This window comes from Triticum urartu, chromosome 7A, assembly GCF_056163025.1.
Source record: "Triticum urartu cultivar PI428250 chromosome 7A, HENAU_Tu73, whole genome shotgun sequence".
Classification (NCBI taxonomy): Eukaryota; Viridiplantae; Streptophyta; class Magnoliopsida; order Poales; family Poaceae; genus Triticum; species Triticum urartu.
The window spans coordinates 111,331,056-111,475,234 of record NC_141879.1 but is presented as its reverse complement, the minus strand read 5'-3'; the positions used below and the strand labels follow the sequence as shown (position 1 = coordinate 111,475,234).

At 47.9% G+C, this 144,179-nt stretch overlaps 4 protein-coding genes, 1 long non-coding RNA gene and 4 pseudogenes across 8 annotated transcripts; 3 read left to right on the top strand and 6 right to left on the bottom strand.

The window, feature by feature from the left end:
• Positions 1-37,115: 37,115 nt before the first annotated feature.
• Positions 37,116-38,372, bottom strand: LOC125518450 (uncharacterized). Its single transcript, XM_048683285.2, has one exon. The coding sequence runs from the start codon at positions 38,370-38,372 to the stop codon at positions 37,116-37,118; it is 1,257 nt and encodes a 418-aa protein (XP_048539242.1).
• Positions 38,373-38,749: 377 nt separating this feature from the next.
• On the top strand, positions 38,750-58,847 carry LOC147958374 (uncharacterized). The gene is made up of 4 exons (XR_015611548.1): positions 38,750-38,902; positions 51,393-51,428; positions 51,521-51,624; positions 58,547-58,847. It is a non-coding gene; the product is annotated as an uncharacterized LOC147958374 (long non-coding RNA).
• On the bottom strand, positions 49,231-50,766 carry LOC147958376 (protein LATERAL BRANCHING OXIDOREDUCTASE 1-like; annotated as a pseudogene).
• Positions 51,673-57,568, bottom strand: LOC147958375 (protein SRG1-like; annotated as a pseudogene). Its single transcript, XR_015611927.1, has 5 exons — positions 57,096-57,568; positions 56,922-57,030; positions 54,556-54,698; positions 52,305-52,614; positions 51,673-52,225 (listed from the first exon to the last, which is right to left on the bottom strand). The product of XR_015611927.1 is annotated as a protein SRG1-like (transcript).
• Positions 58,848-68,415: 9,568 nt separating the features above from the next.
• On the top strand, positions 68,416-95,178 carry LOC125518449 (protein LATERAL BRANCHING OXIDOREDUCTASE 1-like; annotated as a pseudogene). Its single transcript, XR_015611547.1, has 5 exons — positions 68,416-68,649; positions 68,768-68,919; positions 94,064-94,174; positions 94,348-94,671; positions 94,759-95,178. The product of XR_015611547.1 is annotated as a protein LATERAL BRANCHING OXIDOREDUCTASE 1-like (transcript).
• Positions 95,179-97,077: 1,899 nt separating this feature from the next.
• On the top strand, positions 97,078-100,435 carry LOC125525402 (codeine O-demethylase-like). The gene is made up of 4 exons (XM_048690402.2): positions 97,078-98,867; positions 99,040-99,299; positions 99,512-99,842; positions 99,936-100,435. The coding sequence occupies exons 1-4, from the start codon at positions 98,634-98,636 to the stop codon at positions 100,182-100,184; spliced, it is 1,074 nt and encodes a 357-aa protein (XP_048546359.1). The 5' UTR covers positions 97,078-98,633; the 3' UTR covers positions 100,185-100,435.
• Positions 100,436-101,234: 799 nt separating this feature from the next.
• Positions 101,235-103,600, bottom strand: LOC125522134 (uncharacterized). Its single transcript, XM_087536821.1, has 3 exons — positions 102,189-103,600; positions 101,908-102,105; positions 101,235-101,764 (listed from the first exon to the last, which is right to left on the bottom strand). The coding sequence occupies exons 1-3, from the start codon at positions 103,581-103,583 to the stop codon at positions 101,444-101,446; spliced, it is 1,914 nt and encodes a 637-aa protein (XP_087392947.1). The 5' UTR covers positions 103,584-103,600; the 3' UTR covers positions 101,235-101,443.
• Positions 103,601-106,347: 2,747 nt separating this feature from the next.
• Positions 106,348-108,188, bottom strand: LOC125525918 (protein SRG1-like). Its single transcript, XM_048690924.2, has 4 exons — positions 107,886-108,188; positions 107,541-107,800; positions 107,128-107,455; positions 106,348-106,732 (listed from the first exon to the last, which is right to left on the bottom strand). Exons 1-4 carry the CDS (start codon positions 108,162-108,164, stop codon positions 106,487-106,489), a joined length of 1,113 nt encoding a protein of 370 aa, XP_048546881.2. The 5' UTR covers positions 108,165-108,188; the 3' UTR covers positions 106,348-106,486.
• A 1,506-nt stretch (positions 108,189-109,694) lies between these two features.
• On the bottom strand, positions 109,695-115,039 carry LOC125525919 (protein LATERAL BRANCHING OXIDOREDUCTASE 1-like; annotated as a pseudogene). The gene is made up of 4 exons (XR_015611026.1): positions 114,340-115,039; positions 113,986-114,245; positions 113,566-113,893; positions 109,695-110,063 (listed from the first exon to the last, which is right to left on the bottom strand). The product of XR_015611026.1 is annotated as a protein LATERAL BRANCHING OXIDOREDUCTASE 1-like (transcript).
• Positions 115,040-144,179: the final 29,140 nt, after the last annotated feature.

The following is a 144,179-nucleotide window of genomic DNA, read 5'->3' as shown; positions in this document are numbered from 1 at the left end:
CTCTATGTGCTTCACTTATATCTTTTGAGCTAAGTAGTTTTGCTCTATGTGCTTCACTTATATCTTTTGAGCTAAGTAGTTTTGCTCTATGTGCTTCACTTATACCTTTTGAGCATTATAATTTTGCTCTATGTGCTTCACTTTGATCTTTTAGAGCACGGTGGTGGATTTGTTTTAAAGAAACTATTGATCTCTCATGCTTCACTTAAATCATTTTGAGAGTCTCTTAATAGCATGGTAATTTTCTTAATAATAATATGCTTGGTATTCAAGATTTGTGAAACTTTCTTTTGAGTGTGTTGAATACTAAGAAAAGATTGAAGCATGATAATTGTTTTGAGATATGGAGGTGATAATATTAAAGTCATGCTAGTTGAGTAGTTGTGAATTTAAAGAATACTTGTGTTAAAGTTTGTGATTCCTGTAGCATGCACGTATGGTGAACCGTTATGTGATGAAGTCGGAGCATGATTTATTTATTGATTGTCTTCCTTATGAGTGGCGGTCGGGGACGAGCGATGGTATTTTCCTACCAATCTATCCCCCTAGGAGCATGCACGTAATACTTTTCTTTGATAACTTCTAGATTTTTGCAATAAGTATATGAGTTCTTTATGACTAATGATGAGTCCATGGATTGTACGCACTCTCACCCTTCCACCTTTGCTAGCCTCTCTAATACTGCGCACCTTTCGCCGGTATCATACACCTACCATATACCTTCCTTAAAACAGCCACCATACCTACCTATTATGGCATTTCCATAGCCATTCCGAGATATATTGCCATGCAACTTTCCACCATCTAGTTCATCATGACACATTCATCATTGTCATATTGCATATCCCGGTACACCGCCGGATGCATTCACATAGAGTCATATTTTGTTCTAAGTATCGAGTTGTAATTGTTGAGTTGTAAGAAAAATAGAAGTGTGATCATCATCATTATTAGAGCATTGTCCCAGTGAGGAAAGAATGATGGAGACTATGATTCCCCCACAAGTCGGGATGAGACTCCGGACGAAAAATAAATAAAAGAGGCCAAAGAAGCCCAAATAAAAAGAGGCCGTAAATAAAAAAGAAAAGAGAAAAGGCCCAAATAAAAAAATATAAAAATTAGAGAAAAAGAGAGAAGGGACAATGTTACTATCCTCTTACCACACTTGTGCTTCAAAGTAGCACCATGATCTTCATAGTAGAGAGTCTCTCATGTTATCACTTTCACATACTAGTGGGAATTTTACATTATAGAACTTGGCTTGTATATTCCAATGATGGGCTTCCTCAAATTTCCCTAGGTCTTCATGAGCAAGCCAGTTGGATGCACACCCACTTAGTTTCTTTTTGAGCTTTCATATACTTATAGCTCTAGTGCATCCGTTGCATGGCAATCCCTACTCACTCACATTGATATCGATTGATGGGCATCTCCATAGCCCGTTGATACGCCTAGTTGATGTGAGACTATCTTCTCCTTTTTGTCTTCTCTACAACCACCATTCTATTCCACCTATAGTGCTATATCCATGGCTCACGCTCATGTATTCCGTGAAGATTGAAAAAGTTTTGAAAAAGTTAGAGTATGAAACAATTGCTTGGCTTGTCATCGGGGTTGTACATGATTTAAATACTTTGTGTGGTGAAGATAGAGCATAGCCAGACTATATGATTTTGTAGGGATAACTTTCTTTGGCCATGTTATTTTGAGAAGAGATAATTTCTTTGTTAGTATGCTTGAAGTATTTTTTATGTCAATATAAACTTTTGTCTTGAATCTTTCAAATCTGAATATTCATACCACAATTAAGAAGATTTGCATTGAAATTATGCCAAGTAGCACTCCGCATCAAAAATTCTCTTTTTCTCATTTACCTACTCGAGGACGAGCAGGAATTAAGCTTGGGGATGCCTGATACGTCTCCAACGTATCTATAATTTTTGACTGCTCCATGCTATATTATCTACTATTTTGGACTATATTGGGCTTTATTTTCCACTTTTATAATTTTTGGGACCAACCTATTAACCGGAGGCCCAGCCCAGAATTGCTGTTTTTTGCCTATTTCAGTGTTTCGAAGAAACGGAATATCAAGCGAGGTCCAAAAGGAATAAAATCTTCGGGAACTTGATTTTCTCACCAAACGTGATCCAGGAGACTTGGACCCTGCTCCAAGGAACAAAAGAGGCGGTCACGAGGGTGGGGGCGCCCCCCCTAGGGTGCGCCCCCCTGCCTCGAGGGCCCCTCGTTGCTCCTCCGGTGTACTTCTTCCTCCTATATATACACACGTACCCCCAGACGATCAGAACAGGAGCCAAAAACTTAATTCCACCGCCGCAACTTTCTATATCCACGAGATCCCATCTTGGGGCCTGTTCCGGAGCTCCGCCGGAAGAGGGCCGTCATCACGGAGGGCTTCTACATCATCCTAGCCCCTCCGATGAAGTGTGAGTAGTTTACCTCAGACCTTCGGGTCCATACTTAGTAGCTAGATGGCTTCTTCTCTCTCTTTGAATCTCAATACAAAGTTCTCCCCCTCTCTTGTGGTGATCTATTTGATGTAATCTTCTATTTGTGGTGTGTTTGTTGAGACCGATAAATTGTGGGTTTATGATCAAGTCTATCAATGAATAATATTTGAATCTTCTCTGAATTCTTTTATGTATGATTGGTTATCTTTGCAAGTCTCTTCGAATTATCCGTTTGGTTTGGCCAACTAGATTGGTAGTTCTTGCCATGGGAGAAGTGCTTAGCTTTGGGTTTGATCTTGCGTTGTCCTTTCCCAGTGACAGAAGGGGCAGCAAGGCACGTATTGCATCGTTGCCATCGAGGATAACAAGAGGGGGTTTATTTCATATTGCATGAATTTATCTCTCTACATCATGTCATCTTGCTTAAGGCGTTACTCTATTTTTAACTTAATACTCTAGATGCATGCTGGATAGCGGTCGATGAGTGGAGTAATAGTAGTAGATGCAGAATCATTTAGGTCTACTTGTCACGGACGTGATGCCTATATACATGATCATGCCTAGATATTCTCATAACTATGCTCAATTCTGTCAATTGCTCAACAGTAATTTGTTCACCCACCGTAGAATAGTTATGCTCTTGAGAGAAGCCACTAGTGAAACCTATGGCCCCCGGGTCTATTCTCATCATATCAATCTCCATCACTTTAATATTTCTTTGCTTTTTACTTTGCCTTTACTTTTTTACTTTGCATCTTTATATCAAAAATACCAAAAAATATTATATCTATCATATCTCACTCTCGTAAGTGACCGTGAAGGGCTTGATAACCCCTAATCGCGTTGGTTGCGAGTAGCTATCGTTTTGTGCAGGTACGAGGGACTTGAGCGTGGCCTCCTACTGGATTTATACCTTGGTTCTCAAAAACTGAGGGAAATACTTACGCTACTCTGCTGGTTCATCCCTTCCTCTTCGGGGAAAACTAACGCAAGCTCAAGACGTAGCAGCGTCACGCTTCATGCCTCTGCTGACACCGCCCTCACCACCTACTCCAATGCAGACTGGGCGGGCTATCCTGACACTCGTCGCTCCACTTCGGGCTATTGTGTCTACCTTGGACCCTCACTTATCTCGTGGTCATCCAAGCGGCAGCCTACGGTCTCTCTTCCAGTCCTGAGGCTGAGTATCGTGCGGTGGCCAACGCCGTCGCCGAGTGTTCGTGGCTTCGCCAGCTGCTTCAGGAGCTTTCTTGCCCTATTGACCATGCCACAGTGGTCTACTGCGACAACGTCTCGGCGGTCTACCTCTCCACTAATCCGGTACATCATCGCCGGACCAAGCATATTGAGTTGGATATTCAGTTTGTTCGGGAACAGGTGGCTCTTGGCCATATTCGTGTTTTACATGTCCCTACTTCCCAACATTTTGCAGATATCATGACCAAGGGCTTGCCTACGACGTCTTTTGATGAGTTCCGGTCCAGTCTTTGCGTCAGCCGCGGTGCCGCTTCAACTACGGGGGGGGGGGGTGTTGAGTATGTTATTTGTGCATGTATATTAACTAGGCCCACCTCTCTAGCTTGTTGTATAGATTGAGGTAGAGGCCCCACCTTGTACTTATATATACCATGCACATTGCACCGAATCAATATATCGTGCAATTACAACATCTTACAGTGTCCTCACAAGCTATACATGGTTGTAGAATATCGGTTGGAATCGGTGGATTTAGGCAGTGTCTTCGGGCAGAGCTGGCGAGGAGGGTGTATCGACTTTCCTGTGAATTTTTGTTCCCTTGACCTCGTCCCTACTACGGCGGTGTCAACTCTAGTGTCGACGGGTGGTTGATGGCTCATTGCCTTTAGGAGTGGTTTGTGGCTCCCGATTCTGTGCCGGTTTTCTTCAACGACGAAGACGGCTCTACCGGTGCGCCTTCGGAGCCATAGATTGGAGTATTTCCATCTACCAGATGGTCCGCCCTTTACAAGGCCAGTCCGTTTTTCGGGTGCGGAGTGACGGCGCAGCACGAGAACATCACGTTCAGGTGGCTGAAGTTGTTTGATGCTCCGTGGACTGGGATGTAATTTCTAGTTTCTTTATGGTCCTTTATGTTGATGTTAATTCTTTATAATACATCTCGGTGCCTTTTTGCAACAAAAGAAAATGTCGCAAAAATCAAAAGAGGTATTGTGTTATGCACACGGCCTCACGGCTATTATCTGTATCTAAAATGGCAACTGCCAAAACGAAGAGCATGTCACTACAAAAAAATACACTTTCGTGATGATACGTGTCTGTCACAGTAGGTCGCGTTTTTTGTCATGCATGTACATCCATGAAAAATTTATGACAGAATCAAGATAGTCATACTTGTGCTGTCATAGAAGTGTTCCATGACATTACCAAAATTATCATCACGGAAGTGTCCACTTCCATGATGATAAATCGCGCATCACAGAAGTGCTTTCGTCAAGGGTGACCGACATGTGGCATCCACCGTAACAGAACGCCATTAAGCTATTGGGTCGGGTTTTGGATCCGATAACCCGTTAACAGCCCCGACCAATGGGGTTTTTCCACATGTAAAATCATCATTGGCTGGAGGAAACACGTGTCGGCTCATCGTTGGGACAGATGTCATCCACTCATTGGACAGAAGGCACCTATGATACATCAACACGTGGCACGGTCCAACAGAGGCCCATTCCTGTGAAAAGGTCGGCCCGTTTGACTTGGTCAAAAGGTGGCGGGCCGGCCCATGGAAAGCCTGTTAACGACATGTTCGCATATAGCCATTTACAGCCCGCTAACCCAAGGCCCGTTACGCCCTATCCGAATTAGGCCCAGTAGCGTCATTCTGGGCCATCCAATATGATTCTAGCCCGTTTTCACTTCTGGCCCATGTATGGCCCATGACGTCTTTCGGCCCATATGAGGCCCTATGTAACTCTTGGCCTATTAACGGCCCGTGGTGAAACTGCCCGTAATGAACGGTGTATCACTTTATACCCATTAACGGCCCGTTGTTCCGTTGGGCCGTTTCCAGCCCATGTTATCTTCCGGCCTTCTAAGAGCCCATTTATTCTTGGGCTCATTTCCAGCATTCGTTACATACGGCCCGTTACTGTCATTTTCTGCTAGTGGGCCAAATTCAGCCCGTGATTACAGTCGGCCTGTTTGTGGTCCGTTAATACGTTGGGCCGTCTTCATAGCGTCATCAAATACGGCCTATTAATGATGGCCCATTATGGTCGGCCCATGAACAGATGATTCCAACTCTAGCCTGTTTACGGCCATAATGTGGCCTGTTATTGGCCCATGTTTGGGCAATCGATCATACGGCCCGTATAAGGCCCATTGATGATACGGCCCGTAGAAGGCCCATTGTTTCTACGGCCCGTAGAAGGCCTACTGTTTCTGCGGCCTGTAGAAGGCCCACTATTTCTACGGCCCGTAGGAGGCCCAGTGTCACTACAGTAAATATTAGCCCATGGTTATTGTGGCCTAGTTTTAAAAAATAGGTTATTGCAGCCACTAGTTAACCGCAGAAAAAGAACTGCAATGACTACAAGCAAACAAATAAACAAGACAACAAGGAAATAAATAAGCAAGCAACTAACGCTAGGCTATCACGGCTATTACACATATTACATCCACTGGGCATCAAAGTTCGCCACCAGTGCAAATATAGGGAACAAAGCAGCATATCATATACACTGGCCATCAAAATTGGCCACCAGTGCAAATAAACGCGGTAGCAAAACAAGAGCATAACTGAAACAACTTCAGAAGAGCTCAAGAAACGTTATCCTGGGTATCCACCATGCTGGCAATAAGCTTAGCAAGCTGATTAGCTTTGTCCAGTTTGGCGCTAAAATCCTCCAACGCTTGCTGTTGCACCAGAAAGTATGCATCTGAATGCTCCAGGGACTTCTGCAGTCCTTCCGCTTCTTGTCGCAGCACAGTTGAACGATGTCTTGTAGCTTGTAGTTGAGACTCAAGAAACCAAACTGATTCAGACAGTGAGTTTGAATAGCTTGTGCAAGCGGTAGTGGCCCGTAGCTCCAACACTAAACCAAGACAGGATGTGTCACTATCATGAACCTTATCTGCATTACTTCCTTTACCGTTGCTTAATAAGGCACTCTTCCCCAATATTCTATCAGCATTCTAAAAGAAGAAACAAGCAGACACATAACAAGTTTAGCATGTACTAGTATATGAAACTCATTTCGGTGAACCAGTTCATTAGTAAGGTGGACAGGATTAAACTACCAAGTCTTCTATTGCCAAGTACTAGTATATAATAAAAGCATCAAACAAACATATATCTATGTCCTATGGTAGCAATGGAATCTTAAATTAGAACAGTTGTTCTTTAGGTTTAGGCACTTGTTCTACATGAACAGAGTATAGTAAGACGCAAGAATATAATACTTAAAAATAGAAAATGAGCTCATAGACCTTACCACATTCTTGGTTCGGGACCAGTACAGAACAAGGCGTTCCCAGTCATCGTCCAGTAAATTTGTCTCAGGAGAACGTAAGGGAATTTGATGAGTTTCTTTGCCGATGAAGTATGTTTTCTTCAGGTAATTCCGATACTGCCACCAAGCATTCTTGGAGATAGCAGAGGTATTAGCACATGTTACCTCATCCTGAGTTTCCAAATCGGTCCTTCTCTATAGAGGAAAATGGGAAAATTTGATGTATTATAACCATCATGGAGGTAGGATGTATGGGACGAAGCAAAGTAATTGCCATGAATAACATTACTTACACATAACTCCTGGACAAACACCTGCAAATGGAATTTTCCTTCATCTTCACTATAATATTTCCAAGATGGGAAGATACGCACATACGATTTAACAACATCAAATGCAATAGATGCTAAACTACGACTAGCTGGTTGTGCTTCCTCCACAGGAATAGGCATACTAACTGGTGGAGTTGGGGTTCGCCGTGATAGTACTGGCCCTTTGGGCACTGGAGCTTCCTTACTAACTGCTCTTGTTTGGGAGCTCTGTGGTGGAGATGGCGCTGTGTCAACAGGAACTGGGTTACTATCGGCTGGGGTTTGGGTTAGATTGGGTGAAGTTGGTTCTCTGTCCATCGTAGTAGGGGTACAATCTGCGAGAGTTTGGGTTATGTGTGGTAGGGCTGGTTCTTGTGCATGTACAACCGGGGTGCTATCTCCACCAAGAGGTAGCACTGTTTTATTTGAAGACCGTGTTTTTAGTCCGCTAGATACTGGCATCACCCGCTCCAATTCAAATGACTGATAAACAGGAAACATAGTTGAATGTACAGACATTGTATGAGAGACAGATGCAATAGATAGTGTGGAAAAAAGAGGGCATGAAATAGTTGACATGTATATTGTTTAACTAAAACGGATAGCATGACATAATTTCACATATATGATGTCTATCTAAACTGGATAGCATAGCATAACATAATTCAAAGATATGATGAATAACTAAACTGGATCGCATGACATAATTCACCTACATGTTATCTAAGTAATTAGGATTGCATCATTTAATTCACATATGTGATTTATATGCTAAAGAGAGTGCATTCGATATGATGTCTGAACTAAGAACATGGTGTTGAATATTGTGTATATGATGTCTAAACTATGCAATGCAAGACACCATATGCATGATATGAGCAGTATAACCATGCCAAGTTAGAACATACACCTCAGTGGGGGAATAGGACTGGTCATCTGTCTCGGAATCCATCTCTGAGGAGCTATCGGGACCCAACAAGAGATCTGCTTCGACAGGTAGCACTGTCTGCTCTGAAGGCCTTGTTTTCACTCCAGATTTTTTCATCTCCCACCCAAATGGCTGATTCACAGGAAGAGTAGTTTAATGTACAAAAATTGTCGACAAACGGAAATGTAATGAAGAAAAGGATGGGCAAGATATCATTCAAATATATGATGCCTGGTTAAACAGGATGGCATTGCACATTTCACATATATTATGGCTGGCTAAAAGACATGAGACTGCATAATTCCCATATATGATATAGAAACTAAACATGTGGCATTACAGAACATGTCTAAACTAAGCAGATGACATATATGATGTCAAAAGTAGGCACTGCAAGGCAACATATTGTCACGACCGGTTTTCCAATAAAAATGTTTATTGAGAAACCAATCTTTTGAGTCCAGTATGAGAAAATCCTCCTTACCGGTAGACAAATTCTTGATACAACAAGCCAGTAGCATAAAATATATTACAGGGTCGAGCTACGGTTGCTCAACCAAATTATTACAAGCACGCCAACAATTATACATAATGGCGGACATGACACAGTGGTGTGGAGGCATACTACTGACTCGAGGATAGGGTGGTGGTGGAAAAACACAGCGGGGAGTGAGATACATGACTCTAAAACCGGCATCTCATCGAGCATCGAGGTGAGGCTCGATGAATTTATTTGGTAGCGAAAGCGGATATAATACAGTGACCAAATCCAGGGTCGCACGAGACTGACTGGGATTCCTCTAGGCGTCGGACTCGCTATCAAATTCTTCATCCATGAGATCGCCTTCGTCAGCATCTGGCCAAATCAACAAGCCAGGTGAGTACTTTGAAAGTACTCGCAAGACAGTTTGGACGTAAGATATAACAAATGCATGCATGGATGCGTCATGATTAATTTTAACAATGGCACATTAATTCGTAAAAACAAGACAGGTAAAAAGGGGTCGGCGGTCGGGCATCTAGGCAACACCACATAAAGGGCTTTAAAAGAAATGCCACAGTCGGGCGTCTGAGCGACGCCACATAAAGGGCTTTAAAAGAAATGCCACAGTCGGGCATCTGAGCGACGCCACATAAAGGGCTTTAAAAGGAATGCCACAGTCGGGCGTCTGAGCGACGCCACATAAAGGGCTTTTAAAAGAAATGCCATAGTCGGACGTCTGAGCGACATCGCAGAAAGGGCTTTCATTGAAAGTAAAATATAACAATGCCACAGTCGGACGTCTGAACGACATCACAGAAAGGGCTTTTATTTAAAGTAAATAATAACAATGCCACAGTCGGACGTCTGAACGACATCACAGAAAGGGCTTTTATTGAAAGTAAATAATAACAATGCCACAGTCGGACGTCTGAGCGACATCACAGAAAGGGCTTTTATTCACAAGTAAATAATACTCATAATCAATATTCAACTCATGAAAATAAATGGGTTAGTCCATCCACAGGAACAAACATTTAACCGGACATAGCACTCATGTGATTCACCGGAGTCTCTGTCATCAAAACTGACATTTATCAGGATAAGATAAGACCGAACTTGGACATGGAATAGATGATTCAAAGGAATATATGACTCTGTAGAGTTTGTACAAAAATTTTCCCACAGCCAACGGATTTCCGTAGTCACGAAGGACTAGTTCCGTTTACGGTATTTCGGAAGAAAACACAGCTAACCAGTACACACCCATCCTACCTCTCGATGCTAGGAATCACCCTAGACATCGTCCAAGAAAAACTTTTGAGACGGGGAGATCACAATCTCGAATAGCATGGGATCAAATTTATATACGCGCGCTCTAAGGGGTGCCCCCCTCTCGGTCCCAACCAGAAACACCCATGCCCCTTGACCGGATGGCTGGCTTTAATCCAGGGCCATGGAACCATCATCACGGCCTCTCCTTTTGGTGTGTACCAGGAAAGCGGTTTGCAACTTACTAAGCCATATTCCTTGCGGAAAACATGTGGTAGTACAGGGAAGGAAGAATGGAAGGAACTGGACCGATACGGGTTGACACTGAAGTCATATAATCTGGCATAAGACTGGCATGCTACAACACTGCCATCTTACCCATCCTCTTGCCAACAAATGGCCATGCATACTCACATCCATCCACTTATGGATTTTCAAAACTCACTTGCCTCATCGTTGCATGTAACATGACTTTCATCGGTATGCTCATCAACATGCCATGAAACTACTTAATGCAAACATTCCAAAACAATCATCATATCAAAAGTTCAAACATGCTTGCCTGGTTCAGAGTAGTCGGAGCCTAGCTCGGTGAAGTTTGCGGTCCCGTCACCTCCTTCGGTATCTACGGTATAAAGAAAATATACGCGCTATCGTGAATACCGTGAGGTGCACAAAAATTATTCCAAATATTTTTCAAATAAATATGATAAAAAAACTAGACAAAAATTTGAAGAGGACAGAAAAAGAATCACTCAAAAATTCCTTTCTGTTAAAAAGTTATAAGGGTTTTAACCCAAGGATCCATCTGTAATGAAACAGAAAACTTCCAGGGGCTAACTTATAAAAACAGAAAACGCTTCGATAGAGAATACGCCAGCCCAGAGGGAAAGCGCATTTTGGCAGAAGACGCTTTCAGAAAACGGTTCGCTTAGAAAGGATAGAGAGGCTGACAGGCGGGTCCCGCCCGTCAGGTTTGAATTTTTAAAAGAGGCGGCAGAGCTCGACGGTGCCCGAGAGCCGCGGTGGTCGCCGGCGGCGATCCACGGCAAGGCAGGGAGATCGGAGTGTACCTCCGTGTTCAGGGCGCCATTCCGCGTCTGTGGGAGGTGGTGGTGGTCGCCGGCGAGCACCACATCGACGGCGAGCCTTGCTCCGGCGGACGGCGGTTCGGGTGGTCGAGGGCCTCGTCGGAGAGAGCTGTGGAGATCAAATTGAGGAGGGGGTTAGACCTCTGGTAGCTAGAGGGGGTATCTGATGGAATTTGGGCGCCGGAGACGGCCTCACCAGAGCGAATCGAGACGGAGGCCGAGGCGGAACGGGGCGGCCGGAGTCGGGGGAGGAGACCTCCTCGTGGTCCCCCTGTTGGCCTGGCGGGGTGCTGGTGAGATGCAGAGGGGGTGTGTGCTCGAGAGCGAGTTCGGGAGCCCTTTTTATAGGCGATCCGAGGCGGTGGCCGTGAACGGAGTTCTCCGGCGAAGTTTACGGCGGCGCAGGGCATTGGTCGGGGAGGTTTAGGGGTTGAGCGCCGTCGTGGGGGTTCACTGGGTCCATTTAGGTGCTAAACGAGCCAGGATTGGGTGCTTTGGGCGAGCTCGACGGAACGGGGCGGCGCGGTCCCGTCGGCGGCAGGGAGCACGTTCTGTGCTTGCCGGGCCACGGCGACGGTGCCACGGGCGTGCGCTGGCATGGCAGGGACACGCGGAGAGCCAGGGGGCGTTGGGCGGCGCCGGGTGGCGTGGCGAGCGGGCTCGGGCCCTCGCTGGCCGCCACGGGTGGCGCAGCCACCGCAGAAACCTCCAACGCCGGCGAGGCTCGTTGCCACCGACGCCAGGAATCGGCCAAGCGTGCGTGCGGGGTACTGGCCAAGGGGAAGAGGCCGTGAGCATCGTGCCAGGGCGCACTGTGGCCGCGTGACCGAAGTCTGACGAAGGAAAAACGACACTGAACTCTGAACTTAACTGAAGATGAACAGAAACAGTGCATGCAAGGTGTTCGACAGAATGATCTAGGCATGTAGGGATTTTTCCTTGAGCTGATTTTTGGTGGAGTGGCCTCTCATTGCACCAGGAGACTGCCTGAATTTTTGTGGAATTTTTGGAGAAGTGTAGATATGAATTTCACCAAATTTGGCAAATCTGGTCCAAACTTGGAGTGAGTGAAATTTGAAAAAATTTGAAAAGAAGAAGAGTGGATCAAGATGGTTCTAGGTTGTGGGTACTAAGGACAATCCAGAGGAGTTGGTTTGGGATAAAAACTCAAAGTCAATGAGGTACTTGCTTTGAAAATCACTCAGGCTCAAAATAATTGGCAGAAATGATTTGAGAGATAAAAATAATTGAAATAAAATCCAAAACTTGTTTGGACTTGTTGAGGCAGAGAATTTAGATTGTTCAAAGGTGGAGGGAGGGATTTTGAGAAGATTTACTATAAGAGACATGGTAAAACCATGGGTGGTTTTCAAGATAAGAAAAACCTCAAAATTCACAGAGTTCTTTTTATAAGAAAAAGAATAATTTCCAAAAATATACTTTGAGAAGGGAACCATCAGAGAAAGAGTTTTAAAAGATCAAACACCATAGTTTGAAGAGGATACAAAAATAAAAATCCTTGCCAAAGAAGTTTTTAAGAGGAAGGTTTTCTGGAAAAAATTTAAATGGCCTCTTTTCAAAAACCAACAATGTTTTTGCTGAAAAACCAAATAAAATTTTTGGAGTGTCACAACACCTACCCCCTTAGGAAAAATCTCGTCCCCGAGATTTCAGCTGATCCTTAAATAAGTGTGGATGCTCTGTCCGAAGGAAATCCTCCCTTTCCCAGGTTGCTTCACTTTCGGTGTGATTGCTCCACTGAACTTTGAAAAACTTGATGGTTTTCTGTCGGGTTCTCCTTTCAGACTCCTCTAATATTTTTACTGGACGTTCCCGATAGGTGAGGTCTGGCTGCACGTCAATGTTCTCATGGGATAGTTGCTTCTCTAGTTTGCTTACGCACTTCCTTAGTTGAGAGACGTGGAACACGTCGTGGATGTCGGATAATTCTTCGGGTAAGTCTAGCTGGCAGGCTACAGTGCCTCTTCGTGCCACTATGCAGAATGGTCCAATGAATCTTGGTGCTAACTTCCCCTTAATCTTAAACCGTTGCAGTCCCCTCATAGGTGATACTCGTAGGTACACAAATTCACCAGGTTCAAAATTGACCCCACTATGTTTCTGATCGTAATAACTCTTCTGTCGGCTTTGAGCGGTCTTGAGTCGGTCCCTAATTAGCTTGACCTTTTCCTCGGCTTCTTTGAGCATGTCTGGGCCAAAGATACGGCTGTCTCCAGTTTCTGACCAATTTAGCGGGGTACGACACCTCCGTCCGTATAGGGCTTCAAAAGGTGCCATTTGCAGGCTGGCCTAGTAACTGTTGTTGTATGCGAATTCGGCATATGGCAGGCTTTCTTCCCACCTGGTTCCATAGGTGAGGACACATGCTCTCAGCATGTCCTCTAAAACTTGGTTTACGCGTTCCGTTTGACCATCAGTCTGGGGGTGGTATGCTGTACTGAAGGCTAGTTGAGTTCCCAGAGCCTGTTGTAAATGATCCCAGAATCTCGAGACGAACTGAGTGCCTCTGTCGGATATTATAGTCTTCGGGACTCCATGCAGACAAACTATACGGGAGAGATAAATCCTGGCAACCCTCTGAGTGTTGTAGGTTGTCTTCACTGGAATGAAATGTGCCACCTTGGTTAATCTATCGGTGATGACCCATATGGCATCATTCCTGTGTCATGACCAAGGTAGTCCGACAATGAAATCCATCCCTATTTCATCCCATTTCCACTCAGGTATTTTGTTTGGTTGCAGTAGTCCGGCAGGTTTTTGATGCTCAACTATTATGCGTTGACAAGAATCGCAACATGCAACGAATGTGGCTATGTCCCTCTTCATACCGTGCCACCAAAATCTTTCCTGAATATCCTTATACATTTTGGTTCCTCCAGGGTGGATCGAATATGGGGCGGTGTGTGCTTCAGCTAGAATTTGCTGTTTGAGGTCCTCTATGTTTGGCACGCAGAGTCTGTCTCCGTACCATAATATTCCTCCATCATCTATGACGAACTCCGAGGCCTTGCCCATACTCGCCTTTCTTTTAATTCCTTCAATGCTGGGGTGACCAGGCTAAGCTTCTTTAATTCTCTCCACAAGGTCGGGCTGTATTTCCAAGTTTGTTATGGTGCCTTCCGCGATCATTAACAAGTTGAGTTTGGCAAATTCTTGTTGGAATTCAGGTCTCAAGCTTTGCAGACTATTTTCGTCGGAGCTGGGGTTCCGACTAAGAGCATCGGCCACTACATTTGCTTTTCCTGGATGATAGTGGATACCAACATCATAATCCTTTACCAATTCCAACCAGCGTCGTTGCCGTAAGTTTAGTTCTGGCTGTGTGAAAATATATTTGAGACTTTTATGGTCCGTGTATATTTCACATCGATTTCCAAGTAAGAAATGCCTCCATTCCTTGAGTGCATGAATGACTGCTGCCATTTCTAAGTCATGAGTGGGATAATTTTCCTCATGCTTGCGAAGTTGCCTTGAAGCGTATGCGACAACCTTGCCTTCTTGCATCAACACGCACCCGAGGCCCTTTCGGGATGCGTCACAATACACTTCAAAATTCTTGTGTATGTCTAGCACAATTAATACCGGTGCTGTCGTTAATTTCCGTTTTAGCTCTTGGAAACTTTTCTCGCAGGCTTCTGTCCATTCAAACTTCTTGTCCTTCTTGAGTAACTGCGTCATTGGCTTGGCTATGGTGGAGAATCCTTCAATAAATCTGCGGTAATATCCTGCCATTCCCAAGAAACTTCGTATGTCCGTTACGCTGGCTGGTGACTTCCAGCCAAGTATGGCCCTGACTTTCTCTGGGTCCACTGCGATACCGTCTTGGGTCAGCATGTGGCCTAGAAAGCCTACTTGCCTTAGCCAAAATTCACACTTGCTAAACTTGGCATACAATTGATGTTTCCTGAGTTCTCCTAGCACAATCCTGAGATGTTCCGCGTGCTCTTCTGGTGTCTTGGAGTATATCAGAATATCGTCGATAAATACCACAACGAACTTGTCCATAAACTTCATAAATACTTTGTTCATGAGGTGAACAAAATATGCCGGGGCGTTCGTTAATCCAAAAGGCATTACTGTGAACTCATATAGTCCATATCTGGAGGTGAAGGCTGTTTTGGGGATATCTTCTGTTCGTACTTTTAATTGATGGTATCCTGACCTTAAGTCAATTTTTGAGAATACCTTGGCCTGAGCGAGCTGATCAAATAAATCATTTATCCGTGGCATCGGGTATTTGTTCTTGACTGTGACCATGTTAAGTGCTCGGTAGTCTATGCACAATCTCAGTGTTCCATCCTTCTTTTTGGCAAATAAAATTGGTGATCCCCAAGGTGAGGAGCTGGCTCGAATGTATCCCTTGTCCAGCAATTCCTTTATTTGTTCCTTCAACTCAATCAACTCGGATGGTTCCATTCTGTATGGTTTCTTGTATATGGGGGTGGTTCCTGGTGCTAGTTCAATGCTGAATTCTATCTCTCGGTCTGGTGGCATGCCTGGTAGTTCTTCGGGAAATACGTCTGGAAATTCACATACTACTGGAACCTTGTTTAGCTCAGAAACATCCACCTTATTCAATCTCGGCTGCCGGGGTATTTTTCTTTCTTTGGCTGATACCCTTATTGTCTTCCCGTGGTGGTGTGTGAGAATTACGGTCCGGTTGAAACAGTCAATAAAACCCTTGTTGGTGGTTAACCAGTCCATCCCTAGGATGACATCCAGTCCTTTATTTTCCAACACAATAAGATTGGCGTGAAACTTCAATCCTTCAAACTCAATAACCACATCCTGACAGTAATTCTGAGTGACTTGCTGAAACCCAGGGGACTTGATGATCATGGATTTTTCCAAGGGAAACATCGAAAAATTATTTTTCAAAGCAAAACTTTTCGAGATGAATGAGTGAGAAGCTCCAGAATCAAACAAAACCATGGCAGGTATTGTGTTGACAGGAAACATACCTAGTACGATATCTGGGGCATTTTGTGCCTCCTCTTTGGTTATGTGGTTCAGATGACCCTTCCTGTGGTTGTTGTTGGGGTTGAAATTGTTTCGCTTGGGTGCTGAATTATTGCCACCGTTGTTTGGCTTCGGGGTCGAGTTCCTTGGCTTGGGGCATTGTTTGGCATAGTGCCCTTCTTCTCCACAAGCGTAGCAAGTAACGCTTGGGCGATATGTGAACTCCTTGTCCCTTGCATGGAAATTCTTGGTTGGGCGTGAGACGTTTGTCGTAGGTTTGTGTGTCCCACCTTTCTGAAAATCTGTCTTACTTCGGTGGTTGCGCGCAAGAGTAGTCTGGTCCCTTTTTCGCTTGCGGAAATCCTCCAAGCTACGTCTCTCATTTTCCAGAGTAATGGCTTTGTCCACTAGTGTCTTAAAATCTAGAAAAGTGTGCACGACCAGTTGGCATTTAAGCGCGGGCGCCAGACCGTCAAGGAATTTCTCCATCTTCTTGCTTTCAGTCATACGTTCTTCATTGGCGTAGCGAGACAATAGAGTAAATTGACCGTTGTATTCTGACACTGTCATGTTCCTTTGTTTGAGGTCATCGAACTCTCTCTTCTTGATTTTCATAATACTCTTAGGAATGTGTGCACCACGGAAACCTTCCTTGAAATCATCCCAGGTTATATCACTTTCGTTGGGGTGCATGTGCAGAAAATTCTCCCACCATGATGCAGCTGCTCCTATGAGATAGTGCGGAGCATATAGTACCTTCTCGAGGTCTGAACATTGTGCAATAATTAATTTTCTTTCCATGTCTCGGAGCCAATCCTCGGCTTCAAGAGGCTTGTCAGTATGAGAAAATGTTTGGGGACGCGTCTTCTGTAGCTCAGATAACTTGGATTGCTGCTGATACTGTCCACGGTGATTTCCCATGTTGATGACTTGGTTCATCATTTCCCGATGTTGTTGCTGACTCTGCTCATAAAGGGGACACATTTGTGAAAGTGCCGATTCACTGCCCTGTTGGCTTGACTGTCCCTGTGTGAACTTGTTGCTGGGTTGTGTATCATAATTTTCCTCTCGTGGAGTTGGCATGGAGCGAGTCCAAGGACGAGACATTTTTCTCTCTAGGGATATATTTTGTAAAACCCATAAGAAAAGCGAAAAGAGTCGCAAAAACAATTCCATAAATGCACAAAGCTGGCAAATAAATTAAATAACCAAGCTTACTTAAGAAAAACAAATCGATTTGCGCGCGGAGAAGGACTGCTCATTACATATCTTACATGCGGGCGGTAATTATACAATACATCACTCAGGATATGCGTACATAATCCTGACATGTTATTTAGGCTAGTGCACTCCTCTAGATCCTACATGCTGCGCAAACAGGCTACTTCTCACAACCTATGTACATATAAACATATTGTACAAAGCGGTACATTGCATGGCGGCTAAGCGTACTCAGGCGGAGATGTTGACGATCTCCTTTGCCCTGCCGAGGGTGAGGCGTAGCGAGGCTAGGGACTCGACTTCCTCCTCGCTAATAGGCTCCATACGCATAGTGTTGCGCCGAGTAGATGGAGCGGGTGCCAGGGGCGGAACAACACGAACAGGAGTGGGCGCGAAGGGTGGTGCAGTGCGCGCTGGAGTGGGCGCAATGACCTGGTTGAACTCTTCGGTAGAAGGCAGGCGACGAGTAGGTGCATAAGATGCTGAGGACGAGACAAAAGTCAGTGGCGGTGCGGTGGGTAGGAGCTCCCTCCTGTTGGCGGCACAGCCATGGACTGAGTCCATGCGGGCAGCCACGAAGTCGTCCACCAGGTTGTCGAAGGCTGCCTCCAGGGCTCGGAGATACTCCATAAGCATCTCAAAAGCCTCGTCTCGTTCTCCTCTGGGGCAGGAGAATGCGTAGTGACAGGTGTAAGGCACATGACATGGAAGATAACGGTAACGACGAGTCTTCATCACGGGGAGGACATCCCTGAGACGAGCTATCGCCTCGCGGGCTGCCATCTGCATAGCATGCCTCTCCGTAGGCATGGCTCTTCCCAAGAACCGGAAGCGGCGTAACTCACCACGCCCTCCCTTGAACTGCACCGCGGCCTGGTGCATGGTCAGACTGTCGTTGACTCGGTGCTGGCAGAGTGTGAAGACTGGGTGCACAGATGGCCCCATCGCGACCTGAACGATGAAGGAGAGAAGCTTGACGAACCCATCGGGCACGTTGGCGAAGGTCTGAGACTCGCAGCTGTTGTCGGCCATCTACAAAAGTAGGCAAAAATTCTGAATGGTCAGATCATTAATTTATGCTGGCTGTCAGAAAATGACTACAATTGCAAAAAAATAAATAGGCTCTATCATGCTAATAACCAATTAGCGATCGCACCTAGTGGCTTCCTACAGTCAGCCTGGCTCTGGTACCAAGCTTGTCACGACCGGTTTTCCAATAAAAATGTTTATTGAGAAACCAATCTTTTGAGTCCAGTATAAGAAAATCCTCCTTACCGGTAGACAAATTCTTGATAAAATAAGCCAATAGCATAAAATATATTACAGGGTCGAGCTACGGTTGCTCAACCAAATTATTACAAGCACGCCAACAATTATACATAATGGCGGACATGACACAGTGGTGTGGAGGCATACTACTGACTCGAGGATAGGGTGGTGGTGGAAAAACACAGCGGGGAGTGAGATACATGACTCTAAAACCGGCATCTCATCGAGCGTCGAGGTGAGGCTCGATGAATTTATTTGGTAGCGGAAGCGGATATAATACAGTGACCAAATCCAGGGTCGCACGAGACTGACTGGGATTCCTCTAGGCGTCGGACTCGCTATCAAATTCTTCATCCATGAGATCGCCTTCGTCAGCATCTGGCCAAATCAACAAGCCAAGTGAGTACTTTGAAAGTACTCGCAAGACAGTTCGGACGTAAGATATAACAAATGCATGCATGGATGCGTCATGATTAATTTTAACAGTGGCACATTAATTCGTAAAAACAAGACAGGTAAAAAGGGGGTCGGCGGTAGTCCGCTCGAAAAACCCAACAAAATAACTGTAAACCCAATCGGGTGTCTGAAGCGACACCTCGATAGGAAGATAAATAAATAAAGCACGCCGCAGTCGGGCATCTAGGCGACACCACATAAAGGGCTTTAAAAGAAATGCCACAGTCGGGCGTCTGAGCGACGCCACATAAAGGGCTTTAAAAGAAATGCCACAGTCGGGCATTTGAGCGACGCCACATAAAGGCTTTAAAATAAATGCCACAGTCGGGCGTCTGAGCGACGCCACATAAAGTGCTTTTAAAAGAAATGCCATAGTCGGACGTCTGAGCGACATCGCAGAAAGGGCTTTCATTGAAAGTAAAATATAACAATGCCACAGTCGGACGTCTGAACGACATCACAGAAAGGGCTTTTATTGAAAGTAAATAATAACAATGCCACAGTCGGACGTCTGAACGACATCACAGAAAGGGCTTTTATTGAAAGTAAATAATAACAATGCCACAGTCGGACGTCTGAGCGACATCACAGAAAGGGCTTTTATTCACAAGTAAATAATACTCATAATCAATATTCAACTCATGAAAATAAACGGGTTAGTCCATCCACAGGAACAAACATTTAACCGGACTTAGCACTCATGTGATTCACCGGAGTCTCTTTCATCAAAACTGACATTTATCAGGATAAGATAAGACCGAACTTGGACATGGAATAGATGATTCAAAGGAATATATGACTCTGTAGAGTTTGTACAAAAATTTTCCCACAGCCAACGGATTTCCGTAGTCACGAAGGACTAGTTCCATTTACGGTATTTCGGAAGAAAACACAGCTAACCAGTACACACCCATCCTACCTCTCGATGCTAGGAATCACCCTAGACATCGTCCAAGAAAAACTTTTGAGACGGGGAGATCACAATCTCGAATAGCATGGGATCAAATTTATATACGCGCGCTCTAAGGGGTGCCCCCCTCTCGGTCCCAACCGGAAACACCCATGCCCCTTGACCGGATGACTGGCTTTAATCCAGGGCCATGGAACCATCATCACGGCCTCTCCTTTTGGTGTGTACCAGGAAAGCGGTTTGCAACTTACTAAGCCATATTCCTTGCGGAAAACATGTGGTAGTACAGGGAAGGAAGAATGGAAGGAACTGGACCGATACGGGTTGACACTGAAGTCATATAATCTGGCATAAGACTGGCATGCTACAACACTGCCATCTTACCCATCCTCTTGCCAACAAATGGCCATGCATACTCACATCCATCCACTTATGGATTTTCAAAACTCACTTGCCTCATCGTTGCATGTAACATGACTTTCATCGGTATGCTCATCAACATGCCATGAAACTACTTAATGCAAACATTCCAAAACAATCATCATATCAAAAGTTCAAACATGCTTGCCTGGTTCAGAGTAGTCGGAGCCTAGCTCGGTGAAGTTTGCGGTCCCGTCACCTCCTTCGGTATCTACGGTATAAAGAAAATATACGCGCTATCGTGAATACCGTGAGGTGCACAAAAATTATTCCAAATATTTTTCAAATAAATATGATAAAAAAACTAGACAAAAATTTGAAGAGGACAGAAAAAGAATCACTCAAAAATTCCTTTTTGTTAAAAAGTTATAAGGGTTTTAACCCAAGGATCCATCTGTAATGAAACAGAAAACTTCCAGGGGCTAACTTATAAAAACAGAAAACGCTTCGATAGAAAATACGCCAGCCCAGAGGGAAAGCGCATTTTGGCAGAAGACGCTTTCAGAAAACGGTTCGCTTAGAAAGGATAGAGAGGCTGACAGGCGGGTCCCGCCCGTCAGGTTTGAATTTTTAAAAGAGGCGGCAGAGCTCGACGGTGCCCGAGAGCCGCGGTGGTCGCCGGCGGCGATCCACGGCAAGGCAGGGAGATCGGAGTGTACCTCCGTGTTCAGGGCGCCATTCCGCGTCTGTGGGAGGTGGTGGTGGTCGCCGGCGAGCACCACGTCGACGGCGAGCCTTACTCCGGCGGACGGCGGTTCGGGTGGTCGAGGGCCTCGTCGGAGAGAGCTGCGGAGATCAAATTGAGGAGGGGGTTAGACCTCTGGTAGCTAGAGGGGGTATCTGATGGAATTTGGGCGCCGGAGACGGCCTCACCAGAGCGAATCGAGACGGAGGCCGAGGCGGAACGGGGCGGCCGGAGTCGGGGGAGGAGACCTCCTCGTGGTCCCCCTGTTGGCCTGGCGGGGTGCTGGTGAGATGCAGAGGGGGTGTGTGCTCGAGAGCGAGTTCGGGAGCCCTTTTTATAGGCGATCCGAGGCGGTGGCCGTGAACGGAGTTCTCCGGCGAAGTTTACGGCGGCGCAGGGCATTGGTCGGGGAGGTTTAGGGGTTGAGCGCCGTCGTGGGGATTCACTGGGTCCATTTAGGTGCTAAACGAGCCAGGATTGGGTGCTTTGGGTGAGCTCGACGGAACGGGGCGGCACGGTCCCGTCGGCGGCAGGGAGCACGTTCTGTGCTTGCCGGGCCACGGCGACGGTGCCACGGGCGTGCGCTGGCATGGCAGGGACACGCGGAGAGCCAGGGGGCGTTGGGCGGTGCCGGGTGGCGTGGCGAGCGGGCTCGGGCCCTCGCTGGCCGCCACGGGTGGCACAGCCACCGCAGAAACCTCCAACACCGGCGAGGCTCGTCGCCACCGACGCCAGGAATCGGCCAAGCATGCGTGCGGGGTGCTGGCCAAGGGGAAGAGGCCGTGAGCATCGTGCCAGGGCGCACTGTGGCCACGTGACCGAAGTCTGACGAAGGAAAAACGACACTGAACTCTGAACTTAACTGAAGATGAACAGAAACAGTGCATGCAAGGTGTTCGACAGAATGATCTAGGCATGTAGGGATTTTTCCTTGAGCTGATTTTTGGTGGAGTGGCCTCTCATTGCACCAGGAGACTGCCTGAATTTTTGTGGAATTTTTGGAGAAGTGTAGATATGAATTTCACCAAATTTGGTAAATCTGGTCCAAACTTGCAGTGAGTGAAATTTGAAAAAATTTGAAAAGAAGAAGAGTGGATCAAGATGGTTCTAGGTTGTGGGTACTAAGGACAATCCAGAGGAGTTGGTTTGGGATAAAAACTCAAAGGCAATGAGGTACTTGCTTTGAAAATCACTCAGGCTCAAAAAAATTGGCAGAAATGATTTGAGAGATAAAAATAATTGAAATAAAATCCAAAACTTGTTTGGACTTGTTGAGGCAGAGAATTTAGATTGTTCAAAGGTGGAGGGAGGGATTTTGAGAAGATTTACTATAAGAGACATGGTAAAACCATGGGTGGTTTTCAAGATAAGAAAAACCTCAAAATTCACAGAGTTCTTTTTATAAGAAAAAGAATAATTTCCAAAAATATACTTTGAGAAGGGAACCATCAGAGAAAGAGTTTTAAAAGATCAAACACCATAGTTTGAAGAGGATACAAAAATAAAAATCCTTGCCAAAGAAGTTTTTAAGAGGAAGGTTTTCTGGAAAAAATTTAAATGGCCTCTTTTCAAAAACCAACAATGTTTTTGCTGAAAAACCAAATAAAATTTTTGGAGTGTCACAACACCTACCCCCTTAGGAAAAATCTCGTCCCCGAGATTTCAGCTGATCCTTAAATAAGTGTGGATGCTCTGTCCGAAGGAAATCCTCCCTTTCCCAGGTTGCTTCACTTTCGGTGTGATTGCTCCACTGAACTTTGAAAAACTTGATGGTTTTCTGTCGGGTTCTCCTTTCAGACTCCTCTAATATTTTTACTGGACGTTCCCTAAGATAGATAGTGGGGTACCTCTCCGGCGAGCCCCCGTCCCCGCTGTGGGTGGTTCTTCCTTAACTCCGGCGAGCCCCCCCAACCCCTGAAAATCGACTGACCCAAAAGTCCATTCAGTTGACTGAAGTGTGGCTTAATCGGAGTAGAGCAGCAGCACGAGCGAGGGGGAGAGCAGCTGCAGCAGCTGGGCGAGCGAGAGCCGGAGCAGCAGTAGTAGATCCGGCTGGTATGGAGACCGTCGCCGAAGGGGCCTCGCACTGGGGGAGAGCCGTCGGGGAGATGTCGCCCGCGGCGCCGGCTTCAAGGTAGCCGCTCCATGGGGTGCGGGATGGAGCACCGTCATCGCCGGGAGGTCGAGTTAAGGAGAAGGTGCGATGCGATGAGTGTACAACCTCTTTGGTGGAGCCGAGTAGGCCTCGGCTTCATCCGAGGAGTCGGTGAGGATGTTGCGGTTCCGATGGAGCAGGTTAAGGCGGCGCTGTGGGGACGGAGCAGTCGCGATAGATGAGGCGGTCATCGAAGCAGCTCCTTGGAGGTGGAGGACGGGGCGGCTAAACCGGCGGGATGATGAGATGGACGACGGATCCTCATCCGGGGAGGTGGACGAGGGACGTCGAGCTGTTGCAGTGGACGACGTGGTCGGGGAAGAGGCTTCGGCTGGGCAGCGGTGATGTGGCGGATGGAGGAGGGTGGGGTTTCGCGGCTGGAGCGGAGAGGTTATGGCGGCCTGGGATTTCGAATGGCGAAAAGGGGGCGATGGGAGGGGTGAAGCATGACTTAGGAACGCGCTTGTCCAAAATGTAGGGTGTGTTACAAAAGTATCCCCCACCGATTTGAACTAGCGGCCCTTTCGGCTCAGGGTTAGAAGGGGGATTTTGCGTGTCGGGATTTGGCAGCTGTAGGGAGTTTTTCGCGCGCGTTGTAATTTCGGGATAGCAAGGCGCGGGTTGTGAAGGCTCCAGTTTTGGGAGCACGATATCTGAATTTTCGAGATATAACAAGACGCGGGTTGAATTTTAGGGACAAGCCTAACGTGTAGTAATATTGTACTTGTACGTACCAAATCAATTCGCACTTCCCTCTACCAAAAAGAAAACGAAAAAAATAAAACTATTCACACCACACAAAGAGAGAGTCTTGCCCCGTTTTACTATACAAATGCTATTCAAAGCTACTCCCTCCTTCCATCTATATAGAGCCTAATGGGTTTTTCGATGCTAACTTTGACCAAATATTAGAGCAATGATATATGACATGCAACTTACACAAAGCACACCGTTAAATTCGTCTGTGAAAGGTTCTTTCAATGATATAATTTTCACATTGTGCATGTCATGTACTATTAATCTTGTCAATAGTCAAAGGCGGTCTTAAAAATCTCATTACGCCCTATATAGATGGAAGGAGGGAGTATGAATCCATGTTATGTCCGATTAAATTTTTTCGCTTGCTGTATAATGCATGTAACCTACTCATACCAACATTTTAGTGCATTCCAAATGTCTATACTACCGCTGCGATTCGAACTAAATTTGAATTCGTTTGTCTATTTCAATAAGAATCTACAATCATGATTGTTGCCAACTTCAACCATTATAGTTTCCTTGCTATCCGCCAAATATAAATCAGACGGCCTATAATGCAGGATGGCAGGCACACCATCATCAACAACTCCGTTTTTTATAAGAGTAGAGATAAAATATATTAAATGTAGTATACCATGTTCATAACCACACCATGTGTATCACCGTTATATATATTCACACATCCGTCGGTTTGAAACACTATGATAAATTCTTCAAATATTCGAATTTGCTTTTTATAATGAAGTATATATGATCTCTATTCGTGTTTTACACCCACACAACCCTCTTATCTTTGTAGCTAGCGCTAACTTTCTCTTGTGCATGCACACGCCCGCATCCCTCTCACCCTCCCTCAGCATTCTCTAACTCCATCGTGCAAATTCGTCTTTTCACTTTAGGTCGTTCACCCACGGTGTGTGTAGGCCCCCAGCTCCTTCTTTACGGCACACATCGATCGATATGCCTCTCTAGCCAGGTGTGCCTAGCACAAACACAAGCTTCCCCTCTTCTCTTGTCACCGTCCATGCCTCACTCCCACCACTCTTTTCATCATTCTCGTACTCGCACACTCCTCCCCCTCGATATAGTATGCCTCTCGTACCACCTCCTACATGCATCCCTCTCTCTCTATCCTTCTCCTCATGCCTCATTTGCTTCTAACACACACATGCAGGTATACCAATCGATCTCCCAACATATACCTAGATCGACTTTAACTACCCCCCCCCCATCGATCGACGTACCTCACAAGTTATGTCTCTCCTTTCTCTTACAAAGGGCGATTGATCTTCCTATTTCATTACGTCTGCTTACCACAGCCACATCGTCCCCCCTCATCATTCGTGCACGCCTCCTGACCCGTCTCTCACACGCACGTGTACAGACAACAATCAGCCATCTCCTCTCTTATTGATATTGCGGGCGTGCCCTCCATTTGTCTAGCAAGCCTATCCCACCATTTGTTAGAAGCACCTCCACTACCACCCCCTCCAACACTCTAGCTCTGTCTCTCTCCCAATCTTATTCATCTCCTGCACATATGCATGGATGCCGATCGATCTCCCTTAATACATGAGGCAGATCGATCTCCTTAATACATGAGGCAGATCGATCTCCTTAATACATGAGGTAGGCCTCTATCCTCCTCCACACATATACCAGCCATTGTACCTCTATAGTTAATTGGGCCTCCCTCTTCCCCCACCACACACCAATAGTCGAGCACTGCAGGTAGGTATCCATGCCATAGAGACAAACTGCACATGTCCCATCTCACGTTCCAGTAGGCCAGCCACTCTATATCTTTGACGTGGGCACACGCAAATTCGATGGCACTCTTTATCGATCGCGCGCGCACACACACACACATCATCCCTCTCTTCGATTCTATGGACACCTCAAGCCGATGATACCTCCACTCTCTTCTCGTGGATCGCCCCCTCTATATATATGTTATATCCAGGACTCTATTTCACACACATTGTGTATGTTAAATTTTTTGATTGACCCCCCCCCACACACACACACAAAAACTCTCAAGAACCCACACACTATATCTCTCTAGGTTTGTATCTCTCTCACACAACCCCACGTAGGTGGTGTACGTATACAAGAAGAGAATAGGTGCACCATGCACGTACTCACACTTCATGCCCAGCCACACCCGCGCGGGTACACGGTGGAGCTCATTTCTCCGCAGAAGCTGAATTTGTTTTTGAAACATCAAGTGGCCAAAGACTCGAAAACGTATTTGCTCATTAGTGACTTGTCAGGGCGGTGGATTTTAGTTTGTACGATAATGCTACATCCACCTAAAGTAACGAAAGTTCTTACGTAAACTTCCTAGTAATTCCCTCTTCGTAGGTGCAGCATTACTCCTAACATTTGTAATATCAGTTTGAAACTTGTAATATTGCCGTGTCCTATTCCTGCATTTTCAAAATCCTACGAATCAAACAGGTCCTGAGTTGGTGATGATGTTGTGCCTCCCGTCTTTCACCAATAGCCGTCGGATCTAGATTTGACGCATACAAACCAAGCTTCTCCATTTTTGCAAAAAAAGCCCGCACTTGTTCCCTATTTACAAACAACTCCTTGTCTGTCACAATCAGCCTCATCTCCTCCCCACCACATCTAGGAGTAGAAGGCCATGGAAAAATCTGGCGCGATGGCCGCTGCCGGAGTCGTCCACCCCCCAATCTTGGTGTTCCGTGCAATGCACGGGCATCTACGCACGGGAAATTATGTCGAACAGGGCTAGTTGTAAGCAGGCTAGCTCTACAGCCATGATGATAGTGACTGCAGACGGTGAGGCTGAATATGGTATGCCGAACACGGCGCCTACACTCAAGTGTCATCTCTGGCGCAGGGTCTTGTCACTTCACTGTGAGGAGCAGCACGTAATAATTTGACCAACGGATATTCACTGTGAGGAACTGCCTTTGGGTGAATGACATGTGGCCCCAGGGGGTAGCTGGCCCACCTATCATACAGCCAAAGGCAGGTGCAGTAGAGGGCCGAGGAGTAGTATGAAATCCTACGCACCTACGCATGCTAACCTAGGGCTGAGTGATCACTCGAATCGCAAGATCAGTTGACTAGAAGCTACGCTAGACCCATGGAGGTGATGAGCGCGAGCATCAGCCGGCTATGCCAGATGGTCCACGACGCCGGCCTGTGGCCCGGCACTGAGGAACGTCTCCAGGTAGTATTGCTTGAGGCCGTCAGGGCGAGGGGCCGCTTGGACGACAGCTTCGTCTCCGTGTTCGACGAGGTCCTCGTCGGTTTCCTCGACAAGTTCACCGTCGTCAAGAAGCTTGCGGACGACTTTGACGGAAGCCTCCAGTCGACGCGCCCAGGCTATGCGATGCCCTCCACCCTCAACGTCCACTATGGTAACAACCTCTTCAATGCACTGGTGGCCCTACGATTGCCCGCCGTCGCGCCGGAGAATGTCCACCTCGAGGTCGCGCTCACCGCGCAGCGCCTGGCGCAGCAAGACACCATCGGCATAATCACCCACGTCTACGCGCAAATCGTCCACAAGGACTACTACATGCAAGAGGAGGACAATAGGACGCTGGCCTTCTTGGAGCGCAGGGCAACCTTGGACGGCACTGTTCAGAAGCACGTTGAGCTCGCCGCCAACGCCGCTGCTCCTCACACGTCGGTTGGTGACCTGGCGCACTAGGGCGTGACGATGTCGTTGAACGTTGATGGATCTGTATGTATTTTTATCTTTCCATCAAATCCATGTAGTAGTATATGATACTACAGTAATTATCTTACCTTTTGCATCAACTTCATAATTTTCGTACGTACTCCATGCATCAACGGCGCCAGAACCAAACTTCTCATTACTCTAGGCAAAATCGTTATTTTCTATCTATCGGTCGCGCCATGGAGCAGAACCAAATTTTACAACTTACGAGTTCAGAAGGAAAAGCCTGCCGTGTTCGCGTCGCACCCCCACATGGTTGGTCCGGCACGCCGCTCAAGCGGGAATGCGTGCAGTGTTGCATTTTCACTTACAAGTGGGACCGCAGTTGAGCAAACCGACTATCGGCAAACCCCCACCCCGCCCACCGCGCGATGGCTGAGAAAACAGGAGGGAGAAGAGATGGTTGTAGCACGAACTCCAAGAAAATTGGTGTCGGATGGGACTCGTGTGGGTGGCGTGTGCCGTACTGCTAGACGTGAATGCTAGTTATGGCCCATGCCACCCCACTATATCGAGCCTATATCGAGGTACGTAGAACAAAATTCCTGCAGTCCGTGCTCAGCCCTCCTCTACCTCTCTTCTCAACCAGCCAGCGGGCGCGCGGAGCCCATCGTCTGTTTGCTCACATGCGGCCCCACATGTCAGTGAAAACGCAAGAGGGCCCACTGAACCTGCACATCTTTCACCTCGACGTGCTGGTGATGAAAAACAAATCCAATAAAGATCTTCGGTGGCCGCTTTTGGAGTTACTCAAGAGTAGTAAGATTCTATTTACAGTTTAACCCAAGATGCACATCTCATGGCTTCAACTACCACTCTATTTTCTTTCATGACACGACATGGATGCTGGATGTCCCACGTGTCGGCAAAAGCAGGAAGAATCTTCGGTTCTGCTCTCGGATTAGATTAGTGCACTTGTTGATACTCCTACTAGAATAGAGGCTAGACATGAGACTAGATGCGAGGAAGCAACGTCTACTTCTTTACACTCGAAGAAGAAAGAAGCACGCAAGATCGAGCCTCCGCAGATCAACAATGAATGCATCGAGAAGGCACTAATCCAACTTACAGGAGTAGTAAAATGTATTCTTGTGGTTCTTGTTTTCTTTGGTCTTGCTTTTCTAGTAAAAAATATCGTTGGAGTTCATGCAAAACGGAGGTGCGTTTGGGGTCGTGCATTGGAGTTGGCCTTACAAGTGGGACCGCAGTTAAGGAAACCGACTATCGGCAAACCCCCACCTCGCCCGCCGTGTGACGGCTAAAGTTGGAGAAACGACGAGGTTGAAGAGATTGCTCTAGCACGGACTCCAAGAAATAATATGGTGTCAGATGGATGTCGTGGTGGTGGCATGTGCCGTACTCCTGGACGTGAATGCTTGTTCTGGCCCATGCCACCCTACTACACCTACTACTTACTCCTACTAGTATATAGTATACAGTAGTATCGAGGATTCGAGGTGCTGGTTACGTACAACGAACACATTAACATATGGCTACAGTAAAAACACCCGCCGGACGCGCGAAGCATGTGAAGCTAGTACAAATTTAGAGAAGCGACTCAAAAGCCATTCATAAATTTAGTAAGTTTATCACAGGCATATCATTTTATTACATACAACAGGTCATCAACCCACATCGACAACGAGGATACATTATAAATACTAAAGTTTTCACCACACAACAAATAACAAGCCATGAAATGAACTTCAACTCAACCATTCCGCGGCGTTGGAAACGCTTGCTTTGAACCACAAGTGATTCTCTGGGACGGGCCATCCGTTGTCGATCTAGAGACCAACGCAGGATCGATCATCCAGGCTAAAGCGGCCTACTATATTAGTACCAGGGTAGGGAACCACCCAAATGTCGGAGGTATAGACACAGTTGCTTCTCATAAATGTGTCAACAGCAGTTGGATCGCCTTTCACCATCATCGGATAGTTTTGTCCAAGGAAGAGCAAGTTTTCTCCAAGACTATCAATTCTGTGCCAGGGAGAAGGAATTGGCGCTAGCACACTAGTATCCATCCCGAATACCATGCAACGGGTGTTGGAATAGGTCCGTAGAGTGTGACCATGGGAGACACCTACTTCCTTAGCAGTAACATCATCAGTGGGCTATATACACACAAGAAGAGGTGATCCATCGGAATTAGTTGCCAGGCGCCACAGAGTATATGGGCGCTGCTCGTCCTCATGCCCGGGATCATCACCATCGTCATCTCCCCCTTGGTTATAAAAATTTTCAAGTATAGGTGGTGGGATGTTCATAGGACCTTGGAAACACAAGAAGAAGGTTAATTAGTAAAGGGAAACTTGCTAACCTGGATGCATGTGGATGAAACAATTATAATTACGGTGGAAGAAAAACGTACCGAAACTACTAGGATGCCATGCAAAAACAGTGCCACGAGTGGTGGCAGCAAACACAAGGCCCTAGTATTGAATTGCATCACAGTACTCATCCGTGTACAGAAACTGATTTTTGAGCAATATCCATCGAGTCGAACCATGAACGACGGCAACAAGCTTGTCGAAGATAGCAACAACTTGATAGTTGTTGTAATTCCAAGAGCGGTTGGGAACTCGACAAATTTCTATCTTCCATAGAAGACAGTCACCATGATCGTATTTGAACGTGCGTACATTACCGGTGTGCTCAACCTCTGGGCAGTGTGCTGAGATTTTTGGAAGTGGAACCCGGTGACGAGTGTACACATTCACAAGTTCCCACTCGCAGTTGGACCCAATGTAAACAACCCAATCTCCATTTGCACCCGCCCAAGACTTGACCTCAAGCGATGGCATCTTAACATCATACGTATCATTATCAAGGGGCATCAACTGGCATAGGGTGAGGCCTCCGTCGTGCCGGCGCCAGTCATCAAGGTCACGGCGAAGAAGATAGGGGAGATCAAACCGCTCCTTGACTCTTGGGTTCTCTGTAATGATATTATAAGTTGAGTCGAGAATGGGCTTGAACGAACCTGCCATGCTAGCCGAGGTAATGACGTCGCATCGATCAATGAGTTCCTCCACCACGTCATCTTTCAGATCGGGCTAAGAATAATGGGGTCGTTTCCGGCCTGTTCCCTCCATGGAGAGGACGATCGAACAATGGCAGAAGAAAGGGTGAAGGGCTGAAGGAAAATGGAGGAGGGAGAGGAAGAGCGTGCGACAGCAGTTCCAAATCAAGAGGGAAAGGCGAAGAGTCGGTGGATGGTTGCGAGTTTGCCACGGTTCACGAAGAGGCGCCCCGGCCTACACGTCCGTTCGGAAATACTCCTACTACTCGCCGTCATCTCATTGATATGTTGGAATGGGACCACATGTCAACGAAACATGGTGTGTAATTTCTTGTGCAAGATGCGATCTGGTCGCGTTGGCCCGAGGTGCCGTATTAGTTATCGACCTTTATTTTTTTAATGGCGGGCCGATCAGTTTTGAAGCACGACTAACTGGTACTGTACGTGGAGAGGATGACATCAGGGACCCGCCAAGGTCATGGCAGTACGCAAGCAAGTGCCTCCTTAATTCAAGCCAATAAAAAAATGGCTCCTCCTAGTGGATTTCTGACATCTGGGTCCCATGCCATTGTCAACGTAGTCAATAAACGAGAGAATTGCACAACGAGCGACTGACACCAGGGACCCAGCAGCTCGCCCGGTTATTTTTATTTTGGGTTAATTTGATAAATGCCACTCCAAATCTGGTGTATCCGAGAAATGCCACTGCAATTTCCAAACTTTGACAAATGCCATTTCTAGTGGCATTTTTCGAAGTCTGGAGTGGCGTTTTTCAAAGTTTACAAACTGCAGTGGCGTTTTTCAAAGTTTGCAAAAATTGCAGTGGCATTTTTCAAAGTTTGAAAATTGTAGTGGCATTTTTATGAATCGCCATAATTGGAGTGGCATTTATCTAATTTGTTTTTGAGACGGAAGCAGGGTGTCAACTGGGCTGTGCGGGACACTCTGGCCTGTCTAGATAGCCTTTTCTTTTATGTTTACCATAGACCAACCCAGTAGTTTTTTTTCTTTCTGAAAATGGCTAGCCCAGTTCTTTTGTCATTTGTCAAGTAAGTCTCTTTATCAGGCCTGTTGGGCTGCAAATCTTTCAAGACGAGGAGAGCTTCATTGGGCTGGCCGGGAAAATGGCCTATCAGTAATGAGAAATGGGCTGTACATCTTTAAAACACATCAAACCGGCAATTATTTTCAAATATCTTTTTTTCATTTCGAGAGTTTAAATTGCATTGATTTTTATGCGTGGACAATTTATTGGATTTTATATTGATATACAATTTATTTTCAAAATCAATCTGAATGTGACTCGAAATTTTGGGATTAAAAACAGTTCAGACCGCACCGACATATGCAAAATTTCGTATAATTTTTTAACCGTGGCCACAATATGAGCTGTAATGCTAACATAAAGAATATGAGCTCTAAAAAAACCCGTAATGGGCTGTAAATTATTTGAAATAATGGCAGATGTGTTGTATGCTGTTTTCCACAGATTTGAGGCTTTCCACAGATGGCCTATATACTGTTGGATGTCCATCCAACGGCCGTCGTGCTTCTTCAATCTCTGCTCTTCCTGCTCCAGCCGCTCAAACAAGCGCCGGCGGGACTGCCTGCTCCCTCCTCCCCGCGGCTGGCTGTGCTGCCGCACAGGCCTCACTGCCCCACCGTACTCCCATCGTTGGCCTAGCCATTCCTCTACTCACCCACACCTGCTGTTATTCTCCGGCGACGGCAGACGAACCAGTAAACCCTCGTACAGTCCTACTCCCCTCCGCGTGGGAAACAAAAACAACGGCCGAGTGTTCCCTGCCTCCGTGTCGTTCCCTTCCTAGGCCTCGCCGTCGTCCACCGCCCTGGTGCTCTCGGTGTGGCATGGTCAGCGTGGTCAACGACCGACATGCATCTGAAGTGGACTGTACGTGCAGAGGCTAACAGCTGGGTCCACGGCCGCACGCAAGGAAATGCCTCCTTATTACGCGCAAAATAATGATTTCCTCCACCTGACATCTGGGACCCACCGAAACGGCCTCTGTATTTCGCGAAAAAAACATTACCGCCACCGACAGCTCGGATCCACCAGCTATATCTTCGCACGCAAGGAAGTGCCTCCTTATTACGCATAAAAAATGAATACTCCCCCTGCTAGCTGGGACCCAGTATAGTGGGCCTACTAAGTTGACGGGAACGAAGGGCTTTGTCAACTTAGTCAATATGCACGATTCTAGCTCGACTGACCATACGATGTCCATCCAACGGCCGTAGTGCTTCTTCAACCTCTGGTCTTCTTGCTCCAGCCGCCCAAAGCAGCGCCGGTCGTGCCGCCTGCTCCTGCCTCCCGTGGCCGGCTGTGCTGCCGCGGAGGCCTCACCGCCCCCATACTACTCCCACCGCTGGCCAGCCATCCCTCCACTCCACTCACCCACACCCCCTGTTATTCTGCGGCGACGGCAGCGCAGCCGAACCAGTGAACCCTCGTACTCCTCTCCGCGTGGGCATCCACTGCCGCGTCTTCCCCGGCTCCGTGTCGTCCCCTTCCTAGGCCTCGCCGTCATCCACCGCTGTGGTGCTGTCGGCGCGGCGTGGTCAATGTGGTCAACGACCAAATTCCATCAGAAGAATACTGTACGTGGAGAGACTGACAGCTGGGTCCACGGCAGCCGCAAGAAAGTGCCTCCTTATTACGCGGAAAATAATTATTCCTCCACCTGACAGCAGGGACCCACCGGACGCCCACCAGTATATCACGAAAAAACGTTTGCCCCTGACTGCTGGGACCCACCCGACGGGCCACCGTATTTCGCGAAAAAAATGTTCCCCCTGCTGTCAGCTCGGACCCACCGGAAGTGCCTCCTTATTACGCACAAAAAAAATGAATACCCCCTGCTAGCTGGGACCCACCTTGGTGCGAGGCTGACTTGTGGGCCTACTAAGTTGACGGGGACGGAGGGCTTTTTCAACTTAGTCAATATGCACGATTCTTGCTCCAGTGACCGTACGATGTCCATCCAACGGTCGTAGTGCTTCTTCAACCTCTGGTCTTCTTGCTCCAGCCGCCCAAACTAGCGTCGGTCGTGCCTCGTGCTCCTGCCTCCCATGGCCGGCTGCGATGCGGCGGAGGCCTCGCCGCCCCCTACTACTCCCACCGCTGGCCAGGCCATCCCTCTACTCACCCACACCCCCTATTATTCTACGGCGACGGCAGCCTCACACAGCAGCGAACCAGTGAACCGTCGTACTCCTCTACGCGTGGGCATCCACTGTCGCGTCTTCCCCGGCTCCGCGTCATCCCCTTCCTAGGCCTCGCCGTCGTCCACCGCTCTGGTGCTCTCGGCGCGGCGTGGTTAACATGGTCAAGGAACGGCTTCCATCGGACGTGGACTGTATGTGGAGAGGCTGACAGCTGGGTCCACGGCCGCAGCAAGGAAGTGCCTCCTTATTACGTGCAAAATAATTATTCCTCCACCTGACAGTGGGGACCCACCGGATGGGCCACCGTATTTCGTGAAAAAAACGTTTGCCCCTGACTGCTGGGACCCACCAGCTACATCTTCGCATGCAAGGAAGTGCCTGACAGTCGGACCCACCTGGTCGAAGCATACGTAGCGTTGTCATTCAGGTTGTGAACGTGTATGTACATATAGACGTAGAGGCGCGCACGTGTCGTAGTAGAGGCGCACACGTAGCATGTACACACACGTACAGCGGCCAGGGTGCAAGAAAGAAAATACAGCCACGTATGTGTACATACGGGCGGGGTTTCGAACGCCTACTCGCGCATACGTACGGCCAGGGCTCGTGTGCATGGCTGGGTCAGAACGGAGAAACAGCGTCGTCGTCGTGTTCATGGGGAGGCAACGGAATGCGTCATTTTCATGGGGGGGCAACGGAATGCGTCGTGTTCATCGGGAGGCAACGGAATGCGTCGTGTTCATCGGGAGGGCTTAGACGGAATAGGCAATGGAAACAAGGCCTGGCGTACCGCAAAACGGAGGAAACGGCCTTGTGTTCGATCGGCCACGTTCGAAACGGGATCCTGTTCATCGGGAGGGGTCTGGCGTACCGCAAAACGGAGGAAACGGACCTCCTACGGTCGAAACGGGGGTCCTGTTGATCGGGAGGGGTGTGGCGTACCGCAAAACGGAGGAAACAGACTTGTGTTGGAGCGCTACGGTCGAAACGGGGGTCCTGTTCATCGGGAGGGGTGTGGCGTACCGCAAAAACGGAACTCCACGGGATACTGTTCATCTCCACCGTCGACCCCCTCCAGCCTCCACAAGCTACTGTTCATCCACCGTCGACCTCCTCCAGCCTCCACCCGTGACTGTTCATCCACGGGCTCCTTTTCATCCAGCCTCCATCGCGCTACTATTCAACCAGCCCTCTCCACGGGCTCCTGTTCAACCACCCCTCCACGGGCTACTGTTCATCCTGCCCTCCAACGTCTACTGTTCATCCTGCCCTCCACGGGGTGGTCCTGTTCATCCAGCCCTCCACGGGGTCCTGTTCATCCAGCCCCAACCGACTCGATCGATCGGGGTCCTGTTCATCCAGAGGCAACACCTCGGGGTCCTGTTCATCCACCCCCACCGGGAACTGTTCATCCACCCCCCCCCCCCCCCCGCAACGCTCATTGTTCATCCAGAGGCATCATCGATCGGCTTCAGTTAGCAGCAGTAGCGAAGGAATCGCTCGATCGGGTTCAGTTAATAGCCATCGATCGATCGCTCGGGTTCAGTAACGCGTAGCCTGCAGTGCAATCACTCGGGTTCAGTTAGAGCCCAACGTCTCGCTCGGGTTCAGTTAGAGCCAACGCCTCGCACACACGCGTGTGCGTGTACGAGAGAAACGCGCATCGCTCGGCCCCGACCTCCCACCGTAACCGGGAACTCCCCGAAATTTTCCTCACCCTCGCTTCTACCACAGTTTTTTCCGTCATGGACAGCCCAAAGAATGTCATGCAACTGCGTCTCCGGATCGCCCAGGACGAAAATCCCATTTTCTGTCATGATTTTTTGTCATAGAAGTAGGAGCCCACCACATCTATGATGATACCGGATTTTGTCACAATTATCGTCATAGAAGTGTCATATGTATGACACAAAAAAATTCGTTCGGCCCAAATGTCACGGATGTGTCTTTTTTTTGTAGTGTGTACTTTTTTTATGGGTGAAAAGAAGATTTTATTTCATCAACCAGGACATAATTACAAATATTAGGGACGTCTTCTGATCCCGAACCCAGCCATACCACAGGCAGATAATGGCTTACACCATTATGTTCCCTACAAACATGAGATAGCTTGAACATTCTCCCTTCCCTTAAAAGCCTTTGGATTTGACCAACCAACATGGCATAGCGAGACCGGTCCCTGTTAGGACCATTGATCATGTTAAGAGCGACAAGGCAGTCCATATCCACTTCTATCGGCGAAGTTGATGCCCTCCATGCAAGCTGAGAGTTCGGCCTCTAATGGTTTTGCGCATGTACACAACTCTCTACAGGATGATAAAATGATGTCGCCGATGGAGCCGCGTAGAATCGTGCCCCCCCCCCCCCCCCCCCCGCAGTTTTCGAGGTGGCGCAAAACGATCCGTCAACACTCAGTTTTGCCCATCCTTCAACCGAAGAAGACCACCTGAGTGAGGCGCCATTGATGGGTTGAGGATGTGGTTATGGCTTGTTGGGTGTCACCACATCTACAACTTGCTTTCCATTAACTGGATTAACATCTGGGTTATTTTGCACACCAATTAGTGAGTCCACGTAGCTTACAAGATACGTACCTTTTGAATGCTTCGACTGGGGGCGCGTGCTTATGGTGTGTTATCTCGTTGTGAACGTGCTAGCAACGCCATAGTGTCATCATGAACTCCATTCTCTCCATGTCTGGCAGGTCGCAAAGTGTTTGGGCAAGCCACTCCAAGCCCGTCCGCCGAAACGACGCCGTTAGGGGGATTCACCACTGCTCGGCCATCGCTTTCCAAAGTGCCACCGCTCTAGGACATCTTAGGAGGAGCAAGGCATGTACTTCAATGAATGGAGTAATGCGTGAGCGACTATGCATGTCAGAGTATATATTTTAAGCTTTTGCGTTTGTACAAAAAAGATGGTCCAGTGAACCTCGCAAACAATTTGCTTAACTAAAAGAAAATAAATAATAAAGTTGAACACTCACCGTTTTATAATGTAGTGCATATAGAATTTCTAAAAAGTCAAACTTAGTAAACTTTTACCAGGTTTATGAAGAAAACTATCAATATCTACAATACCGAATATATACAATATGAATATTAAACACACAATGTATCCGCTGATATACATTTGGAATTCTAAACATAAATATTTCTCTCTTTAAACATCGTCAAATTTTGAGTTTCTAAAAAATTTATACGCACCATATTAATGAATCGGAAGGAGTATTATTTTTAGGGTATTACTGCCTGACTAAATAAAGGCCACTGTAAACTACTCCAGGGTTAGTGCTCTAATGCTAGATTGCTATGATTTGATGAACCTAACGACGGCGACGGTCCATGGTTACAGATCATCCAATGCGATATTCCCCACACCGGCTCTATCTTGCAGCGTCTTAGCGCCTCGCCTCCCTCCGCCAGCGCCACCTTCCTCAGGTCGTTCAGCGGAGACACGGCGACCACGCGCGCCATGCCGCCATCGTCGTCCAGCTCCACGGTCTTGGACACGTAGACGCAGTTCCTCCTCACGCGCCCGCCGGCGCGAACGGTGAAGCCGTGCGCGCCGTCGACAAACACCGTGCGGTCGCCGATGTTCTTCACCTGCTCCCACTGGACGGGCCCGTCCTGCCGCGGCCTGTGCGCGCGGTACGCGTGGGTGAAGGTCGACCTGTACCCGTCGCGGCTCACCAGCAGGAGCACGTTGTCGGTGGAGGTCACGAGGAACGCCAGGTGTACGCCGCCGTCGCGAGGCGGCGGGTCGATCTCGGCGGAGCGGTCCAGGGTCTCGGCGTCGATGACGGCGGTGCGCAGCGACAGCTCCTCGAGCACGAAGAAGAAGCCGCCGCGGTAGTTCACGGTCATGGCCGAGCCGTGGCTCGACCGGTGCACCGGCGTCCACTCGTCGCCTCCCGCCTTGCAGAAGAACACCGTGTCGCCGCGCGCAACGATGACGCCGTGCGGCGACCAGTCCCACGCGAACGCGTCGTCCGTCGACAGCCGGTACCGGGGCTCGCTCCGGTCAGTCTCGAGCACCGGCATCGGCTCCTCCTCGGAGAGCGGGACGGGCAGGTCGGGGAGCGGCGTCCGCTCGCCCGTGAACGGGTCGACGAGGTGGCACGGGTGGCGGCCGCACATGTCCGTGACGAACACCTTCCCTCCGTGCGGGGACGGCACGTGCCGGCGGCCGCGCGCCAGCCGCATCGCGACTTCGTCGCTGCGCATGCGGTTCTCGGCGAAGGAGAAGACCTGGAAGCCGTCCTCCGATCCGAACGCCAGGCACGGCAGCTCGGCCTCCGCGTCACCATCGGTCTCCCGCGTGAACGCGGCGACGGACGGACTCGACAGGCATCCGGGCTGCTCGGCCGACCTTCCCGACGCGAACAGCAGCGGGGAGATGAGCCCTCCGCGCGACCCGTCGACGACGGCGCCGTCCGTCGGCAGGACGCCGCAGACGAGCTTGTTGAACCTGTCGGACAGCCTTGACAGCATGTCGACGGCGGCGGCGTTGGTGCTGAGTAGACCAGGCCAGCACGGGTACATCGATCGTTTAGCTTGCCTTGGATCGATCGGCCGCGAGATTATCTAGGTAGATTGATTTGATAGGAACCAACACAACTAATTATAGGATCCTAACGAACTTCCAACTTGTGTAGAGATTGAGTTTTCTTGTTTTTGAAAGGTGCGAGTAGAGATTGATTGATCTTTTTATTTCTTTGAGGATCGACCGATCGAGTAGAGATTGATTTTTTTTCTAGAGGTGAGTAGAGATTGATTTGGTTTGTGAATTCTGATGTGGGCTCCAAGGACATGTTCGGGGCACCCTAACCGGGCCTAAGTGTTTCGAGCCGCTTCAGGGCCCATCTAGCCACGGCCCACCACAAAAGGGCTTCATGACTCCTAAGACAAGAGCAGTCGACAGCAGGCAGAATGGGTGGCAGGGGTTTCCGCGGCGGCGCTGCCGGTGCCGGGTGGTCGCCAAGATCCGAGGGGGTTGCAAGGCGAGCGTTCTTCCTTTTCCGGCGGCGACCTGCCCGCCGGACTCACAGATGGACATCTCTCTCCAACTTGAGGTAAGACGCGCGATTAATACCTTCATTGTCTATCTACTTCCAGATTAATTTTTTTGATTGAGAGATCGAATTGGCTGGTATCAAACATGGTAATATCTCTCTTATGCTGGTGGTGAATTTGGCCGCACACTGACGCTAGTTATTGCCCCGTTCATGATTGGGGATATGTCACTGTGTCTATTGTCTGAATGCGTCAGGCTTGCTGCCTGCATAATGCAACTTTCCCGGTTTACAGCCAGAAGTCTGATTCAGGCATGTGTAGATCTTTTAGATTTTAGTCAGGCCTGCATAATGACTAGTTTCAATTTTGTTTTTGCATATTTCCTGATGATGGCAGACCCTGTTAGATAGGAAGAATTTGTCTGATGCGGACGGCCATGTCTGATAGAATGGAGCTGTGAAGTCCGACTGTATTTTCTGTTGGAACAAGCCATTGCAGTCCCCGTCGAGTGGTTACGGGAAATTCCAACAGACCGACCCAACCGGATGCAGAATGTCTGTTTTTTGTCCACTTGGGTCGCCAAACGGACAGGCAGACAGCCCATGTCGACCCTTCCCTGGGCAGTGCACCCAACGGGGTGACCCATTTTGTCCGCTCCATCCGTTTTTTCAATCAAACATATTTTCATCAAACATAGCAAAATAAATCTAGCATTTTTTTTTTGCATAGTATCATATGCCATGCTGGCATACAACATTGCACCAAAAGAATCGCACGAGCCCTGCACATGCCACGGCCATAGTTCACGCATCTCGGCCATAGTTTATGCAAAACAAACAGATATAAGATGATCACGCATCTCGGTCGATCATGAGTTTTTGCTTCTTCTCAAACCAAGCCCTTTTCTTTGGGGTCATCTTGCTCACGTCGGCCACCATGGTCTCCACTTCCTTGGTGATTAGCGCGAGCTCTACCTCCTTTTGCTTGACCTCCACTTCCTTGGCTTGTGACTGGGCATTGGCCTTATCGATCTCAAGCTTCTTCTTTTGTATGTCAAAGAAGTTCTTCATGGTCTCCTCTTTCTCTTCGTGCTTACTCCCTTCCTTCTCTTACCTCTTCACACTTTACACCTCCTTTTGGGTTATGAACCTCTTGTAAGGCGAGTGCCGAAGCATCATGCTTTGCATCTAGCTTGCAGTTGGTCTTCCCCTTGGCCTCTTCTCACTTGGGCCGAACACTGTTGAGCCCCCCCCCCCCCCCCCCCACCACCACCTTTTTTGGGCCGCATACCGGTCTTTCCACTTTTGACATTCTTTGATTGACATCCAGCAACGAGTGAAGGTAAATGGCTTGCCTATGCATAGAAGGATGGTATGTGCTCATATGAAGAGGGGAATGAATAATATACCAAGTCCTTGACGCCAATGCCACTCATGGGCTAGGTAACAACATGATCATAGGAGCCACAAATTTTCTGCCACTCTGCTTGGATAAAGTTCGGAGGTGACAAGTCACCCCGGTCACTCTTAAATTTGTATGGCTCAATCTTCCTACATTTATGGAAGAATTCATGGACCCTCTTCCAAAATGTTTCACCTTTTTTCTCAGCGCCAGTTTGGGATCTTGTTCAATTTCCATCCAAGCCTCGCAAAGCAACATGTCCTCATCCTCTGTGTATGCTCTGGCCCTCACGGTTTGCCGCCTGTTTTGTGAATAGGCTTGCTTAACTAGCTCATCCTCGAACAATGGCTCTCCCTCGATGTTGACACTCTTGGCTTTCAGCCTCATGGCATTGAGTGTCTTGGTCTTGAGTCTCTTCGGCATCATCCCCTTGGCCACCCTCATTGATCATCTCCTCCGTGAGATTATTGTAGTATCTCGGGTCATCTGGCATCAGGGCCGACATTCAATCAAACAGGTTACGAGCATTGGGTAAGTTGACCGTGGAGACCACCCGCGGGGCGTTTCCTTTGCTTCCCGGTGGATTGGTTGACCATAGGTGTGGAGTTGAGATAATTGGGAGGCACCACGGGGATGACCGGCATGGAATCACCCATATTAGGCAAGCCATCTCGAGGTGAGGTGGAGAAGTGGGACGTTGCAGGGTCGTGTCTGAGATGATACCCATATGTTAGCGAGGATGCTGACATGTGCAGTGACTCCGGAAGCCTCAGCGGGCAGGCCGCGTATGAGCCTCTACTGGTCGTCATGGTGGTGGCGGCGAGAAGGGTCGGCTCGCGGAACCTAGCATGAGGAGGACGGTTTGCGCGGCCTTGGGGGCGATGGCCTCGATGTTTGCAGCGGCGGCGAAGGCGACATTTTCTTTTTTCCTTGCCCCTCCATTGATTGGCTCGCTTCGCCATCTCGGCCGCTCTCTGCTCCAGGGTGTCCTCTTTCTTTGGCTTCTTTGGGGCCATGACACGGGCGGCCATGATGGGGACGGTCACGGTGGGAACGAGTGCATCGGCCATGTCTCTAGAGCGGGAGGGTTTTGGGAAAGGAATGATGGGAGTGGAGATGGTGTGTACCGACGGGCGGGCCAGGGGAGGACACCACAAGCGTCCGTGGCGGGTCCATGCGGACGCAAAACCGGCGCAAATTCAGGCTGAAAATGGGTCGAAACGGACATGAAACATGGCATCCGTCCGTTTGCATCGGCGTGTTGAGTCATGTTTTTTGCCCGAGCGGCCGGAAACAGGCATGGCCGAACGAAATGCATCGGCCCGTTGGAGTTGCCCTAACAGCCACACCTAGTCTTCAAGAGCTCCACCATCTCACACACGATGTGCGCACGTGCCTACCCGCATGCAACACATGCCTCTGCTACGTGTTGTTGTTCTGTCCCCCATCCCCTTGTACTTCTTTGGTAGATCTCGTATATATAAGCACAAGGTCAGGTGGGGTGTGGGGACACTGGATGGTGACTGCGGGACTATGCGAGGTGGTTGGGTCGGGGAGCTGGATTTGTGGGGTGTTGGACACGAGGGGATGTGCTGTGTGTGGGTGGGTTTTGAGGCGCAGGCGGGCTGATTGGTGTGGTCGGTTGCGGAGATCCACAAAGCAGAGTTCCCGGGGAACATAGCGGGGAAGACCGATACGAGGTAGGTGTTGCATGTGGCTCGGGGAGGATTTCAATGCTCGGATTTTCTGTGGTAGCTAGGGTAAGGTGAGATATGTGTGGAATCTGCAAAAAGGGAAAGATGGTTTGGTCAAATGCGACATGCTGGGAGATGATGACTTTGCATGTTGTTAAGTCAAGGCATTGGTAGCCTTTGTGTTCGAGAGGATATGCAAGAAAGACACAACGATAGAATCGTGTGAAAAGTTTGTGCGGGCTTGTAGCTGTGGTGTTGGGAAAATAGAGACATCCAAAGACGCACATGTGATCATAGGTGGGGTGCTAGCCAAGAAGGTGAAAGAAAGGAACCTTGGACGCCACAGCGGAGGACAATCGCCAATTGAGAATGTTGGTGGTGGCGTGGAGCGTCTCTACCCAAAATGGAGCAGGGTGGTTGGTTGGCTTGAATGGGGAGAACGCGGAGTATATTGTTGGTTGTACGAATGAGGCGTTTGGCTTCACCATTTTGTGGAGAGGTGTGTGGGCACGAAAGGCGGAAGGAGTAGCTGTAGCGAGAGAAGAGGTCGCACAGGGAAGTGGTGTGAAATTCGCCGCCATTTGTCGCATGGCATACATTGAATTGACACATGAAATTGAGTAAGAACCTAAGCGTAAAAGCAATATATGGTGTCAGCGGTGTCAGAATTGTTTCCTAATGGGAAAGTCTAAGAATAAGGGGAATAGTCGTCTAGGATGACAAGGTAGTATTGAAAACCGGAGAACTAGAAATTGGTGATGTCCACATGTCGTAGTGAATTAATTGAAAAGAGGCAATAGTAAATGAATTTGGTTGAGAAAAGGGCAGGCGTGGTTGCTTGCCTAATTGACAGGCAGAACAAACCGAAGTTTTATACATATCATTATATAAGTAGGAAGGAAATTGCGAGTTAATGAGGAAATAGTTTTATTACTAGGGTGGCTCAAGCGTTGGTGCCATAGGTGGCCGACACCGGAGAAGAGAGCTTGGACGGTGGCGTAGTTGAAGAAGCGATAGAAATCCCCATAACTAGTAGACTAGGCCCTCACAGAAAGACCAAAGGGGTCAAATTCTATACCACAAGAATTGGTAATAGTAAAGTGAGGCGAACGGAATTATTTTTATTTTTATTATGGTGGCAAAAACTAGAACGTCGTTGAGGGAGAAGGAAGAAAGAGAGGTAGAGCGACAACGGTAATGGGTAGACGAGTATCGTCGCCAACAACTATGCCTGAAGAATGACGCAATGAAGGGGAAGAATACTTAGGGAGGGTGTTTGTCATACCAGTCACATGTGAGGAGGCGCCCGTGTCGAGGAACCACTCCTGCCCGCCACTGGCGTGATGCTCTATAGAGAGGTTCTGGAGCGGCGACTGATTGTACTGTTCCCACGTTGGCCCGTTGGGCGAGGAGGGAGCGGTCACCGGGTAGGCTTGCTGCGGAGGAGGGTGCAGACCTAGGGCGTCGGCTGCTTTTGGAGCTGCCCATGGCATCCGAGGCTGAGGTGGGCCAGGAAGCAAGGCGCCCTAGGGGGCGAAATACCCTGTGCTAGGTGGCATGCCGAGATCTGGAGTAGGGGCACCATGACTGCTGGGGTTGTCACTGGCGGAGGGAGAGGCACACCCGCGGCCATGTCCGGAACCACGGCGACGCAAGCCCTTGTCGTTGTCTCTGTCAGTGTTGGGGAGATGGCGGGGCCCTTCCCTTTGTCAGCGTGGGCAGTGGAGCTGCGATCGACAGAGCTTAAGTGGAAGCCCTACACGATGGTGAGCGTGGTGGAGGTGCTCTCGAGACGGCCATCCAGACGAGCCCGCTCATTGGCGGCGATCTCCTCCATGAGCAGCTGGGAGCGAGCCTGAACGAATGATGGGAATGACACTTGCATCGGAAGCAACATGACCATCACCTGGAACTTGCGTCTGAGGCCGTGGGTCAACTGCAACTTGAGCGTCTGGTCGGTGATGTGCTCATCGACGTTGCCAAGTGCGTCAGTGAGCGGCTTGAGGGGTCGGTTGTACTCGGCGATGAAGAGCCCCCCACCCACCTGGACCATGTTCTGGAATTCGCGTCGATGATGATCGCGTAACCGAGTTGGTGGTCCCGAAACAGGAGGTGAAGCTACGCCGACACATCATAGGCCGTGCTGGCTGGCGACATGACGAGGTCCAGCAACTCGTTTGCGATGATGCCGTACATCTAGAGCAGGATCGTCAGGTCGTAGTTGCGCCAGACGACGCTTTCGTGGAGAAGCTCGATGGCGGCGTGGAGATGATGTTGGATCTTATATTTGCAGCGGATAAAGTAGATGATGCGGCGATGTCGTGGAGAGGTTCTACTTTATCTTCTGCAAATATCCACGAAAGCGTCGTTTGGCGCAATGATGACCTGACAATCGTGCTCTGGATGTACGGAGTCATCGTGGACAAGCTGTTGGACCTTGTCATGTCGCCAGCCCGCATCGCCTATGATTTGTGGGCACAACTTCACCACTTGTTCCGGGACAACCAACCCGGGCCCGCCATCATCCTCAGCGCCGAATTCCAGAACATGGTCGGGGGTGCTCTTCATCGCCGACTACAGCTGGCTCCTCTAAGTCGCTCACTGATGCACTTGCCGACGTCGATGAGCACATCATCGACTAGACACTCACGTAGCAATTGACCTACGGCCTCAGTCGTAACTTCTAGTTGATGGCCATGCTGTCAGATGTCGTTCTCATCATTTGTCCAGGCTCGCTCCCGGCTTCTCAGGGAGGAGAATGCCGCCAACGAGCGGGCTCGCTTGGACGGCTATCCCGAGAGCACCTCCACCGTACTCATCATCTGCCAGGGCTCCCACTCCAGCTCCATCGACCGTAGTTCTGAACATAGCACTGCTATCCATGTCGACAAAGGTAAGGGCCTTGCCATCTTCCCCAACACCGACAAGGACAAGGGCGCACACGGCTGTGGTCACGGCTCTCCCTTTGTTGGGGGCAATCCCGGAGGTCGTGGTGCCCCTGCTCCAGCTCGCAGCGCGCTGCCCTACACGGGGTATTTCGCCCCCTGCGTGGCCTTGCTTCCCGGCCCACCTCAGCCTCAACTCCATGGGCCACGCCGAACGTAGCCGCCGTCCTTCTCTGCAACAAGCCTACAAAGTGACCACTCCCTCCTCGTCCAGCAGGCCGAAGTCGAAGCAGTACAATCAGTTGTACGCCGCGTTCCAGAACCTCTTGGTCCAACATCACGCCGGCGGCGGGTAGGAGTGGTTCCTTGACACGGGCACCTCCTCGCATGTGGCTGGTATGACAAACACCCTCGCTAAGTATTCTTCCCCTTCATTGCGTCATTCTTCAGGTGTAGTTGGCGATGACACTCGTCTACCCATTACCGCTATCGGGTCAGCCTCTCTTTCATCCTTCTCCCTCAACGAAGTCCTAATCTCTCCCACCATCATTAAAAAGTAATTTACAATTTGTTGCTTTTCTATTACCAATTCATCCAGTATAAAATTTGACCCCTTTGGTCTTTCTGTGAAGGACCTAGACACCCACGAGACAACCATGAGGTCCAATAGTTATGGGGATCTCTATCCCTTCTTCAGCAACTCCACCATCCAAGCTCGCTTCTCCGTTATCAGCGACCTATGGCACCAACACTTGGGCCACCCTAGCAATAACAATATTTCCTCATTAGCTCGCAATCTCCTTCCTAATTCTAATAATGATATGTCCAAAACTTCAGTTTGTTCTGCATGTCAAATAGATAAGCAACTACAACTACCCTCTTCTCAATCAAATCCATTTACTAGTACCTCGTTTCAATTAATTCCCTGTGACTTTTGGACGTCATCGATTTCTAGTTCTTCCGTTTTCAGTACTACTTGTCATCCTAGATGACTATTCCCTTTATTCTTGAACTTTCCTAGTATGATACAAATCCGACACCGCCGACATCATCCATCGCTTTTATGCTTATCTTCTTACTCAATTTCATGTGCCCATTCAAATTTATGCAATGCGAGAATGTCGGCGAATTTCTCATCACTTTCCTACGCAATTCTCTACCTACACCGCATCCTTCTGCCTTTCGTGCCCACACACACCTCGCCACAAAATGGCAAAGTCGAACGCCTCATTCGTACCACCAACGATATACTCTGCATTCTCCTCATTCAAGACAACCTCCCTCCATTTTGGGTAGAAGCACTCCACATTGCCACGTACATTCTCAATGGGCGACCCTCCTCTGCCATAGCGTCCGAGACTCCTTTATTTCGCCTTCTTGGCCAGCACCCCATCTATGATCACATGCGCGTCTTCAGATGTCTCTGTTTTCCCAACACCATAGCTGCCACCCAACACAAACTTTCCACATGCTCCTTTCTTGTGTGTTCTTGGATATTCTCTCAAACACAAAGGCTACTGGTGTCTTGACTTAATAACGCACAATGTCTTCATATCCAGGAACGTCACATTTGACGAAACCATATTTTCCTATTTTTCTATCGATTCCACACATATCGCACCTACTGAACTGCCAAAAAAAACTCAGGCGTTGAAATCCTCCCCGAGTCACGTGAAACACCTATCTCATACCGGTCTTCCCTGGTATCTTCCCCCGGGTCCCCGCTTCGTGGATCTTCGCAATAGACCGCACCAACCAGCGCGCCCGCGCCTTGAGATCCACCTGCATATAGCGCATCCCCCTCGTGTCCAACGCCCCACCAATCCAGCTTCCTGCCTCGATCGCCCACCCACCCGACAACCCTGTCAACCACCTCGCCTGGTCCCACGGTCACCATCCAGCGTCCTCACACCCCACCTGGATTCCCTTACCCACCCAACCCATGAGCGCCACGTGTACCGCACGTGCCCCATGGTTGCCGTTCAGCGTCCCCACACCCCACTGGATTCCCTTCCCCACCCAACCCACGAGCTCCACATGTACCGCACCTACTCCACGCGTTGTGCCAATCCAGCCTTCGGACAACATGCACCACATGCCTCTACCGGACTAACACCCTATGCCGATGGCCGCCGGCCGTCAGCGTAGGCCCATTGCCGTCAGCCTAGGTCTATGCCGACGGCCACTGTCGGCATATCCCCGTCGGCGTAGATAACGTCAGCGTACTTTTGTCAGGCGTCCGTACGGCCGTCAGCATAGAAACACTGTTGGTGCAGATTTTCACCAGACGGCGCCGTCAAACATGCTGGCCAACCACGGGCTGCCTCGTGGCACCGGTATGCCGACGGCCTGGTCACGGTTGTTGACATAGCGCGGAGTAGGCCGACGGGGGCCATTGGCATACATTCGGCCGTCGGGGTAGTGCCCTGTTTCGGTAGTGGGCAGACGCAAGGCAAAACTGGTTTTGCTCAACCAAAGAAACATTCTCTCTGTACCGCTTCCCTTGCCATGAGCCCTATTCCTTCCTCCTATCACCTCGCTCTTGAAGACCCAAATAGGTACAACGCTATGCTCGAAGAATTTAACGTGTTGATGCGGAATAATACTTGGTGTTTTGTATTGTCCTGTAGGTGCCAATGTAGTCACAAGAAAGTGGATCTTTCGGAATAAGTTAAATCCGAATGGCTCGCTTCCATGGTACAAAGCTCAATGGGTGCTCCACAGTTTCACGCAGCAGGCCAGTGTTGACTACGGGGAGACCTTCAACCCCGTCGACAAGGCGGCGACCATTCGTGCTATGTTGAGCATCGCCGCCGGCAAGTCTTGGCCCATTCATCAATTGGACGTCAACACCTTCCTCCAGCACACCTTGCCAAGGTGGTGTACAGTCACCAACGGTCAGCTTCGTCGACTCTGCCTCGCCGTCACACATTTGCCGCCTCAACCGCTCTCTGTATGGGCTCAAGTGGGTGCCGCGGGCCTGGTTCTCGCAGTTCACGGCTTATCTATGCACACTCGGTTTCATGGCCTCTTGCTCAGATTCCTTGCTTTTCATCCTCTGCCCAAGTCACCACCTCGCCCACCTCATGCTATATGTTGACGATATCATCCTCACGGCTATCTCCTCTGCAACACTCAAATCCACCATCCATGCCCTTCACCGCGAGTTCTCTATGACTGATCTTGGTGCCCTTCACTACTTCCTAGGGATCAATGTCACCTCAACCACGCACGGGCTCTTCCTCTCCTAGGAGCAATATGCTCTTGAGGTTCTCGACCGTGCAGGCATGCTGAATTGCAAGCCCATCTCCACTCCGGTTGACACCCTCGCCAAGCTCTCCATTGACATTAGGCCGCTCTTCACGGCCCATCACTTTACCGTAGTCTTGCCGGCACGCTTCAATACCTTATACTGACATGCCCTGACCTCTCCTATGTCTTTCGGCAGTGTTGCCTCTTCATGAATGCTCCCCGCGACTCCACTTCCAGCTTGTCAAGTGGATCTTGTGCTATCTTCATGGGACCACCCACCTCGACCTCCAGATTCATCGCTCCTTCACCAACGAGCTCGTGGCCTATTCTGATGTTGACTGGGCCGGCTCCCCCGACACACGCAAGTCCACCTCCGGCTTCTGCGTTTTTCTTGGCCCCAACGTCCTCACCTGGTCATCAAAGCGCCAGAACAATGTTTCTCGTTCCAGTGCGAGGCTGAGTACAGGGTGGTCGCCCACGCCATCCCCGAGTCCGTCTGGCTTCACCAACTTCTTAGTGAGCTACATGAACCTCCATCGCTTGCCACGGTGGTTTGCTGCGATAATGTGAGCGCCATGTACATGTCGAGCAACCCAGTGCAACATCAACGCACTAAGCATCGAGATCGATCTTCACTTCGTACATGAGCATGTGCCACTCGGTGAGGTTCGCATACTACATGTTCCCACGAGCTCGCAGTTCGTGGATATCTTCACCAAGGGACTACCGACGAGCGTCTTCCTCGACTTCAGATTCAATGTCCGGGAACCCCAAGTTTTGGCTGCACGGTGTGTGTGTGTGTGTGGGGGGGGGGGGGGGGGGGGGGGGGATAGCCGTACTGGAAGGTGCGGCTGGATGGTCTCACCTAGTCTTCAGGAGCTCCACCAGCTCACGCACGTGCGCACACTGCCTCGGTTAACGTGTCGTTGTTCTCTCCTCCATTCCCCTTGTACATTCTCTGGTAGATCTTGTATATAAGCACAAGGTGGATATGAATATATTTGTGAGAGTTTCATCACTCAACTTGACACATAATGCTGACATTGGAAATAATCAGAAAGTCAACGCACAAGATAAAAATACTTAAAAGTCAGAAGGTGAACCAAAATACATTTTAAGCCAAAAGGTGAAAGCATACACAGTTCAAAGAGCAAATTCAGCATGCCGCTAACCGATCTTCTGCACTTCAGAATCACATTCAGATCTTCACTGTGTCAATGGCTAGTGTCCCTCTTGCAAATGTTTTGAATATCTCTGCTATGTAGTCTTTGGTTTTGATCTTCCTGTACCGCCTCGGATTCTTCTCGTCCACCAGCTCTTGCACTGGCTCAATCTCCCTCTCTGGGTCCATCGCATAGAACATCAGCAATGACAGCCGCTCTTTCTCAGCATTGGTCACAACCCTGTGAACCGGACTCTTGAAGAACCCATTACTCATTATCTGCATGCATCACAGGAAATACAGAGATTTCTAGCTTAGATTAACTGTCCACGATGCAAGATTAAACAATTTTTGCAACACATGTACCTCCATTACATCTCCCATGTTCACAAGTAATGCGTTCAGAATGATTGGCACATCATACCAGACACCATTTTTCTGCAGTTGGAGCCCACTCACGCTCAGTGGCGAAGGCAGGATTGCCTATAATTTGATGGTAGGGAGGGCCGGCTTAAAGGAAAATTGAAAAATATTCACTGTTCACATGCATAATACAAAGGAAAGTGTGATCATGGGGAGGGCCTTGGCCCCTGCTGGCCACCCCCTGCCTCCGCCACTGCTCACGCTATCATCGATGAAGACAATTGTGATCGCTGTGGCATCCGAGTGGGGCTTCAGGCCAAAGACTTGGTCCGGCTTGGGACAGTGAGGGTAGTAGTTAAACCTGGCATGTGTAATGGCATTCTCATCGAGCATGTTGATGAAGTAGTCCTTGTCTAAACTGAGCAGCTTGGCCAGGTTCTTGAGGATAAGGTTGGTGATCTCCCTGCATCTGACTGTGTACTCACTCAGAATATCTCTGCACAAATATGAATGATCAGGCTTAGTTATGGCTACACATTAACTGAACTTCTTTCTCCGATGCAGATTGATCGTGGTAAAAGCCTGGAGTAGCTGAAAGGAGGTTGTGTTGGCCATAGAGTATAGTTTCTCTGAGACTCAGGTTCCACTACGAGAATGAACCGGTCGCACCAGTCCAAGATCTGCTTCTTTGAGATGACCATGTCGCTCCCATATCCTTCCATTCTGAACTCTTTGCCATCCACGAAGTTTGAGTGCTTCTGCTTCTCTTCCAGTGAGAGTTTGTAAAATTATCTTGTCACTTTCATCACCTCACCAAGAAAACTTGGCTCCATCCCATGTCCAACAGCCTGGCCAAAGATCGGTCAGAAACCTTGATTTGATAGATTAAAAAATATACAACTAAATTTACCAGGAAAAGCTTACTAGGAAGAGGCCCAGTTCTCCAAGGCAGACCTCAGCTTGACATTCTCATCGGCGCTGTTGTCAGTGGAAGATAGACGGCTGAGATCAACAATGGGGATGAGCTCAGGCATCTCGAAACCAGCCACATCGGGGTGGTCTTGCTCGGCAACAATGTACCGGCTTGGTGGCTCCTGCACGCCGGTGATCAGCTCTTGCACAATTGGTGGTATCTCGACAGACTTTGATGGTTGGCCATCAGCCATGGTTGCTTGTTGCTGCTCTTAGTTTTGACCTCCCTTGTCCCACTTTGGCAGTTTTTATGAGCATGGGTTTTGATACTCCTTTGTGATTCTCTGGACCCCCTTGTGGGCATCACGGTTATCACTTTGTTTTTTGTCTTTGTCTTTCTCCCACACATCAATTGGTACGTACAAACCGGTGAGTATCCCGATATACACGCAATGACCTGAATAGCAGGATAATGAGTACGGCATTCCATACATGGATGTCCTCATATTTCTCTTAGCTAAGGTATTTCATCCCTTCTACAGTTTCTTTTGTTCTGTTAAGTTTCTTTAAAAAATACATCATCCTCGTTAAAATAGGATTGAAAAACTACACCTTAAAAGAAATTCCTGGTGAGATCAAGTGTCCATGGTTGAGAGAACCAGAGTTGGATTCCCACCAACAACGTTTTCTTGTATGAATTATCCATTATTATATTCTTAGATTTGAGCCCGTAACAAGGTTTTTTTAAACGGTAGTTAATTAAATACATTAGCCCCCCCTCCTCCCTCAACAGATATCGTACATATGGTTCATATGTAACTTGCTGAAATGAATTTTACACTACCGAACTTACATTTTTCTGGATATTTTTCCTACGTAGGAGGGGCCACGGAAGAATATAACTGTAAAATTCAAGGTCAGGCTAATGCTTTTCTTATATAAAATTGACAACGATGAAAGATCTGTTTCAGTAGATATATCATTGCTAAATAACCTGAAAGCTTTCAGGTTTATAGGCCAGTGGGCAAGATTCCGCTCAGCCTCTGGTCAACTATTCAGCTCTTACGGGGTCATTTCCATACCCTCTAGCTGGAAATTATTATCCTGGTCTGGTATGTCTCCTTGTTTTTTTTTCTATTTTAAAATAAGGTGCCTTGTTTAGCTTATTGCAATTTACTATTGTTGCTGAGGCAACCGCATTTTGCATAGCAAGACGAATGTATGGAGGTCTTAATCAGCATGGTGAAAACAAGGAAGACAGTAAAACAGATAGAAAGTACTTGATGAAACTGTAGAACAACGGGGTAACAATTGAACTAAACAGATATGAAGTTGTTATGTGATACAAATATACATCACAGCACATTATTTTCAGAAAGTCAAAGCATAAACCAACTCCACAAGAATAGTACATATCGCTGGAAGAAATATCACCACAGTGCGATTAATCTTCTACACTTGGTATCATGTTCAGATCTTCACTGTGTCGATAGCTAGTGTCCCCCTAGAAAAAGTTTCGAAGAGTTTTGCTGTGTAGTCATTAGTTGTTGTCTTCGTGTACCGCCTCGGTCTTTTCTCATCCACCAGCTCTGGCAGTGGCTCAATCTCTTTCTCCGGGTTCAACGTGTAGAACATCACCAAAGATAGCCGCTCTTTCTCTGCATTGGTCACAACCCTGTGAATCGGGCTCTTGAAGAATCCATTGCTCATTATCTGTATTTGTCAGATGAAGTAGCGAGATTTACAACTCAGTTTAACTGTCACAATTTTGCAACTTCTCACACACACGTACCTCCATTACATCTTCCATGTTCACGAGTAATGCATTCGGAACAATGGGTACATTGTACCAGACGCCATCTTTTTGAAGCTGGAGCCCGCTGACATTATCATCGACGAAGACGATTGTGATCACCGAGGCATCGGTGTGGGGCTTCATGCCGAAGACGTGGTCCGGCTTGGGACAGTTAGGATAGTAGTTTAACCTGGCGTATGTCAAGGCATTCTCATCGAACATGTTGACGAAGTAGCCCTCGTGTAAATCTAGTAGCTTGGCCAGGTTCTGGAGGAAAAGGTTGACCGTGTACTCACTCAGAATATCTCTGCAGAAATCTTCGTGGTCAGACAACTACGTACGTTGGCTACTCTTTTTTTTTTGAAACCAGGCAAAAGATTTGCCATTTTCATTAAATAAGAAAGGAGGTTCAGACATATGTCGCAACGCGACCAAAAGAAAAGACTACTCTCGCAACATGAGACTACTCAAATGCTTGGCCCCAGCCAAAGTCCACAGGTGGGCCTCCTCTTTAATTCTCGTGACAATAATTGTGGTCGTAGTCGCGGCATTGCGAAAAATTCTGGCATTTCGTTCTTTCCATATCTCCCATGAGACAAGCATCATAACAGAGGCAAGAACCTTTCTGTTATGATCCGCGTTGCTCACCGCCTTTTGCCACCAAGTTCGAACCGAAACTTCGTTTCGCTAAATCATTGGTGAGCAGTCGTGGATTCCCAGCCAAATGGTAATCTCGTTCCAAACTCTATTCGTGAATCTACACTGAAATAGCAGGTGGGCAGCAGACTCTTGAATTTGCTTGCAAAGGGGGCAAAGGTTGCAATTGGGCCATCCCCGTCGAAACAAGCGATCGGCCGTCCAGACTCGGTTCTGGAGAATTAGCCAAGCAAAGAACTTGCATTTGGGAGGAGCCCATGTCTTCCGGATCATGGAAGTATTGGTATTGTAGGTGAGTCCCACAAATTGCGCCAAGTAAGCCGAGGATGTCGTGTACTCTCTGCTGGTAGTGAATTTCCACGAAATAGTGTCTTGTCTATCTTGGCTTAGAGTGACACCGGCAACCATCTCCTAGAGGTTGGCGAACTCCTGCAAGTGCGTCAAGGTGAGGCCCTGTGCGGTGTTGATCTGATGGATCCAAAAATTGTTGTCCAAAGCCTTGCTAACCACATAGTTCTTCCTTTTTGAAATCTCAAAGATTTTAGGCGCGATGTCTTTGGGCCGAAAACCATTCAGCCAAGAGGATTCCCAGAAATTATCCTTGTTGCCATCACCAATGGTCACCGTCGTGGCCGCCGCAAAGAGATCTTTGTCCTTGTCAGAGCAAGGCGTTCCCATCCGGGCCCACGGTTTTGGCGGGTCCGCCCACTCAAACCACAACCAACGGAGGCGTAGAGCAGTAGCAAATTTCTCCAGGTTGAGCACTCCTAGACCCCCATGAACTTTGGGCTTGCAAACTAGATCCCAGTTCACCTTGCACTTGCCTCCCGTCACCTTGTCACATCCTGCCCAGAGATAAGCATGTCTAAGACTATCAATCTTTTTCCTCACTTCTATAGGTAGGTCCAACGGGGTGAGGTGATATATCGCAATCGCCGTAAGGACGGCCTTGACCAGGACGATGCGCCCCGGGGTAGCCACATGTATGGCCGACCAGGGCGGGAGCTTGGCAGCCACCTTATCTTCTAGATATTGAAAGTGGATGCGCTTTAGTCTTGCAACCGAAAGCGGTAGGCCAAGGTATCTCATGGGAAAGGTGGCCCGGACCGCCGGGAAGGCCTGCAGAATTTCATCCAAATCGATGTTGGCACACGGGATGGGAGCCACATGACTTTTGTTATAATTGATGACCAAACCGGTAACTTCACCAAAAGAGCCGAGCGTGGATGCCAAGAACTGGATATCTTCCTTGATACGAGCAACAAAGATGGCCGCATCATCGGCATACAGGGAAGCCCATGTGGAGTTACCCCGGAGGGGGCGTAGTTTGCCTTGCTCAGTCGCCTTAGCTAAGATGTGATGGAGCGGGTCAATGGCCAAGACAAAAAAGAGGGGGGATAGGGGATCCCCTGCCTAAGTCCACATCCGTGCAAAATAGGGTCCCCAGGCACCCCATTTAGAAGAACTCTGGACGAGGCCGTAGATAAAAGGGCGAAGATCCAGTCTCGAAAGCGGCTTGGAAAACGTTGGCTACTCATCGGTCTGACACCCATATATACCATATGAAGTACAAGCCTGAATGGCAGGGTACCTGAACGATGGAGGCTGTGTTGGCGACAAGCTGTAGATTCTTCGATTCTCAGGTTCCACTATGATGTATAGGCGGTCTCACCAGTCCAGGGTCGTTCCCATAACCTTCGATCCTGACTTCATTGCCGTTCACCGGGTTGAGTACTTCTGCTTCTCTTGTCGAAAAAGGCTTTCGCTCCGCTTTATATATAAAGCACCAACCGATCACAATTTAGATACAAACGCATGCCAGCACAACACACGCACGCACCCAAGACAGGATACAAAAGCCCTGAGCGCAGCAACACTACCCCTAGTACTACAAGAGAACTCGGAGTCCTCAACCGTGAGCATGCCACTGCAAAGAGATGAAGCCGCCTATGATGAACCATGTGCTCCAAGGCGGCGCCTTCAGGAAGGTTATGACACCAGAGCGCCGTCACCGCCCGACCCGAGGATCAGAGTTTCCCCTGGAGCAAAACGACGGGCAATGAGAGCTGCGACGACGCCTTCAAGAAGGGAACGAGCTTCGCCCCCGCCGGTCCATCCGCGGATAGATCAGGTTTTCACCCCGGCCAACACTCACCACCACCGGACGCCACACCCCAGCGACCACGCCGCCCACACGACCATGGCCACCGGGCAGCACCTAGCCACGGGCTCTGCCCATGAGCACCGTGGGACCACCACCAGGGCCGTCACCCTGACATCCCAGACCTTGACACCACCTCGCTCGAGACACACCGCAACCCCAACCAAAGATACGGGCGGAAAGGGCCGCCTTTCCACTAGTAGAAAAAGGGCCTTCAGTCCCGGTTCATAAGGGCCTAAAATGTCGGTACTAATGCCTCTCCCTTTAGTCCCGGTTCAATCCAGAACCGGGACTAAAGGGCGCGGCCACGTGGAGCTAACACCAACCGGGACTAAAGGAAATTTTATTATTTTTTTTTGATAATTTTTTTTGAATTTTTTTTATTTTCAAATTTCTGAATTATTTTAACCTCTAGTTTGTAATCACCACCCATCACTTCTCAATTTATCCTCTAATCACCCCTCATCATTCCAAATCATCTAACTTTCCGAACGGTCACCCATCCTCCCACTCCCCCAGCCTGAGCACGCTTAACTTCCGGATTCTATTCTCCCTCGCTCCAAGTCTGCATTTGTTGTTTTCCTGACAATACTAAGATGTCAATCCTATTAACCTTCAGGAATTTTGCTTGAGCATGAAGTGACACATTTCATAGTTTTATTTTGAAACTATTGTTTTAAAAAACTATAATTATTTAGTAACACTAATATTTCTTGAATAATTAGTTTGACCATTGTTTGACCACAGTTTGACCAGATTTGACCAAAATTGAAATAACTGAAATAATTATTTAGTAACACTAATATTCTAGAATAATTAGTTTGACCATTGCTCGGTCCTGCTGCCGGGCGCGAGATGAGCATAGTCCTGCTGCCGGGTGCGAGACGAGGCCGGTCCTGCTGCCGGGCGCGAGAAGAGGTCGGTCCTGCTGCCGGGCGCGAGACGAGCGATGGACCATTGTCGGGGGAGGGCCGAACCTTTGACGAAGGTAGCAACTAGACGACGAGGAGAGGACCGAAGGTTGAAACGGGCCGCCTACAGACAAACCGATGCTGGAGAGCCAGCCGCCGTCCCAGCCGGCCCGCCGAGCTGCCATGATGCTGACACGACGAATGGCAGCCTCCACACAAGAGAGCCGACCCACCACGTCGCTGCCGCCCACAGCCGGAGCAACAACCACGCCGGGCCGCTGCCCCAACCCGCGCCGCCCGCCCACCAGACGTCGGCAAAGCGGACACACACCACCACCACAGCACCAGCGCCACCGCGCCCTGGCCAGATCCAGCCGGAGCCCCCCACCCCACCGGAGTAGACGGACCCCAGCTGCAGCGCCACCACCTAAACACGGCCGCCGGCCACCACTGCCACCGCCAACCACCATATCGACCGGATCTGGGCTGGGGGCCAGATCCGCCACCAACACGATCCAGGGCGCCGGAATCCCACAGTCTGCGCCGGAGAGGAAGGAGGCGGCGCCGCCGGCCACCAGAACGCCAGGGGAGGGGAGGGAGCAGAGGCAGGGCCGGCCCGACGGCCGCCACCACCGAGCAGAGGAGGGACGCCCCGTGACGGCCCCCATCTGCGTGCGGGAGGGAGCAGCCCCGCTGCACCAGCGCCACGCGGCCTTAGGCCGGCGACGCCCCCGGTGGAGGCGAGGGAGGAGGGCAGGGTGAGGGGGGGCGGGGGGAGGCGGCGCTAGGGTTCCTCCCGGGGGCGCCCGCGGGAGCGCCTCGGGGAGGGAGGGAGGGGGAGATAGGGATGCTTCAATTCAGGAGGATCTCTCGCCGGATCGGAACATTCGAGAGAGAGATCCTCCTGCTTCTCTTCCAGTGGGAGCTTGAAAAATTCTCTGGTGACTTTCATCACCTCACCCAGAAAACTTTGCTCCATTCCATGGCCAACAGCCTGGAGGAAGATCGATCAGAAATCTGAAGATGGAAGAAGCAAAGAAATTAGGGAGGAAACTTTACCAGGAACAGGCCCGAGTTCTCCAAGGCGGACCGCAGCTTGGCAACCTCATCAGCACAGTTGTCAGACAGCCGGCTGAGATCGACGATGGGTATGAGATCGGGCATCTCAGAACCAGCCACGGCGGGGCGGTTGTGCTCAGCGATCACATACCGGCTCGGTGGCTCCTGCACACCGGTCACCAGCTCCTGCACAATCGGGGGTATCTTGACTGTTTTCCATTGCTCTGCATCCGCCATGGTTGCTGATCTTGAGCTCCCTTATCCCCGCTTTGGCTTTTTAATGGCCATGGATTTTCAAAAGGTGAGTAGTGGTGGATCACAGTGGAGTGTGTTGACTGTCAGGCAGAGAATATTGATCACTCCTTTGTCCACTTCCGTAGGAGATGCCAGATGACTACACAGGTGAGTCAGTCGGATGTGGACATCGTGGTTATTGCTTGTTACTTTGTCCCACACACAGGGCCGGCCCTGAGGGGGGCAGGGGGGGCGACCGCCCCGGGCCCCCGAGTAGGAAGGGCCCCCCGATGGATTGGTTTCCTATATACGTGTGTGATCTTGAACCTGTCGATTGATTCTCAAAAGGAAACAAACTGGTCGATCAATTATCGGCTCTTCGCACGCCGTGCATTCTTATCCCCAGCTGGCAACAAATCGGCCATGCCATGGATGACGGCGCCCCACCCGCTCGTCTAATCGTAATTTTCGGCTGCTATACGCCATTAGTGGAAGAAGGTAATCCGTTTTCCAGATTCCCATCAATCTTCTCCTCAACGCACAGTTTCTCTTTCTTTATTCTTGTTAGATCGTTCATTCGTTTCCTGAAGATCATCCTCGTACTGTCGTACATATCTCTTGCTCACACTCCGATTTCTTGTATTGACTGGGATTAGAAAAGAGAAACTTGGAATTTTGTTCGTGACTCTCATATGCAGCAGCCAAATCTTGCGATTTCGACTTTTCTAGCCATCCAGGTACCCTGTTCCATGCCTTTCATAGCACTTTTTTTCAATTAGTAGTGCTCTTAATATCTTGTATCATATGTTTGTGTGCTGATTACCAAGATTGCTATTCATTTAACAAGATGCTATCAAGAAAGAATCCATCTGATAATGTGGGGAAAAGTGCATATGAGTTGATTGAGTCCCACGTGAGAGTTGCTGGCATTTTTTAGAGCAGATAGGAGCATTCTACTGATTCCTGGCAAAAAACAGTATTCCTACTGCTAGGAATTCCCAGGACATAGCTTTAGTTCTTGTTCAAGAACAACTAGTGAAAACTTTAGGAAGATAAAATTTGAGTAGGCATGAAAGTTTTACTAATTCACCTAGTGTAAACTTGAGTAGTCACAGGATAGATCAACTAAAGCTGTGAATGTTTGTGACCCCAGTTTTTTTAATAGTCAAGAAGACAAGTCTCCATAAATTAATAGTGTGCTGAATATTTATTTGCAGTTGAAATAGAAAAAAACATGCATATGTTTATGTGGCTTTAGGGCCCCCTCCGTGTTGTCTTGCCCCGGGCCCCCGAAATCTCAGGGCCGGCCCTGCCCACACACAAACTACTCAGAAGTACAAAATGGTGAATATCGTGGTATACACATGAAGAGACTCCAGCAGCAAAATACTGAGTACTGCATGCCATATATTGACACCTTGTTCGGGCTTTTTAAAGTCTATTAGGTTTCTTTAATTTTCATTTACATTTCTCCTGTTCAAACAAATAATAACACTTCAATCATGGCCCAGATTTTCATCCGCTTGTGCTTGTGGTTTGTTGTGGACTTGGGGCTGTTCTACTTGATGAATATTGGCCGCGTTGTTGTGACAAAGGCATCCTGCTAATTGAGGATTAGGATATGGAAATTTACCCAACTACGAGTACCATCATCTATGGACACCTTTGTAGTGTGTCCCCACTTATTTTTCTTCTTTTATAGCTTGTTTTTCCTCATTATAGGTTTCTCCTTCTGAAAACGAAATATGTATCTGGCAACCATGTGGCAGATTGCAAAACGATCTATCGCGTCCAGCGTCGTCAGATCTGACAATCGCTCAATCCGCATCTGCTTCGTCTGCAACTCCTATGCCCGAGCGTCCAGTTACGGCGCCGCGAGCACGCATTGACCGGCCATCAGCAGCTTCGATCGAACCACCTGTTCCCTTGCACCCCTCGAGCACCAGCATCTCCTCAAGTCGCCGCCATAGCTTGCTGCTCCGGCGAGCAGTTCCTTCCACGGCCAACACTCGCCGGTGCAGGATCTCCATCACCATCTTCATGGGATTCCTGCCTCCCCTGCAACCCATCGACAACCACGTCCTCCACACATCTCGGCCATAGCAGCCGCTGCTGCCCGCTGTTCTGCTGGCCACGGCCATAGGCTCCGGCCAGCATCAATCTCCTTCATCTTTGAACAATAAGTTGCGTGCTCAACTAAAATGGATTCGCAATGAAGAGATCTACGAATTTCATGTTGAAGTCCACGCGATTCGTAGCCTAAATCAACAAGTATGATGGATAATTGGGAGTTCTTAGTCTCTGTGTTTTCAGTTTTCAGTTTTCAGATACAGTTTTCGTTGATTAGAGGTGGAAGACAACTCTCGGTGGGTTTAAGAGAGAGAAAAGAGTTGGGCTGGGCCCAATGCTGGGTAGAGACCTAGTTAGGAAAAGTTAATGTTGGCTAAAGAAAACATGTTTTGTGGGTCTTTTAGCTTCACTGGTGCATCATTTGTATTACATTTTAAGAACTAATATCATGCTAACTTTTGACCCAAGAAAGATTGATGTAGAAAAATACCCTCGATAACTTCTACGTAAATATCATGATAATTTATATACAATTGATCTGATAATTTACATATAAACACCACAATAAACTTGACATAGAAAATTATTACTGAAAACAAACCCCGGTAACTGTATGCAAATAGCACGGTAATAATACGCACTGTAGGCATGATAACTTGCGCAAAAACACCGCGGTAATTTTGAACCAGGGAAAAAAGTTATTAGAAACATACCCCACAGACCTGATAATTTTACCCACAAACATCGTGGTAATTTTGACCCGAGGAAAAAAGTGGTTGAAAAACATAACCACGTTAACTTATATGTAAATAATATGATAATTTACGCTCCGTGGACTTGATAACATACATACAAACACCACAATAACTTTGACCCCAAGGGGTGTATTACAAATGTGCCACCGGTAATCTCTATGTAAATAACATGGTAATATAAGCACCGCTTAACTGATAACTTACATACAAAACATGATGATAACTTCCTGACCCCGAAATTTTTTTGTTGACAAACATATGCTCGCTAATTTATGTGTAAATAATACGGTAATATATGTGTCACATACCCGATAATTTACGTACAGAACACCGCGGTTCCATTGACCAAACATGAAAAAGTTGTTTAATAACACACCCTTGGTAACTTATGTGAAAATAGCATGGTAATATACGAATGAGCACCGCGGGAACATTTTTTTAGAAGGGCAAAAGTTGTTGAAAAACATACACTCGATAACTTGTGTGTAAGTGCCATGATAATATACGAAGTGCAGATCTGATAACTTGGGTATAAACACCACGGCAACATTAACCAAAAGGGGGAAAGGTGGTTGAAAAACATACCCTTAGTAAATTGTGTGCAAATAACATGTTAATACACAAGCCGAAGAACTAATAACTTATGTACAATGACCGTGGGTAATTTTTTTGGGGGGGAAACACCGCGTTAATTTTCGACCTATGAGAAAAGAATTATTGGAGAATTTACTCTAGTAACTTATGTGAAAATTGCATGATAATAGACGAAGTGAAACTTGATAACTGTATAAACATCGCAGTAATTTGAAACATGGATGTAGTATGTCAAAATTTCATGTTTTTTTGTTCTCTTTTTGTATGCTATCAGGCTTCCTCTCAAAACCATAACCTACACTCAAAACGCATGGTGACTTTCACGAAGGGGAACGGGGTTGATCAAACATAACCCCCCCCCCCCCCCCCCCCGCCCGCGCGCAGTTTAAATTCTATGCAAAATTACGATGTTGCACATGTTAAAGTTATTGTGATTTTCACGTTGTAGTTACCGGCCTTCTCATGATATAGTTACCAGCTTTACCATGTCATTTTTTTAACCAGGGGTGTTAATGTTTGAAGTTATCAGCATGCACATGTCATAGTTATCATGCTGCTCGGCCAAAGTTATCAAGCCTAAAATTAAGCTTTTCATTGACGGTAAAAATAAGAAGGGTTCAAAATCCGTTGTTTGCATACTATGGACAACAAGTTAAGATGGGTGAGTTGGTTATAAGGCATAGCAGGCATGCATTAGACCTGAGTTCGATTCCCCTTTTTAAGTACTTTATTATTTCTTTTTCTTCCAACCTAAATTAACTATCATAAAACCAGGAGAGATAAAAAACCGTTTTGAAAATAAAAATCGGCAGGAAAAAAAAATCGGTGGAAGCCTCCTACGATCGAGGGAGTTCAAACGCTCATTCGATCGAGCGGAATGAGGCCCTCATGTGCCAGTTATCTAATGAGTGGACCGGGTTGGTAATTTTTCTAACTGGCACACATGTGCCAATTATCGCTGTCCTTCTGAAAAAAGGTGTATTTTTTCATCACTAGTAAGTATGCACGTGCAACGCATGTCTCGACTAAAATATATTCCATTATAAAACACATTATTCTATTATAACGTAAACCTACTTTCTGTGAAGCTGAAATCTCATGCAAAGAGCATATAATTTCTAAGTCCTTAAAATGACTGAAAAATATCATGCTTTATGAATACATGCTCAAGTCCATTGCGTAACAATTACCGAATATCATTAACTAATTGATACAAATTCAGTCCATGAAGAAAATTAAATTGTATATTTGCATTATGCACCCCCCCCCTACTGCATCTTGGCAACCAACGCCATCACCAACACCTCGCGGTCAACCATGGTACTATATAGATGCAGATATAATTGTTTGTCATATACCGTAGCCATGACCTCTTAAGCAGCATAACTGACATCATTCACGTGTTATTCATAGTTAGAGTAATCATTTGATCTGAACTGAACTAAATTTGATGTATAATATTCCCAACCAAAGAAAAATATTTTTTCAATCTTATTTTCTTCTAGTTGGTACCTACAAATGTGCCACTGGCAATAGGCACTGGGAAAACAGACATGTAAGTGTGTATATAGAGGCAACGGAAATTAGTAGTTTCCACGGAAGCTGATCAAATGATGTAATTCATCAAAGCTCTGAGATACAAGTTTGCGCATCTAAGAAACAAAACATTGCTAGTTCATACAGAAACAAACCATCAAGTTGTATCAATAAGACATCCTCGCCCCTATGGTTGTACGAAGCAATGTCAGGAACACGCTTACTCATAATCTAAAGGTCCTGGCCAATATGTAATTCATTTATGGTCATTTAGTGTTAATCCTTTCATGACAAGGTCCAGAGCAACGAAGGTAATTGCAACCTGTTATTTCAAATAGTAAGCTTCTCTTGTGAACATTCACAATAAAGCACATACCCAGTTTTAATTGGTTTGGAAAATAACAACAAAACATTGGGATTATAAGTCGAATAGCTCTTAGTGAGAAACAACAAAATCCAATAGTAGTATGAAACCGAAAAGAAAAACAATAAAAATATCCAGACTACGATGACCTCCTAATTTCAATAATCTCCTCGTTCCCCTAGAATTTCCGTTATCCCTCTCAAATTTAAAAATCCAGTTCTCCGTCATGGTAGAATGAGCTCTCGGTGCGTCCTCACCGTCGCCAAAGGAGCAATGGACGCAGAGCAACACGTGAAGACGGAGCCCGAGTAGTCAGCGGCGGCTGGGAAACAAAGCAACACGTGCAGAGGGAGCCCTCACTGTCCGCGGTGGCCGGGATACAAAGCAACACATCGCGAGAGCCCTCCTTCTCAGAGGCAGCCGGGAAACACGTGCAGCCGGAGCCCGTGTGGTCGGCGGCATCCAGGATACAGGGCAAACAGAGCAACGCGTGCTACATAGCCTCCCCCGCCATGCCGGTCTAAGGGCGTCCTGTTCGTCGGCCTCCTCGAGTCGTCGCCCGTGATGATCACCTCGGCATACGCGCGCAGCAACCCCACGTCGATGACCTGCACACCCATCTCCATGGTGGTGGTCGGCTGCGCCACGCCGTCGTTGTCGCACCGCTGCAGGCCGATTAGCTGATAACCGAATTTACTTTTTAGACTTGTTAACTAAATTAGCCCATGTAGCCCTTGCTACTTGTACATTTTCAGACTTGATAGCATAATTTACTTTAGGAAAAGAGATTAGGCATTTCATTTCCTTGCACAAACAAATCGACATGATGTTACCTAGTCAACTACGGACCTTTTGTTCGTATACCTTTTTCGGACCTCAAAGCCCTTTTGACCACCACAGCTAAGCCAAAATGCCCAAGCTTCATCCAAAATTTTAAATTCCATGCCAACATGGGTTACCAAGCCGGACAATATAGCTCTACAATGGAAAAGTAATCATGAGCACAAAAAACTTGTGCAAGTACCATATTTCAGGATGAGAGAAAAGTAAATGTGAAAGGGAAAGCTTGGTAGCTCATGTTGGCATGGTACGATGGTACGATGTGTTAGCCTCTTCTTCCATCTCAATAGACAAAATAGAACCCCGACTGATTCTTCTTTTTATAAAAGGGAAAGCTTGATCAACTTGAAGGTAGTCTTATGATAAAAATTATGTCAGTTCTAGTGAGCTATTCATAGGAACATGGCATGAGAAAGGGAAACTTCAGACTTACACACCAGATTGAAAAGGAGAGCAGTTATCCTCACCGGCTGCTTCTTCCACGAATAAAAGGGCAGAGGTTGATCAAGTTGAAAGCAATCTGATGTTCCTAATTCCGGTTAGTGATTCATGGGGAAGATAGCAGGAGAAAAGCAAATAGAATTACATACAAAATTGAGCATGTCCTTCACCAGCGATTGACTCCTTCACCAGAACGCGATTGAAGAACAGAGTTCTCCAGCAATCCAATCCTTCACAAGAGTGGGCTCACCCTGCGGCTCGACTCCAGGGCCTTCCTCCAGGAGGAGCAGGTCCGGCACCAGAGCTACAGGTCCCACGTGCTCGCCCTCCTACGCCGCGACTCCCCGGGCCGCCGACGCGATCTCCCGCGCCAACCTGAAGCCGGACAACACCACGCTGGTCTTTGAGGCGTCGGCAACAGAGATACATGGGCCATGGTGTCGTAGGTATTGGCCCTTTTGCCCCGCCATCCATGATCCAGCGACAGCGCGGGTGAGAGTGGCGTGCGTCTCGAAGCAGAGAAGGTAGGGGATTGGTGGCGGGGGGCAGACTTGCAGTCGCGTGCGTGCTTGCCGCGCTGATGTGCCCTTCGGCATGTTGGGGTTGTTTTTCTCTTCGGCGGCGACGCCTAGGACCTGCGGAGTTCAAGCTATCCTCTCCACCACCGATTCCTTTTCTGTGGAGGCGCAACTGGCTAGGGTTGGGAGGCTATGGAATCGGGAAGGATGTGAGGGACGGAGCAGGCAGAGTACGGAAAAAAAACAACCCCTTACTATTGAATCGTTACTTTTTACTTACGAGTGGCATGGTGGGTAATTTTCTTCAAAGGTGGAGTACGGTCAGTCAATGCAATTTACTAAGTGCACACAGAGTATGGGTTAGATTAACGCTAGCTGTTAGATTAAGTTTAGTGGGCCTAATCATGCGGTGGTAATGGGTCCGTGTACATTTCGTGGGGTGTGTTTAGAGAAGTTCTTGTTTAATTGTTTAATAGTAGTGGAGATGTGGGTCATCTTTCTGACAATTCAGTGCTAGTTATAGTGGCTGGTGGCTGGTGGCTAGTCTACTTATTGATGACCGTGCAGACTGAGATTAAGACAACTTGCTAACAGCACTGAGCAACAAACATAAAATTGACTACTCATCGACGTTGATGTGTAGTCATCAACGTTGCTTAGTGCCACTGTTTGTCTTGAGTTCCCTTGTCTCGCTTTGGCTGTCTTATGGGTATAGACTTGCGAAAATGAATAGTACTCCGTCTGTCTCAAACTAAGTGTCTCAACTTTAGTACAACTTTGTACTCACTCCGTTTTTATTTACTGAAGTCAAACTTCATAATGTTTGATCAAGTTTATAGAAAAAATATAAATATTTATCATAAAAAATCAAAATGATGTGAAAGTACATTCAATAATGAATCTAATGATATTGATTTGTTATTGTATATGTTAATATTTTTGTTTATAAACTTTGTCAAAGTTTACAAAGCTTGACTTTGACCAAAGCTAATACGCGGACTAAATAAAAACGAAGGGAGTACTAAAATTAGTACAAACTTGAGACAGTTATTTTGGGATGGAGGAGGTAGTTTATTTCAAAGGGGTATCTTGACTTTCAAGCTCGTAATTAGATCTACTCCTAACTCTTTGTCCACTTCTACAGAGACAGTTTTTATGTGCACAAGTTAGAGCATCTTCAACTGTTCAGCCCCCCACGGTGCCCAAAAAGAGCCGCCTGGGGGCGAACCGGCGCTAGATTGGCCCCTGGGGGCAAACCGGCGCTAGATTGGCCCCTGGGGGCGACATAGCTCCCAGCCACGTCCCCAGGCGCTGCCCCCCCCCAAGTCGCGCCAAATTTAAACTTGGTCACTCCCGCTCACAAAAAACGCCCAGTTCGGCGATTGGATGAAAAGTTCGGTGTACAAAAAAAATAAAGGACGCGCGGACAACACATCAAATGGCCGGGTCGGCCTCCGGTGTCCGCGTATTCGGCGTGCGCGGGCTTGGCGGTGCCGGAGCTGCTTCTGTGCTGGGCGATGTGGGCGCATCTTCTGTGCTGCTGGGCGTCGTGGAGGCATCATTGCTCGGGCTTGGCGGCGTCGTCGGCGTGGGCGTGGGCATTGGCGACGTCGTCGACGGCAGCTGGTTCGGGATGAGGCCACACTCCGCTAGGTACCACGCCTTGAGCTGCTCGTCATTGCTCTGTAGCATGTCCGCCCCGCCCATCAGAAAAGCCAGGTCGGTGTTCCTCTTCTTCGCGGCGACGTTGGTCCGGAGTAGGTCGAGCTTGACGGCGTTGTTCGTCATCAACGCCGGCCACCGTGCCTCGGTCTTCTCTTCACGCAGGGCGGCCCGGGCCTGTGCGTCGGCGAGGCAATGCTCGATGGACTCCTGCACGCGCGCGATATCCGAGTCGGCGTGTTTCCCCTTCTTGGCCACTTTGTTGCCTTCAGGGCGCCCGTCGCCCGCGCCCAGCATCGGCGTCCGGTTTGTAGGTCTCCTTGGCCTTGGCGAGGGTGTGCCGGACATCCGCCCACTTCTCGCACTTCTCGATCTGCTTGAAGACGTGGAGGTACTTGAAGTCTTGGTCGCTGCTGTCCTGGCGATACATGGCGAACATCCGCAACAGCTGCGCCGAGGAACAAACAGTTGGCGGGCGCGAACAGTGAAAGGAAGTGGGAGACCTGCGTGCCATACCTGATCCTCAATGCTGGCGCCGCTCTCCGGGCGAGCCGCGATCTCCTCGACGATCCCATGCCATTTGTTGCACGCCGATTGGATGAACCCCCAATGGTTCGCCATTGCCTTCGACTCACGCTGCATGTAGACGCCTTTGAAGTAGGGGTCGACGAGCTTGCGCTCGTCGAACTCGGCCTTGATGCGCTCCCAATACGTATCGATGCTTTGGTTCGTGTCGGTGATCGGGTCGAGGCAGACGACTTTCCACGCTTCAGCGAGGCACTCCTGGTCCTTGGACGCCCACTTGATGTGCGGCTCGCCGGTCCTGGCCGTCCCTTCTTCTTCTTGCGTTTCCTCGCCTGAACAGGCGCCGACTCCTCCTCCTCCTCCTCGTCGTCCTCCTTCTCCTCCGGCTCCTCCTCGTCGTACTCGAGCTCGCCGTCCATGTCGCCGTTTTGGTCCATCATGTCGTCCTGGGTAGTGAACTCGAGGGACGCGGCGGCGACGGCGGCTGAGCCTGCCGTGATGATGTCGTGCATGTCGGCTTCGGTCGCGTCGGTGTCGCCGAGATGCGACGTGGAAGCTTGTGAGAAGGGCAGCGCGCCACGGCGGAGAAGGGGCATTGGGAAGGACGCGTAGGCCGGCGGTGAGTAGGTGTACGGAGGGTACTGCACGCCGGCGAAGGCAGACGAGGGCGTGCACTGGGCCGGGTGACCATGGGAGAAGGTGATGTTGGGGTTGAACCCGCCATGCGCGTCCCCGTCGGCGTAGCCCGGCGACGGCGTGCAACCCCAGGGTTGGCTCCAGGGCACGTACTGGGCGTGGCCGCCGGGTGGATTATTCATCATCCCCATGCGAGCCGTCTTGGCTTGTTCGGCCGAGCGCTCCGCCTGATCCGCCGCCGCCACAACCGTGAGCGCCGCGCTGTCCCGGGCCTTCTTGGCGTTGGCCCTGTTCGGCCCGTCGGTGGTGACAGCCTCCCGACGCTGAACTTCCGCCCTCCAGTCGGCGTTGGACATGCCCGGGGGCTTGGACGGCGGCGCCCTCGGCTTCCTCTGCTTCGGCTGGGCGACGGCGACGGTCGTAGCCATCGTGGCGTGGGGGAGCACGTACTTCTTCGGTGGCATGGCGGCCAGCTGGGAGGGGAGGAGGAGATTGGCAGGGGAATGGAGAGAATGAGAGGGAAGCCGGGGGAAAGCGGGAAGAAACGGAGGGAAAAGGGTCTCAACTCGCCGACAGAGCGGTCCCACGCCCCTTTTCGCTTGTGCCGACGCCCATAGGTGCCCCCCAGCGCGTCGGGTTCCGCTCGGGTGCGCCCGCTGTTATTTCGGCCCAACCCGGCGAAAAAGGGACTCACGGGGGCGCGACTGGGCCGATTTTCGCTTGCCGGCGCTAAAAAATGAGAGGGGGGGCTGTTGGGGGCGCGGCTAGAGATGCTCTTAGTAACCCATACACCGATTGGCAGTTAGTGAAAAGTACAAACTGGTGAATATATACACCTGTGTAGTAAAATGCAGAGTACATGGCAACACATGCCATGTTATGTCTGTCCCCTCGCTTGTCCTCTTATATAGCTTGTTTTGGCTTATTAGGTTTTCTTCTGTAGAAAAAAGGAGTAGCCATCATCACTCTGATCTTTTTGGTGTTTGTTGTAGTGGTTGGTGACTGTCCTACTCATTGATGACAATCTGTACTGAGATGAAGGCAACTACATCTTGCATAGGGCAACATCTTCCTTCAAGAGAGCACAACAACCAGGGAGACAGAGCAGACCACCAGGATCAGCAAAGAAATATGCAAGAACTCCAATGGCTGATGAGTCATGGAGGCTGCCGAATTCAGTGCAGCAACTGGCTGCCAACATGCAATAACCACCAAGCCAGTACTTGCTCAGAGAGCAAGAACTGCTTGGTGGGAACCTTGCTGGTGCCGAGATGCCGGAGCCCACCACAACAATTGATCTTGGCCTGCTGTCTGCATCCAACAATCCTGAGGAAGCCGCCAAGCTGCTGTCAGCGCTGAAGACCTGGGGATTCTTCCAGGTCAGTTTCTTTATTACTTCGTTCTCGAGTTTCCTGTTCCTAAGATTGAATCTTTTTTGCATTTTTGGTTCATGGTGTACTTGTTATTTCTGTAACACGCATCAACCTGTGTGACCAGGTTTCTAACCATGGAATGGAGACCACTATGATGGATTCTGTGATGACCCCATCAAGGGAATTTTTTCACCTACTGCTCGAAGAGAAGAAGAAATGCAGTAACCTGATAGATGGCAAGCATTTCTAGGTAGAAGGGTATGGCAATGAACAGGTGTCACTACCGGAATCGCCCCCTATGCCGACGGCCAGGGCCGTCGGCATAGGCCTGAGTCTCGTCGGGGTAGACCTATGCCGACGGCCCCCGTCGGCATAGGGCCATCGGCAACATATGCGTCGGCACAGCCAGGGAGGCCGTCGGCTTAGAAAAGCCGTCGGCATATATGGTACGCCGACGGGGGCCGTACATCTATGCCGACGGCCCCGGCCGTCGGCAACTATCACGCCTAACGGCGGCCGCCGTCAAGTCTGCCCAATGACTGATAGCCACGTGGCACCCCTATGCCGATGGCCTAGTCGTCGGCTTAGTCAAAACCTATGCCGACGGCTAGACCGTCGGCATAGGGGTGCCATGTGGCGACCAGCCGCTGCTCTAGGACCAGGTCTATGCCGACGGCCGGGCCATCGGCATAATTTGAAACTAAGCCGACGGCCAGGCCATCGGCATAGTCCTTCATGTCGTGGTTCTAACTCTGACAGTTATGTAGGGGGGTGAGTATGGAGAGGCTAGATCCTAGCTATTGGGAAGTTGTTACACGCGAGGTTTACGAGTTCAGGCCCTTCTTGGAGGAAGTAATAGCCCTACGTCTAGGAGCCCGGAGGCGGTCGACTGGATTATGCGTGTATAGATTACAGGGGTGCGAACCCTTCTTACTGAGGAGGGGGGTGGCTTATATAGAGTTCGCCGACCCCCTCCTGCCCTCAGTAATGCAGGGTTTTAAAGTACATTTAAGATGGGGTGTTACTGGTAACGCCTCTAATAAAGTGCTGTAATGACCATGAAGACTACTTAACAACTGACCGTTTGCCTACGGAGTGACTGTAGATCTCCTGGCAGTCGAGTGAATAGCTTCATGGTCGAGTGGTAGCTTCTTGGTCGAGTGTCTTGAACCCGTCGAGTGGAGTACCTTCAAGTCGATTGATGGGTGATTCTTCTAGGGATGTCCTTGGGTAGGACTCTTTGGGACGGGTCCGTGCTCCTACCCCAGGTACATAGCTTCATCATTAGCCCCCGAATGGATCGAGGTTAGAGTGGGGGAAGAGTTGGGGATCCTTTCCGACCGGTTCTTCAAGGTTGTAAGAGTGCCTCGCTTAGGGTCAGTTGTCGCGGACGACGTCACCAACCTCTTTCAGTCGCCTTGATCCATTCCAGGCCCTTCGTCGAGTGAATATCCTTGCTTGCGACATGCCGAGTGTTGGTACGAGCGGGATACTCTGTTTTTGGCAAGCGGTTCTGCGGCCCGCGGATCTCACAGGATTTGGATTTTGGGAAGCGCGCGGGACGGGAGTAGCCGCAGTAATCGGAAGTGAAAAAGCGGAAAACTCCTCGATCTTCGCGTCGCCTTTTTCGCCACGTACTGCGCGCGCGTCTGTTGCGGGATTTGACTGGGCTACCTGGGCCTACCGGTCAGTCACTCGGGAGCAGCCCCTTATAAGTTGCCGGCTCGGGGTTTCCAAGCCGCGCGCTTCTCTTCTGCTTCCTTCTTTCTTTCTCCCTCTCTCCCTTCGCCAGCTCTCCTGCGACCCTCGGCCGTACCCTAGCGCCGTTAGCTCGTGCGAGACCTCGCCGGCGACGATGGTGAAGGGCAAGACCACTGCTTTGGAGCGCGCGAAGAAGGCGGCGGCGGCGGGGAAAGGAAAGAAGTCTTCGCGAGGTGGATCTTCCTCCCGGACCACCCTGCTCAAGGGTTGGATTCAGGGCGATTGGATGCCATCGGTGCTCCGGCAGGAAGATCTCGACGACATGGTCGAGGGAGGAGCCATTCCCCACGAGGCCGCGCGTCTCCCGGGGAGGGAGATTGAGCCGCAACCCCGCGACGATGAGTGCGTGCTCCTCGCCACCCACATCGACCGAGGGTTTTCTCTGCCTCCCCATCCATTCTTCCGGAGCTTCTTGAATTTCTTCGGAGCGCAGCTCCATCACTTTACCCCCAATTCCATAGTCTACCTTGCCGCGTTCATTTCCATGTGCGAGGCCTTCCTGGGTTGCCGTCCGCATTGGGGGCTTTTCAAGCATATCTTTACTTGCCGCTCCCAGTCGGTGAAGAAGGCCAAGTCGAGTGACGAGAAGACGCAAGTCATCCAGTTGTGCGGGGGTCTGGCGATCCAGACGAGGGGGAAGAGCTGTTTCCCCTCTATCACCTTCCCGGAGTCGGTCCGCGGCTGGCAGTCGACCTGGTTCTACTGCCAGGACCAGGCGACCCCCGGGCAGTCGACCGGTCTTCCTCTTTTTTCACTCGACCGAGCCGAGAAGCCTATCTCTCTGAAGGTCACGCCGGAGGAAAGTGCCCAAGTCAAGGTATTGGCGGGTCGAGTGGTTGAACTTGTCCGTGACGGGGTGACTGGGATGGACCTGTTAGAGGTCTTTCTCCAGAGGCGCATCCAACCGCTCCAGGCGCGAGACCATCCGATGTGGTTGTATTCTGGCCTTGACGACGCCACTCAGATCCACCCGGAGGAGGTCACCGATGAGATGCTAGAGGGGTGGCTGTCAAGCATCACGGGGAACAAAGACAACCCCCGAGGAGCCAGAAGGGTGATTCCACTCGACAACTCATATGAAGTGGATCAGGTATGTCTTTGTGTCGGATATCTGGCCTTCTGTATTAGTCTTCTTTGTGTAAGTCGACTGACTTTCGTCCCGTCTGTTATCGTCCAGGCTACCACTGAGATGTACTCGACGCCCAACGGGGCACAAGGGCTGACCGAGGAAGGTGAGGGGAGCGGAGGCGAGAGCGGGGACGACCAGGTCGAGTGGGAGTCCGACGGTGAGGGAGAGGAGGGCGACGACATCTTCTCCAGTGAGGAGGAGGAGGAGGCTGAACCCTCCCGCCCGGAGGGACGGTCGCTCGCCCACGATCCAGCGCAGGAACGTGGCAAGGCGGCCGCTCCTGTTGGGCAGTCGTCGAAACGCCCTCGGACTTCTTCTCCTCCGCCGACCGGGAAGGCTCCCAAGCACCCACGAACGGCGCCATCTAAGCCGCCCAAGGCCTTGCCCAAAATGAAGATAGCTGTTCCCACCATTTCGGGGTAACAACAACACTTGCTTTCCTTTGTCGACTGTGGACGGATCCTTGGTCGATTCACTGGGCCAACTGACTAACTTTCAAGATTTGCAGTGGTGCAACTTCTGAGGTCTCCGCCAGGAACGACGACCAAGAGATGGAGGACGCTGTCACCTCCAACCCTGGTACGATCACTGCCGTCCTGCTTACGAGTCGACTGAAGCGTTGGTCGATTGAATGTTTTCCTTGCAGCTCCTCCTCATGTTATCGACCTCCCGGACGACGACGACAACACACCACTGAGGGTGAAGAGGAAGAAGAAGGTGTTGGCTGGCAAGGCTCCGCAATCCACTCCCGCGCCTGAGGCTGCAGTTCGGGATGATGGCGAACCCACTCGGGCTTCCGTGACTTTCGCTGTTCCTTTGACGAGTGCGCAGCCTTCAGCGTCGACTGCAGATCCGTCTTCGCTTTTTGCCGCGTACCCCGTCCCTGAGGACCAAGCGGCTGCTGCGAAGGAGGCTGTATGCCAGGCTGGAGTCATGATGGAGCAGGTAAAAGTGGCTCGGGAGGCTTGCCAGGCGACTTACGAGGCAAGCTCGGCTCTTCAGAGCAATGTCTAGGTCAGTCGACTTCAACACTTGGTCTGTTTTGGTATGTTCTTTGAAGAATCTTCAACACTGGGTGTTTTTTTTTCTTTTTTGAACGAGTGGGGGCATGCTAAGTGCACCCACTGGGTGTAGTCCCCGAGACTACGGTCGACTGCTGGCAGTCGGCTGTAGTCTTTAAATTGAGTCATAGTTGAGTTTCTTCGCTCTGTCTGATCGGGCCATGTCGAATGGAAGTCGACTGCGGGCAGTCGACGTCTTTCTCTCTTTTTTTACTAGGTGTAGGCTTATTGTCTCTCAGCTGCTCGGAAGCAACTTGTCTTTGACTCGACTTCAGGGGTCGGTCGGGTGGTCTTTGACTCGACTTCAGGGGTCGGTCGGGTGGGATAGGAACCGGTGGGGGCACGCTAAGTGCACCCACTGGGTGTAGTCCCCGAGACTACGGTGGACTGCTGGCAGTCGACCGTAGTCTTAGTATTTATTGTCTTTGTTGCTCTTCCTCTTTTTTTACTGAGATTGCAACTCCTCCCCTTTGACTTCAGAAGTCTTGTGATCTTGGAACCCGCTTGGCTGACCTGGAGAAGCAGCAAATTCAAATGAACCTCGATCTGGAGCTGGCCAGGACGGAGCTGCAGAAGGTCAGAGACGGCGCCGCAGGTAAGACGCCTTTGTCGACTGGTTAGTTTTCAGGCTTGAGTATCTCTTCGCTTTCTCCGACTCAATCATCATTTTTGCAGAAAAACTGAAAGAAGCTCTGGCGAAGAAGGATCAGGACTTGGCTGCTGCCCTTAAGGAGGCTGATGACAAGACCGCTCTGGCCGCGCAGAAGCTGGCTTCGGTCGACCGATTAGAAGGGGAGAACACTAAGTTGAAGACCGCTCTGAAGGAAGCCAACAGGGAGTGTTCGCGTTGGAAGAAGGAGCACCTCACCCTGAGCGAGAAGATGGAAAGCATCGCTCGCAGGAGAGACGACCTGGAGAGCTACTTGAGGAGCTTTGCCAAGAAGCTGTACATCAAGCTCGAAGGTGCACAAACAGTTCCGACTGGTTCTTTTTGTGTCGACTCAGTTTTATGAAATTTGACTTATCCTTGGGTCGTGCATGCAGAACTTTGCCAGAACTTCGAAGAGGAGACCGGGCGGATCGAAACAGGTTTGGATCCAATCAACTCTCCGGTGCAAGACGAAGTTGCCATGAACCTGCTCCGACTGGAATCCCGCATTGACGGCGTCGTGGATTACTTGGCTCGACTGAAGGTCGCCATGACACGGATCGACCCGACGCTTTGGCCAGAGTCCACGCTCCAGAACGATCTCGAGTCTCTGATGACTCGACTCAACGGAATCCCTGACCGAGTGCAAGAGTGGAAGAAGTCTTCAGCTCGGTGTGGTGCCGACGTGGCTCTGTCTCTGGTCCGCGTCCATTGCAAGGAGGTGCGGGAGGAGAAGCTGGCCGCCATCCAAGTTGCCAACACGAGGAAGCACAACTTCCAGGACTTCATGGAGACATTTATTGCTGCTGCTACCCGCATCGCAGATGGGATCGACTTGGAAGAATTTGTCGCCCCTGCCAGTCCTCCTCCTCCTGAGGAATGAAAAAACTTGCCTTGGGATGCCGAGTGTATTTTGTAATCCGTTAAACTCTGCCTTAAATTTGTCTCGGAATGCCGAGTGGAAGTGTAACAGTTAAACTCTGCCGAGCTGTGGGCTCGAGTACTTTGATCTGAGGTCTCTCGGATATTTTAGGCTTTATTTGAACTTGATTTGTCGTTGAATCTCTTTGTGGATGACCCGTCGAGTGGGATTTGATCTTCACTCGAAATAACTTTGTGTCTGTGGTGCAGCTCCGAAGGAGAAGGTGGCGGTCGACCTGCCCCTCGTCGTCCTTGGGAAATGAGAAGTGTTTCATACTTAGGTGAGTGCGGGACTGCAGCTAAGCCCCCGAGTGGGAGGTTTTCTCTCCACTCGGTAGGATTTTTCAAACTTAGGCGAGTGCTGACCGCAGCTAAGTTTCTTCGTAAGAGAACTTAGGCGAGTGCTGGACTGCAGCTAAGCCCTTGAGTGGGAGGTTTGCTCTCCACTCGGTAGGATTTTCAAACTTAGGCGAGTGCTGACCGCAGCTAAGTCTCTTTGTAGGAGAACTTAGGCGAGTGCTAGACTGCAGCTAAGCCTCCGAGTGGGAGGTTTGCTCTCCACTCGGTAGGATTTTTCAAACTTAGGCGAGTGCTGACCGCAGCTAAGTCTCTTCGTAAGAGAACTTAGGCGAGTGCTGGACTGCAGCTAAGCCCCCGAGTGGGAGGTTTGCTCTCCACTCGGTAGGATTTTTCAAACTTAGGCGAGTGCTGACCGCAGCTAAGTCTCTTCGTAAGAGAACTTAGGCGAGTGCTGGACTGCAGCTAAGCCCCCGAGTGGGAGGTTTGCTCTCCACTCGGTAGGATTTTCAAACTTAGGCGAGTGCTGACCGCAGCTAAGTCTCTTCGTAGGAGAACTTAGGCGAGAACTGGACTGCAGCTAAGCCTCCGAGTGGGAGGTTTGCTCTCCACTCGGTAGGATTTTTCAAACTTAGGCGAGTGCTGACCGCAGCTAAGTCTCTTCGTAAGAGAACTTAGGCGAGTGCTGGACTGCAGCTAAGCCCCCGAGTGGGAGGTTTGCTCTCCACTCGGTAGGATTTTCAAACTTAGGCGAGTGCTGACCGCAGCTAAGTCTCTTCGTAGGAGAACTTAGGCGAGTGCTGGACTGCAGCTAAGCCTCCGAGTGGGAGGTTTGCTCTCCATTCGGTAGGATTTTTCAAACTTAGGCGAGTGCTGACCGCAGCTAAGTCTCTTCGTAGAAGAACTTAGGCGAGTGCTGGACTGCAGCTAAGCCCCCGAGCGGGAGGTTTGCTCTCCACTCGGTAGGAATTTTCAAACTTAGGCGAGTGCTGACCGCAGCTAAGTCTCTTCGTAGGAGAACTTAGGCGAGTGATGACCGCAGCTAAGCCCCCGAGTGGGAGGTTTGCTCTCCACTCGGTAGGATTTTCAAACTTAGGCGAGTGCTGACCGCAGCTAAGTCTCTTCGTAGGAGAACTTAGGCAAGTGCTGGACTGCAGCTAAGCCTCTGAGTGGGAGGTTTGCTCTCCACTCGGTAGGATTTTTTTTGAACTTAGGCGAAACGGGTTCGCCGCTAAGTCACCCACTGGGGGTTCTCGTATGTAAACAGAAGTGACAGCAATCATTGGAACACTCTTGACTTTGATAAAAATGAACTGCGGAAGTTTCTCTTATTACATCTTTATGGGAAGGAACTTAAGTGTAAAAGGGGCGGAGTAGTTCCGCATTCCAAGCTCGCGGCTCGTCAATCTGGCGATCAACATTGTAGAGGTGATACGCTCCGTTGTGGAGGACTCTGGTGATGATGAAGGGGCCTTCCCAAGTAGGAGCAAGCTTGTGTGGTTTCTGTTGATCCACTCGGAGGACCAAATCTCCTTCTTGGAAGGCTCGACTCTTCACATGTCGGGCATGGAATCGACGCAAGTCTTGCTGATAAATGGTCGATCTGATCATGGCCATCTCTCTTTCTTCTTCCAGGAGGTCTACTGCATCTTGCCGAGCCTGTTCTGCTTCATCTTCGGTGTAAAGCTCAACTCGGGGAGCGTTGTGAAGGAGATCACTTGGCAGAACGGCTTCGGCTCCATAAACAAGAAAGAACGGGGTTCTCCCAGTCGACCGGTTAGGGGTGGTCCTTAATCCCCACAAAACTGACGGAAGCTCGTCGACCCAGGCACCTGCTGCCTGCTTGAGATCACGCATTAGCCGAGGCTTTAGTCCTTTGAGGATCAGACCATTTGCTCTTTCAGCTTGTCCATTCGACTGGGGATGGGCGACTGACGCATAGTCGACACGAGTGCCTTGAGAGGCGCAAAAGGCTCTGAACTGGTCTGAATCGAAGTTTGACCCATTGTCAGTGATGATGCTGTGAGGGACTCCATATCTGAATGTTAGTCCTCTGACGAAACTAATAGCAGTGCCAGCATCGAGGTTCTTGATGGGTTTAGCTTCAATCCACTTGGTAAACTTGTCGACTGCCACAAGCACATGGGTGAAACCGCTCCTGCCTGTTCTCAGAGGACCGACCATGTCCAGTCCCCAGACAGCGAAGGGCCAGACGAGTGGAATGGTCTTCAGGGCTGATGCGGGCTTGTGGGACATGTTGGAGTAGAACTGACACCCCTCACACTTGTCAACTATCTCCTTTGCCATCTCATTTGCTCTTGGCCAGTAAAATCCCGCTCGGTATGCTTTGGCCACAATGGTCCGGGAGGACGCATGGTGACCGCAGGTCCCCGAATGGATCTCATCAAGGATCATCTGACCCTCTTCCGGAGTTATGCACTTCTGACCGATTCCAGTCGCGCTTTCTCTGTACAACTGCCCCTTTATGACTGTGAAGGCCTTGGATCGGCGGACGATCTGCCGAGCCTCTTCCTCGTCCTCTGGGAGCTCTTTCCTTAGGATATACGTGATGTATGGTATCGTCCAGTCGGGAGTGATGGTCAAGACTTCCATGATCAGGTCGACCACAGCAGGAACTTCGACTTCAGTCGGATCTGTGGCACTTTTCGGTTGTGGGGCTTCTTCTGTGAAAGGATCCTCCTGGACTGACGGCGAGCGGATGTGCTCCAAAAACACATTGCTGGGAATGGCTTCTCTCTTGGAGCCTATCTTTGCCAAATCATCGGCTGCTTGATTTTTGAGTCGGGGGATGTGATGAAGCTCTAACCCCTCGAATTTCTTTTCTAGCTTTCTCACTGTGTTGCAATAACCGGTCATAGCCGGACTTCTGACGTCCCACTCCTTCATCACCTGATTAACCACCAAATCTGAGTGCCGTAGACCATGAGGCGACGGACGCCGAGTGAAATGGCCATGCGCAACCCATACAGAAGTGCTTCATACTCTGCTTCATTGTTGGAGGAATCGAAGTGAATCTGGAGGACGTATCTGAGCTTTTCTCCTCGGGGGGAGACTAGAACTACCCCAGCACCAGAACCATTCAGCATCTTAGATCCATCGAAGAACATGGTCCAGTGCTCCGAGTGAACTTGAGTCGGAAGCTGCTGTTCAATCCACTCGGCGACGAAATCTGCGATTGCTTGGGACTTAATAGCCTTCTTTGCTTCAAACCTGATATCTAAGGGAAGGAGTTCAATCGCCCACTTAGCCAGTCGACCAGTTGCATCTCTGTTATGCAGTATCTCTGACAGTGGGGCGTCGCTGACGACTGTAATGGAGTGGTCAGAGAAGTAATGTGAAACCTTCTTCGTGGTCATGTAAATCCCATATACAAGCTTCTGGTAGTGAGGGTATCTTTGTTTTGAAGGGGTCAAAACTTCAGACAGATAATAGACTGGGCGCTGAACTCTGAAGGCCTTTCCTTCTTCTTCCCGCTCGACCGTGAGTACTGTACTGACAACTTGTCTCGTGGCCGCAATGTACAGCAGCAGAGGCTCTTTGCTGATTGGGGCAACAAGCACCGGCTGGGTGGAGAGCAGAGCTTTGAGTTCTGCAAACGCTGCGTCAACTTCTAGAGTCCACTCGAACTTGTCAGACTTCTTCATCAGTCGGTAGAGAGGCAACGCCTTTTCACCGAGGCGAGAAATGAATCGACTCAAAGCGGCCAAGCAGCCTGTAAGCTTTTGGACATCGTGCACGTGTACAGGACGCTTCATCCGGAGTATGGTGCCAATTTTCTCAGGATTGGCGTCGATCCCTCGTTCAGAAACGAGAAAACCGAGTAACTTTCCGCCTGGAACTCCGAATGTGCATTTTGATGGATTGAGCTTGATATCATACCTCCTGAGGTTGGCAAAAGTTTCGGCAAGGTCAGCTCGCAGGTCGGAACCTTTGCGTGACTTGACCACAATATCATCCATGTATGCCTCCACATTCCGACTGATTTGAGTGAGTAAACACTTCTGAATCATTCTCATGAACGTGGCTCCGGCGTTCTTGAGGCCGAACGGCATAGTGACATAACAGAAGCATCCGAATGGGGTGATGAAAGCTGTTTTGATTTCGTCGGGTCCATACAGACGGATCTGATGGTACCCGGAATAAGCATCTAGAAAAGACAATCTCTCGCACCCCGCAGTCGAGTCGACTATTTGGTCGATGCGAGGGAGAGGAAAATGATCTTTCGGGCAGGCCCGATTGATATGTTTTATATCAATGCACATGCGAAGTGACTTGTCCTTCTTGGAGACCATGACGACATTGGCGAGCCACTCGGAGTGGTAAATTTCTCGGATGAACTCTGCTGCTAAGAGCCGAGCCACCTCCTCGCCAATGGCTTGCTTCTTCTGGACGGCGGACCGTCGAAGATGTTCCTTCACAGGATTGAATTTTGGGTCGACCCGTAGACGGTGCTCAGCCAGCCCCCTGGGAACTCCAGGCATGTCGGAGGGTTTCATGGCGAAGATGTCCCAGTTCTCACGGAGGAGCTGGATGAGCGCTTCTTCCTATTTGGAGTCAAGCATCGTTGAGATGTGAGTCGGGGCAGCATCGGGGTCGGTCGGGTGAATGTCGACTGTTTTTGTTTCACCGGACGACTAAAAAGCTGATTCTGAAGCAGGCTTCTTGGCTCGTAGCAACTCGCTTGGGTCGGCAGTCTTTTGGTACTCTTGCAGTTCGACCACTGCCATCTGAGCATCTGCAATCTTTGAGCCCTTCTGAAAGCACTCTTCCGCCTTCTTCCGATTGCCTGTGACAGTGATCACACCTTTGGGGCCAGGCATCTTCAGTTTGAGGTACACGTAACATGGCCGGGCCATGAAGCGTGCGTAAGCTGGCCTGCCCAAAATGGCGTGATAAGCACTTTGGAAGTCCACGACCTCGAATGTCAACTTTTCCTTGCGGTAATTCTTTGAATCACCGAAAACCACATCAAGAGCGATCTGGCCGAGTGATTGGGCTTTCTTCCCAGGAATGACTCCATGGAAACTTATGTTACTGGTGCTGAGTCTGGATATCGGAATGCCCATTCCTTTCAATGTTTCAGCATACAGTATGTTCAGGCCATTGCCTCCATCCATCAGGACTTTAGTCAGTCGAGTGCCTTCAACAATTGGGTCGAGCACCAAAGCTTGCCTCCCAGGGGTGGCAATGTGCGTCGGGTGATCAGACTGGTCGAATGTGATGGCAGTCTGAGACCACTTCAGGTAACTGGGTGTTGCCGGGGCAACCATGTTCACCTCTCGGTTAATGACTTTCAGTCGACTTTTGCTTTCGACATCGGCAAAAATCATCAGGGTGGAATTGACTTGGGGGTATCCATCATCACTGTCTTCCTTGTCCTTGACTCTGTCCGACTCTTTTTCCTTATCCTTGGACTGTTTTCCTTGGAACTGCTGGATCAGGAGCCGGCACTGTCGAGTGGTATGCTTTGGGTAAATAAAATTACCCTCTTCATCCTTCTTGGTGTGGATGTGACATGGCAGATCCAAAACATCATTTCCGTCTTGATCCTTGACTTTTTTGGGCTTCCAGGTGCCCTTGGGTTTTCCCTTGAAGTTTCCCTGGGCTACGGCCAGGGCCTCTCCAGGAGCGGCTGGCTCGGCCTTTCGCTTCTACTTCCGACTGGAATTGCCTCCAGTTTCCTGGGCGATTGCTTTCTGCTTGCCACTCCGGAGTCGATCTTCGTCTTCTCCGTTAGCATACTTGGTGGCAATCTCCATCATCCGATTCAGAGACATCTCTCCAGTTCGACCGAACTTCAGATTCAACTCTCTGTATTTAACACCTTCCTTGAAGGAACAAACTGCTTGATGGTCTGGCACGTTCTCAACCGAGTGATGCAGCGTGATCCACCTCTGGATGTATTCCCTCAGAGTTTCATTCGGCTTCTGCACGCAAGACCGCAGCTCGGTTAGGCTTGCAGGTCGCTTGCATGTTCCTTCAAAGGTTGTGATAAACACTCGGGAGAGGTCCTCCCAAGTGTAAATGCTGCTGGGTGCCAACTGATTTAGCCATGCTCTGGCGGAGCCCTCTAACATGAGAGGCAAATGCTTCATGGCCACCTCGTCATTGCCACCGCCAATCTGTACAGCCACTCGGTAATCTTCGAGCCAGGTGTCAGGCTTAGATTCACCGGTGAACTTGCCGATTCCAGTCGCCAACCTGAAATTGGGAGGTATCACTGCGGCTCTGATGGCTCGACTGAAACACTCTGGCCCTGAAGCGCGTACTCTGCTGCTGGCAGGCGCATCTCTGTTGTGGCCTTCTCGATGAGCTCTGTTCCTGTCAACCAAACCTTGAACGAGGATGGATCTCGCATCAAAGCCTGGGTCTCTGGGGTCGACTGGAATCCTCTGCCCAACACTATGAGGGTGTCTGTCATCTTGCCGTCGAGGCGCATATGACCCACTCCTCGAGGGAGGGGTTGGCACTCGACGTCGATCATCACGGTCGAATCAGTGATCATACTGTTCATTCCTCCTGTACTGATCATGCTGGCCACCACGTCCCTCACGCCTCGGGGGCGATCTCGGGCTATGAGCTGACTCGACTGTATTTGTTGCGACAGACCGACTGTGGATCCTATTCCGCGACTGAGGGACTGCGGAATTCTGGTCTCCCGCCGCCCGGAGCAATGCTCTGATCTGTAACAAGCCCCTGCCAGCCTCCGACTGGGAGGGCTGAATCGATTCTGCTATACGGGCCGCGGCGGCCAGATTCTGAACTGGGGTTCGATATACCTGCGTCGGCGGGAAGAGCTGGCGTCGACTAGACTCGGGAGCCCGCTGACGCGCTTGCTCGTCGAGTGCTCGCTGGAGATTCTCCAGTCGAGTGCGCTCGGCCAAGTTGGCCAAACGCGCGTCCTCCAAGGCCCGGGCCTCGGGGGTCTCTCCGACGATAGGAGTGCGGAGCGCGTCCATGTTCCGGCGGCGAAGCTCCTCTCGCTGCAATGACGTGAGAGGTTCGGGGAGATACTCGTCGTGGGGATGCGACGGATCGCCCCCACCAGCGCCTCCATCAGTGCGAGGGAAACCAGGGGGACTGTGTGTTCCATCGACCGCCAGAAACTCAGCCGCTGGATCGCTGCTGTCGCACTCGGATGCGGTCTCCACGGAGCCAGTCGACAGGTCGAACAGGCCGTAGAGGGATTCGACGGGCTCGATGGCCGCGACTTGCGGGGCTGCCGATTGGCGGGCCACGGCGTGCCTCACCCACCGCTGAAGTCTTGACCGACCGGAGAGCTTGCGCTGGTGGGAGACAGGGCGGGGAGACGATACGGGGGCCGACCCATATTGGGTCAACGGTTGCCGCAGGAGGACGCCACGAACGCATGCGCGGAAATGTGTCGCACCGCAGGCGGGGAGCGCGTCGATGTCGAGCGGTGCCTCCTGAAGCCAGGCGGAGACGTCGACGATGAAGGTGAGTGCGCCGAGACGGATCTCGCGGTCCTCCACCAAAACTCCGCAAGAAAACATGATCAAAGGGATCGAGAAAAATCACAACTTCTCCAACTAAGCGCTAAGATTCCGGCCCCACGGTGGGCGCCAACTGTCGTGGTTCTAACTCTGACAGTTATGTAGGGGGGTGAGTATGGAGAGGCTAGATCCTAGCTATTGGGAAGTTGTTACACGCGAGGTTTACGAGTTCAGGCCCTTCTCGGAGGAAGTAATAGCCCTACGTCTCGGAGCTCGGAGGCGGTCGACTGGATTATGCGTGTATAGATTACAGGGGTGCGAACCCTTCTTACTGAGGAGGGGGTGGCTTATATAGAGTTCGCCGACCCCCTCCTGCCCTCAGTAATATAGAGGCCTAGCCGTCGGCACAGTTTTAAACTAAGCCGACGGCTAGGCCGTCGGCATAGGCGCCCACGTGTCAGCTACTGGGAGCTCACGCTAGCCCTATGCCGACGGCCTAGCCGTCGGCATAGTTTGCTTTTCCTTTTTTTCTTTTTTCTGTTTGTTTTCAGATCAATTCAATTCAAATAGCAGCACATATCAGCAGATATATATGATGAGATAGACATATAAAACACAACGGGATATCATCCGGCACCATCACAACAATATATGCATAAGCATCACCACACACAAGTCTCTAAATGAACATCATCACAACCAACATAAGCATATAGAGAAGCACACAAGTCATCTAAATGATCATCACCACACACAAGTCATCTCAAGCATCATCACCACACAAGGATCATTGAGCACCGCGGAGGTCGTCACCGCCAAGACGGCCAAAGCCCAGGTCGTCAGTGCTAGCGGCAGCACTACCGCCAAGACCGCCTCCGCCTCCGCCTCCGTGGATCGGAGTGGTCGGGCTCCGTGTCTCCGGAGTGCTGCGAAGACCACCGCCAACGGTAGATCCACCTGTTCCCTGGATGTTGAAAAGACATATGCACGGGATATATGACTGTGTTGAAAGGCATGACATGCTTTGGGTGAATAGATTGGGGATGAACTAACCGGCGAGGGGCCAGCGTTCTGTGCCACAAACTCCTCAAAGCTCATCAGCACTGGTTGTGCTGGAGGGCATTGTGCTGGAGGGAACTGAGGACACCTGCCGGCCGCCATATCCTGAAAAGCCTGCTGCATCTGGCTATCCCTCTGCACTTGGTGTTCATAAAGCCTCTGATGCCACGCCATGGTCTCCTGGCGTGTGTACTCCATGTAGGCCTACGGTATGACATGATGGAACTCATAAAACTACTAAATGCGGAAAATGAAGTGAGAAATGAAGATAAGAGGGAAAATACTTACAGATTATTGCTCCTGAAAGAGGTACTGTGTACTGGTCACTGGCTGGCTCGTGCGCTGGCTCAGGCTCGGGTCGATCCGACGAAGCTGTGTGTAGGAGATACTAGGAGTGATCACAGCATCAAGAACCGCCTCCCGACCGTGCTCCTTGGGCCCCATCCTCACCACCGCCATGTCGTCTAGAGGCGCCGCAATAGGGTCAGGTGTGTCAGGATGTAACTCCAGATACGCTTCGGAGTAGGCCTTCTTCCTCTCTGCGGTCTTCTTGCCGTAGTACTTGGGCTCGCCAGGCTTGGGGTCCTTCCGCGTATGGGCGATCTCCCACGCCTGCATGTGTGAGAGCGGCCGCTTCAGTTTCTCCTCCTGCACCACCAAACAGAGGTTAGTCATACATAAGAAAGTGATGGTAAATAGAAGAAGAATGTTTAATGGGGTTAGTCATACATTAACTGCCTTGTGGAGATAGTGGTTTCGGTTTCCCTGAGCATGTACTCCCTCTGTCCCTCGGTTAGCCTTATTTTTGGTTCTCATAGCCGCCCAGGCTCCAGCCTCATCACACCAAAGATCCACCAATGCCGCCCAGGACTCGTCTTTTCCATAATACCAATTTGGACACACCTACATAATAAAAGCATAATGGCATGTAGGTGTGTCCAAATTGGTGTTATGGAAGCATAAAGCATAAAGCATAATGTACCACAAGGTAATGAAAGCATAATGAAAGCATAATATATGAAAGCATAATGAAAAATCTTTTATACTTACCGCCAAGAACTCAGGCCTCTCCAAGGTAATGCCCATCCTCCGCGCTTCTTCCTTGGTCATCTTCACACCAAGATAGTCGTGGTAGTATGTGGAGATGGCCACATAGCGCACCTCGTACTGCATCTGGCGGGCCTTCTTCTTGCATTGGCGCAGCACGATCTGGTCCGCTCTAGCCCTGTGCTCCGGAAGAACTCGATAGAATTTCTACAATCATGCATGAAACAAGAATGGGAGAAGCCATGAGTTAAATCATTCATGAAACTAGAATGGACTTGTGCTTCTGAAGAGAACTCACCCAGAAAGTAGTGATCACGGCCTTGGCATGGGTCTCATGGTCCGCGTGGCGGGCCGCTTCCCAGTGGTCCCAGCTCGTGGCCAAAACCCGACGGTCCGGCTGCCTGACTGGATCAGAACAGTACAACCCCGGCCAATATAACTTCAGCAAGACGGTGATGAGGCCGTTGGGAATATGGACCCCTTTAGAATATATCCAGTTGCTGCAAAAGAATGAACTATTAGCATGTGACAAGAAAAATAAATAACAACCGGAATAAGCATGTGACAAGCAACATAATGAACCACTTACTCTTTTCCCGTGGGCTCAATGAGCCACTTCTGCTCCTCAGTAGCAGGAACCTGCTTTGGTAGCTTTGCGTTGCCACGCAGCAACCCCTTCGTGTCAACCCCCTTCCCGTCACGACCATCATCCCCGCCACCACCCTCCTCCTCGCCTGCCTCCCCCTCCCCATCCTCCTCCCCAACCTCCTCCTCCTCCTCCTACTCGCCTGCCTCCTCCTCCACCTCCTCCTCCTCCTCCTCCTCCTCGCCTGCCTCACTAGAGGAGGGTACCTCACTAGAGGAGGGCCTCAAAGACAACACCCCTAAGTCGGTGAGGGTGCGCTCTTTCTGGCCACGACCCCCTGTAGTGGCTCTCCCCCCAGCACCTTGTCCTCTAGAGGCTCTCCCCCCGCCCCCTCCTCCTCTAGGGGCACCTCTCCCTCGACCTCCCTGTGAGGAGTCATCGTCAAGTAGCCGAGGGGGAGGATTACGTGCTCGACCACTCCGACTAGGCAGGCCAACGACCTTGCATAGGAAACCCACGCCGTCGGCCTTCCCCTTGCCCATGTTCCACGAACCTGCATTGAAAAGAGAAAAAGCAATTAGTAAATTAATGAAATGAAGGAAAAGGCATGATAATAAACACATTAATAAAAATGCATAAAAAGGCATATTCCTAAACTATAGAAAAAATACTTGAAACGTACATCTGCTAGAACCCATATGAATCATCACTGTTGTAACCTCTTTCTCGGTCCGTCTCATCATCACTATCAATCATATCATCTTCGTTGTCCGACGGAGGTGGAGGCTCTTCCTCGTCGTCAGCGTCTTCGTTTAACTTTTCTAGCATAAGTATGTCATTTTCATTGACAATGGTCTCACCATCATTCCGTGCATCGTCGACGTTTGGGTCACATTATCATCACCCAATGGTCTAGCGTCATCGTTTCTAACCACATCATCATCATCATCATCATCAGGTTGCTCTTGATAGAACACTCCCTCGTATGTCATGGGGTTAATGTTGTAGTAATCGTCTTCATTCGGGTCTGGTAGCTTACCATGTGGCGACACCTTGAACACAACTTCCCAACCCTTTAGATACACTTTCTGGCATGGGTAAGGCAGATAATATACTTGTGTAGCTTGGGTAGCCGCAATGAAGAGATCGGCTCCGGCATAGACGGTTGATGGTTTAACTTCGACCAAACCAATGGAAGGCGTATGTTTTACCCCCTCCCGCGGATCGAACCATCGGCATTTGAACACAGGCAGACTTAGGGTCTCATGCCCCTGGCGGAATTTAACCTCGTATATACTTTGTACCCTTTCATAGTAGTCTACTGAATTTTGACCGGGGGTGTACACTCCGGTGTTTATAGTTTTGGGATCGGGGCGGCTGTTTTGGTGCTCCTCTTTATGGAAGCGATACCCATTCACATCATACTTTTTACATGTCATGACGGCAGGGTCAAAACCCATGGAAACCCATCTCAATTCATCATCCATAGATATGTTCAGATCTTTTCCCTACAAGTATAATGGAAATTGTTGCGTGCATTAGTTCGGTTAACTAATAAATGTTGAAGTAGGTATTTAATAGGGGAGTGTGGAAAATTACTTTCTCCATGAACCAAGAAACAAAATTTTTACGTCCAGGGTTTCCATGACGGAGAAGAGTAAGTGCCTCCGCCTTAGTAGGAGGATTCACTCCCGTCCATTCCTCTTGAACGAAATCACTAAAAAAAGATAAGCGGTGTTAGACCGGGACTAAGTGAACATGAAACATGATGATGTGGAAGACATAAAGGAATGGTGTAGTGGTATTACCTCATCCACACTTCCTCAACTTCCTTGATGTTGTGTAAGATATAAAACATGAGGTGCTCCCACTCTTGTCGTGGAATGTTATAAGATTTCGAGGCCCCAGCCCTCCCACCTTGCGCGTTGATCGAGCCTAGGTTGATACTTGGGCTCTTCTATATTGTATCGAGGCACCTTGTTATGCAGATGGGGAACGTGGTCTGGATAGTATGATGTCCTGAGGTCTGACACCTCCTCTAGGATAACTGCCTCAGCTATGGAAGCTTCAATCTTAGCTTTGTTTCCACATTTCCGTCGGAGATGCTTGTTCTGCCTCTCAGGGCCGTACTGCCAGCGATTTTGCACAGGGCCCCCCAACAATACCTCGTTCGCGAGGTGCAGAATGAGATGTGTCATCGGAGTAAAGAAGCCTGGCGGAAAGATCTTCTCTAGCTTGACTATCAACTCCGGTGCCTTCTTATGCAATTTTTCAATCACCTCTTTACTTACTTCTTTAGCACAGAGCGTGCGGAAGAAATGGCTAAGCTCGGCAAGCACTCGCCAGACATGCTCGGGGACATAGCCTCGAACCATCACCGGCATTATCCGCTCAATCCATACATGGTAGTCATGACTCTTCAGGCCGGTCACTTTGCCCGTTGAAAGATTGACTCCCTTACTTATATTCGATGCATAACCATCGGTGAACTTCAAAATTTGTTTCAGCCAGATAAGTACTTCTTTTTTTTCTGGCGGTTTAAGGACAAAGTCAGCATCTGACTTGAACCAGTTTTTTCGACCGCCTGTGGGAGGCTTCATGTTCAGGCGTGGTCTATCACAAATTCTCTGTTGATCGGCTCTAGCTTTTACGTTATCCTTCGTCTTATCAGGAATGTTGAGGATCGTGTGGAAAAGTGACTCTGCCACATTCTTTTCGGTGTCCATCACATCAATATTGTAAGGAAGTTTGAGGTCCTTGAAATAGGGAAGCTACAAGAAGGGTGTAATGTGCGTCCAGTTGTGCATCTCACCATATCCCTCGAAGCCTTTGGCTTTGCCTTTGCCTTTGACTTTAGGCTTGAGAGATTTTAGCTGAGCAAGAACATCTGCCCTCGAAAATGTTAGAATCTCGGTTACTTCATGAACAACCCGGCCTTTCGTGAAGTTCTTCTTGTCTTCCCTGTCTGGATGGTCTGGAGGGAGGAACTGTCGATGCAGGTCAAAGGCTACATACTTGCCACCCTTACTCAGCCAAATCATTCGCAGAGCCTGCATGCACACTGGGCATGGCATCTTACCACTTGTACACCATCCGCAGAATAGAGCATAGCCGGGAAAGTCATGCATGCAATAGTGCAACCAAACTTTCATCAAGAAATTTCTCTGCAAATCCCGGTCGTATGTCAACCTCGGAAAGTACCAAGAATGGTGCAAAGCATCCACAAGCGGCTGCATAAACACACCCAATTGCTTCCCCGGGTAGTCAGGCCCCGGAATGATGAGCGACAAGAACATGGTCTTCCGTTGCATTAGGGCACCGGGAGGAAGATTGAGCGGAATTACAAACACAGGCCAGCAGCTGTATGGATTGGACGACATACCATATGGATTCAACCCATCACCTGATATGGCTATTCTGACATTCCCAGCCTCGGCTGCTTCCCCGGGGTATTCTTCATCGAATGACTTCCATGCTTCCCCTCCCGATGGATGTATGATTTTTTTGGATTGTACCTTATACCTTCCTTGTGCCACTTCATCATTTTGGCAGACTCCTTCGTGATGAAAAGGCGCTGCAGTCTTTTTATAAAATCAAGATATCGAAGAACCTTAACGGGGATGGTTAGCTGCTTTTTCTCACCATCCTCACCGACCACCTCAATGTACCAAGACGAACCGCACTTCCTACAGTACTTGTCATCCGCATACTCGTGCCTAAACAAAAGGCAATTCTTCGGGCAAACATCTATTTTCTCATAATCCATAGAGAGTGCCTTCATGATTTTCTTTGTATCGTACATGCTTTTCGGCAGTTCATGACCCTCAGGGAGGCTGTTAGCCCATACTCCCAGGAATGCTTCGAAGCATTTCTGGCTACAGCCGTACTCAGCCTTGACTGCAATCAGTTGCGAGATGGCATCCAGCTGAGATATTTTCGCACCCGCATAAAGAGGTTTCTTCGACGAGGCCAAGACCTCCAAGAAGGCCTTTGCGGTTGCCTCCGGCTCCTCCGGTTCATTCTCTGAAGGTGTCGCATTTGCCGTTTCTGCAACAATGACATCATCTAGCATGTCCCTGACCCCGTCGTCCTCATATCCATCGATGCGTTGTCGCATCACCTCCTCTCTACCACGGTCCTGCTCGGCTATGTTTATCGGCGGCATGTCAAAATTTGGCATATATCCGTGCGTGCGAAGGTGCTCACTCATGTCCGTCTGATTTCTACGGTGACATCTGGCACATCTCGCACAGGGGCATGGTGGGATAATTCTCATTGGACGACGGAATATCTCCTTCAAATACACATCGGTTTTCGCGATCCACTCTGATGTTACTCGATTCCGACGGATAAAACCACTGTACATCCACTGATTATCTGCCATCCTCTGCTTTTTTGCAACCCACACAACATAATTAAGGATTCACTTAAATTAATGGCATCAAATTTTCAGTTTCTACCGCGTTTAATCCACCTACATCTCTAATAGGTAAAGATGGGTCCTAATCCCACCCGAGGATGTGTAGATTGAGTACGTTCTCCATTCTACCCTGTTCCGAGACAAAATTTCGGCAGCACCTCCCCGCTGTTCTCTAGATACACGTCTCGGCAAATAGCCAAGAGAATGTGCTCCAGAGAACAATGGGGAGGCGCCGCCGAAATCCTGTCTCGGAACGGGGTAGAACATGGAGAACATACCCAATCTACACATCCTCCGGCTGTCCGTGGAAAACGCTGGACAATCCAAAAGAGCTGCGGTGATAAATATGCAATTGAATGCATATTTATCCATGCAACCCTTTCGGACGGGAGACGCCTAGGTTACGTCAGTTGACTTGAGAATGAAATCTAGTGATATGAAAAAATGTAGGGGATGGACTTGTAGCTCACCCTCGGCTGTAGAGGAAGTAGTCGAACAGCAGAGGGATGCTCAGGGGGACCAACGCGTCGTACAACTGTCACTCCGATGAAATGCGACACCACAAAGCCTGCAAATTCCACCGAAAGAACAACTTAGATCATCACATCTCAGTAAAGTGTCAAACTTTTGTCTTCTATTTTTTTAGCAACATCATCATGAGTATCATTTTTTTAGCAACATCATCACATCTTAGTAAGTCTCAAAATTTTGTCTTCAATTATTTTATCAAGATCATTATGAGTATCAAAAAAATAACAAGATCATCACATCTCAGTCAAGTGTCAAATTTTGTCCAACATCCATCCATCCATTCATCTATCATTAACTTTACCACATACATTCGTCAACATGACCTAACATTAAATATATGACAAACAAAACAGAATCGCATCGGAATCCATCTATGATTCTAATAACATCCATGAATCCATCTAAGAAAAATTTATCCATACATCCATCCACCTAAAAATATATGACAAACAAAGTTTCTAAAAAAATTCATCGACATTCCATCCATCCACCATCTATGATTCTAACAACATCCATGAATCCATCTAAGAAAAATTTATCCATACATCCATCCACCTAAAAACAGTAGCAAGAAAAATTAGAACATCACAACTCATAGAACATCACAATATCATCATCATCGTCTAACAATCATCGAATCATAAAAAAAACATCATCATCATCTAAAAATTATTGAAGCATAAAAAAACACCATCATCTATCATCAACATCATCATCTACCAATCATCTATCATCTATCATCATCATCATCTACCAATCATCTATCATCTATCAACTATCACATTTAGCCCTCTTATCCTCTGCAAAATCATGAAAAAACAAAAAAAATCTGGGGAGGGAGCCGGACCTAACGGAGAGGAGGTCGATGCGGCGGCGGGGTGGCTGCGTTGGGCGGGGACGAGGTTGGGGTGGGGCGGCGGCCAGGGCGGGGACGAGGTCGAGCCGGGGCGGGGGCGTCGGCCGAGGCGGAGACAAGGTTGGGGACGAGCTCGGGGCGGGGAGGGGCGTCGGCCAAGGCGGAGACGAGGGCGGGATGGGGCGTCGGCCGGGGCCGAGACGAGGTCGGGGCAGGGCGGGGCGTCGGCCGGGGCGGGGACGAGGTCGGGGCGGGTGGGTGGAGCGGCGGCGCGGCGCGGGTGGGTGGGTGGGGACGGGGCGGGTAGGGCGGAGCGGCAGCGCGGCGCGGGTGGGTGGAGATGGCGGCGGCCGGTGGCGGGGCGAGCGGCTAGGGGGGCGTCGACAGCGTGGCGAGGGTGGCGGCGACGGTTGGCTGTCGAGGAGAGGTTGGGTGCGAGGAGAGAAACGAGTGGAGGAGGAGGGCCGGGGTGACGAGGATAAGGTGGCCCTATGCCGACGGCCAGGCCGTCGGCATAGGAGTGGTCCCACCTGACAGCGACAGGGCCATCGAGTGGATAAGGGTGGCTCTATGCCGACAGCCAGGCCGTCGGCATAGGGAGGAGGCCTATGCCGACGGCTATGCCGTAGGCATAGATGGCAACTACTTTTTTTAAAAAAAATAGTCCCACCTCGCCGAGGGAAAAGCAATTAGACCTGTTTAAATAGTTCACTAATTCAATTATTACATTTTTAGATTCTTAGTTTACCGTCTGTATGGGACCCGGTACCCCGCACCTGGAGGGGGGAAACGGACGCGTGGGGTCGCCGGCGGCGGCGCCGTCCGTGAGGGGGGCACACCCCAGACACGCGTCCCGCCTCTTCGGACATGCCACCACACCATCAGGTTCCATCGCACCCGCACCATCCCCCTGCGATGTTTCGGTGGCATAGCTACACCCCGAAGGCCACCCCGAATCCCAGTTGACCAGTAGATCTAGCCCTTTGACTTTCGCCGGACGGGCTTTGATCGGTGGACTCTTCCACCTGGTTGTGATAGGTCAGCCCATAGCAACATCCCCGAACACGGTTTGGACACAACCCAACACTAGATTCCCTCCGGTTCCATCGCACCCGCACCATCCCCCCCTCTAAGTGACGGCTGCTCTGCCTTCCGTGGAGGGGGGCCACACCACGGAGCCCCAAGACGGGCGTCTACGCATGCCAGAACACTTTCACACATGCATCGGGACCCGTGCGATGTTTCGGTGGCATAGCTACACCCCGAAGGCCACCGCGAATCCCAGTTGACCAGTAGATCTAGCCCTTTGACTTTCGCCGGACGGGCTTTGACCGGTGGACTCTTCCACCTGGTTGCGATAAGTCAGCCCATAGGAACATTCCCGAACACGGTCTGGACCCAACCCAACACTAGATTCCCTCCGGTTCCACCGCACCCGCACCATCCCCCCTCTAAGTGACGGCTGCTCTGCCTTCCGTGGAGGGGGGCCACACCACGGAGCCTCAAGACGGGCGTCTACGCATGCCAGAACACTTTCACACATGCATCGCGACCCATGCGATGTTTCGGTGGCATAGCTACACCCCGAAGGCCACCGCGAATCCCAGTTGACCAGTAGATCTAGCCCTTTGACTTTCGCCGGACGGGCTTTGACCGGTGGACTCTTCCACCTGGTTGTGATAGGTCAGCCCATAGCAACATCCCCGAACACGGTCTGGACCCAACCCAACACTAGATTCCCTCCGGTTCCATCGCACCCGCACCATCCCCCCCTCTAAGTGACGGCTGCTCTGCCTTCCGTGGAGGGGGGCCACACCACGGAGCCCCAAGACGGGCGTCTACGCATGCCAGAACACTTTCACGCATGCATCAGGACCCGTGCGATGTTTCGGTGGCATAGCTACACCCCGAAGGCCACCGCGAATCCCAGTTGACCAGTAGTCTAGCCCTTTGACTTTCGCCGGACGGGCTTTGACCGATGGACTCTTCCACCTGGTTGCGATAAGTTATCCCATAGGAACATTCCCGAACACGGTCTGGACCCAACCCAACACTAGATTCCCTCCGGTTCCACCGCACCCGCACATCCCCCCTCTAAGTGACGGCTGCTCTGCCTTCCGTGGAGGGGGGCCACACCACGGAGCCCCAAGACGGGCGTCTACACATGCCAGAACACTTTCACACATGCATCGGGACCGTGCGATGTTTCGGTGGCATAGCTATACCCCGAAGGCCACCCCGAATCCCAGTTGACCAGTAGATCTAGCCCTTTGACTTTCGTCGGACGGGCTTTGACCGGTGGACTCTTCCACCTGGTTGCGATAGGTCAGCCCATAGGAACACTTTGTTGCAACATCTGGGCTGACCTTAGACAACCGGGTGGATACGTCTACTGCTCAAAGCCTGTCCGTGCAAAGTCAAAGGGGTAGATCCCGTGGTCAAACGCTACAGGGTTTGGCGGGACGGGGGCCCTAGGGGGGTAGCAATGCCACCGGAGCGTCGCACCGGGACCTCATACAAGCCGAGTGCCGGGTGCCTACGCCTGCCACCATGCTTATATAACCATAGGAGGGCCACCGCAACACCTGGCGGCATTGCTACCCCCCAGGTACCCCGTCCCGTCTAACCCTGACACAGACGACCGCCGGGTCTATCCCTTTTACTTTCGCTGGACGTAGTTTGACCGGTGGACCTTTTCACCTTGTTGTCATAGCCCAGCCATAGGTACACCCCCCAACACAGTCCCGGCACAACCCACCCCAAGATTCCCTCTGCGTCGGCCCGACATGGCCGTTCCCCCCCCCCTTGGGGCACGGCGGCATCGACGCCCGTGAGGGGGGAGGGGGCACACCCCGGAGCCGCGTGCCTGCGCCTGCCAATGTTCCCACAACCGTAGGAGGGCCCACCGCAACACCTGGCGGCATTGCTACCCCCCACAGGTACCCGGCCCGTCCCGTCTAACCTCTCCATGACACGACGGAAGAAGGCCCGTGTGGGGGGCAACCGATATATGTTTTCTATACATTTAAGTTAATGAAATTAGTATTGGAAAAAAATAAAAAATAATAAGAGAAAATACAAAAAATATAAAAATATTATTAGAAATCTATGCCTACGGCCTAGCCGTCGGCATAGCTACGGCCACGGAACGGTAGAGCCCTGGATCGATGACATGGCGTAGGGCGGGGATCAATGACGTGGCAAAAACGTGGGCCAGGCCTATGCCGACGGCCTAGCCGTCGGCATAGAAATGCCACCCCACGGGACCGGCGAACGACCCGGATCGATGACGTGGCGGCGCGGTGGATCGATGACGTCGGCGTAGCTATGCCGACGGCCACCGTTAGCCCATCGACGTAGCCTGACGCCGTCAAACTGTCGTCGCCGCATGGGTAGACGGGCCACGTGATATGCCGACGGCCTGCTCTATGCCGACGTCCCGCGTCGGTATATTCGGAGAAACGCCGACGGCTTATCTATGCCGACGGCCCCCGTCGGCATAGATGGGTATACGCCGACGGCCTTTCTACGCCGACGGCTTTAGTTGTGCCGTCGGGGTAAGACCATATATGCCGACGGGGGCCGTCGGCATAGATATGCCTGTCGGCAACTGCCTAAATTCTGGTAGTGTGTGGGCTCAAGATCAGAGATTGGACTGGTCTGATCGACTGCACCTTAGGGTTGAGCCGGAGGGTGGGAGAAACCTTGCCCATTGGCCTACACATCCCAAATCGTTCAGGTAATCTATCAGGGATACTTCAAACGGATCTTTCTATCTTGTCTGCTTTGTAGAAAAGAGTTCATTTGCTTATTCCTGTCTTGAGTTACGGAACCTGACAGGGACTGCAGAAACAAAATAGACATTAGTAAACTAGGCTTGGTTTAATTGGACTACCTGAGCTCTGTTTGCAGGGATGATCTGCACGAATACGCATTGAAGTGCAAGAGAATCAAAGCCTTCGGGCAATGGCCAAGCTTCTGGAGCTTGATGAAGACTGCCTCGTTAATCAGTTTAACAGCAACGCCCCCACTTTTGCTAGATTCAACCACTCCCCTCCGTGTCCAAGACCTGATCTTGTCCTGGGCATCAAGCCTCATGCCGATTTCCCTGCTCTCACGGTTCTTCTCATGGACAAAGACGTCGTGGGGCTGCAATATCTTAGAGATGGAACCTGGTACAATGTTCCAGCTGTGTGTGACCACACCTTGCTGATCAACATTGGTCTTACAATGGAGGTGACCATCTCTGAACCTCCGGTAATTTTTCTCCCATATGAAGTTCTTGTCTTCTTGGTGACTTCCGCCTGACCGTTCCTCGTGCAGATAATGACCAACGGGATCTTCATGGGGCCAATGCGTAGAGTTGTGACTAATGCCAATAAAGAGAGGATATCAATGGCCATGTTCTATGGTGTGGATCCCATGCAAGAGATTGGGCCGATAGCTCATCTGTTAAGTGAGGAGCAACCGGCACAATTAATACAGGAAAATGAAGGCCAAGGACTTGTTAGTGTTGCACCATGAACATTACGCTGGAGGCCGAGGACCAAGAATTGCCGATGCACTGAAGATCTAAGTAAGATGGCTGTAGTTCCATGCTAGAATACCCATGGAAAGTAAATAATTGGTGAACTTACAGGGAGTGAATCTGGTTAAAATGAAGAATCAGTCTGGTTTATGTTTGTTTGTATTAACATGCTCTCTGGGCACTTTCATATTCTCTTATCTGCTCAAGTGTCTCCACCGTTCCTTCTTATATGCTCCGTAGCCTTTATTCTTCAAAATGCATAAATCCTATTCCCATAACATGGTGAATAATGATTTTTAGGGTGTAAAAATGTCAGCACTAGTCACTGTCATGTTGTGTGGAACTGACAGACATGTTTGGCATGGTGTACTCCATGGATGTCACCTTTTGCCAAGATACTTCCCTTCAGGAATTTGGTGTCACGGCGTAATTTTTCCCTTTTTTGCGAATTATGTAAATTTCGTTAAAGGGTAATATATGAATATTAAGTTGATATCAAGTATATCGGGCATCTACATACGACATCAAGAGCTAGTCGAGATATCCATGATGCACTCATACAAATTATTTAAAAAGGAAGATAAAAGACAACTCTAAAATTCAAGCACGAACTGTCAATAGCACACAGTAGCACAGGGGCGGAGCTTTGTTGGGGCTAAACCGGGCCATGGCCCGCCCAGGTTTTTTTACAATTTTTATACCTATACGCGATGCTTCGTAACTGTTGTACGATGGATCGATCGGTCGCCAATCCAAGCCGCCATGTTACGTGCGCACACATCACGAGCAGAGTTCGGCAGCCGGCCAGGACTCGTGTCGACAGCCAGCCTCCACCAGCCTCGACCTCGCAGATCGGATGATCTCCTCACTGCTAAACGCATGCTTCCTGCTGCTTGCGCTATGGCTCCGCCCGCCTCCACGCCATCGGTATCCTGTCATTGTGCCGCCCAAATGCCTCTGATCCCTGCCTTCGCTGACCAGCTAGTACTGTCCGTCCGCTGCCAACGCTGAGCACCGTGTCGCTGGATAATTTCCAATTATCTCGGGGTAGTGGATTTATGTTATCCATTGATTGAACTGAGTATAAGTAATGCATTTCATTATCAATTCATATGTGAAAATGGAAGGTAAAGATCTATTTTCTCTTGGTGAATCAGCAGGTTGCTCGTATCTAACAAAATACTTTTTGTTAAGTGCGTTTTAGTGTACCCCCACACAAAAAGTGCATTTTAGTGTAAGAAGATCACTGAAACAAGGCGTGATAATGTAAATATTAGTATCTTTCCCGTAACTTTTTTTGTTAACATATAGGATGACAATTCAATGAGAACAAAAGCTATTGAGTATTCACAAATGCCTAAAAATTTGTGATCTTCTTTGGTCTGACCCGCCTAACTTTTCCTTTGAAGCTCCGCCACTGCAGTAGCATACAACAATTTCAACCTTGGCAACAGTCCGGACAGCAACAAATGTTCTCCAAAACAACAGTGCTGCATCTTCAAAAAAAGGTGTCATGTTGATGCAAAGTCATCTTTCGGAAATATCATGTCCACACACACCTTTGATGGAAGGAAATAACACTTGTTATGTGTTGTTTCAATTGAAGCTATCATCCTCGTGGCCCCAACATAGTTAGATTGAGACAATATATGTGAAAAAAATTAAGCAAATTAGCTGGAGTATTATATTGCGCGCCTTTCTTCATCAGTTCGGACTTTTGGAGTAATTAGCTGGAGCATCGATTTATATGTTATTTTTTCTAAAAGCATTTCTGTGTGTCAGCAAGATATGTGTGTACAATCCACAAAATTTAAAATCCAAATTCAGTCTATCCATGGAAAAGCAACAAAAAAAACAGTTTTACTGATCTAGAGTAGCTGGGAATAGTGTCACCAGAAAAACAAATTTGCGTACGCTATTCACATCTGAATTTATTACTCTATGACTCTGTGTGTAGATCAAATTCAGGTTTAAAAAATTGTAAGATTACAAACATATATATCTCGTTTATACAAACAATTATTTTCGAAAACATTTACACTATTCTGGGTGCTATTGCTACTGTGCACTTGTAGCTCTCTCCCGTGTGGCTGTCGTTGGATTACGACAATCTCCAACCTTTTTCGTGGTGGGCCGGGTTCATCTCGTAGCAGCCACGGCCGGCCGGTCCGCCGTAGAAATCGCTCAGGCGGCAACGGAACCCTGCGCAGGCGCGGCGCGGCTAATAAAGGGGTCGCCGGGAACCGGCGAACCGCGGCAGGGGATGCGAGGTCCCAGCGGGAGCCGGCGGAGGAGGGCCCGCCGGACTCGCCAAGGAAACGCCTACCCCCCATGCGGGGAGTCGCCTCGAGGTAAGAAGCAAAGAGCACATGCATTTAACTGATCTGAATCCTATCCCCCACTTCTCATCAGCCCAAAAATGAATGCGTGTGCTCTTTCCTTCTTACCCTCGAGCCGACTCCCGGAACCAGAGTTGGATTTGCGATTGCACCTACAGAGGTTTGTTTGTTCGGGTCGATTGTATGAGTTCCCCGTTGCCATGTTCTGAGATCTGAACCCATGACATGAGAACTGATTGACAAATGATGATTTTGTGAATCAAAGTAGAAAGTAGTACCACCGTTTTAGAATAGTTCTACTTTTCTGCATATTTTCCTACTGGCGAAATTCAAGTGTGTGCTTGGGGGGTGCCCGGAAGATGGAATGTAACTGCAAAATTCAACTACGCATTTTGGCAAACACGCTGATGGGGTACTTCAGATGAACCAAGATTAGACCACTGACACCGGTTTTTACCAAGTTTTTGTTTGTTTACTCTTGTGCGTGTGCGTGGGGGGCGGGTTAGCTGGTTTACTAGTTTTACCAAGATAATTCATAAACTACTCCGGATCAAGGCTACATCAGCATTGACATGAACGAGATAATAAACTGTGTTTAATAAGATTGGCGACAATGGAAGGCCTCTCCCAGTTAGATTATCTGAAACGCTTTGATGTATGGTCCACTGTGGAATCTTTCTCTCATCCTATGGTCAACTCTTGGGTTCTCACAGCCTCATTTGTCATACTAGCTGGAAACGATTATCCTGATGTAGTTTGTCCCCTTGCTTATTTCACTCTGTTAAAAGATTGTGGCTTTGTCAGGTCACTCTAGTTTAGAATATTGTTGGCGAGGCATACCCAATTCTTGATTAACAAGCTGACTTTGTCTTAATCAGCATGGTCCCAGCTATCAGTTACTAGCGATAATACGAGAAAAATAGGGAACCGATAGACAGGATAGGAAGCACCTATCTGAAATAGAAATTTAACACGGTAGAAGATAATGTACAACAAGGGGATAACACTTGAACGGAAAGAGATATGAAGTGACCTGCAGATGGCATACAGTGACACAAAAGTGTCCACATATAGCACATACTAATCAGAGAGTTGAAACATAAACCAATTCTGTAAGTAAGAACCGACTGCCGTCAGTCTTTTGGACTTCATAATCACATTCAGCATCGCATGCACGACAGACCACGCAGATTGAGATTAAGACAACTTGCTAATTAAAAATGAAGTCATCCATCTTGCTTAGTGCCGCTCTTCCTTCAAAATAGCTCATGCACAACAACCAAAGGCAGAGCAGACCAGGATAAGCAAAGGTGACACATCCTAGAACTCCAATGGCTGATGAGTCATGGAGGTTGCCAAACTCTGTGCAGCAACTGGCTGCAACCGTGCAAGAGCCGCCGAGCCGGTACTTGCTTAGAGAGCATGAAGATCTTGGCGGGCACCTGGCTGGTGCCGAGTTACCAGAGCTGATCCCAACCATAGATCTCGACCTACTATCTGCATCCAACGATGCAGAGGAAGCCACCAAGCTGCGATCTGCGTTGCAGAGCTGGGGATTCTTCAAGGTCAGCTTTTCCTCCTTATCCTACCCTTCTCTCTTGTCTTTGTGCATCTCACGACGCATAAGTTGCAAGAGTTGGCTATTCCATTATCTCAGGGAGAAAAAAAATCTTTGTCTTGCATTTTTTACTTCTAGAGTACTTGCTTTTCTATGACACGCATCAGCCTGTGTACCAGGTTTCTAACCATGGAATGGAGACCTCTTTGATGGATTCTGTGATGACTGCATCAAGGGAATTTTTTCACCTACCACATGAAGAGAAGAAAAAATGCAGTAACCTGATAGGCGGGAAACATTTCCAGGTAGAAGGGTATGGAAATGACCAGGTGAAAACTCAAGATCAGATTTTAGACTGGTCTGATCGTCTGCATCTTAGAATTGAGCCAGAGGGTGGGAGAAACCTTGCACATTGGCCAACACATCCCAAATCTTTCAGGTAATCTATCAGCGGCACCGTGTCACAGATACCTGTGTTCAAATGTTTCTTTCTTTGTTGTCTGTTTTGTAGAAGAAAGTTCATTTGCTTATTTATGTCTTTTTCTTTGCGGGTTTGCTTATTTATGTCTTGAGTGACATGGGCTACAGAAACAAAACAGACACTAGTAAACTAGGCTTGGTTTAATTGGACTACCTGAGCTCTGTTTGCAGGGATGATCTGCACGAATACGCATTGAGATGCAAGAGAATCAAAGGCGAAATCCTTAGGGCAATAGCCAAGCTTTTGGAGCTTGATGAAGACTGCTTCGTTAATCAGTTTAACAGTAATGCACGCACTTATGCTAGATTCAACTACGTCCCGCCGTGTCCAAGACCTGATCTTGTCCTGGGCGTCAAGCCTCACACGGATTTCTCTGTTCTCACGGTTCTTCTCATGGACAAAGATGTCGCTGGGCTGCAATATCTTAGAGATGGAACCTGGTACAATGTTCCAGCTGTGTGTAAGCACACCCTGCTGATCAACATTGGTTTTGCAATGGAGGTGACTATCTCTGAACCTCCAGTAAATTGTCTCCCATATGATACCACTATACTCAAATTCTTGATGAGTTTCACCTGACCATTTCTCTGGCAGATAATGACCAACGGGATCTTCACAGGGCCAGTGCATAGAGTTGTGACTAATGCCGATAAAGAGAGGATATCAGTGGCCATGTTCTATGGTGTGGACCCTGATCAAGAGATTGGGCCAATAGCTCATCTGTTGAGTGATGAGCAACCGGCACGGTACAGGAAAATGAAGGCCAAGGACTTACTAGTCACGCAACTTGAACATTTCTCTCAAGGCCGAGGAGCACGAATAGCCGATGCATTCAAGATCTAAGTGAGATAACTGTACTTTCATGCCACAGTACCCATTGGAAAGTAAATAATTGATGAACTTACAGAGGATGAATCTGGTTAAAATGAAGAATTAGTCCGGTTTATGTTTGAGTTTGCATAAATACGCTCTGTGAACACTTCCATATTCTCTGATCAGCTCAGTGTCCCTTCCCTTCCTTCTTCTGTACTAGTTTTTTTTCTTAAAAACATATAAATCATATCCCCATGAGTGAATAAATCATTTTTATGATGTTCAAATGTTGACGCCAGTGTTAGGACCATGTTGCATGAGACTGACAAAGACATCTTGGCATGGTGTACTCTGCATGGATGCCACAGTTTGCCAATACATATATCATGGGAATTCGGTTTCATGACATAAGTGTGGCCGATTCTTTTTTAAAATATTAGTTTATTATTTATGAAATCTTGAAACTATGTTACTGAATCCTAGGAACTTGTCAAACTCCTAGATGTGGATCGTGAGGTTGAGCACCGGCGAAAGCGTCCGCCGCAGGTCGCTCCTCGGGTCCATTGCCGGGTCCAGCTCGTCGACACCGGTTATGGCCAGCGAGTATTCCAGAGCCTTAACTAGTGATTTCGACAATCGCATTAGGCCAACATGTCAGTCCAGCCTCACAATTTCTAATTTGACATAATGCCGTCCAAAGAGCGTAATCTGTGATCTCTCCTCCGGGTTTTAGCAGTTGGGAGATGATCTAGAGGCCTACTACAGCCACGTGCATTTATAGTTTTATTCGAAACCCAAGAAAATCCGCTGATGCATAGCACAGAAAATGTCATTGTTCGGAAACGTGGATGTGTACACAGCTCGATTTGGATGCATTTTCGGGAGGTGGATACACTATGCTATATGGCTGCCTGGTGCTCATCAGCATGCATTGCCTGGACAACCTATATATGATGAATAGGTTTGGTACGTTTTCACTGTGCAAAATACAAATACGAAGCATGAAAAAAAGTGTCGAAATGCCGTGCTCTAAATTAGCTGAAGATACCGACAACACTGTATAAGTTTCTTAGTAGAGTATTTGTAGGCAACAGGCAACAGGTTCAAAGAGATTTAGCAAGAGTTTAGGTTCTTCAAATGAATACCAGGAATCGCTGATGGACATGCATGCAGCACCAAGTTCACCAGAGAACCGAGCATGGAAATTCATGGAAGGATACCCCAAGGAGATGGTGTAGACATTCTTAGAGCAGGTGCAGCCTCCAGAGTCACATCATATGATTTAGTCCCTAGGAGCGTGATGAAAACGCATGCTGTTGATTTCCTTGGAGATAAACATGAAAATCCACGGAAGGATACTCCAGTGAGATGCTGTTGATTTCCTTGGTGCAATCTCCGTGGCCATGTGATTTAATCCCAGTTTCCAGTTCCACGGTCATCCTTTTAAGAGACGGTGCACATCTAAGAATCAATTTCAAGACATCAAAGTCATGATCTTCTCCTTTTAGGCCTTTGATTTCCACTTCTTCTAGATGAACCATGGAGATACTTTGGCTTCTCCAATTTTTGGGAGAATCACATGGACAATTCCCTGGGCATGATTGTACCACCTAAAGCAAATGAACAGTATTACAGTGTACTATATTTATTCATGCTAAGCTACGTACTAAAGATCTTATCTCATGGCTACCAATAGAAATTGTGTTTAACAAGTATTATGAATGCGAGATATATAACTACATGGAAGAATTACCTCGGACTTCCTCAATCTCAGTAGGATGACCTTCAGCAATTTCAAACCAGTATGAACCCGGGGCACGCTAAAGAGACGCAACAAAGTTGCCCCATACACGTGCCCCTTTGCCTCGAGGCTTAGGTCCAATACAGAGAAGTCGGTAATCAGAATTTTCTCTATTTCTTGGGCAAAGTCCAGTTCTACACTCGAGGAATTCTGCAAAATATTATGGTAGGGTGTCATGCATAAAACTAATTTAGTCGGTAAATCCAGTAAATTGAGCAGGACAGAAGACATACCAAGGCATACATGGAAACATAGAGGAGATGGTTGTTTCTGACCAACCCCTGTCTATCTAAGCTCAGAGAGTGAAGGTGCCAAAAATCAAACACAATGGGCAAACCTATATAAGAGCGTTCCAACGAGACACTCTCCAGCATTGGTGCCGATATGAACACATTGATGTCTTTGTCAGCCTCAAAATCCATTGTCAATTGCTTAAGCATGGGAGTCACAATGTCAACGCCACGGCATTCCGTATAGTAATACAGGACAATCTCCTGCAGCGATGTTGAGTGGATCGTGATCTCACATTTGGACATACCTGCCTTCACCTTCAGCACACGAAGGCATGGGCAGAGGGAAACCAAGGTGCTAAGGTCGTGGATGATGCATCCTTTAAGGATCATACTGTCGAGCTTGGAGAACTTGCCACCAAGAAGCCGTGTGAAGCAGATTTGATACAGTTTAATCTTGATCGAGACGGCATGGGGAAAACAGGGCAGGTTGACATTCCTATACTTCTGGTCATATAGTGTGTCAATTAGGTGAGTGAAGACGAGCTCTTGCCGGGAGAGCCTCGCTGCGGCGCGGAGAAGGGTGGCATCGGTACCATGTGCACTACCGAGGTGGATGCCGAGTAGGGACACTGAGACACCACCGTGTGCCGCCACAGCTTCGAGTGTGGCTAGCGCCGCTTCGTGTGAGCCAGACGCGACACTACGGAAGGTGATACTGATGTTGTGCAATCGTGGGCAGCGGTTCAGGAAGGTGCCAAGGTCAACAATGTCGCCGTCAAGGGCCAGCGTCTTGAGCGCGGGGAACTCGCCAGCTGACTGTGGCGTAAAGGTGCCAAGGTTCAGGATGCAGGCTTTGAGGGACAGCCTCTCCAGCGCAGTGAACTCGCCGGCCGGCGGCGGCATGACGCAGAACCAGGTCTCCAGCTTGATCAATATGGTGCGGTCGAAGCACGGCAGCTCGATGCGGTCCATCTGGCTCAGAACTACCTTACTAGACCCCGGGAAGTCGAAGAATAGCTCCGCCGGAGAGAGTACAGCGGCGGCGCGCAGCAACGAGCTGGCTTGGGCAGCTGTATGTCCCACCCGGATGCAGATGTCGAGGAGGGGCACTGTCGGCGAAGCAGCGAAACTGGCGAGCGCCGATTCGACGGTGGCGGGCGGGACGCCACGGAAGGTGAGATCCGGGAGGCAGGTCCAGAGGCCGCGCCACCGGCGCGAGAGGAGCCCGGTGCGCGCGGCGGCACGGACGCAGCGCAGGCGCACCAGCACCAGGAGGAGGACATCGTCGGGGAGGTCGCTGATGAGGTCGGCATCTTGTGGACTACGGCGGCGGTGAGCTACATGCGGCGGCGGTGGCGGTGGAGGCGAGCGGCGACGCCCCGATCTCGTTTCCATCGGTGCGAAGCCCTACAAGCAAGCGTCCTCACCGATCCCATCTCCCCGGAGTGACCCAATTTTTGTGCGGAATTCTCTTTGACCCAATTAACAAAGCCCAAGTCCATAAGTGGTAGTGCAGCCCACAATTTAACAGCATCAAGCATCATATATACTTCGAAGTTCGAACCCCTACAAAAATCATATATACTTCAAAAAGAACGGATATTTCCTAAAGTGCCTTTCTAAGAGCTCGAGTGAACAGTAAAATAAATAAAAAATCAAAAAAAATCTAATATTTTTTAGCAAACATTGACAACTATTTTTATTGTTTGCAAAGTTTCATCACGAAATGATACTCATGGAAGACGTGGTAAAAAAAACAATACTCCAAAATGATTTTGAAAATAATATTTTTGGAGCATCGTTTTTTTGCCACCTCTTGCATGAATGTCATCGATGATGAAACATTGCAAGCAATCAAAATATTTTGTCAACGTTTGCAACAAAAAAATTCAAAATTATTTGATTTTTTATTTTACTGTTCACTTGAGCTCGGTTTAACTGCATCTTGGTTGTTTCTTGATCAGATTCACATATAGAATCATGATACATACGAAGCTGAGATGAGAAGAATGACTGGATGGCTCGTCAGGCTCTTTGAGCAACGGCTGAGGCACGACCTCATGGAAGCTCTCGTGGAAAACTCCATTGACAGGTAAAATCCGCATGTTCTTATGGAGATTAGCCAGACATTCTCTACCCACAGAGGATGTGAGAGCACATAGAAACATGTCAAACAAGTCCATGTGTAGCTGTCAGACTCATGGTGGCATTCTTTGCTTGAATGCTTAATGACCAGATGCATATGGGCCCTCTTTGATAGAGAGCTGGCTGAGCATCTTTGTGAAACAACAGAGCCAAGCGCCAAACAATGAATTTTTTTACTATGATCGATACACTATCACATGTGTCCTTTCTGACACTGATGGGGACGTTGTGGAATGTCTCTACCCAAAATGGAGCATGGCATATCATTGGTGGTATGAATGAGGCGTTTGGCTTCGCCATTTTGTGGCGAGGTGTGGGCACGAAAGGCAGAAGGAGGCGTCGTAGCGAGAGAAGAGCTTTCTCGACCACGCACCGGTGTGAATGTCACGTCCTCCGCTGCAAAACGTTACATATCGTCTTCTGCTGTCTTTTTTTCCCCCTATTTTATCAAGAAAATAAAGAAGCAGCTAACTCCCGGCTGGCTTGCTGCGATACGACTATACGAGGAGAAACGAATCGAGATGTGGATCGTGCCTATTGCACACCCCGTAAGTATCACAGGCGATGGTGCCTTAGTATCAGAAAACATGAAAATGTAAAAGGTGATGAGCTTAATTAGCTCGGTTCATAAACTACCTAGTGTCTTTACGCGGCTCCACAGGTTCGTGGCCATCTTGAAGCACCGTAACGCTTGTATCTTCGACAACAGAGCACAGCTATCCCTACTCGGCTCGTCCAAACAGGAGCACTCTCGCACCTGGGAAGGGGCTGTAGCCATGGTGCATTGACGGCAAGCCTGTGGCGGCTTGAGCGGCTTCAGAGGCCAGCGTAATTTTTTCCTCGGCTCAGTAGCCGCCCCATCGAAGCGTTGCCTCTTTTTTGAGGGGATGCTCGTCGAAGCTTCTCCGACATCATATGCTTTTCTTGCCTCCCTCACGTGATGGCCCAAGAGTCTTAACATCCTATTCCTATGGTGACGGACCGATATCATTTCTTTGAAGATAATCTTGCAAGACACCTTCAAAAATTTACCTTCGTATCGAGGTCCATCATTCACCAACTTGGAATACTCTTCCGCTGAGAAAGCCTCCAGAGGATCGCCGGGAAGTTTCTCTTCAGGGTAGCATAGTATCTTGAGAGCAGTCGCTACTTTAACTAGGCCCCAATTCTGAGAGTCAATGTTTGAAATCTTTTTCAGGAGCTCACCAGCAGGCCGCAAGGAGTCGGCATGCTTGTTCACAAAATGATCACAATTATACACAACAGCCATCAACTCAATGATATCTTCATTAACCATCTCCGGTTCGACTTTCAAGTTGGAGACGTGGGGCGGATCGACGACGGAGCCGGCGGGAGGAGGATGAAGATTTTCCTGTGGAGGAGGAAAGACAACCTCTTAAATATTTGGGTCGAACGATCCATATTATATATGATCTAAACGCCTCCAAACATCGACATTCCAATTGTGTCATATGAAAAAACATCCGTGAACTTCCAAATTCGTGAATGTTTTTCCAATTCGTGAACCTTTTTCAATCTCGCAAACTTTTTTTCAAATTTATGAACTTTCTTCAAAACCGTGAACTTTTTCAAACTCATGAACTTTTTTCAATTTCATGATTTTTTGTCAAATCAATGAATGTTTCTCCAATCTGCAATTTCTTTTTCAAACTCACGAACTTTTGTCAGAGTAATGAACCTTTTTTCAAATTCATAAACTGTTTTCAAATTTGTGAACCTTTTCAAATCTGATTTGTTTTATGTTTTTAGTTAACTTTTTATCGGTATTTGTAGTTCTAATGAGATGAAAATAGTTAGTTCTAAGTTTGTAAATAGTTATTTTTAGTCGGTACTTACAGCCTTCCAATAAAGATATTCTTTATGATTTTGTATTTGTACAATTTTTCATGATCATATGAGATTGTTCTTAGTGTTGATTTATAAATAGTTTATTTTATATCATCAAAAAACAACAAAACTGGAAAATGTCCAAAACAACAATGCACAGAAGACCACACAAAAAACCTGAAAACGGCATGGGTTGTTTAACAAAAGGAGTACTTAAGACACTTGACAGTCGGCATGCAAATAACAGATGAGTATATTGGTCCCAGAATGGCCAAAGAATTTGCATGAAACACATGACACCGCACTTAGAATATTTTCACCGTGTCGATAACCATTGTCCCTTGAGAGACATGTTCATAGAGTCCAGCAATGTAGTCCTTGACCTTGATCTTTCTGTACAACACCGGCCTCTTCTCGTCTACCAGCTGAGTAGCTGGCTCGATCTCTCTTTCAGAACGAGCGGAGTAGAACAAAACCACTGATAACCTCTCTTTCTTAGCATTTGTGACAACCCTATGCACAGGGCTTTTGAAGATCCCATTGCTTATTATCTGTGCCATAAACCATGAAAGAGCGATGAAGAGCTTGGCTATTTTTAACAAAAAAATATTAATGTTCAAGGGTTATGTGTGTGACACTTTCTTTCCTCCGTAGAAAAGAGGTGTGACACATATGTCCCCAACATGTAAGTTTTATTGTTATGTTTTATATGGATATGTTAGCATAAAATCATACATTATTATAGTAAATATTAATTATCATGCAATAAAAATCATACACAATATTCAGAAGTATTTTTAAGACGGGTGTGCCCCTGGTCTCTGCTTCACTGCGATGCACACATCTAACTATATTGTGTACTTTATACATAACTCATTTATTCTTGAATACATGCTACATTGATATTTGCCTTTTCTTTAACCATGAGCTAGGGAACGGTGTTTACCTCAGTTTGGTCTCCTACGTTGACCAGTAGGGTGTGGGGCACGACCGGTACATCCCACCAAACGCCGTCTCTAAGGAGTTGCAGGCCACCAACAACGTCATCGACCATGAGCACGGTAAGAACACTCCCATCAGAGTGGGGCTTAAGGCCGAACACGAGCTCCGGCCTTGGGCACTCTGGGTAGTAGCTGAATCTAACATAAGTGTCAGCTCTCTCCCCAAGCTGGTCCACGAAGTAGTCATCGTGGAGCTCCAGCAGCTTTGACATTGCCCGGAGTAGACCATCGTTCACTTCCCCACATTTATTCGTGAACTCGTCAAGAAGATCCCTGAACATGAAAACCAAGAACAATATATCCTCAACAGTACAATTTTCAGATATATCACATTATTCATGTTTGTGAGATCGGTCACCTGAAGGTTTCGGGGTGCGCCGGCCAGAGGGCGAGGCTCCGTTCGTCCTCCGGCTCCACCTTGAGGAAGAGGCGGTCGGACCAGTCTAGGATCTGGTCCGGCGAGCTCACCTGGTCGGTCCCGTACCCCTCGAGCTGGAACCGCTCGCCGCCGATCAGGTTGGTGTATCTCTGCTTCTCTTCCGGTGGCCGCTGAAAGAACTCCCTCGAAGCGGCCATCATGCCATCCATCACGGCGGCATCTACGCCGTGGTTAGTCACCTGCAGGGGCACAACATGGTATGCTTAACACCGACGCTTGTCGCTTGATACCGCTCCAAAATTTCAAGTCGTTATCACTGCTTACCAGGAAGAGACCCCACGACTCAAGCGCCAGCCGGAGCTTCGCTGCCTCCTCGGCAGAAGCGGTGGTGTCGTCCAGCTTGAAAAGGCGGCCGAGGTCGATGACAGGGATTGGCGCCACTACCGCCGTCGCAGGCTGCTGGTCGTGGTCGTGTTGTCCGCGCGCGACGTACCGGGCCGGCACGACGGGCGCGGCGAGGGCGCCGGCCAGCTCCTGCACCGTCGTGGGCGCTCTCGCTCCCCCCGTGCTTTCCATAGATACACCAATCCCACCAGCCATCATGTGGTCTCTTCAGTAGAAAAGTAGCGCTCGTTCAACGTGACGTGCGACAATATTTTCCCGTTGGTCACTGCTGGTATCGTGCCCATCTTTCAGTACTACGGACGAATGTTGCAGTCTCGGCCATCCTCGTTTCCACATGCTATGTTATGTGATATGTCGCCGGCTGTCAGCGAGCGACAACGTGCCGATCAGAGGTGTAGCCGGCTAGCCGCCGATCAGAGGAGTTGTCATTGCTGCTAAAGTAAAATAAATTGATAGCCTTGAATTTCAAAATTTTCAGTACACTCAAACACGATAAGGTTTGAGTTGCACCTAACAGTCATTAGGCTGACCGCGCAAAAAAAAACCTGGCACTAGGCTGGCTGCCGTATTATATGTACGGTGGGCATGTGGCATAGGGCTGAACCATGGACGATAAATGAAATCATTTTTCTCCACAAAAGAGTGGATTTTATTAGCTTAAAATGAAGCATTAAGAGTACACACCTGATCTCTGCATAGATAGGATGCACACAGTCAACACAAACACAAAAAAACACATCGGCAAATGGCAAAGTCATGCAAGATATGAGCAGGTGAAGAAAAAACCAAACTAATCAGTTTCGTGATCAGCAAACTACAACAGTCACCATATCCACACCAATCATGTCATGACATCACACAAATGACGAGTTTTCTCAACAACAACGCTTTTAGGATAGGACTGACGATCAAACGCTGTCGTCGCAGGATCCAACCACAAAATGCTAGAATCTAGGTTTTTACCCTGAAGAATTAGTCCGAGCAATGCCTCTAGCAAGGTAACAATGGTAAAAACATCGCCATTGCCAGGTATAACCAATTCGGATCAGACCTAGGCTTTCACCCCGAAGCTCGTGATCGGGGTGCTTGATTAGCACCACCATCGATACCACTCATATGTTGTCATCACCACTTTTCCGTGAACCCAGCATCTACGTGCGATGTGCGACCACCGTTGCTGCACAAACATCCCTATGCGTCAAACCGTTGTCCATAGTTTGCATCTTGTTGCTGAAGTCAACCCTCGGATCTGAAGGGAGAAACCCTTCCGAAGAACTTTCGGTGGCCATCGCAGTCTGCATCAGGACTGTCGCCGCAGGCCAGAGTGGTCACCCCCACGTGTGAATCTAGGTGATGGGACGATCGCTCCGGAAACCCACCCATGTTTGGCTAGATCAGAACGATGGGTATCATCGCATGATGGCAACAACAATCACCACGCTGTAGATCAAGCCCAGCCAGCATCCGTAGATCAAAGCCCCGCCAGCATCGATGACCACCGACCCATGCCATGCTCAGGCTGAGCAGCACAACCAGAAGGCGAGGCACCCAAGAGAAGACAAGGAGGAGCGTTCCACCACTAGCCTGCTGTAGTTCACTGGGAAGCACAGCCCGCCAACAAAATTGACGCCGTGATCCGCCGCCATGCCCACGACCTTCATGCCCACGTTACCAAGAGTCCAGCCGCCACCGACCACTGACCGGAGCTTTGCCCGGACAGCAGCAAAATTCAAGACTGACATGTGATGCTGAACAAAGGGAGTACTTAATAGAGTTAACATGCAACAATACATGGAGATAAATTGTTCCTAGAAAGACTACACGTTTTGCATTACCAACATGATACCACACTTATTTATATCTTCACTGTGTCAATAACCATCGTTCCTTGAGACACATGTTCATAGAGTCCAGCAATGTAGTCCTTCACCTTGACCTTTCTGTACAACGCTGGTCTTTTCTATCTACCAGCTGAGTCGCTGGCTCAATTTCTCTCTCAGGATCAACCGAGTAGAATAGAGCCAGCGATAGCCTTTCTTTCTCAGCATTTGTCACAACTCTATGCACGGGGCTTTTGAAGATTCCATTGCTCATTATCTGTTACAATTTTTTATGATTAGGCCAAGAGTTTGGGGGACTTTTCAAAGAATAGTACAAACACATCAGATTTACTCGATGTGTGATGACTATTTTCACCTCTGACCACCTTCCTAACTGATCCACCCATGGCGGAGGTAGACCCGTAATCATTTTGAAATATAATGTATATATAACAGTTAATAATGACTAGTATCACAAATGTGGGAAGAAAACTACAATTGTTATGACGTCTTTTCTTACCATTGTTATCCTTGACATGTTTGAAAATTGTAAAACCATGTAATTTTACATACTTCCATAAACAAAGATGTTAGAAGCACAAGAAAATTATAAGCCCACATGTAGCAATCGTTGTATAACTTTTCTATGAATTAGAAACAGTGTTTGGAAATTTTCAAATAGCATGCAAAGCTGAAGCGAAGATATTTTTTATAAAATAAATATCGCATAGTTTTTTCAAGAAAACCAACAATTGTCATGTATACAAAATAAATTTAGGGGTTAAATAATTAGGAGACAACAAGTATAACTAAGAACCATAAGTTTATGTGTGATTAACGGAGGCATGCCATTTTTCTACAACCTGTGATCTTTATATTGATATAGATACAAATTAGAAATAAGCAGTGAGAATATATGAAATAAACTCCATACTAAATCATTGGTGGCAAGATGACTCAAGTTTCTGCATAAAACCATGATCTGGACCATTGTTTTGGGTACCGCTCGAAATTTCGCGATCCCGAGCGGTTACCGCTACCCCACGGAAAACACTCATACCGAGCAAAAAAAATCGAGTCTTTTTGAAATTTGAATTCAAACGATCACTCTGCTGTTAAATAGGCGGCATCTCTCATGTTACAACAGAGCTCACAATGGCGTAGTGGCAAAGGCTTGCTTTATGGAGCTGCAGGTCGCGGGTTCGGGTCTTACCTCATACAGTTTTTGTTTCTTTTTTAGAATGTGAAAGTAAAAACTAACAGAGTAAAAAATTCTGGAGCGGCTGGAGTCGAACTAGAAATCCCTCACCGCGGCATCAGTGGGTTCGTGTGTACAGCCACTACGCTAGGATAAAGACTGTGATCTCAAAGAGTTAAAAGTTTATCTATATCAACTTTTAAATATTTGAATTCAAAATTTGATTTTACATTTTGTCCGAATTTTTTGCAGTACTTCGCGGTTACCGTGGGAACCGTGAATTTCGGTGCCCCTCGAGAAAAAAGGCTCGCTTGGGATCCAAAACCTTGATCTGGACACGCTATATCTTCATTTTGTCTCATATAAATCTGGGAAAAATATTGTGGAACCACTTCATTAATATTGTAATGTCACATTTTCATCTAAAATTCTAAATAATATTTTAACCAAAGGTCAAAGATAAAATGTTTCTTCAAACATTAAACGGAATTTGTAATTTCCAAACGTTCATGATTTGACAATAGATCCGAATGATCTAATTGACGTTCGATCCGAAATTCTAGCGTGCGCCAGTTTCTCGTGAGATTGATCCGGATTTTCTATGCCTAACTCGTGATTGTTTTTTTTCCAGCGTGCCGGAAGACAAAAATTTCTGCGAGAAGTGGGAATCAAGCCCACAGCACACAATTGGTGCTGTAGGATCTCAACCATCTCGACAAGCACATGTTTACGTTAAGTTTGACATTAGTTTTTTCCTTTGTACTTTAGTATATGTGAGGAAAAGAAAGCCACAACAATCAAGGCCATTGCATTGGATTTTTGACGCAATAACCAAGGCACGCCAGCTTTAGTCCTTGTCCAATATATCTTAAAAGCATATCCTCGCTAACTCATGTATGGATAACATGGTAACATACACACTTCGGATTTGTTAACTTATGTACAAATACAGTGGTAACTTTGATACTAAGAAAAAAAGTTGTTGAGATATATTCTGCTAACTTCTGCGAAAAATCATGAGAATTTACGCCCGACAGGCATGATAACTTAGGTACAAACACCGTGGTCACCTCAACCTAGTGAAAAAAAAATTATAGACATACCACCCATAATTTTATGTGTAAATACCATGGTAAGAAATGCACGACAGGCCTGATATATTACGTACAAACACCCTGATAACTTTGACCAGCGAGGAAAATTATTAAAAATAATAGCCGTTAACTTTGACCCCATAACTTCTGTATAAATAGCATGATAATATATTCATCGCATGCCTGATAACTTAGGCACAAACATCACGATTGCTTTAAGTCGAGGAACAAATGTTGTTGAAAACATAACTCCAATAACTTTTGTGCAACTATCATGGTAACATATGCACCACGGACATGATAACTTCGGTACAAAAAATGCGGTAATTTTAACCCATGGAAAAAAGTTGTTGAAAACATAGCTCCGGCAATTTATGTGTAAATAACATGGTAATATATGCACCACAAACCTGATAATATATTACAAACACCGCGGTAACTTTTTTAGCCATAGGAAAAAGAATTTGTTGGAAAAACATATTGTTGATAACTTACGTGTAAATAACATGGTAAGTTAGACACCGCGGACCTGATAACTTATGTACAAATATCATGGTAACGTTGATCTAATAAAAAGTTGCTGAAAACATAGCCCGATAAGTTCTGTGTAAATAACATGGAATTTTACATGCCGCACACCTGATAATTTATGTTTAACACCATGATAACTCTGAACCAATATAACAAAGTTGTTCAAACATCATACCGTAGGGCTGGTAACTTAATGTACCCTTGGGGTTGGTAACTTAAGTTAAGAAAAGAAAAGAAAATCTTGATATGAAAGTAAAGACGGTGCCAGTATCTAGTTTATATATATGTAGTAAGACAATGATTGTAGTTGGTCGAGCTGGTTAGTGTGTTGCACATTTGGGGTAGAGGTTATCCGTTCAAACCCATGTGCATGCATTTTCCTTTTTTTTATATCTAGAAAAGAACACAGCGGTAAGTAACGATCAAGTAGATGGACTCCATTTTGTTGGACAAGAAATAACATAACGTGATTCTGTCGTTCGATTAATACTTGATACAAGAGAGCAGAGCTCGAATCCTCTCCAGCCTGATTTTCTTTTTTTGTCTCCCTTGAGTGGGAGAAATAAAAAAGGAAGGAATATGAAGAAATCGAGGGACGTGGGGTAGGATAGATCGGGATTAGGAAGAAATTGCGTGGGAGACACGGGATGGGATCGTTCGGACCTATCCAATAGGCACGAACGTTTGGTATATATTGATGTCCAACATTAAAATACAGTGCATACTAGTTTTGTCTTGAGTCAAGTTTAGTAAACCTTGACCGAATTTATATAAAACATCTAAAAATCAAAATCAATACTATTATATTCATAATAAAATATGTTTCCATATTCTATATTTTGGAACTGGAATATATTCATAATAAAATATGTTTCCATATTCTATATTTTGGAACTGGAACAGAGACAGTAGCGGTTCGATTGGCATACTGCGAGCGTAGAGGTGATGGTGTTTACCTCAGTTTGATCTCCTATGTTGATCAGCAGGGTGTGAGGAACAATCGGTACATCGAACCAGACACCATCTCTCAAAATCTGGAGCCCACCAATGGTGTCATCGACCATGAGCACGGTAAGAACGCTCCCATCGGAGTGGGGCTTCAGGCCGAACACAAGCTCCGGCCTCGGGCACTCCGGGTAGTAGCTGAATCTAGCGTAAGTGTCAGCCTTCTCCCCAAACTGGTCCATTATATAGTCGTCGTCGAGCCCCAGCAGCCTCGCCATTGCCTGGACCAGTCCATCCTTCACCACCCTACATTTCGTGGTGAACTCGTGCAGAAGATTCCTGTAAAAAAAAAAAGAGTTGAGGAGCTTGATATTTCCTATATTATTTTTCGAGACGACGATCGCATCAATCTTTGTGTGATCACTGATTACCTGAAGGTTTGAGGATGCGCTGGCCAGAGGGCGAGGCTGCGCTCGTCTTCGGGCTCCACCCTGAGGTAGAGGCGGTCGGACCAGTCGAGGATCTGCTCCGCCGAGCTCATCCGGTCGGTCCCGTACCCCTCGAGCTAGAACCACTCGCCCCCGATGAGGTTGGTGTATCTCTGTTTCTCTTCGGGTGGCTGCCGGAAGAACTCCCTTGACGCGACCATCATGCCGTCCATCACCGAGGTGTCGACGCCGTGCTTAGTCACCTGCAGACACACACGACAGACGACACGGTACGCTCGCTCAACACGCAAGCTTGATCGATTTCGCTCAGCGACGAGAGAATAGATGATTAATTACCAGGAAGAGGCCCCACGACTCGAGCGCCTGCCGGAGCTTCGCCTCTTCGCCGTCAGCTGCGGCGGCGCCCTCCTGCTTGAAAAGGCGGCCGATGTCGATGACAGGGACCGGCGCCGCGGTGGGGTGCTGGCCGTTTTCGTGGTGACTGCGTGAGACGTACCGGGCCGGCACGTCGAGCTTGCCGTGGGCGCCGGCGAGCTCCTGCACCGTCGACGTTGGTCTCGCTCCCCCTGTGCTTTCCATAGATGCGATTGCACGACCTTCCGTGGTTGGTTTGGTCTTTCAGTAGCGCTCGATCTATGTGACGACGATACCTCGGCTGGCCTCGACGATCAGTCGTAGGTGCTGGGAGCCTGGGAATTATGGTGGTCGCACACGTCGTCGACGATAAGGAGAGGAGGTAGCTAAGGGACAAAGGTTGCGGTTGCCCTCATCGTGATCCGCACATGTCATGTGTTGTTGTTGACGTTCCTGACAAGATCTGTTTTGATCCGATAAGGGAGCAACAGTTAAGTTGTTCGGCGCAGCGCGTCTGATGAAGCTAGTGGCTGGCGACACGAAATATCCTCCCACAGCGGTAGCGGGTCTCATTTTACAGAGCAGATGCTTCATACATTACATACGTAGCTTCAGCTAAACACATTGCACATGTCGTGCTGTCTGTATCATCAAACTAAAAATGCAAATGCGGCTCAATGAAGACGGCTGGCCCAAACGTCCACAAAGTGTACTAATGATTTTTTTTTAACTTTTCGCACAGGATTGCTAAACTTTTTTTTACAAAAGGAGGAGGACCCTGGCCTCTGCATCTAGACGATGCATGTAGTCACTTTATTAATTATTCACACAAGACTTTATAAAGTCATATAACAGTAAGACTAAAGCCACCGTCTAGGCAACATCTGTCGCTACTCCTATCTAGTTGATGAAGGTATGCTGATAGTCTGGGACTAATACCAAACAGACCGCACAGCCAAACATATCATTTAAGACCTGAGGTCCCAACCAGGACGTGTGCCGGGTATGGGATACTCACCAGTCCGGCGCACTTCTCAACCAGGACGCCTAGCGAGTATGAGGCCGTCGCAACCACCTGCCACCAATCCATCTTCAGTGTTGTACTGCTGCATCAACCTTGCCCGGTCTAGTTGCCGTCGATGCCACCACGACGCCAGACAGCGCCACCTCCCTGCACGAGTCCATCTCCACGCATCAGAAGTCGAGTCTCCAGGGCGCCATGCCGCCGAGATCTGCCGCCATCAATGTGTAAGATGAAGCACCGCTCCACCAAAAAGCCTTCCACTGGTCCCTCGGTCCGTGTACACCTCCATGAATGACACCTCCAAGAGGGAAACGACACCATAGCGCCACCGTCATCTGATCTACTGATCTAGAGTTTTCCTCGGAGGTAGCATAGAGTGGCCTTAAACTTCTCCACGGCGATGCCTTTAAGAAGGGAACAACGCCGACAGCACCGTCACCGCCGGCCTTGGCAGCTAGCCGAGAGCAGGTTTTCACCCAGATCCGTTCGAAGATCTGATACGTCTCCGTCGTATCTATAATTTTTGATTGTTTCATGCCAATATTATACAATTTTTATATACTTTTGGCAACTTTTTATACTATTTTTGGGACTAACATATTGATCCAGTGCGCAGTGACAGTTCCTGTTTGTCGCATGTTTTTTGTTTCGTAGAAAATCCATATCAAACGGAGTCCAAACGAGAAAAAAACTTACGGAGATTTTTTTGGAATATATGTGAATTTTGGGAAGTGGAATCAATACGAGACGATGCCCGAGGGTGAGGGGCGCACCATGGGCCCTCGTGGCCACTCCGTAAGGCGCTTGGTGCCCTTCTTTCGCCGCAAGAAAGCCAATATCCGGATAAAAATCGTATCAAAATTTCAGCCCAATCGGAGTTACGGATCTCTGAGAATTTAAGAAATGGTGAAAAGGAAGAATCGGGGAGCGCAGAAATAGAAAGAAACAGAGAGAGATCCAATCTCCGAGGGGCTCTCGCCCCTCCGCCGCCATGAAGGCCATGGACCAGAGGGGAAACCCTTCTCCCATCTAGGGGGGAGGTCAAAGAAGAAGAAGAAGAAGAAGAAGAAGAAGAAGAAGAAGAAGAAGAAGAAGGGGGGCTCTCTTCTCCTCTCTCCCGGTGGCGTCGAACGCCGTCGGGGCCATCATCGGGACAACGATCTACACCAACAACTTCACCGCCGTCATCACCAACTCTTCCCCCCTCTTTGCAGCGGTGTAACCCCTCTTTTACCCGCTGTAATCTCTACTTAAACATGGTGCTTAGCGATTTATGTTATTTCTCAATGATGTATGCTATCCTACGATGTTTGAGTAGATCTGTTTTGTCCTATGGGTTAATTGATGATCGTGATTGGTTTGAGTTGCATGTTTTATTACTGGTGCTGTATACAGGTGGAGCGAGAATTTCTCAAAGCCCAGGGCTAAAGTTAAGTTACTAAAAATAATGTCGAATACTACGCATACCAAAGCATGCTATAAGTATGCTACAAGTTCATATTTAAAATTAAATATGAATTCATTGTTACCATGAGAGGAAATTCAATAAAAATATAGTTTTAACAAAGTGCATCAGGCAAGCGTTCGTACCAAATTAACAAAGACTTGCTCAATTTGAGGCCATCGTTTCTTCACCCACAATAGTAGAAGGGCCTTGAGTTAAAAACATAAAATCAAGTATTTGAAATCAAGACACTGGATATACACCAAGTCAATTGTTCATATGATAATTTTGCACAAAACGAAAACATAATATATCATTCTCAAAACCTGCACAAGGCCAATAGCCCCATGTTTTCCTCATTTTATATAGCACTGTACGATCTAAAATCATCAATCCTTGTAGATCATCAAGCTCAATGTAGCTTACCAGGCTGTGATTCATGGACTCATCTTGGATTTCTGATTCCATCTTGATAATGAAATAAAATTGACCTGGGTAAAAGGAGTAACTTTAAAATCACCAACTCACCGAAATGGGCTGATATAGAGGAAGTAGCAAAAACGAATTTACATGATACAAACTACAAATTACCTGTTGAACCGGGTGTGGACGCACTGCAATTTCACGGGAGTTGGAGACCTGGAGAAGAACAGGAAGAACCAAAGGCGGATGGTCAGGACGCCGGACGGGACGGATCGCAGGTTGACTTAGGTGGCGGCGCAGTATCTGGACGAGGCGAGGGTTTCTCTAGTTTGATGAATCGGGCGAGAGATTTTTTTAGGAACGATCGGGCAAGAGAGGATCGAGCGTCGGTCAACTGCACGATTTTCTTTTCAGTTCTGATCGATTGGGAATTGCACAGTCGTGGAGGGCTTATAGTTGGGCTAATGGGCTGGCATAGTTGTAGCCTTGCACGTCTATGTGCTAAAGCCTGGGGCTGCGCTTCATTGTATCTAAAATTCTGGAATTTTGCCTATTAGACGTATAGGTGCTAGTTGGGCCACGCTTGGGGCTACAGCCGCAGTTGCCCCAGGCCCAAATCCGCCTCTGGTGCTGTCTTATGATACTTTCCGTGTCGCGCAAGCATGAGGGATATCTGTTGTACGGTTTGTAATATGTTCATGATTTGCTTATGATGGGTGGCGTGAGTGACAGAAGCACAGACCCGAGTAAGTAGCTTGTTTGCGTATGGAAGTAAAAGAGAAATTGATGCCTTATAATGCTATGGTTCGGTTTTACCTTAATGATCTTTAGTAGTTGCAGATGCTTGCTAGAGTTTCAATTATAAGTGCATATGATCCAAGAAAAGAAAGTATGTTAGCTTATGCCTCTCCCTCAAATAAAATTGTAATAATGATTACCGGTCTAGTCATTGATTGTCTACGGACAAATAACTTTCTCGTGACAAAAAGCTCTCTACTGAAACTAATTTAATTGTGTCTTTATCTAAACAGCCCCTAGCTTTTATTTACGTGCTCTTTATTATCTTGCAAACTTATCCAACAACACCTATAAAGTACTTCTAGTTTCATACTTGTTTTAGGTAAAGCGAACGTTAAGTGTGCGTAGAGTTGTATCGGTGGTCGATAGAACTTGAGGGAATATTTGTTCTACCTTTAGCTCCTCATTGGGTTCGACTGTTGGGGAACGTATTAATTTTAAAAAAAATCCTACGCACACGCAAGATCATGGTGATGCATAGAAAACGAGAGGGGAGAGTGTTGTCCACGTACCCTCGTAGACCGAAAACGGAAGCATTAGCACAACGCGGTTGATGTAGTCGTACGTCTTTACGATCCGACCGATGAAGTACCGAACGTACGTCACCTCCGAGTTCAGCACACGTTCAGCCCGATGACGTCCCTCGAACTCTGATCCAGCCGAGTGTTGAGGGAGAGTTTCGTCAGCACGACGGCGTGGTGACGATTTTGATGTTCTACTGACGCAGGGCTTCGCCTAAGCACCGCTACAGTATTATCGAGATGGACTATGGTGGAGGGGGGCACCGCACACGGCTAAGAGATCAATGATCAATTGTTGTGTCTATGGGGTGCCCCTGCCCCCGTATATAAAGGAGCAAGGGGGGTGCGGACGGCCATAGGAGGAGGCGCGCCGGAGGAGTCCTACTCCCATCGGGAGTAGGACTCCCCTCCTTTTTCCTAGTTGGATTAGGACTTGGGGGGGGGAGGAGGAGAGAGGGGAAAGGAAAGGGGAAGCGCCGCCCCCCTCCTTGTCCAATTCGGACTTTGGGGGGGGGGGGCGGCGGCTGCCCCTTAGCCACCTTTCCTCTTCCTCCACTTGGGCCCATAAGGCCCAATATCTTCCGGGGGGTTCCGGTAACCCCTCCGGTACTCCGGTAAAATCACTATTTCACCCGGAACACTTCCGATATCCAAACATAGGCTTCCAATGTATCAATCTTCATGTCTTGACCATTTCGAGACTCCTCGTCATGTCCGTGATCACATCCGGGACTCCCAACAACCTTCGGTACATCAAAACACATAAACTCATAATAAAATTGTCATCGTAACGTTAAGCGTGCGGACCCTACGGGTTCGAGAACTATGTAGAGATGACCGAGACACGTCTTCGGTCAATAACCAATAGCGGAACCTGGAAGTTCATGTTGGCTCCTACATATTCTACGAAGATCTTTATCGGTCAGACCGCATAACAACATACATTGTTCCCTTTATCATCGGCATGTTACTTGCCCGAGATTCGATCTTCGGTATCTCAATACCTAGTTCAATCTCGTTACTGGCAAGTCTCTTTACTCGTTCCGTAATACATCATCCCGCAACTAACTCATTATTTGCAATGCTTGCAAGGCTTAAGTGATGTGCATTACCGAGAGGGCCCAGAGATACCTCTCTGACAATCTGAGTGACAAATCCTAATCTCGAAATACGCCAACCCAACAAGTACCTTCGGAGACACCTGTAGAGCACCTTTATAATCACCCAGTTACGTTGTGACGTTTGGTAGGGCGCGCGGCTGCCCCTTGGCCACCTCTCCTCTTCCTTCACTTGGGCCCATAAGACCCAATAGCCTCCGGGGGTTCCGGTAACCCCTCCGGTACTCCGGTAAAATCACTATTTCACCTGGAACACTTCCGATATCCAAACATAGGCTTCCAATATATCAATTTTCATGTCTCGACCATTTCGAGACTCGTCATGTCCGTGATCACATCCGGGACTCCGAACAACCTTCGGTACATCAAAACACATAAACTCATAATAAAACTTTCATCGTAACGTTAAGCGTGCGGACCCTACGGGTTCGAGAACTATTTAGACATGACCAAGACACGTCTTCGGTCGATAACCAATAGCGGAACCTGGATGTTCATATTGGCTCCTACATATTCTACGAAGATCTTTATCGGTTAGACCGCATAACAACATAAGTTGTTCCCTTTGTCATCGGTATGTTACTTGCCTGAGATTCGATCGTCGGTATCTCAATACCTAGTTCAATCTCGTTACTGGCAAGTCTCTTTACTCGTTCCGTAATACATCATCCCGCAACTAACTCATTAGTTGCAATGCTTGCAAGGCTTAAGTGATGTGCATTACCGAGAGGGCCCAGAGATACCTCTCCGACAATCGGAGTGACAAATCCTAATCTCGAAATACGCCAACCCAACAAGTACCTTCGGAGACACCTATAGAGCACCTTTATGATCACCTAGTTACGTTGTGACGTTTGGTAGCACACAAAGTGTGCCTCCGGTAAACGGGAGTTACATAATCTCATAGTCATAGGAACATGTATAAGTCATGAAGAAAGCAATAGCAACATACTAAACGATCGTGTGCTAAGCTAACGGAATGGGTCATGTCAATCACATCATTCTCCTAATGATGTGACCCCGTTAATCAAATGACAACTCATGTCTATGGTTAGGAAACACAACCATCTTCGATTAACGAGCTAGTCAAGTAGAGGCATACTAGTGACACTCTATTTGTCTATATATTCACACATGTATTATGTTTCCGGTTAATACAATTCTAGCATGAATAATAAACATTTATCATGATATAAGGAAATAAATAATAACTTTATTATTGCCTCTAGGGCATATTTCCTTCAGTCTCCCACTTGCACTAGAGTCAATAATCTAGATTACACAGTAATGATTCTAACACCCATGGAGCCTTGGTGTTGATCATGTTTTGCTCGCGGAAGAGGCTTAGTCAACGGGTCTGCAACATTTAGATCCGTATGTATCTTGCAAATTTCTATGTCTCCCACCTGGACTAGATCCGGGATGGAATTGAAGCATCTCTTGATGTGCTTGGTTCTCTTGTGAAATCTGGATTCCTTCACCAAGGCAATTGCACCAGTATTGTCACAAAAGATTTTCATTAGTCCCGATGCACTAGGTATGACACCTAGATCGGATATGAACTCCTTCATCCAGACTCCTTCATTTGCTACTTCCGAAGCAGCTATGTACTCCGCTTCACATGTAGATCCCGCCACGACGCTTTGTTTAGAACTGCATCAACTGACAGCTCCTCCGTTCAATGTAAACACGTATCCGGTTTGCGATTTAGAACCGTCCGGATCAGTGTCAAAGCTTGCATCAACGTAACCATTTACGATGAGATATTTGTCACCTCCATAAATGAGAAACATATCCTTAGTCCTTTTCAGGTACTTCAGGATGTTCTTGACCGCTGTCCAGTGATCCACTCCTGGATTACTTTGGTACCTCCCTGCTAGACTTATAGCAGGGCAAACATCAGGTCTGGTACACATCATTGCATACATGATAGAGCCTATGGCTGAAGCATAGGGAACATCTTTCATTTTCTCTCTATCTTCTGCAGTGGTCGGGCATTGAGTCTTACTCAACTCACACCTTGTAACACAGGCAAGAACCCTTTCTTTGCTTGATCCATTTTGAACTTCTTCAAAACTTTGTCAAGGTATGTGCTTTGTGAAAGTCCAATTAAGCGTCTTGATCTATCTCTATAGACCTTGATGCGCAATATGTAAGCAGCTTCACCGAGGTCTTTCATTGAAAAACTCTTATTCAAGTATCCCTTTATGCTATCCAGAAATTCTATATCATTTCCAATCAGCAATATGTCATCCACATATAATATTAGAAATGCTACAGAGCTCCCACTCACTTTCTTATAAATACAGGCTTCTCCAAAAGTCTGTATAAAACTAAATGCTTTGATCACACTATCAAAGCGTTTATTCCAAATCCGAGAGGCTTGCACCAGTCCATAAATGGATCGCTGGAGCTTGCACACTTTGTTAGCTCCCTTTGGATCAACAAAACCTTCCGGTTGCATCATATACAACTCTTCTTCCAGAAATCCATTCAAGAATGCAGTTTTGACATCCATCTGCCATATTTCATAATCATAAAACGCGACAATTGCTAACATGATCCGGACAGACTTAAGCATCGCTACGGGTGAGAAGGTCTCATCGTAGTCAATCCCATGAACTTGTCGAAAACCTTTCGCAACAAGTCGAGCTTTGTAGACAGTAACATTACCGTCAGCGTCAGTCTTCTTCTTGAAGATCCATTTATTCTCAATTGCTTGCCGATCAACGGGCAAGTCAACCAAAGTCCACACTTTGTTCTCATACATGGATACCATCTCAGATTTCATGGCTTCAAGTCATTTTGTGGAATCTGCGCTCACCATTGCTTCTTCATAGTTTGTAGGTTCATCATGATCTAATAGCATGACTTCCAGAACAGGATTACCGTACCACTCTGGTGCGGATCTTACTCTGGTTGATCTACGAAGATCCGTAGCAACTTAATTTGACATTTCATGATCATCATCATTAACTTCCTCACTAGTTGGTGTAGGTGTCACAGAAACCGATTTCTGTGATGTACTACTTTCCAATAAGGGAGCAGGTACAGTTACCTCATCAAGTTCTACTTTCCTCCCACTCACTTCTTTCGAGAGAAACTCCTCTGTAGAAAGGATCCATTCCTGGCAACGAATGTCTTGCCTTCGGATCTGTGATAGAAGGTGTACCCAACAGTCTCCTTTGGGTATCCTATGAAGACACATTTCTCCGATTTGGGTTCGAGCTTATCAGGTTGAAGCCTTTTCACATAAGCATCGCAGCCCCAAACTTTCAGAAATGACAACTTTGGTTTCTTGCCAAACCATAGTTCATAAGGCGTCGTCTCGACGGATTGCGATGGTGCCATATTTAACGTGAATGCGGCCGTCTCTAAAGCATAACCCCAAAACGATAGCGGTAAATCTGTAAGAGACATCATAGATCGCACCATATCTAGTAAAGTACGATTACGACGTTCGGACACACCATTACGCTGTGGTGTTCCGGGTGGCGTGAGTTGCGAAACTATTCCGCATTGTTTCAAATGTAGACCAAACTCGTAACTCAAATATTCTCCTCCACGATTAGATCGTAGAAACTTTATTTTCTTGTTACGATGATTTTCAATTTCACTCTGAAATTCTTTGAACTTTTCAAATGTTTCAGACTTATGCTTCATCAAGTAGATATACCCATATCTGCTTAAATCATCTGTGAAGGTGAGAAAATAATGATATCCGCCACGAGCCTCAACATTTATCGGACCACATACATCTGTATGTATGATTTCCAACAAATCTGTTGCTCTCTCCATAGTACCGGAGAACGGCATTTTAGTCATCTTGCCCATGAGGCACGGTTCGCAAGTACCAAGTGATTCATAATCAAGTGGTTCCAAAAGTCCATCAGTATGGAGTTTCTTCATGCGCTTTATACCGATATGACCTAAACGGCAGTGCCAAAAATAAGTTGCACTATCATTATCAACTCTGCATCTTTTGGCTTCAACATTATGAATATGTGTATCACTACTATCGAGATTCATCAAAAATAGACCACTCTTCAAGGGTGCATGACCATAAAAGATATTACTCATATAAATAGAACAACCATTATTCTCTGATTTAAATGAATAACCGTCTCGCATCAAACAAGATCCAGATATAATGTTCATGCTCAACGCTGGCACCAAATAACAATTATGTAGGTCTAATACTAATCCTGAAGGTAGATGTAGAGGTAGCGTGCCGGCCATGATCACATCGACTTTGGAACCATTTCCCACGCGCATCGTCACCTCGTCCTTTGCCAGTGTTCGCTTAAGCTGTAGTCCCTGTTTCGAGTTGCAAATATTAGCAACAGAACCAGTATCAAATAACCAGGTGCTACTGCGAGCTCTAGTAAGTTACACATCAATAACATGTATATCACATATACCTTTGTTCACCTTGCCATCCTTCTTATCCGCCAAATACTTGGGGCAGTTCCGCTTTCAGTGACCAGTCTACTTGCAGTAGAAGCACTCAGTTTCAGGCTTAGGTCCAGACTTGGGTTTCTTCTCCTTAGCAGCAACTTGCTTGCTGTTCTTCTTGAAGTCCCCCTTCTTCTTCCCTTTGCCCTTTTTCTTGAAACTAGTGGTCTTGTTGAGCATCAACACTTGATGCTCCTTTTTGATTTCTACCTCCGCAGCCTTTAGCATTGCGAAGAGCTCGGGAATTGTCTTATCCATCCCTTGCATATTATAGTTCATCTCGAAGCTCTTGTAGCTAGGTGGAAGTGATTGGAGAATTCTGTCAATGACGCTATCATCTGGAAGATTAACTCCTAGTTGAATCAAGTGATTACAATACCCAGACATCTTGAGTATATGCTCACTGACAGAACCATTCTCCTCCATCTTGCAGCTATAGAACTTATTGGAGACTTCATATCTCTCAATCCAGGCATTCTTCTGGAATATTAACTTCAACTCCTGGAACATCTCATATGCTCCATGACGTTCAAAACGTCGTTGAAGTCCCGGTTCTAAGCCGTAAAGCATGGCACATTGAACTATCGAGTAGTCATCAGCTTTGCTCTGCCAAACGTTCTTAGCGTCATCAGTTGCATCAGCAGGAGGCCTGGCACCCAGCGGTGCTTCTAGGACGTAATTCTTCTGTGCAGCAATGAGGATAATCCTCAAGTTACGGACCCAGTCCGTGTAATTGCTACCATCATCTTTCAACTTTGCTTTCTCAAGGAACGCATTAAAATTCAACGGAACAACAACACGGGCCATCTATCTACAATCAAACATAGACAAGCAAGATACTATCAGGTACTAAGTTCATGATAAATTTAAGTTCAATTAATCATATTACTTAAGAACTCCCACTTAGAAAGACAACCCTCTAATCCTCTAAGTGATCACGTGATCCAAATCAACTAAACCATAACTGATCATCACGCGAAATGGAGTAGCTTCCAATGGTGAACATCACTATGTTGATCATATCTACTATATGATTCATGCTCGACCTTTCGGTCTCAGTGTTCCGAGGCCATATCTACGTATGCTAGGCTCGTCAAGTTTAACCTGAGTATTCTGCGTGTGCAAAACTGGCTTACACCCATTGTAGATGGACGTAGAGCTTATCACACCCGATCATCACGTGGTGTCTGGGCACGACGAACTTTGGCAACGGTGCATACTCAGGGAGAACACTTTTATCTTGAAATTTAGTGAGAGATCATCTTATGATGCTACCGTCAATCAAAGCAAGATAAGATGCATAAAAGATAAACATCACATGCAATCAATATAAGTGATATGATATGGCCATCATCATCTGGTGCTTGTGACCTCCATCTCCGAAGCACCGTCATGATCACCATCGTCACCGGCGCGACACCTTGATCTCCATCGTAGCATCATTGTCGTCTCGCCAATCTTATGCTTCCATGACTATCGCTACCGCTTAGTGATAAAGTAAAGCATTACAGGGCGATTGCATTGCATACAATAAAGCGACAACCATATGGCTCCTGCCAGTTGCCGATAACTCGGTTACAAAACATGATCATCTCATACAATAAAATTTAGCATCATGTCTTGACCATATCACATCACAACATGCCCTGCAAAAACAAGTTAGACGTCCTCTACTTTGTTGTTGCAAGTTTTACGTGGCTGCTACGGGATTAGCAAGAACCGTTCTTACCTACGCATCAAAACCACAACGATAGTTTGTCAAGTTGGTGCTGTTTTAACCTTCGCAAGGACCGGGCATAGCCACACTCGGTTCAACTAAAATTGGAGAAACTGACACCCGTCGGCCACCTATGTGCAAAGTACGTTGGTAGAACCAGTCTCGCGTAAGCGTAGGCGTAATGTCGGTCCGGGCCGCTTCATCCAACAATACCGCTGAAGCAAAGTATGACATGCTGGTAAGAAGTATGACTTATATCGCCCACAACTCACTTGTGTTCTACTCGTGCATATAACATCAACGCATAAAACCAGGCTCGGATGCCACTGTTGGGGAACGTAGTAATTTCAAAAAAATTCCTATGCACACGCAAGACCATGGTGATGCATAACAACGAGAGGGGAGAGTGTTGTCCACGTACCCTCGTAGATCAAAAGTGGAAGCGTTAGCACAACGCGGTTGATGTAGTCGTATGTCTTCACGATCCAACCGATCATGTACCGAACATACGGCACCTCCGAGTTCAGCACACGTTCAGCCCGATGACGTCCCTCGAACTCCGATCCAACCGAGTGTTGAGGGAGAGTTTCGTCAGCACGACGCCGTGGTGAAGATGTTGATGTTCTACTGACGCAGGGCTTCTCCTAAGCACCGCTACAGTATTATCGAGGTGGACTATGGCGGAGGGGGGCACAGCACACGGCTAAGAGATCAATGATCAATTGTTGTGTCTATGGGGTGCCCCCTTCCCTCGTATATAAAGGAGCAAGGGCGGGGGGGTGCGGCCGGCCATAGGAGGAGGCGCGCCGGAGGAGTCCTACTCCCATCGGGAGTAGGACTCCCCTCCTTTTTCCTAGTTGGATTAGGACTTGGGGGGAAGGAGGAGAGAGGGGAAGGGGGGGGCGCCGCCCCCCTCCTTGTCCAATTCGGACATGGGGGGGAGGGGCGTGTGACTGCCCCTTGGCCACCTTTCCTCTTCCTCCACTTGGGCCCATAAGGCCCAATATCCTCCGGGGGGTTCCGGTAACCCCTCCGGTACTCCGGTAAAATCACTATTTCACCCGAAACACTTCCGATATCCAAACATAGGCTTCCAATGTATCAATATTCATGTCTTGACCATTTCGAGACTCCTCGTCATGTCCGTGATCACATCCGGGACTCCCAACAACCTTCGGTACATCAAAACACATAAACTCATAATAAAATTGTCATCGTAACGTTAAGCGTGCGGACCCTACGGGTTCGAGAACTATGTAGAGATGACCGAGACACGTCTTCGGTCAATAACCAATAGCGGAACCTGGAAGTTCATGTTGGCTCCTACATATTCTACGAAGATCTTTATCGGTCAGACCGCATAACAACATACGTTGTTCCCTTTGTCATCGGTATGTTACTTGCCCGAGATTCGATCGTCGGTATCTCAATACCTAGTTCAATCCCATTACTGGCAAGTCTCTTTACTCATTCCGTAATACATCATCCCGCGACTAACTCATTAGTTGCAATGCTTGCAAGGCTTAAGTGATGTGCATTACCGAGAGGGCCCAGAGATACCTCTCCGACAATCGGAGTGACAAATCCTAATCTCGAAATACGCCAACCCAACAAGTACCTTCGGAGACACCTGTAGAGCACCTTTATAATCACCCAGTTACTTTGTGATGTTTGGTAGCACACAAAGTGTTCCTCCGGTAAACGTGAGTTGCATAATCTCATAGTCATAGGAACATGCATAAGTCATGAAGAAAGGAATAGCAACATCTAAACGATCGTGTGCTAAGCTAACGGAATGGGTCATGTCAATCACATCATTCTCCTAATGATGTGATCCCGTTAATCAAATGACAACTCATGTCTATGGTTAGGAAACACAACCATATTCGATTAACGAGCTAGTCAAGTAGAGGCATACTAGTGACACTCTGTTTGTCTATATATTCACACATGTATTATGTTTCCGGTTAATACAATTCTAGCATGAATAATAAACATTTATCATGATATAAGGAAATAAATAATAACTTTATTATTGCCTCGAGGGCATATTTCCTTCATCGACACCCTTACTTATCGAAAGAGGCTACAATTAATCCCTATACTTGTGGGTTATCAAGACCTTTTTCTGGCACCATTGCCGGGGAGTTATAGCGTGGGGTGAATATTCTCGTGTGTGCTTGTTTGCTTTATCACTAAGTAGTTTTTTATTTTGTGTTCTTGTTTTCTATCTTTAGTTATGGGTAGGAAACGCAAAATACCAAAAAAATAGTTGTACCTACTACACCAATGGTTGAAGAACCACTCAAAATCTATCACACTCCTAAAGCTTTTTACTTGGATCATCTTCGATCCCTTTGTGCTGGTGCTGAAACCCCAACAAGCTTAGTTGAGGGGAAATCTTTAGATGAGCATGCTTGTTATGTGTGACACCGCTTATCTCAAAAAGGGAAACTTTTACTGCATCAAATTCATCGTTTGCAATGCTATGCTTGGAATTTATGTGAAATATATGATTTTACTTGTTGTTCTGAAGACCCTAAGAAACACCTTCCCTACCAATGTGAGTTTAGTGATAATGGAATTGTATCTTCGTATGCTAAGGGTGTTTATAATTACTATGATGTTCAACAAATTGAAGAATTTGTTGCTTTTAAGGGTGCTTATGAAATTGCTTCTTTGATTGGAAAGTATGATGCTGCTCTTTACAAATCTGAAATTTTTGCCATACTTAAATATTGTTATGATAATTATGCTTCTAATGCCTATGTTAAACCATATATTGAGGACTCGTCTGCTATCCAATAAGAGACTAATATTTTGCAGGAGTCTATGGAAAAAGGAATTGATGAAACTGTGGGATCGTTGGATGAAAAAGATGATGAGGAGAGCGAAGAACAAAAGGATGAAGAGCGGATTAGCTACCCATGCCCACCTTCTAATGAGAGTAACTATTAAACTCATACATTGTTTAATTTCCCTTCGTGCTTACCGAAGGATGAATGCTTTGATGATTGTTATGATCCCATTGATTCTTTTGAAATATCCCTTTTTCATGATGCTTGCTATGGTTGTGGCCAAGATGCCAATATGAATTATGCTTATGGAGATGAACTTGCTATATTTCCTTATGTTAAACATGAAATTGTTGCTATTGCACCCACACATGATAGTCCTATTATCTTTTTGAATTCTCCTGACTACACTATATCGGAGAAGTTCGCCCTTATTAAGGATTATATTGATGGGTTGCGTTTTACTACTACACATGATGATTTTAATAGATATAATATGGATGTGCTTGCTGCTCCTACTTGCAATTATTATGAGAGAGGAACTACATCTCCGCCTCTCTATGTTTCCAACATGATAAAATTGCAAGAAACTTCTTATGCTATGCATTGGCCTTTACTTGATGTGCATGAATTGTTCTTGTATGACATGCCGATGCATAGGAAGAGAGTTAGACTTCGTCATTGCTTGATATATGTTGCTTTGTGCTCACTACTAAATGCCAAATCATTGCTAATTCAAATTGGCTTTGATATACCTTGGGATCCGGGTGGATTCATTACTTGAGCACCTTATGCCTAGCTTAATGGCTTTAAAGAAAGCGCTGCCAGGGAGACAACCCGGAAATTTTAGAGAGTCATTAATTTCTGTCGAGTGATTTTATAGAGTTTAAAAATAAAAAATAAAAAGGGAAACCCAAAACTTTTCAAAAAGGAAAGTGAAAGTGAGAGAGACAAGCATTGTTGAAGTGAAGGAGCTCCTCGAACTTTGTTCATGCTCACGGAAACTTTGCGAATCTTGATTACAGAAACTTTTCAACAAAAATAATTATCCCCTTGTATAATTCCATTGTATTATAAAAATAATGTGCCAAGATTTTTCTTTAGGATGTTTACATTGCTTGTTGGTTTGTGTGGTGCAAAATAGAAACTTTGGCTGTAGTGCACGATTTTACATTTTTTACCGGAACATCAAACGGTTCTGAAAACTTTTGGCACTGTCTTTCTATACAAATTGTTTATTTTTTCTAATTTTTTCAGAATTTTTGGAGTACCAGAAGTATGGTGAATGTTCAGATTACTACAGACTGTCCTGTTTAAGACAGATTCTGGTTTCGATGCATAGTTTGCTTGTTTTGATGAAACTATCAATTTCTATCAGTGGATTAAGCTATGAAAAAGTTATATTACAGTAGCTACAATGAAAAAACAAAAATATGAATTGGTTTGCAATAGTATGTAGAGTAGTGATTTGCTTTATTATACTAACGGATCTTACCGAACTTTCTGTTGAGTTTTGTGTGGATGAAGTGATCAAGGATCGAGGAGGTCTCGATATGAGGAGAAGGAGGAGAGGAAAGAGCTCAAGCTTGGAGATGCCCAAGGCACCCCAAGTAAATATTCAAGGAGACTCAAGCATCTAAGCTTGGGGATGCCCCGGAAGGCATCCCATCTTTCTTCAACAAGTATCGGTATGATTTCGGTTTCATTTCGTTCATGTGATATGTGCAAATCTTGGAGCGTCTTTTGCATTTAGTTTTCACTTTTCTTTGACGCACCATGTTGGTATGAGATAAGTTTGGATTGCATGTTTCCCTACACATAGAAAACCGCCATTTGAAGAATGCTCTTTTGCTTCATGTATATCTGTTAGAGTGTGGGCATATCTTTTGTAGAAAGAATTAAACTCTCTTGCTTCACTTATATCTATTTAGAGAGATGAAGGGAATTGGTCATTCACATGGTTAGTCATTAAATCCTACATAAAACTTGTAGATCACTGAAGATGATATGTTTGATTCCTTGCAATAGTTTTGCGATATAAAGATGGTGATATTAGAGTCATGCTAGTGGGTAGTTGTGGATTGTATAAATACTTGTGTTGAAGTTTTAGATTCCCGCACCATGCACGTATGGTGAACCATTATGTAACGAAGTTGGAGCATGAGCTATTTATTGATTGTCTTCCTTATGAGTGGCAGTCGGGGACGAGCGATGTTCTTTTCCTACCAATCTATCCCCCAAGGAGCATGCGTGTAGTAGTTTGTTTCAATGACTAATAGATTTTTGCAATAAGTATGTGAGTTCTTTATGACTAATGTTGAGTCCATGGATTATACGCACTCTCACCCTTCCATCAGGGAAAATATCTGGTGCTCCGGGAGCACCTAAGCTTAGGTGCTCCCGTGCGAGCTCGGCCGTTGGATCTCAGATCCAAGAGCTCATGTGAAATGATGCACTTTTGCAAAAAAGCCCTCGTAAAATCTGAAAAATGTGCGTAAGTACAGCAGCTCGTCGTATGCCGTTGGATCTGAGATCTCAGGGCCCAGAAGTCTGTATCATGGGAGCACCTATGCTCCCGTATCATAGGATACTCTCTCCCTTCCATCATTGCTAGCCTCTTCGGTACCGTGCATTGCCCTTTCTCACCTTGAGAGTCGGTGCAAACATCGTTGGTGCATCCAAACCCCGTGATATGATATGCTCTATCACACATAAGCCTCCTTATATCTTCCTCAAAACAGCCATCATACCTACCTATCATGTCATTTCCATAGCCATCCCGAGATATATTGCCATGCAACTTCCATCACCATATACATGAATTGAGCATTTATTGTCATATTGCTTTGCATGATCGTAAGATAGCTAGCATGATGTTTTCATGGCTTGTCCGTTTTTTGATGTCATTGCTACGCTAGATCATTGCACGTCCCGGTACACCGCCGGAGGCATTCATATAGAGTCATATTTTGTTCCAGTATCAAGTTGTAATATTGAGTTGTAAGTAAATAAAAGTGTGATGATCATCATTATTAGAACATTGTCCCATGTGAGGTTATTAAAATAAAAGTGGCCAAAGAAGCCCCCCAAAAAGGAGAGAGGCCAAAGAAGCCTTAAAAAAGAGAAAAAAAAGAAAAAAAAATTAAAAAATGAGAGAAAAGAGAGAAGGGACAATGTTACTATCCTTTTACCACACTTGTGCTTCAGAGTAGCACCATGTTCTTCATATAGAGAGTCTCTTGAGTTATCACTTTCATATACTAGTGGGAAATTTCATTATAGAATTTGGCTTGTATATTCCAATGATGGGCTTCCTCAAATGCCCTAGGTCTTCATGAGCAAGAAAGTTGGATGCACACCCACTTAGTTCCAGTTTGAGCTTTCATACACTTATAGCTCTAGTGCATCCGTTGCATGGCAATCCCTACTCCTCGCATTGACATCAACTGATTGGCATCTCCATAGCCCGTTGATTAGCCGCGTCGATGTGAGACTTTCTCCCTTTTCTGTCTTCTCCACACAACCTCCATCATCATATTCTATTCCACCTATAGTGCTATATCCATGGATCACGCTCATGTATTGCGTGAAAGTTGAAAAGGTTTGAGAACATCAAAAGTATGAAACAATTGCTTGGCTTGTCATCGGGGATGTGCATGATTTGAATGCTTTTTGTGGTGAAGATGGAGCATAGCCACAACATACGATTTGTAGGCATAACTTTCTTTTGCCATGTTATTTTGAAAAGACATGATTGCTTTACTAGTATGCTTGAAGTATTATGTCTCAATGTCAAATGATAGACTATTGCTTTGAATCACTCGTGTCTTAATATTCATGCCATGATTAGATTACATGATCAAGATTATGCTAGGTAGCATTCCACATAAAAATTATCTTTTTTATCATTTACCTACTCGAGGATGAGCAGGAAATAAGTTTGGGGATGCTGATACGTCTCCGTCGTATCTATAATTTTTGATTGTTCCATGCCAATATTATAAAACTTTTACATACTTTTGGCAACTTTTTATACTATTTTTGGGACTAACATATTGATCCAGTGCCCAGTGCCAGTTCCTGTTTGTTGCATATTTTTTGTTTCGCAGAAAATCCATGTCAAACGGAGTCCAAATGGGATAAAAACTTACGGAGATTTTTTTGGAATATATGTGAATTTTGGGAAGTGGAATCAACGTGAGATGATGCCCGAGGGCGAGGGGCACGCCCTGGGCTCTCGTGTCCACTCCGTAAGGCGGTTGGTGCCCTTCTTTTGCCACAAGAAAGCCAATATCCAGATAAAAATTGTGTCAAAAGTTCAGCCCAATCAGAGTTACAGATCTCCGGGAATTTAAGAAACGGTGAAAGGGCAGAATCAGGGAGCGCAGAAACAGAAGGAAACGCAGAGAGAGAGAGATCCAATCTCCGATGGGCTCTCGCCCCTCCGCCACCATGGAGGCCATGGACCAGAGGGTAAACCCTTCTCCCATCTAGGGGGAAGGTCAAGGAAGGAGAAGAAGAAGGGGGGCTCTCTCCCCCTCTCTCTCGGTGGCGCCGGAACGCCGCCGGGGCCATCATCGCGACAACGATCTACACCAACAACTTCACCGCCATCATCACCAACTCTTCCCCCTCTATGCAGCGATGTAACCCCTCTTTTACCCGATGTTATCTCTACTTAAACATGGTGCTTAACACTATATATTATTTCCCAATGATGTATGGCTATCCTATGATGTTTGAGTAGATCCTTTTTGTCGTATGGGTTAATTGATGATTGTGATTGGTTTGAGTTGCATATTTTATTATTGGTGCTGTCCTATGGTGCTCTCCGTGTTGCGCAAGCGTGAGGGATCCCCGCTTGCGTATATCCGTTTTGTCCTATATGTTCATGATTTGCTTATTATGGGTGGCGTAGAAGCACATACCCGAGTAAGTAGGTTGTTTGCGTATGGGAGTAAAAGAGGACTTGATGCCTTATAATGCTATGGTTGGGTTTACCTTAATGATCTTTAGTAGTTGCGGATGCTTGCTAGAATTCCAATCGTAAGTGCATATGATCCAAGAAGAGAAAGTATGTTAGCTTATGTCTCTCCCTCAAATAAAATTGCAATAATGATTACCGGTCTAGTTATCGATTGTCTAGGGACAAATAACTTTCAACTTTCTCGTGACAAAAAGCTCTCTACTGAAACTAACTTAGTTGTGTATTTGTCTAAACAGCCCCTAGCTTTTATTTACGTGATCTTTATTATCTTGGAAACCTATCCAACAACACCTAGAAAGTACTTCTAGTTTCATACTTGTTCTAGGTAAAGCAAATGTTAAGCGTGCGTAGAATTGTATCGGAGGTCGATAGAACTTGAGGGAATATTTGTTCTACCTTTAGCTCCTCGTTGGGTTTGACGCTCCTACTTATTGAAAGAGGATACAATTAATTCCCTATACTTGTGGGTTATCAAGATCCTCCCTCAAGCATCTCGTGCACGGACTGCCGCAGTCTCTGACGGAGACTGGAGGAAAGGGATCCAGGCCGTCGCCGCCTGACCGGCCATGGCACCACCACGATGCCTACAGCCGGCGCCGTCAAGCCCACCACGCTCGCCTATAGATGCACACTGGAACCGCCGGCCCGCCCAAGCCCATCTGGGCAAGACCAGATCGGCGATCTCAGCCGCCGCCACAGGGGCGACTCCGCCGCGGGGAGGTTGCGCCTCCGCTGACGCCGCCGTCACGCATGATGTAGGGATCCCGCCGCTCCTTGCCGCCGGATCTCCGTCGAACGATGCGCCGCCGCTGCCGCCCGAAAAAAATGCCACCACCGCGCGAGGGATAAGGCCCCGCTGTCGCCGTCATAGGCCAGGCTTCGCCAGTGAGACCTCAGGCGGCGGCAGGACGAAGGAGGCGAGTGGAGGGGGCCTAGGGCCGGCGGCGTGGTCGCCCCCCGTGTCGCCTAGGGTTGGCGACGCGGGGGTGGGTGCGGGCATAGGGACCTCATCTACGGCTCGACATGAACGCGTAGGAATGTGAATGAAATTGTTGGGATGAAAACTATATCATCCTTTCTAATCTTCATACGGAATTATGTTTGTCATTATTTATACATAGAACTTCAACTTAATCACTGTCAAGAAAAAAGAGCATGAAAATAATCATGCGAATCTCCGAGGCATAAACTTCTGAAAAGATGTTAAACAACATAACCTGTTAGGATGGTCATAATGAGAGTATCATGCATGCCAACTAAAGAATTTTGATGAGATGACGTAGAATTAAATAAAGAAAAAGAGGATTGAGTATTATATATGATACCATATCATAATAAATTCTATGTTACTATGTGTCATGCATGGCAATAAATGAGACCATGTAAGATACTCCCTCCGCAAACTAATATAAGAGCGTTTAGATCACCATTTCAGTGATCTAAACGCTCTTATATTAGTTTACAGAGATAGTACTAGTTTATGATAGTATGCATTATGAAGGTAGTATCATATAGTAGTATCATATACATGATACTACTATATGATACTCCCCCCTACGACCAGCCTAAGTGGAGATTTGGATCGGAGAGACTGAAGTCATTGTCCTTCATTTCTTGTCGTCCCTGTCTAACAAATACTACTAGACATCTAAACCTTGGAAATTTTGAATAAAAAGATGTTCCTCAGACACATAATTATGACCCTCCACTACAGAAAATATAGACGAGTATGAAACATACTCGGCCAAACCCCGAGTAACCTCGGCTTTAGAGTAAGCCGAGTGCTACACTAGGGTTAATTTGGACCGGCTTATGTCGTGTAACCTGTGTGTCTTTTTACGGGTACTCGACTTACATATAAGCCAAGGTCAAAACAGAGGCTCTCGACGAAATAAAGCCACATGACAGCTGGTCGACACTAACAGAGGTGCCACGTGACACCCTCAGTAAGCCAAGTGTGCCACTCGGCTTAGTTTTCCAACCAGTACCATTGGGTAAGAAATGCTCATTTACAGGGAGAACACAACTCTTGAACAAGGAAAATTTAGTATTTCTAGGATGCAAGTTATTAACACAATTTGTATAGGATCATCGCCACTGAAGGACATTTTATCAGTACACCTTTGTTGGTCGATTCACGCGAAGCGACCCATGTAGGCAATAAGAATACCTTTTCCTTCAAACTGGGTTGGTTCGAGAGGGAGGATTTTTTAGATATCATCGCAAGAGAGTGGTCCAATGATGCTAGTGGGCACTCTAGTGTTGATCGATGGCAGAATAAAGTTAGACACTTGCGAGTTGCGACAATTCCTGAGGGGTTGGGCCAGAAAGGAAAGCGGGATTTACAAGCGAGAAAAGGAGAGTCTTGTTCAACTGATTAATGAAATAGATTTGAAAGTTGAATCTAGCTTGTTCAACATCACTGATCATACGGCTAAAACTGAGGCCGAACAGAAATTTCGGGCTCTTCTTAGAGAAGAGGAAATGAAATGGGCCCTCAGAGTTAAGGTGCTCAAAGTGGTCCAGGGGGATGACAATACTCAGTTTTTTCACATGATTGCTAATGGAAAACATAGAAAGAAAAAAATCATCCAGCTAGAGCAAGATGAAGGTACGATAATTGGGCATGAGAACCTGAACCTGTACATATCAATTTATTATAAAACGCTCTTCAGGCCTCCCGAGGACAGCTTTGTGTCCCTCGATGAGCTCACGGTTGGGGACATACCCCAACTTTGGACAGATGAAACTGGGATTTTGTCTACACCGTTTACTGAGAAAGAGGTGTTTGAGGCGGTTACAAAACTGAGGCACAATAAGGCACCCGGCCTAGATGGGTTCCCAGGAAAATTTTATAAGAACCGTTGGAACATTATTAAGGGTGACCTCGTACTAATGTTCCATGATTTGTTCAATGGTCATCTTTAGCTTTTTCACCTTAACTTTGGAACGATAACGTTTTTTTGCCAAAGAAGAAGGAGGAAGCAGTCCACATTGAGCAGTTCAGGCCGATTTGTCATTTGAACGTGAGTTTATTTTTTTACTAAAGTCGACACAAATAAGTTGATGCGGATTTCCCATTCAATGGTACAACCTAGTCAGACTGCTTTTATGCCCGGGAGACAGATCCTAGAGGGGGTTGTTGTCTTACACGAAACACTGCATGGAATCCATTCCAAGAAGTCAGATGGGGTAATATTCAAGGTGGATTTCGAAAAAGCCTATGATAAGGTCAAATGGCCCTTTCTCCAACAGGCTATGCGTATGAAGGGGTTTGCCGAACCCGGTGGAGACATGTGGACTCCTTTATTCAAAAGGTAGTGTGGGGATTAAAGTGAATGATGACATAGGTCATTATTTCCTGACGTATAAACGCTTAAGACAAGGGGATCCAATGTCCCTGGTCTTGTTCAACATTGTGACAGATATGTTGGCAGTCCTGATAGGTAGGGCCAAGGATAATGGCCAGGAAGCTGGACTCGTCCCTCATCTAGTCGATGGGCGCATATCCATTTTACAATACGTTGATGACACTATCATATTCATGAAACATGTCCTTGCAAAGGCTATAAATATGAAGATGATACTTTGCCTCTTCGAACAATTGTCAGGTCTAAAAATAAATTTTCACAAGAGACTATCCAATAAAGAATGAAAATGTATTGAGGATCGATTCGAAAAAAAACTAAGCTGCTAGAAAGGCAAGCTTATGTCTTACTGAGGTCGGCTCATGTTAATAAATTCGGTGTTAGCTAGTATGCCTATGTTGCTTCTATCTTTCTTTGAAGTGCCTGTAGGGGTACGGAAAATGTTAGATTTCTATCGATCCTATTTTTCTAGCAAAGTGATGAGGGACGAGAGAAGGAGAGAAGGAGAGAGGAGATAGGGAGGGAGGACGACGACGACGAGAGGAGGAGGGAGGAGGGCGTGGACGGAGGGCGGCGAGGGTGGCGGGAGGAGGGGAAAGGGAGGGAGATATACCTTGTGGGCGATGACATACGTGTGACGGCGACGCCGCACAGAGAGCGAGCGAGAGAGTGTGAGGGGAGAGTGAGGTAGAGAGAGAGACACTACTAGGAAAAGGGCTATAGATGAAATTGACACTAATGGCGCACCAGACAAGTGGTGCGCCACTACTATATACTAATGGTGCACCATGTGCTGATGCGCCATTAGTATGGAAGACACTAATGGCGCACCAGACACACATTGCGCCACTAGTAACATTTTTTTTTCATTTTTCCAAACATACTAATGGCGCATCTAGGCAAAGTGCGCCATTACTAGTTCTAACTAGTAACGGTGCACCAGCCACACAGTGCGCCACTACTGTATTTTTTTTGCAAAACTACTAATGACGCACCGTGGCATAGTGCGCCATTACTAGTTTAAACTAGTAATGGCGCACTACGCAACGGTGCGCCATTAGTATATATATATATATATATATATATATTATTTTCTATTTTTTGCAAAACAACTAATGGCGCACGGCCAGCAGGCGCGCCATTAGTATGTTGGGTTACTAATGGCGCATGGGTGGGTGGTGCGCCATTAGTAACCTGTGACCAGCTAGATATTTTGGACAACCACACCTACACACTCACTTTCCCCACTTCATTCCCTCCACCTCCTTCTCCAAGCTTGTCGGCCGGCTGCCTCCTCCTCCTCACCTCATTTGCACCATAGATTCATCAAAATTAAGTGGTTAAATTACCTTTTTGATAGGTAAGTAAGGGGAAAGCTATCTTTATGTTGTAGATCTACTTTTTTTCTCCCTAGCTCGCTCCAACAACGTGCACATGCATTTTTTGTGGCCTAGCTAGATCTATGTATGTTTATGGTGTTGCATATATGTTTGTGTTTGCAGGTATCGGTATTTGAAATGCGATAGTTGCCAATATTTTGCCGGAATGTTGATTCATTTTCGTTTCGGCGAGAATTTTGGCACTATGCATTCTTTTTGGTCCTATTTTGAGGGAAAGTCATGCCAAATTTTTTCTTGGTTCTAAAATATCGTTTTGCTCTACCCCGCAGGCGACCATGGTCCGCACGATGACCGAAGGCATCGTGAATAGGTTTTTAAGCTCCGCGAAGGCCGAGATGCTTCAAAAGAACGAGACGGAGATAAGATGTCTGTGTCGAAGATGCAAGCTGAAGAGCCTTATTGCGGGCCCAGATTCCAGGCAGGTGTGGGACCACCTGCTCTTGCGTGGTTTCATGGATGGCTATCGGTGGCAAGGTGATGAAGATGACTATGAAGTCGTCCATGGGGGCCGGGCAAGAAATGAGGATGGGCAGCAAGACAACCACCGCAGCTCAGGCGGGTGAGAAGACGAAGAATCTCTAGGACATGATCACGACGGTGATGTTGTACACAGTCATCATGTAGAAGATGCCGGACATGATGATGAGGAAGATTCCGGAGAAGACGAGGGGCATGATCATGAAGATGAAGATGCCGGTGGAGCAGACGACGATGGACCATCGATGGGCTGGGTGCAGGACCCTCATATTCAAGAGCTGCTTCTCAAGCAGACGGATAACGCAAGAGCTGCCGCCCGAGAGAAAGCCAAGCTGGATCAACTGGAGATAGATGTGGTTACTCCATTGTATGAAGGATGCAGGACTGAGGATACCCGCCTGAAAGTAATGCTCATGGCTCTGGAGATGAAGGTAAAACACAAAATGACTGACGCATGCTTCGACGAGAACATGTCATTCTGGCACGAACGTCTTCCCAAGGGGAACAAGTGCCCTACCAGTTTTGAGGAGGCAAAGAAAATCGTGTGTCCTCTGGATTTACCGCACGTGAAATACCATGTGTGCATGAACAATTGCATCATTTATCAGGATGAGCACGCGGAGTCTACCATATGTCCGGTGTGCGGCATCACTCGATACAAGAAGAGGAAGAAAGCTCCTCGAAAAGTGGTGTGGTACTTTCCGATCACTCCTCGTCTGCAGCAGTATTTCGCGGACCCAAAGGTAGCAAAGCTCCTGTGTTGGCACACGGATAGGGAGGAGAAGAAGCGAGAAGATGACGCAAATGATCCGGAGATAAATAAAAAAGACAAGATGCTGAGTCATCCTAAGGATGGGAGCCAGTGGCAAGCGTTGAACTTCGAACACCCAGAATTTGGGAAGGATCCAAGGAACATCGTGATGGGTGCGAGCACCGATGGAGTCAATCCGTTTGGCAGCCAGAGAAGCACACATAGCACCTGGCCTGTGTTTGTGTGGATGTACAACCTTCCCCCTGGTTGTGCATGAAGAGGAAGTACATTCACATGAGTATGCTAATTGAAGGGCCGAAACAACCAGGGAACGACATCAATCTGTATCTGGGGCTGCTGAAAGAGGAGCTAGACACGTTGTGGAAAACGCTAGCCAATACGTGGGACGCCACAAAGAAAGAATATTTCCCTATGAGAGCCGCACTGCTCATGACAGTGCACGACTATCTCGGTTACGGATATCTCACGGGGCAGGTGGTCCATGGATTTTCTGGATGCGTCAGGTGCATGGATGACACAACGTATCGCCAGCTAGATAGAGATCCCGGGTCTTTGAAAACCGTGTTCATGGGACATCGAAGGTGGCTTCGCGACGATGACCCGTGGAGGAAACGCAAGGATCTGTTCGATGATGAAACCGAACCCCGAAGACGCCCACGTACGAGGAGCGGCGAGGAAATAGATGAGCTATTGAAAAATTGGAAAGATTTCCCACTACCGGGAAAGAAGAAAAAGGCGCCAGAGCCAGGAAAGAAGTGAAAGGCGCCAAAGCCGCTGCTGAAGGTATGGAAAACGAGGTCTGTTTTCTGGGACTTGCCGTACTGGAAGATCCACCGTGTGCCTCATAGCCTTGATGTCATGCATATCACGAAGAACATGTGCGAGAGTCTGCTTGGTACCCTGCTCAACATGCCAGAGAGGACCAAAGATGGGCCGAAAGCAAGGGCAGACTTGAAATCAATGGGCATCAGGCAGGAGCTTCACGCTAATGATGATGATGATGAGGCGAATCAGGACACAGAAAGTCGTCGCAAAGGCAAAAAGGCCAAGAAGACCGGAAATGACTACCCTCCCGCGTGCTTCACTCTAATTCAGGAGGAGATCGAGCAGTTTTTCACCTGCCTCGTAGGAGTAAAACTTCCTTACGGTTACGCGGGGAAGATAAGCAGATACCTAGACCCAGCGAAGCAGAAGTTTAGCGGGATGAAGTCTCACGACTGTCACGTGCTGATGACGCAGATACTTCTAGTTGCAATTCGTGGGATCATGGACGCGCACGTCCGTGAAATGCTATTTGGCCTATGCAACTTTTTCGACGTCATCTCTCGGAAGTCGGTTGGCGTGAGGCAACTCAGAAGGCTACAGGAAGAGATCGTGGTGATACTATGCGAGCTTGAGATGTACTTCCCGCCCGCATTCTTCGATGTTATGGTGCATCTGCTGGTCCACATCGTGGAGGATATCATCGAACTCGGGCCGACGTTCCTACACAGCATTATGCCGTTCGAAAGGATGAATGGTGTCATCAAAGGATACGTTCGAAACATGTCATGTCCAGAGGGAAGTATAGCCAGGGGCTTTCTGACCGAAGAGTGCATCTCCTACTGCACGAATTATCTAGGCATCGAGAACCCTGTTGGTCTGCCCGTCAACAGGCACCTCGACAGGCTCGCTGGATGGGGTCACCATGAGGGTCGCCGCGAAATGCATGTCGACTTTGAGGGTCAACTCGCCAACTTTGAAAGAGCAAACCTAGTCGCGCTACAACACATAGACGTAGTCGACCCTTGGGTGGTAGAGCACAAAACCTTTAATGAGAAGACGTACAATGACTGAGGCCAACAGAGGACGGACGGAGATATAATCAAAGAGCACAACTCCTGTTTCACGCGTTGGTTCAAGCAGAAGCTTCTGTCGTACCCTTTACATGAGGATTCTTCCGCGGAAGAACAACTCATATTCGCCTTGTCACAGGGCGCCGAGCACAACCTGATGACCTATGAGGCGTACGATATCAACGGCTACACATTCTACACTGAGGACAAGGACATGAAGAGCGATGGTTATCAGAACTCCGGGGTAATGATGGAATCCTACACCGGTAACGACAAGGACAGATACTACGGAAGGATCGAGGAGATCTAGGAGCTTAGCTACGCTGGAGAGAAGGTCCCGATGTTCCGTGTCAGATGGGCCAAGAGCGTCCTAAAAGAAGACCGGTTTTCACCACCATGGTTATACCCGAAGTCAAATCCAAGACCGTGGGCACAAACGTCACCGCGGAAAATGAACCATGGGTACTGGCTTCCCAAGTGGACCAATGCTTCTTCATTACCGACCCGTCAAAGCCCAGTCGTGTTGTCATGAGGAGAGGCAAAAGGAAGATCATCGGAATGGATGGAGTAGCCAATGAGCAAGACTTCAACAAGTACGGCGACCCGAAGATCGAACATGACGACGACGATGAAGTAGCAGTATGCACCACAAGAAGAAGCAGGACCACCCTACCTAAAGGACGTCCGTTCCACAAAAGAACTCCATTTGCGAAAAAGAAGGGCAAGAAGATTGTGAACAGATAGCTAGCTAGCTAAGATTGATTGTATTTAAATTGTAGTCTTCATTTCTCGATTGTATTTCATGGGCACTTTTTGAATTATCATGAATATTTTTAAATTTCATGGGAACTTTTTGAATTCATGAAAAAATATTGAATATTCATGAGGACACTCGATCTCGATCCCCTCCATCTCGATCGCTATCCCCCCTCGCCAGATCCCCCTCACCGCTGACGACCCCGCACCCTCCCCCGCTCCACCGTCACAAATGAATGCAACTAAAAATAAAAAAACAAATTTGATTATATTTTCAAAAAACAAATTTGATTATATTTTCAAATAACAAATTTGATGATATTTTTAAAAAATTATTACTGTTTTTATAAAAAATTATTACTATTTCATATTCATATTCATTTTCTAAAAAATTATTAGATGCAACAAAATAATAATAATAAAAATCTTACTTATGGCGCACGGCTGGCTGGTGCGCCATTGCTATCTAAAAAAAGAATACTTATGGTGCACGGTCCCGCTGGTGCGCCATTGCTATCTAAAAAAAGAATATTTATGGCGCACGGTCCCGCTGGTGCGCCATTGCTATGAAAAAAAATTCTAATGGCGCACCGCCAGGGGGTGCACCATTAGTAATCTTCCCACATCCAGACACTTCGTCCCTCCCTCGTCCCTCCCTCTCGCCAGACACTTCGTCCCTCTCCCTCCACCGCGCCGCTCCCTCCCTTGTCCCTCCCTCGACCGCGCCGCCGCCGCCGCTGCCCCGACCCACTGCGCCGTAGCCGCCCACGCGCCCCCGCCGCCTCCTTCTTCCCTTCCTCCCCCTCGAGCGCCGCCTCCCCCCGAGCCCCGCCTCCCCCCCCCCCCGAGCGCCGCCTCCCTCGCCTCCCTCGAAACGCTAGAAACCCGGCGGAGATTTGGATCCCTGGAGTCGCCAGAGACTTGGAGCCTCGGAGCCGCCCCACGTCCACCAGGAGAGGAGGCCCGCGACCTCCCCGTCGTCTATCGCCGCCTCCCCCAAGCTTCCCGTCTCCGCCCTCCATCGTCTCCGCTCCAGCCACCACCTCATCGTGGTCAGGTAACCCTCCTCCCTCTGCCTCTCTTCTCCTCTCTTCCTCCTCTCCTCCCTCCCGGCCATGCCCTCTTCTTCTCTCTTTTGCTAGGTTTAGGTCAAATCCCTCTCGAATTTAGGTCAAATTAGGTTCAAAAAATTGTGGGAGTAGTGCCTAGCAAACATGAATAATTAGTACTCCATGTGCATTGGAGTACTTGGTACCTGCAAGATTTGGACACTCAACTGCAAAAGTCGAGGTATCTTTTTCATGCTTGTTGTCTATTGGTTGAAGGATCACTACCTCTGCCTCACTGGCTGACACTTCCATGGTGATATATCCTCTATTGCTTTAACTGTACAGCATTACATATATACATTTGAATCAAATTTGTGATCATGAAACATCAAAATTGCAGGGGAGAGGTTGGTTCCTGGATTGCATTCGTTGTAGTCATCCTGCGGCTCTTCTTCCCGCGTCACTTCCCTGGTATCATTTCCTACCTAATCTTTTACCTATCCTTGCTGCCCCTAGCAAATGCACTGGACACACTGAAGAAAAATGCACTGTATCATGTATTTGTCCATGGTTTATAGATGAAAATGAGTTATTTTGGACATTAACCATTGCAAGCAGTGTGCTGCTACCACTGTCCTTCAAGGTAAGAGACATGTAGGACTGAAACTGGATCCAGTCTTGTTTGCAACTAGATACAGACTAATTGCAAACTGTGCTTTTATTATATCCCAGTAAAATAAAATATAGGATAAAGTATGTAGTGCTGGCTCCTGAGAATGAGTAGAGCTATCTAGTCTCTGCAAGCAACTTAAAGCCCCAGTATTCAGTTGCTGGTCTGTTTGGTGTGATACATAACACAAGATGGGTTTGGTGTGGTTCTAGT

Bases quoted from the DNA above. Each gene is read 5' to 3' on its own strand.
- LOC125518450 (XM_048683285.2), bottom strand. From the start codon at position 38,372: ATGTACCCGTGCTGGCCTGGTCTACTCAGCACCAACGCCGCCGCCGTC.
- LOC125525402 (XM_048690402.2), top strand. From the start codon at position 98,634: ATGGCTGATGAGTCATGGAGGTTGCCAAACTCTGTGCAGCAACTGGCT. The intron at 99,300-99,511 runs GTAATCTATCAG...CTCTGTTTGCAG, and splicing joins ACACATCCCAAATCTTTCAG to GGATGATCTGCACGAATACG. The intron at 99,843-99,935 runs GTGACTATCTCT...TTTCTCTGGCAG, and splicing joins ACATTGGTTTTGCAATGGAG to ATAATGACCAACGGGATCTT.
- LOC125522134 (XM_087536821.1), bottom strand. From the start codon at position 103,583: ATGGAAACGAGATCGGGGCGTCGCCGCTCGCCTCCACCGCCACCGCCG. The intron at 102,106-102,188 runs GTATGTCTTCTG...AATATTTTGCAG, and splicing joins ATGTTTCCATGTATGCCTTG to AATTCCTCGAGTGTAGAACT. The intron at 101,765-101,907 runs GTAATTCTTCCA...CATTTGCTTTAG, and splicing joins TGAGATTGAGGAAGTCCGAG to GTGGTACAATCATGCCCAGG.
- LOC125525918 (XM_048690924.2), bottom strand. From the start codon at position 108,164: ATGATGGCTGGTGGGATTGGTGTATCTATGGAAAGCACGGGGGGAGCG. The intron at 107,801-107,885 runs GTAAGCAGTGAT...GTGCCCCTGCAG, and splicing joins AGTCGTGGGGTCTCTTCCTG to GTGACTAACCACGGCGTAGA. The intron at 107,456-107,540 runs GTGACCGATCTC...TTTCATGTTCAG, and splicing joins GCGCACCCCGAAACCTTCAG to GGATCTTCTTGACGAGTTCA.